This window comes from Phragmites australis, chromosome 6, assembly GCF_958298935.1.
Source record: "Phragmites australis chromosome 6, lpPhrAust1.1, whole genome shotgun sequence".
Classification (NCBI taxonomy): domain Eukaryota; kingdom Viridiplantae; phylum Streptophyta; class Magnoliopsida; order Poales; family Poaceae; genus Phragmites; species Phragmites australis.
The window spans coordinates 43,634,015-43,771,800 of NC_084926.1; the positions used below are offsets into that span (position 1 = coordinate 43,634,015).

General features: G+C 43.9%; 15 protein-coding genes, 1 long non-coding RNA gene, 4 other non-coding genes and 1 pseudogene across 30 annotated transcripts; 12 read left to right on the forward strand and 9 right to left on the reverse strand.

Annotated features, from left to right (window-relative positions):
- Positions 1-7,664: 7,664 nt before the first annotated feature.
- LOC133922700 (probable histone acetyltransferase HAC-like 1) lies at positions 7,665-20,316 on the reverse strand. Its single transcript, XM_062368138.1, has 16 exons — positions 19,454-20,316; positions 18,963-19,068; positions 18,554-18,830; positions 17,754-18,242; positions 15,141-16,924; positions 13,913-14,209; positions 13,541-13,819; positions 12,741-12,869; positions 12,454-12,654; positions 12,155-12,297; positions 11,764-12,076; positions 11,126-11,265; positions 10,051-10,129; positions 9,583-9,972; positions 8,518-8,735; positions 7,665-8,391 (listed from the first exon to the last, which is right to left on the reverse strand). The coding sequence occupies exons 1-16, from the start codon at positions 19,645-19,647 to the stop codon at positions 8,280-8,282; spliced, it is 5,151 nt and encodes a 1,716-aa protein (XP_062224122.1). The 5' UTR covers positions 19,648-20,316; the 3' UTR covers positions 7,665-8,279.
- A 4,655-nt stretch (positions 20,317-24,971) lies between these two features.
- Positions 24,972-30,067, reverse strand: LOC133922701 (spliceosome-associated protein 130 A-like). Its single transcript, XM_062368139.1, has 3 exons — positions 26,836-30,067; positions 25,775-26,266; positions 24,972-25,506 (listed from the first exon to the last, which is right to left on the reverse strand). Exons 1-3 carry the CDS (start codon positions 29,896-29,898, stop codon positions 25,369-25,371), a joined length of 3,693 nt encoding a protein of 1,230 aa, XP_062224123.1. The 5' UTR covers positions 29,899-30,067; the 3' UTR covers positions 24,972-25,368.
- Positions 30,068-37,158: 7,091 nt separating this feature from the next.
- On the forward strand, positions 37,159-38,665 carry LOC133922703 (large ribosomal subunit protein uL3c). The gene is made up of 2 exons (XM_062368147.1): positions 37,159-37,730; positions 38,248-38,665. Exons 1-2 carry the CDS (start codon positions 37,226-37,228, stop codon positions 38,535-38,537), a joined length of 795 nt encoding a protein of 264 aa, XP_062224131.1. The 5' UTR covers positions 37,159-37,225; the 3' UTR covers positions 38,538-38,665.
- Positions 38,666-38,807: 142 nt separating this feature from the next.
- On the reverse strand, positions 38,808-43,659 carry LOC133922702 (uncharacterized). 8 transcript variants are annotated; one of them, XR_009910522.1, is made up of 8 exons: positions 43,196-43,272; positions 42,045-42,150; positions 41,071-41,259; positions 40,380-40,850; positions 40,173-40,256; positions 39,954-40,046; positions 39,425-39,569; positions 38,808-39,102 (listed from the first exon to the last, which is right to left on the reverse strand). XR_009910522.1 is itself a non-coding variant. In XM_062368144.1 (8 exons), the coding sequence occupies exons 2-7, from the start codon at positions 43,262-43,264 to the stop codon at positions 39,955-39,957; spliced, it is 1,011 nt and encodes a 336-aa protein (XP_062224128.1). In that variant the 5' UTR covers positions 43,265-43,267; positions 43,462-43,659; the 3' UTR covers positions 38,808-39,102; position 39,954. The 8 variants fall into 8 exon arrangements, 6 of the variants coding, with proteins under 6 accessions (XP_062224128.1, XP_062224129.1, XP_062224126.1 ...); XR_009910523.1 differs by having other exon boundaries at positions 39,411-39,569; XM_062368144.1 differs by lacking the exon at positions 39,425-39,569 and adding an exon at positions 43,462-43,659 and having other exon boundaries at positions 43,196-43,267.
- A 1,598-nt stretch (positions 43,660-45,257) lies between these two features.
- On the reverse strand, positions 45,258-49,068 carry LOC133922705 (uncharacterized; annotated as a pseudogene).
- An 835-nt stretch (positions 49,069-49,903) lies between these two features.
- Positions 49,904-54,663, reverse strand: LOC133922704 (protein STRUBBELIG-RECEPTOR FAMILY 1-like). Of its 2 annotated transcripts, XM_062368148.1 has the most exons (14): positions 54,219-54,663; positions 54,013-54,142; positions 53,475-53,546; positions 53,311-53,376; positions 53,143-53,214; positions 52,976-53,041; positions 52,522-52,587; positions 52,017-52,417; positions 51,665-51,933; positions 51,287-51,567; positions 51,033-51,174; positions 50,738-50,880; positions 50,499-50,661; positions 49,904-50,391 (listed from the first exon to the last, which is right to left on the reverse strand). In XM_062368148.1, exons 1-14 carry the CDS (start codon positions 54,331-54,333, stop codon positions 50,287-50,289), a joined length of 2,091 nt encoding a protein of 696 aa, XP_062224132.1. In that variant the 5' UTR covers positions 54,334-54,663; the 3' UTR covers positions 49,904-50,286. The 2 variants fall into 2 exon arrangements, with proteins under 2 accessions (XP_062224132.1, XP_062224133.1); XM_062368149.1 differs by lacking the exon at positions 52,976-53,041.
- A 2,103-nt stretch (positions 54,664-56,766) lies between these two features.
- On the forward strand, positions 56,767-60,220 carry LOC133920716 (protein NLP3-like). The gene is made up of 5 exons (XM_062365313.1): positions 56,767-57,058; positions 57,172-57,731; positions 58,338-58,382; positions 58,486-59,392; positions 59,539-60,220. Exons 1-5 carry the CDS (start codon positions 56,974-56,976, stop codon positions 60,165-60,167), a joined length of 2,226 nt encoding a protein of 741 aa, XP_062221297.1. The 5' UTR covers positions 56,767-56,973; the 3' UTR covers positions 60,168-60,220.
- Positions 60,221-60,955: 735 nt separating this feature from the next.
- Positions 60,956-62,432, reverse strand: LOC133923266 (protein PTST, chloroplastic-like). Its single transcript, XM_062368671.1, is given in 7 exon segments — positions 60,956-61,000; positions 61,002-61,059; positions 61,167-61,279; positions 61,439-61,527; positions 61,611-61,716; positions 62,011-62,135; positions 62,423-62,432. Coding segments are annotated over 7 exon segments (546 nt in total).
- Positions 62,433-65,263: 2,831 nt separating this feature from the next.
- LOC133922706 (uncharacterized) lies at positions 65,264-72,900 on the reverse strand. The gene is made up of 8 exons (XM_062368150.1): positions 72,249-72,900; positions 72,015-72,140; positions 71,734-71,931; positions 70,380-70,607; positions 69,051-70,199; positions 67,509-67,844; positions 66,720-67,218; positions 65,264-66,405 (listed from the first exon to the last, which is right to left on the reverse strand). Exons 1-8 carry the CDS (start codon positions 72,759-72,761, stop codon positions 65,585-65,587), a joined length of 3,870 nt encoding a protein of 1,289 aa, XP_062224134.1. The 5' UTR covers positions 72,762-72,900; the 3' UTR covers positions 65,264-65,584.
- A 500-nt stretch (positions 72,901-73,400) lies between these two features.
- LOC133922707 (uncharacterized) lies at positions 73,401-76,842 on the forward strand. Its single transcript, XM_062368151.1, has 6 exons — positions 73,401-73,645; positions 73,748-73,824; positions 73,914-73,984; positions 74,077-74,583; positions 74,883-74,973; positions 76,238-76,842. The coding sequence occupies exons 1-6, from the start codon at positions 73,486-73,488 to the stop codon at positions 76,322-76,324; spliced, it is 993 nt and encodes a 330-aa protein (XP_062224135.1). The 5' UTR covers positions 73,401-73,485; the 3' UTR covers positions 76,325-76,842.
- A 6,023-nt stretch (positions 76,843-82,865) lies between these two features.
- LOC133922708 (alpha-1,3-arabinosyltransferase XAT3-like) lies at positions 82,866-85,119 on the reverse strand. Of its 2 annotated transcripts, XM_062368152.1 has the most exons (3): positions 84,673-85,116; positions 84,494-84,577; positions 82,866-84,398 (listed from the first exon to the last, which is right to left on the reverse strand). In XM_062368152.1, exons 1-3 carry the CDS (start codon positions 84,797-84,799, stop codon positions 83,161-83,163), a joined length of 1,449 nt encoding a protein of 482 aa, XP_062224136.1. In that variant the 5' UTR covers positions 84,800-85,116; the 3' UTR covers positions 82,866-83,160. The 2 variants fall into 2 exon arrangements, with proteins under 2 accessions (XP_062224136.1, XP_062224137.1); XM_062368153.1 differs by lacking the exon at positions 84,494-84,577 and having other exon boundaries at positions 84,673-85,119.
- A 12,730-nt stretch (positions 85,120-97,849) lies between these two features.
- Positions 97,850-102,038, forward strand: LOC133922711 (wee1-like protein kinase). The gene is made up of 10 exons (XM_062368155.1): positions 97,850-98,328; positions 98,412-98,472; positions 98,599-98,665; positions 98,849-99,115; positions 99,354-99,418; positions 99,554-99,663; positions 99,746-99,786; positions 99,855-100,000; positions 100,577-100,930; positions 101,489-102,038. Exons 1-10 carry the CDS (start codon positions 97,994-97,996, stop codon positions 101,585-101,587), a joined length of 1,545 nt encoding a protein of 514 aa, XP_062224139.1. The 5' UTR covers positions 97,850-97,993; the 3' UTR covers positions 101,588-102,038.
- Positions 102,039-102,168: 130 nt separating this feature from the next.
- On the forward strand, positions 102,169-110,904 carry LOC133922710 (mitogen-activated protein kinase 13-like). Its single transcript, XM_062368154.1, is given in 12 exon segments — positions 102,169-102,367; positions 106,872-107,280; positions 107,377-107,504; positions 107,589-107,648; positions 108,050-108,199; positions 108,614-108,769; positions 108,877-109,014; positions 109,095-109,168; positions 109,899-110,000; positions 110,115-110,278; positions 110,281-110,357; positions 110,491-110,904. Coding segments are annotated over 12 exon segments (1,647 nt in total). The 5' UTR covers positions 102,169-102,259; the 3' UTR covers positions 110,572-110,904.
- Positions 110,905-115,781: 4,877 nt separating this feature from the next.
- On the forward strand, positions 115,782-118,336 carry LOC133922712 (CASP-like protein 4A2). Of its 2 annotated transcripts, none has more exons than XM_062368158.1 (3): positions 115,782-116,544; positions 116,638-116,773; positions 117,410-117,939. In XM_062368158.1, exons 1-3 carry the CDS (start codon positions 115,910-115,912, stop codon positions 117,464-117,466), a joined length of 828 nt encoding a protein of 275 aa, XP_062224142.1. In that variant the 5' UTR covers positions 115,782-115,909; the 3' UTR covers positions 117,467-117,939. The 2 variants fall into 2 exon arrangements, with proteins under 2 accessions (XP_062224142.1, XP_062224140.1); XM_062368156.1 differs by lacking the exon at positions 117,410-117,939 and adding an exon at positions 117,953-118,336 and having other exon boundaries at positions 115,790-116,544.
- A 248-nt stretch (positions 118,337-118,584) lies between these two features.
- Positions 118,585-123,508, reverse strand: LOC133922713 (L-aspartate oxidase, chloroplastic). Its single transcript, XM_062368159.1, has 8 exons — positions 123,089-123,508; positions 122,624-122,771; positions 121,839-122,193; positions 121,434-121,676; positions 120,652-120,708; positions 120,463-120,543; positions 120,171-120,232; positions 118,585-119,952 (listed from the first exon to the last, which is right to left on the reverse strand). The coding sequence occupies exons 2-8, from the start codon at positions 122,752-122,754 to the stop codon at positions 118,932-118,934; spliced, it is 1,950 nt and encodes a 649-aa protein (XP_062224143.1). The 5' UTR covers positions 122,755-122,771; positions 123,089-123,508; the 3' UTR covers positions 118,585-118,931.
- A 457-nt stretch (positions 123,509-123,965) lies between these two features.
- On the forward strand, positions 123,966-127,632 carry LOC133922715 (uncharacterized). Its single transcript, XR_009910525.1, has 2 exons — positions 123,966-124,051; positions 127,568-127,632. It is a non-coding gene; the product is annotated as an uncharacterized LOC133922715 (long non-coding RNA).
- LOC133922714 (uncharacterized) lies at positions 126,372-127,532 on the forward strand. The gene has a single exon (XM_062368160.1). The coding sequence runs from the start codon at positions 126,490-126,492 to the stop codon at positions 127,273-127,275; it is 786 nt and encodes a 261-aa protein (XP_062224144.1). The 5' UTR covers positions 126,372-126,489; the 3' UTR covers positions 127,276-127,532.
- A 2,348-nt stretch (positions 127,633-129,980) lies between the features above and the next one.
- LOC133923348 (small nucleolar RNA snoR1) lies at positions 129,981-130,101 on the forward strand. Its single transcript, XR_009910604.1, has one exon. It is a non-coding gene; the product is annotated as a small nucleolar RNA snoR1 (small nucleolar RNA).
- A 59-nt stretch (positions 130,102-130,160) lies between these two features.
- Positions 130,161-130,264, forward strand: LOC133923346 (small nucleolar RNA snoR1). Its single transcript, XR_009910602.1, has one exon. It is a non-coding gene; the product is annotated as a small nucleolar RNA snoR1 (small nucleolar RNA).
- Positions 130,265-130,539: 275 nt separating this feature from the next.
- LOC133923345 (small nucleolar RNA snoR1) lies at positions 130,540-130,628 on the forward strand. Its single transcript, XR_009910601.1, has one exon. It is a non-coding gene; the product is annotated as a small nucleolar RNA snoR1 (small nucleolar RNA).
- A 243-nt stretch (positions 130,629-130,871) lies between these two features.
- LOC133923347 (small nucleolar RNA snoR1) lies at positions 130,872-130,981 on the forward strand. The gene has a single exon (XR_009910603.1). It is a non-coding gene; the product is annotated as a small nucleolar RNA snoR1 (small nucleolar RNA).
- Positions 130,982-137,786: the final 6,805 nt, after the last annotated feature.

Sequence of the window (137,786 nt, forward strand, 5' to 3'; positions counted from 1 at the left end):
CTTTTACAAACATGGCCTAGCGGCCTTCATGAAAAGCACAGCGGAAAAGGATCCAAGCCACAAGCAGCGAGGGTGCGAACACGACACTTAGACTACTCTTCGTCTCCGGCTTCGCCCCCGGCAAAGTCGGCATTATCTTCTTCATCTGAATGACAACAAGAGTGAGTACAAAAGGTACTCAGCAAGCCCTATACTACTTTCAAGGGTTTGATAGATGCATAATGAAGTATTTCAAGGATAAGGCTTTACGGAATAGTTTTAGCGTAAAGCAATTTATGCAGGTATTCAGTGGTATCATCAATGATTAACTTTAAAACCGTTTTAATAGTTCAAAACCAGTAACAAGTTTTATCTGGGAGTTTTCGGTCCTGGGAGGGGCTATACCTCACTCCGCAGTCCCTTTTATCACAACTGGTGTACCTCTAGTACCACACAGCTTCTGGCGGATCGAGCCAGGAACATTAACATACGGACATCTAGTCCACACACTCACTCATCAAGACACACGCACCCTGAGTCTAGTCAACGCGATTGCTGCTTTCGCATGTCCATAACCGTGGACACGGCTATTCGAATAGTTTTACACTCTGCAGAGGTTGTACAACTTTACCCACGCGATATGCTCAGCCTCCCACTGTTGCATGCAGGGGAGCGAATCATACCGAGACTCTCCATAACACCTTTCCTGCCGGGCTTTTCCACGAGACACGCCCAAGTACCAGAGCTGCATGCTTCCGAAGGCCAGCATCCCTTTTTAAGCCTTGGCCGGTACTAGAAACCTCCAAGCACGCGGGACAGGATAGTACTTGCCTGCTCGTTGCTCTCAGCCTCCTGGTATGATGTCCGACCCAGTCCAGTGAAAGGAAAGTCAAGTCCTGCCCATACAGGACGCATGGTTGTACGTAGTGGCTAGGCTAGACGGGCCGCAATGACTCGGTCCTTAAGCGGCCGGGGTGGGCATCTCCCAGCACGAGTATTCCCACAATACCACATGCCCCCAAGAGCATCCCTTCCCACAGAGGATTACTCTACCTGCCCCCGCCAAAACAGTTTTCACTAATTTTTACACACCACCCACCATATCCCACACACCGACAAGGATCTCATATCCATCACGAAATTCATATCCATCAAGGATTCATGGTATATGACTTGTCATTGGATAATGATAATTTATCATCCCCGAGGAGATGCAGTTTTAAAAGCAACGCCTGTGAGGAGACGTATTCAATCCTAAGCATGCTAGATATCAAGACGTCTTCCATCGTTAATATAAATAACAATAGGTAATCCTAGGGTGATATGTATTCTGGGTGAAGTTAGTTATGGCATGACAAGTGTTGATAGGATTAACTACTACAACAATTGCAAAAGCGTAATACATAGCACATGCAGTAGTATTCCCAGTTTTAGTTGAGCATGTAGATTATCGGAAAACATAGGTTCAATATGATCAAGGAAAATAGGACTTGCCTTCTCCGGAGTTCTCCTCTTGATTTTGGTCAAAGTCAGGATCCTCCTCAACCCGAATAATCCCAGCACAGATCTCGCAAAACAAATGTCCTTGTTCCTGCTCTTGCTCCTCTGTAATTCACAATTACGATCAATACGGCTAATCTAAAGAAGAATCGATTAACACCAATTGAAAAGCCAAACAAGCCCTAATAGACAACACAAGTTGGCCAATGAGTAGATCTTGATTTTTAAGGAATTTCGGCGAAAGAAACGCCGAAATCGGAGCCAGAACGGAGAAGTTACGGCATCCTGGAAGATTTAATTCAGGAAATTATGAAAAGACACTATTCACAGGTGGGGCCCACTGAACAGTGAAAGGGCCCATATGAACAGTAGTAGGCCCACTTGGGCTTTCGGTGGGCCGGGTCCGGGCCTGAATGGGCCGGGTCCGGGCCTGAATGGGCCAGGCTGGGCTTGGGTCTACAGTAGTGGGCTACACAGTGCAGCCCACACAGTATTCGGGCTGGCTGCTGAATGGGCTACGGGAGCTGGGCCGGCCTGCTGAGGCCTGGCCCACTGGCGGTTGGCTGCTTGGGCCGAGCTAGCGGTGCACGGGCCGAGACGGCCGTTGGGCCGAGCCGAGGCCGGTCTGGCCAAGCCAGGCCACGGCCCGTTGTCGGTTCGGCGTGCGCGCGGGCGCGCGGGCGCGCTTACACGAGCGAACGGCGGAGAGGGAGGAATTCGGCCGGCGGTGAGCAATCTTGCGGCGGTGCGCACCAGAGAGCTCGCCGGAAAAGTGTTTCGGCCCAAGCTTCACGACGACGAAGGCACGCCGGCCAACCTTGAGAACTGGCGGACTCGGCAGGGGGCACCTCGACGGCAGCCGGTGGCGGAAACGATGCCAGTTCGTCGCCGGAGGGGGAACAAGGAGCGGAGAGAAATGGGCGGCACCTCCCCTACACGGGGAGGCGTTCTTCCTGCAAGAAAACGGGGCTCACGGTCCCGAAGAACTCGACACGATGGCCGGTGAACACATACACGACACAGGCACGTGCCGGCGGCGACCAGACGCGGTGGCCGAACCACAAACGCATCGGCGTACAGCTAACGGCCAATTTGGCGCATGGGGTGGCCTACTTAGCTAGCCTAGGGATTCTAGGGAGGCTAGGGGGCTCACCAGTGAGGTCGGACGGCGGCAAGCGGCGTCTCTGGTCGGCGGTGGGGACGACGAATGACGGCGGCTCGGGCTTCGCGCGAAGGCAGCTCCCGTCGAGCTTTTCAGGCCAACGGACGGTGGCACATGGGCAGCGTCGGCTTAAGGTCCTCCTCGGCAGCTCGTCGGTGGTGGCGTATGGTCGACGGCGAGCAATGGTGAGGCGAGAAACGGGGCGGCGGTAGCGGAAGTGGTGAAATGGGTAAGGAGGGAGTGCCGGCCTGCTATTTATAGCTGGGAAGGGAGGCGGCACTAAGACGAGGGCGACGGACACGCGAGCGGGCACGGGTGTCCACCGCGGGTCGACGGAGGCGAGGTGGAGCGCAGCGAGGCGTGCGACGCGGCGGCGGTGGCCTGTGGCCGGCCGACGCGCGGCAGGCTACCGCAAGCACGCGTACTGCGGCACCAGGGCAGGGGCTGGGGCATGGGCGGAGAGAAGGGAGAGGCATGGGCTCGGGGCGGAGCTGTCCCGCGAAGAGCGGCAGCCGGCGACGTGGTCTGCAGCGCTGGCGGGGAGAGAAGGGAGGAGGGAAGAGGGAAGAAGGGTGTGGCGCGGGTGGATGGGCGACACGCGGCATCGGTGGACGGCCCGGAGCGAACGCACGCGCGGGCGCGCCTGGCGCGCTGGCGTGCGGCCGAGTGGGCCGGGAAGGCGATGGCGGCCCACGCAGGGAAGTAAGCGGCCGAACGGGCCGGCAGTTGGGCCGGATAAAAAGAGAGGGGAAAAAGGAAACCGGCCCACTGAGAATTTGGAGGAGAAAAAGAAAGAGAGAAAAAGAGAAAGAGAATCAAACATATCTTTGGAATAATTTAATTTGGAAATTTGAATTTGGAACTTGACCTTGGATTAAGATCAACTTCAACTATTTATTTGGAGTTGATTTAATCTGGATCTCTGAGCTTGGAGATAATTTGATTTAAACTGATCAGAGTCTAAGAGTAGGTTTGAATTGAGAGACATTCAATTCAAACCTCCACACAAAGAATAAAAAAAAATCCAACAATGCATGACAGTCAACCTAATGCAGTGATCATACTAGAAATTGCACTGGTAAACTTTGGAACAACTAGTCAACTCAATACCTCCAACATGTATGAAGGTGTATGTACTGGTATACATACACATCCTCGTACATGTACTTGCTTACTTAATTATCCTCAAAAAGTTTTAATTTGGTGCCAATTCTGTAATTATACAATATGCTAAACACAGGGTGTTACATAAATAATCTAGTTTTTTCTTTTGAGCAAAGCAATCCTAAGCATACTAGTAAACAAGCATTCATCCAAACAATCATTATAGTTGATGTTGGGATCCTTCTATGGTTTCAACGGAATAAATGTAACAATGACAAGGCATGGGATAAACAAGCTGGGTCATAACTATTCTAGCATTTCTTAAAGATCACAACTATTAATCTAATCATGCATACTCCTATTGTTTGAAACAACAGCTCTACGGGTTGTATTTAAAAACATAGGATCAACATGATCAACGGTCGTAGGACTTGCCTTCGTTGAAGTCCTCGTATGCTCCTTCTTCAAACTCCGGGTCCTCGGGGTCTTCCTCGAATGCTCCTTCTTCTAATAATTGCAACAACGACAAAGGCACAATCAATCAAACAATTAAAACAATGACCAAACAATTTATAAAAATTATGAAATTGACATGATTGGATAGATCTCGAATTTAGATGAATATCGGTGGAAGAATCGACGAAAACGGAGTTAGGACGGAGGAGAAACGGGCTTCGGAAGTTTTGCCGAGAGAAAAATTCAGAAAAAAGAAAAGGGGAGAATATTCTAGGAATATTCTGTTTGGGTCGGCTCAGCTCGTGGCTCAGGCTCTCAGCTCGGCTCGCCTCAGCGGCTCAGTTTCTCGGCTCGCCTCAGCGACTCGGTTTCTCAGCTCGGCTCAGACTCGATTTTGCGGCTCAGGCTCGACTGTCGGTGGGCTTGGCGGCTCGGCTCGGCTCGGCTAATGTGGGCCCACTCATCAGCTGCGGAGAGAGAGGGGGTATAAAAGAGAGAGAGAGAGAGCAGAGAGAGGAGAGGGCCGGCCGGCTCTGCTGCGGAGAGCATGAGCGGGCGAGAGAGAGGGAGGGGCGACGGGCGGCGGCATCGCGCCGGCGGCGGGCCGACGGCGTGGGCGGCGGGGGAGCACCGGCCGGGGGCGGCAGCGGTCGGAGGGAGGCGACGGACCGAGGAACGGCTTCGGCCGGCGCGGAGAAGCGGCGACGGCGCACTGACGGCAAAGCGGCGACGGCCGGCGGCGGGAAGGTGGCCCAGGTATGTCTACGGGGAAGGGATAGGAGGGAGAGGGAGAGAGAGAAAGGGGGCCGGGGAGATGCTCACCGGCGGCGATGCGCTCGGAGAGAGGCAGCGGGGTGCGGAGGGGCTCGGGAGAGAGAGAGTGGGAATGAGGTGGAGGGAAGAAGGCACTGTTCACCGCCTTTTATAGGGGTCGGCGACCAACGGGCTCGCGGGGCGAGGGGCTGCGCGGCGCGGGGCGCGAGGCGGCTGCACGGGGTGCGAGGCGAGGCGCGGGGCGCGAGGTCTGCCGACGTGCGGCGACAGGACGGCGCGGCACGGCGCGGCAGGCGGTGGGTCACGGGGAGGGGATGGAGGAGAGAGGAAGGGAGAGGAAGGAGAGAGAGAGAAATGGGAAGGGGAAGAGAAATTTAGGGATTTGACACAAATATTGCAATACGTCATGGGCCTGAGTTGGTTGAATCACACAACACGGATCTATGTGGGATACCTTTGCCACTAACTTAGAAGATATTATCTACTATGACGATACAGTAATACAAGTGACTCTAAAGGTGTTGTATTCTGTCAGTCGTCTATTGCGGCGCTGCACTACCAAGATGTTAGGATGACCTCCACTTGCGTTGCATTAAATGCATCTCACCTTACAGGTGGAGGACGACTGGTGGGCCCGCTCTGGTTGATTTTTTTTTCAATGTTTGATGGACCCTTCCAGTGGGCTCCGAGGAGCCCACCCAGGCTCTGGGAGACGGGGTCCTTTGGAAGGCTGGAGCTCCGGGAGGCCAGCGAGACCAGAGCGTCAAGGGGTCCTCAGAGACAACCCCCAACCTCCCCGAAGGATGATTTCTTCTCCTATCTTAAGGGACAATAGTCAGAGGGGCCTACAGCCTTCAAAAGCCAGGCTCCTAGTGGCGACGCTTTAGCAATGTCTGTGGGCTGAGGTATTTCCCCGACAGTACCCCCTCATTCGCTAGCCCGAGGTGAGAAGGGGTGAGTGGATGTAAAAGGAACTAGCTCCAGCCCAGCATCGCAGTCAGGATATCCCATGACATAGCTTCAATCCATAGATGAGTCTCTAAGTAATAACCGTAAGCGATGATGTCAGGGCCTGATGTAAGCGACAAGGCTCGGAGGTGTAAATAACGTCGGAGCCAAAGGCATTGAGATGCTGGTAGAGGCACCATGTTTCGAAGTCCATGCGAAAGCCGGAGTAAACCCTTTAGCTTCTCTGATGATGAGTCTTCTTGCCACTTGAACCGTCATTGCGGAGGTTGTGCGTGAAAACAAGATATTTTCTTTATTCTTAAAATAAGTACTGGATGGCGTGTGCTAATGGCAGTGTGTCTGACAGGGTCATGTGTAGCCTCGCTTGGGGTCTTGTATCCAAGATTCTTGCATGCGCCGAAAGGGGCTTGGCTCATAAATACGATGAGACAGGTGCGCAAAAAATCCGGGTGCCATCGCAGGATGACGCCACGTGGATGGGGTTCAGCTACGGAGTGGCCATGGGCCCTTCAACTAATGGCGGTGCGTTTGATGGGGTTATGCGCAGCTTTGCTTGGGGTCTGGTGCCCCTGCTCCTTGCATGCGCTAAAAGGGGTCTGTTTTATGAATGCGATGGGGCGTATGAAACCCGGGTGCCACCGCAGGATGACACCACGTGAACAGGGATCAATCGAGGCATGGCCACGCCCCCCCCCCCCCCTCTGTAGGGAGTAATTGGAACCACTGTGAAACGAAGCCCATGACGATTTTGTTTCCTTCCCTAGGGGTGTGCAACCATTCGGTCTGGCTATAAAAACTGGGATTCACCCAACTGATCCTTCAGTGATTGTGTAGGTGGGCGTTTCTCCTTAGTTTTTTAGAGTATGGCATCCTCGTCCTCATCGTCGGAGATGTCGATGTTCTCGATGGTGAGGTCACCCATAGTGTCGACGCCAGTACTTGCGGGGTTGGAAACGACGGCCATGGTACTCCCCTCCTCGCAGAGGGGGCTACCGCCCATTACTCTGTCCTGACCTCTGATTCAGGCGGTTGCTCCAGCCGAGACCATTGCCATCTTTGATGATGAAGAGGTGGTCGGCTGGGATTCTCTAGAGAGAGAGATTGATGTGAATGAGAAGACGGAGGCGGAGTAGGGCCAAGGCGAAGAAGAAAAAGGTCGAAGCGAAGGGGAAGAGAGCCACAACGGAGCTTGTTCCGTCCTCTGGAGACTCAGGGATTGGCTACTGTATTAACCTTCATAGTGGTAGGTCGCAGATGAAACGCATTAGTCGTGACATGCGCCACTAATTGTAGCATCCTTGATCGTCACCTTGTACTCTTTTTTCCTCTGGGTTGCTCTCTCAGAATTTGTTTTTCGTTTGCCAATGTCTCCTTTATAAATGTCCTCACCGAAGCTTGATTACCGAGCTACGGTCAGTAACGTCAACCTTGCTCACAGGGGCTTATTCCCCTAAAACTTCCAGCCTTTCCCGCGTATGAACCACAGCAGTGAGACAACGTGCTCGTCGTTTACAAAGCCATTAGATGATTTCGAGTATCTCCATAGCACTGACAAGAAACTGAGTAAAGCTAAGAAATGATGGCATTGTATTATTTCCCTGCAACGAAGTGTAAGGGGAAAAAGGAAGAAGCCACAAGCACATCAGCCGTCAGAATTCCATGAACCAATTAAGATGCACCTTGTTGACCTCACTGGTCACCAGCAACAAGAGAGCAAAAATTGACTAGAGAAGCAGCTGCTGCTGCTACGAGATGCAGGATTTACTTTCCTTTATACTTTCAACAAAGATTCATTCTACAAAATGGGGGCAGAAATAAACAAATACTTGTCCAACGCCCATCCCTTTCCTTTTTTAACCTATACCCCTCCTGAACGAGACAAGAAGAAACTGGAGAGGGAAACTACACCAAATTTTCAACACAGGACAGTCCTTAGTCCAGAGACCTATTATACACGATCAGCAGGCAGCAACGAGAAGATTAGTTCAACTAGTACAGGTCAAATAAAAGAATCACCACACCCGAGGGTTGTGTGCGAATATCAGCAAACTAAGCAGGGTGGGGCTTTTTTTTCTAGCATTGGAGAGGGTGCAAACAGATGCAGCCTACGGTGCTGCACCCTTGAGCTCTTCGGAAAAAAGGCATGCTCCCAAGCCTATATGTTAACCATAGGCAAAGAACGCACAAGACCTTCGTCGTACGAATCCATGCAGAGCGGCTCTTACCTACATCCTATAATTCAACCATCCCAAGCTTCTCCTTGGTGTGGGAATGAGGAGTGCAACCCTGCATACTTCCTATCTTCTTTCCACAATGTATACATGTACAGATGCAACTACTCATTTGCGGCGACTTCTGCTGCTCTCTGCCTCATCATTTCATTTACGGCAGCCCTCCTCCTGGAATCAGACTGTTGTTGCAACCTTCTAAGATGCTCTTTGAGATCCCTGTATAGTTTCCAGAAGTAATCAGGCGTTATTGCAGATGGCAATGCTACACATAAGCACGGAAATGATACGCATACGCACAACAAGGCCAGGGCGAGAAAGCAAAAGAGAGATGCGTCAACACACCTGCACCTCGGCACATTGCAATCTGAATCTTTGCAAGCTCGGGCATGGAGTTGAAGCATGTACCACATTTTCTTGCAAAGGACACACCCTCCTGAAGCACGTGTTTTGCACTGCATCCCATGGCGAAATAGCCCCTTGACTTTCCGGCAGTTAGGATATTGACAGCTACCAGAGCGGCATGTCGAGGCATGTACCAGAAGATCAAGCATTTTCCTTAACTGCAGCATCATGAAAAAGAAAACCAATTTAGGTATGCTATTTACTGAAGTGATTATATCAAGTGGAAGTGGAACACATGAACAAACTTATGGTCTCTTGCATATGTTGAAACGTGGACCTGATAGACTAGGTCATCAAGAACTAGTTTACACCTAGCAGCCTAAAAAATAATGATGCACAAATCGTTTACAAACTTAAATGTTTCTCTACTCCTGCGCACCACCTGATCATTTTATCATTAGCATGTAGTTTTATGTTGAATGTTTGAGAGTACTGAAAATACACAGAATTGCTTCTGTGTATTCTAATTTGTGAAGTTCTACCTTGAATAAATTGCAGTAACAAAAGGCCTGCCTATTTCTCAAATGTTAAATTGAGAACAAATGGATCCAATCATGATGATTCACATCAGGGTTCCATTAACAATTGGACCTAGCTGGTACGGCGGGAAACTGACTGACCAGTCATATCAGCAAGGACTGATGTGACCAATAACTGGCCACTTCCAGCAGAAAAGGAGCCCAGGCACAAGTTACTCTATTTGGGGGTGGGTGACTTCTCCACATTATTTGTTTCATACATGAAACGCTCTATTCAAATCTTCAACTCAAGTAAAGCATCAAGATACCATGAGATAGTGTTAAACCAAACATGGGAAATTTCTCATGCCAGTAGTATCATACAACTTAACATAGGTTTTATAAAGGGATATTAAGTTGGACAATTGCCAAGTTTCTAAGCACATGCATATTGTTTTAACTCAACTAAACAGAAAAAATCACATCTTTTAACAATGGTGGAACAAGAATAAACTACTAGTGGGTAACAACTGAAAAAAAGGCTTACCTGCTGAACACGTAATTGCCGAGCTTCTGCGTTTTGGGCATCACGGTCTGCAGCTGATGGATGGTTTGTTAACTTGTGTGGATGATTGACCGCTCCTTTTTGGTAACAAGCATTGCATACATCGAAATCTGGGCAAACTTCACACCGCCAACCTTGACCAGTTTCAATATCATGACAGCAGGCATTGCATGTAGTGACAAATGCTGGTGCAGTTGGATTATGTAGGTGGTACAACACCATCATTGATGAATGCTTTGCACGGCGAAGGGTGTCATATTGATAATGGTTTCCTTGACAAAGACTAAGGAATGCCTGCCTGGTGTCGAAAAACTCACTTTCTAGGATGTCATCTCTATCTTTTGTATCTTTGGGCACCCCAACAATATCAACCTAAATAGAGAGAATAAAGTCATATGTTAGAGACCATTTGCTCTGTTGCTATACTGAAAATAAGAAGGGTTTAGTTACCGGATGGAGCGTATGCATGTCTCTACTATTACTTGGGTGCCTCTCCCTATCTTCAAGTAGTTGTTCTGCATCATAACACCTGCAATAACAAAATACTGAATTTCAAGAAAAGAACTTTAAAAAAGCTAAATAGTTTATCCATCTTGAAAAACGATATAAAAGACAGCAATTTTATCAAGGAAAAAAACTTATTTATCACCAATGACCAAGCACACAAGTTTATTCCATCAGAATCTCTCCAGTAAGAACACTGCAGCCTTCCAGGCTTTCCAGGCAGTGCCTCAACCGGCTGCAACAGCCTCATAGGGATATCTACCATCAAGGGGGTCTGGGGGCTGGGTTTAAGGCTTACAAATTGGTAGGTGTAATAAGTGGGGAAGAGGGGGGCAGCTAACACTGGTCACTGCCAAACCTTCGCATGTATGCTGTTGGTCTCGTCGCCAACATAGCCGTCCACATGGTAAACGGGATAGTGACAGTCCATGATACTGGCAGCAAACCCTAAACACCGTGTAGCATTCCCCTATCAGCTTTCAGCCCCATTGTTGCTGTAGCTGTCCGGATGCTTCATGAGATGATGACACGAGCAGCAGAGGGGAGACGCGATAATGTCATCGGGGCTATGGAGGAGAAGGTTACGGCCATTGGTGCCAATTGGCAAAAAAATGTATTTCTTCCTTTGGCAATTTGCCTTAGTGGGAGCTTTCTCGGTGGCAAAGATACAACCTTGTTGCATTTTTTTCTCAAACACGCAGGAGAATTGCGTGTCGTTGTATTAAGATAGAAAAGCACTCAGCTGTGTTGCAATAGAAAGGGGAAATGGGATGTTCTGTGGCTTCTACAAAAAGACATTTAAGGATTGCAATTATGTGGTGGATTGTTATTGAATTGCTGCGTTGCCTCGCTGGGCGTCATAATAACCATTAGTAAGAGTAATAATACAAAACTTCCAGACACTTATTTGGTGGCACGTAACAGATGCTTATAAATTTTAAGTGTATGTACAGATAGATAAATCAGAAATCACGCGTGCACTTTTGACACTGTCCCAATATTGACACAGAAATCAACTTACTTGTCACAGATGTAAAAGCTTCTGCATTGATGGCAAACCCAACGTCTTCCAGACGCCATAAGGATACAGCAGTGACTACAAGAATACTGTAAATGGACCATAATGAAATCTTCCTTCATAGGATATATGGTTTCCCCAAGCTGCATAAGCCAAAATTGGATCATGGTAAATATTTTACCCAAGTAAAATAAAAGGCAAGTATGTGAACAAGAGATTATGGGAGGGAAGGAGGGAGCGACGGACAGGGGAATATTTTGGAGGGGAATATAGTATTTATAGTAAAATGCGCCAGCAGTCCATAAACTTGTCACGCGGTGTCATCTAGGTCCCTAAAGTCTTAAAATGCATATTGGATCCCTACACTTGTTAAGTGTGCCACACGAGGTCCAAATCACCCTAATTAACATAAACCTGCATATGTGGCATGTCGTAGGTTGGATCTAAACCGCATGTTCATGTTGATTAGAGTGATTTGAACCTCGAGTGGCACACTTAACACGTTTAGGGATCCAAATTTGCATTTTAAGAGTTTAGGGACCTAGATGACACTGCAGGACAAGTTTAAGGACCGCCGCCGGTTATTTTACTCTAGTATTTATGAGAACAATAACTGTACAGTAATAAAATAAAAAGCACACCTTATGCATCAACATAGCATCCTTAGAAGCGTTTCCACTGAGATCGGTGTGGCCAGCAGCTTTAAGAGCTCTTTTTGTTATAATCTTCTTTGTCTTACTCTTCTTCTGAAGCTTCCGGTCATCTTCTTCTTGACGAAGCTGATTGATCATATCTTCTGCAGCTCCGGGCCAATAATCTCCGTCGAAGTACGGTAAACGAGCAGCGGTCACCTTAGCCTTGCATTCCCCCATAGTAGTGAAGAAATGGTCATAAAGGTTTGTCAGCTCAACAACAATTTCCTCCTTAGAAGCTTTTCGAAGCATAGCTAAGTACCTGAGTGTCAAAAACATTATAAATAGAGTGGGAGTTAAAAGTAAGGTGATTAACGCAGGTGTTAATCAAAGGTCTTACCACTCACGAAGTTTGTCTGATTTTGGAGTCTTTTGAATCTCAGGATGGCAATATAAGATGTAATCTTCACCCTTCAAAGGTGGACAAGCCCATATGTAACAGCTTGTGAATCCACGCAGCTTACAATATTCAAGGTATCCTATCTGTACACATCAAGGACTGATATAAGATTGTGAACGACTGTAAGCAAAAAAGGAAGAAAGCAGTACCCCATCAAATGTTTTCATACAGTTCTGACCAGTCTGGTCAAACAATGAATTTGTATCAGTCATAAAAACTCAGCATGGATAGTAAATTACCAGAATTTCATGATACACAAATGTACGTAAGGCCTCTCCGGACACTGTTTTAATCTCAGGTCTGAAGTATTTAACAGAATCCAAGTATGACAAATAAACACGACGCTGGTTCGGGAAAGAGCATTCTGCACCAAATTCTTGAACATACATTCCAAATAGGCACACTTCCACGCCTTCAATTTTCTGGAACAAAAGAACAGCCTGCCCAACATTTCATAGGGTTAGGATAAATATCAGTGTGCGCATGACCATAATTCATATTTCAAAATATACGAATAAATTCTCACCTTGGACTTGTAAGCAAACTCTGTAGGGTAATTATCTTCTTGAAAAATTTCCAAAAAACGTGGTTTAACCTCCAGCTTCTTATCGACTGATGAAACAACTCTGACCACAAGACCTTCTGCTCCAGGAACCTAACAAGCAAGGAAAACTTATTAGTGTAAGTGACGGGGAAAAAAATTTGTACCAGAAGGAATCAAACTTGATGGCAAAAAGAGAACTGTTGGCAGAATGCAAGGGTACATTCTCAATTACAGGAGGGACATCCCTGAGAATATACACATGGAAAACTTAAGACAGAAGAGAGGATTAAACAAGATAATGCAGTACCCTAGCACATTAAGTTCTTAGACATTGGTAAAACAATGAAAATTTTGCCCTGCTAACAAGTGTGCCATCCTATCGTAGCCCAAATAAAAAACCTGAGCACTGCATGGAAGCATTCTCTACAGCAGTACAGAGGAAAAAACCTATCAAGCGAGAGGTGAAACAGTCCTTGTGCACACCTATAGTGATGTTGGTTGCAGGAAGCAAAGCAGCCAATCTCTTCCGGCCTATTTGCTATCTATGGTTAAATTATATTCTCTTATTGGCGCACAGCGTATCCAACTCCCGACCAAAGACTATAATTTCGTTAATAAACAACAAAGCGCATAAAATACTTCAGAGCACAAAAGGAGTAAGCAGGTATATCATTTCCAAATCTGAAAACTATGGTAGAGTTACTCAGCATTTTTAATAATAAGGCAGATAAAAAAAAAAAGTATCAACTCTTTATTCGCAAATAAGACCTAATCTCACTAACCTCGTCAAAACTTTTCCCAGCAGCAGTCGCCCGATCCTGCCTCTCCTGCTTAAGCCGTATAAAAAGCCGATCTTCTATATGATCACTAAGAACAGTTCTTGGCAGATCTTTTGCCCCAAGAACGGCACTCTGTGGTAAAGGCATGCGCAGCCCACGTTTTACCTCCTCAACATAGCAATTGGGGCAAGTATACTCTGCTTGTCCCCCATCATTCCTTCTGCCATTAAATAGAGCACAAATTTGATGTTGCCAGCATTCACACTTGTCACACTGAACCCACTGCAGAATGCATTATTTGAAAAGATTTAGCACACAAGAAAGATATAAGGAGTTTTGATGACACAACCACAACAATAAAAAGGGGCAACTTACCCATTCTTCAGTTTCTTCATCATTTCTTTTTTTCTCTAACTTGGCCTTCAAAAATGCTTGACCTTCGACCTCAATAGTCTCACCACGAGACTCATTGTAACAAGGGATACAGAAATAATGACGTGTATCACCAGTACCGACAGTGTAGTATGGTGCATTTCGCTTTATCCGAGCTCCACAAGGAGAACAATATATTGGTGGAGGTTCAAAAGTAAGTTTTTCCACACGACAAAGCTGGCAAGAATTCTCATTTTCAGAGTGACTAATAGCTAGATTCTTTTCAACTTTAGCCTTACTCTGTCAAATGATGGAACATTTAAAAATTAGTTCCTCCACAGAAATACAATGTATGGTTAAGATAAAAGTTTCACCACAAGAATTGTAAAACAGGAGTATGAACAATAGCTTTAGCCACGAGGAAAAAAAGAACACTCATAATCTCTCTCACAAAGGGGAGGTAAAATACTTTATTTGGTAAGATATAGTACTTAAGGGGCAATTCCTTATTGGTTTATTTGGCCAAAGGAATGGGAATTTAGAGTGTGGGGATTTTAATGTTACTTGTTTGGTTAGTGAGCATAAAATTTTGGCGGTAGAGGGATTGGAAATTTGAACCACATACACCATTTAAAATCTATGGAGAGGGATGGGTATTGGAAGGGGGTTCAGAATTGTTGTCCAGGGAAGTACCATTGCATCTCAGCCATTCACCATAACTAATGTAACGATGCCCTACAAGCTAAGAATAAATTCCCCACAGTTTCCCATCCATCTTGGAGAACAAACCCACAACAAACTCCCTCCTGTACTCTGCTCCCCTTCCCAGTTGTTGCCAAGTACACCATGTACACTACTAAATCTTTTCCACATCCCTTGCATGCCACTAAATGTTTTCAATTGCATCCAGGTCCAGACCTGCCTTACTAACTAGCATTTGGCAATCTATAGCCCACTTATTTTTGTGTAAGCTCATGCTGTAATTAAAATTTATTTAGTACAGTAGTGAGGAGGCAACGGAGGGAAGAACTAATCATCCATTGGAAAAACAAAGTAGAAAAAAAAATTCAGCGATTGCATGTTTAAAAGAAGATAACAGGAGAGCATGAACTAAATCTTTCAGTGACACTTTTCAGTTCTCCACTCATCTCCTATATTTAATCACTGGTCCAGCAATTATGTCAAAGACATGAAATACTAGTGCTGGTTACTTCCAAGTTGGAAATCATACCTGACCAACCCACAGCCTTAGACTGTCAATATGTTCCTTTATTTGTTCTGGAGTGAACAACTCAGTCAGTGAGACACCTTTTATCTTTGGTTTTCCTGATTTAGACACAGTGGCATCTGTTGAATCATTAGTTTCATTCTTAACCTCAAGAACGTTTCCGCTTGTCTCTTTGTCAATAGACAAGTTTTCTTGCTTGATATGAGAGTTTATCTCATTCGAAACACTAGGAATCACATTATGCCTCACTGTAGGCACATTCCCATCAATACCATAACTAATCTTAATGGGCTTCTGCGGAGCTCGCGCGTCAGCCTTCACATCCACCTCCCGTTTCAGGTATGCCGTCTTGTTATTGTGCTCAAGCAGCTCAGGATGTGTTTCCTGCAAAACAAACCCTGGGTTTACATGAGGATTGGAGGTTACAGAGATTTCATTCTCTGGAGCACTGGGTGATGCAGGCTGCATCTTTAAACGTTTTGGTACAGATGGTTGATCATCAAACGCATCAACTGACACAGGGTCAATGTCCATTCTATCACCTTCTACTCCATTCATTATTCTTTGAGTTGTATTCTGTTGAGCAAATTTTCTAGACACGAGTGTTTTTTGTGTCTGTTCAGCTGATCGGCGCAAAAAATTCTTTACATTGCTGCATACAGGACACTGCTCATCAACACAAGTCTTATAATGTTGAGAGACCATTTTCGAACTACTGCAGTCCCTGTACGAACAATCTTTTCTTTGACAGGTCTGAATATGCTTGATAAGCTCCTGCACCTGAACACAGCGATGGAATTTACAACTTCCAACAGGATATGAGCATGCTTTTGCATGAAATAGTAACAGTAACCACTTTATTTGACGGAGGAAATAAATATTTCCAGTGAGCTGTTCAAACCCTCCCCCTGGGGGCTTTGGCAATGCAGGATCGGTTGAAGTCACAGTGCCACGAGAAAGACGCCAATCAGATGAAAATGGTTGTTGTGCTCCATCCGGCACCATTGTTCTTTGACAAAAATCTTCCTGTATTTGCTTTTCAAGTGATGAATTAGTAGTGACAGGAGCTTTTTCCATTGTTTGAGGCTGCCATTGGGGCTGCAGCATTTGCTCTGTCTGTGATCCTTTCAGCACATAACTGACATCATTAGAACCGTCACCAAGCTGCGGGTTAGAGGGCAATAATTGCTGAGAATCATGTGAAGCAGAAGCATGAAAACTTTGAGAGCCAGATAGATGACCAAACATCTGCCCTCCTTTGACATTACCATGAGCACTTCTTTGCTGGTATTGACCCTGGAAATTTGGAAGGTTAACAGGGTCAGTTGCTTGAGAAGATATTAGCTCACTGTGTGGTAGAGCCCCCTGTTCTGACAGTTGCATAGAATGGCTGGAAGCCACTTGAGACTGTTTAAAGGAATTGCTCCTCAGCATAGCCTGCTGATGCTGTGGATTTGGCTGCTGTTGATTTAGATGATACTGATTTTGAACAAACTGGGAATTAGGCTGCATCTGATGTTGCTGCATTGAGTGCTGCTGGCGGATTAGTTGCTCATGAGTCAACTGTGATGACTGAAAATTCGCCTTTTCTGGTTGATCCAGAACCTCAGTTTTTATCTGTGGCTGCAGTTGAACGGACTGAATGTTTAGCTGATTGGTAACCAACATTGGGTTCATTCTTGATCTAGACTGCAAATTTGCAGCACTCATGCTCTGATTATTTGCTGTTGTTAAAGCAGAAGAACCAGTAGCATAAAAACTGCCGGTACCAGACATGTCAGCTGATGCTGCACAGAAAAAAGGTAACACAGTTTACTTTATTGCAGTGCCATGAGTATACATGAATATTGGTATCGACAGAAACTAAAATACATGACAAGTGAGTCAACGAAAAACAGTAACATACCAACTTTAACAAAATTAAACTGTGAAGGCCCCCAAGCACAAATCTTACAGATGTATGCTTCGGAAGAAAAATGTAGACCTATATTATATATTGCAGAAAGAGGAGGATCCAATGCTGCCAGAATGTTACCCCTATTTGGAATCATTAATAATAATGAGCTATAACACTGGTTCATAGCTCGACTCAACATGCCCTTAAATGATCATTTAACTATCAAACAGCAAAACCGTATATTTCTACAAGCTTCCACCTGGAGATACTCAGACTGGTGCTAAAGATACTAAGGTGGAAACAGTATCATCCCCCTCCCCCCACCTTGGGTTAAGGACTCCAGGGAACACATGAATTCTATAACTGGCACTCCAGGGAACACATTAATCATATAACTGGCAACTCCAGCAGCAAGGAACTAAAATTAGCAGTCATGTATTATTTTCATTCGTTCCCTAACTAGCAAAGAATGCTCCAAGAAGTTAGTTTGTGCAACAATAGATATTATTTTTACATAACACAGATAATATACGGATTCAAGTTCGAACTTTGCATATGCTTTTATTGACTCTTGTAATGATGAAAATATAGAATCATAGCAAACTTTTCTGATTTGTGCTCTTTGCAAACATAACCACAAGATAATGGCCTATGGGAATAAGCATCCATAAGAGAGCAGTAAAAGAGCGGATACAAATGCTAAAAGAAAGCAAGCTTACTTGTTATCCTCTGTGGAGGGTGCTGATTGAACTGTTGCTGTATAGGTTTAGGCGAACTGCCATAAGGGGATATGTTCATATATGCTTCTGATGCCGTAGTCCTGTTTGTTAGCTGAATGTTTGACCCATGCAATCCCATTCCACCATTCATGTGTCCATCTGTTAAACCATAAGCAGAAGAATTCTCCAGCATGCTTGAATGCATTCCAGAATTACTGTGGCTCCCAATATGCTGGATTTGATGGCTATTTTGGCTGCTAGGAAATTGCTTCTGCTGCTGAATATGTGGCGCCACAGCTGACTCACCATTGAAATATCCAGCCCCATTTGAATAGTCAGGATTGGCAGGTGCATTCTGTTGATTACTGAATCCTGGGGTTGGGATCATTTGCTGAACACCGATCGAACCCATCGTCGATTGGACAGTATTTGTGATAGAATTCTGTGGAATGCTGGAAGTTAAATGCTGGTAACCATTAGACATCGAACCTGCAAGGAGGGATTATAAGTGAGCAGAGCCATATAAAGAGACCGGCAAAAAATTGCACACTAAGAATATATGGTGGGCCAGTTTGGCACTGCATAAGCTTCAGCTTCTTGCAAAATGACCAAATCCATTCCAACACAATGCTCTTTCACAACACATGTTACCTGGTTTATGGATATAACCAACAGATATAGCATACAAGTGAGACTCCAAAAGAGGTGCTATTTTTAGCACATAATCCCTACATCATGACTAGAGGAGAATCTCAGGTAATGGAAAACAGGCCCAAGGACTTGAGTAAAATTATATGCACCTGGCATCGAGGTACCCATGTTGGCATTCTGAGGAACCATGCCTGCACCAGATGATGAAAGAGCATTGTTGTCTGTAACATAAGGCATCCTAGTATTTCCACTGGTGCCTTGTGTCATACCAGGTGTTGGAATCATCGTGCCATAGCCCGAGGAAGATGATATTTGCCTTGACATTTGTTGGTTTTGTTGATTTTGTTGGTTCTGAGCGCTCAAGACCTTAATAGCAAACTGCAAGTGTGGCTCGACTGGTCCCTTCATCATATTGTAGTAGTCATTCTGCTCAAACAATATGAATATCAAACAACCAAAATGATGAAACAGTAAAATTTACTTTTCCTCCCCAGGAAAGTACTTGGGTGCTAGTAGATCAGAGCTGCAAGAGGAAAAGGGAAGAGATAGTAGTAATACCTTGTTTGAGAATTTTTTAAACAAGATCTCCTCGAGCCGCCTCGCCAGTTCAGGCAACCGCCGCCGCCACTCAGCCGCCGATTGTTTCCTTCCTATATACTCGAATCTGCCGATTTGAGAATAACAAGTCAAAGCCTAGTATTACACCTTCTATTGGATTAAAAAAATCAGCCTCAGACCTAAACTTTGGGCTCAGGATGGGGAATCGCCTAGTTCCAAATTTTATGTGCAATCCTTCATAACTTTGAAGGTAAGTAAATAACATAAGTAGTACATCCATTGTCGCCTTTGTAATTATGGAAAGGAAATAACTTTAGCAGTATAAAAGGTTATATGTGTACTATTTAATGTTCAGGGCATCTTGACAATTTGAATTCCCCTCATAGTTTCTGGATATGCTGCCATTCGGCCAGCAGTGCCTCACTAACTCAGTACAATTAATGCCTCACTACAAAATAGTCTACTCAGTGAAAGTCAACAGTAACACTTACATCTTCTCGCGCATGGCGTTGCGCATCATCACAAACTGGCTGTCCGTCCCGAGGCCCACCACATCCTGCATTGGCTGATGCTGTGGCAGCCCGTCGGCGCCGCCAACACCAACACCGCTGCTGCCAACCTGATTCATCTGCGCCGCCTGCCCCGACATCTGCCCGGACAGGTGGGCAGCCTGCCCCACATTCATCTTCGCTGCAGGCCTAACCTCAGACTATCACAGTCATCCCACGCAGTGCGGTTGGATGCAGCAACCCCCAAATGAGTACGCGTGACGTCACACGTGAGAAAAAACTTAAAAAAGGAGAAAGCTTTCTTCCGAACAGCAGCGCAATAACAGGAAATAATCTATCCTCCTCCAAATCCAACCTAAACCGCTGCCCAATTAAGCACGAATAGCAGCGTACCAGCGGTGGGATGTATCACGCTAGTCAGCAAGCGCCTGCGCCTGCGCCCACGCGGGAGCAGCACGCGTCGACCATGCAACAGCGATCAGAGCCCGTGCGATCAACCCGAAGCAGCACAGACCCAAGTCGAGCAGCCAGGCAGGCGAATTGGGGACTCCGGGGCCCGGCCCGCCCGAAACCCTAGAATCCCAGAGGGGCCGCGCGGGGGGCGATCGGAGGGCCCAGCTGGCGCCGGAGACGATGGGGCTCGTGTTCGTCCGTACGACGGCGAGCGGCGTCGGGGGCGGGGGCGGGGGCGGCGCAGGTCGCGGCGGGGGAGGAGGAGGAGGTGGGGGATTTGGGGGAATGGTCTGGGCCGAGCGACGCGCAGGAGGACAGGAGAAGGGAGGAGGCGTCGACCAACGACCAATCGTGGATCTGCGCGGATTCGGGATCGCAGGTCGCTGCAAGTGGGCCCGGGGCGTGGCGGCTCCAGGCTCTGGTGCACCGAGGGGTAAATGATTAGGTGCAAAAATAGCAAAGCGGACGCAGGGGAAAGCGAACTGTGTTCACACGCACATCACATTCACCACCACACATAGACGTACATGGGTGCGTGGGTGTGATTATATGTATTTTCGACTTGTACTGTTAAAATAATACATATCTAAAAAAATTAGCTAAGTGATTGTATGCTACAAAGAAAACACAAATATTAAATATGATAATATCGAGCACAAATTTATGGTATGATGATATGGATGCATCATATAGTACCGCTAAACGAATACATTAAGAGTAATATTGTATATTGATTTCAGATATGATCTTAAAAAATAACAATAAGATTATTCGCTAATTTTTTCATATTATTTATTTATTTTTATTAATAAAATCAATCATATACCTATAGCTGATAATAGGACGGGAGGTAAATTATTCGAATTTACCTAGGATGGAAGGTAAATTATTCAAAAATATGTAACCAGATGGGAGGCTAGAGAACTAACGTGGATGATAAAAATAGATAAATTATTTAAATTTTAGGAAATGTTATTAGATGGAATAAGAGTAGAGAAAAAGGTAACACAAGAATTAACTCGTGTTTTATATAGTAGAGATTAGAGGCATAACCTCGCATAGCGTGGACACATGCTTTAACCATTAAACGCACCAATATATGCATATACTATTCCTCTTAATATTTAATCCTAAAAAAATGTGAGCATACATGCTGAGTATAGAATTTAAACCCAAATTCGCAGATTACATCACAAAAACTATAACTAACTGGGCTGTCCTTCACAATGTGAGTTATGTTGCTTCATTTCGCACGTGCACAATAGTCACACGATAAATGCCATATTTTTAGGGGATAGTTGAACAATTTTGTATAAATCCATCGTTCCAAATAGATTGGTCAGGTAGCTCAGTTAGGAGTCACTTGTATGTCTACACAAATAATATACAACAAAACATAGCTATGTTTGTGGCTCAGTAACAGTGTAGGATGCGAGGTAAGTATCTAACGTCAACGGGTTAATTAAATTTTTTCTACTCTACCATATGATAGCTTCCCAAATACCACCCTACTGAGATACCATTTCTAAATGAAATAAGGTCCAACTATAATATGCGTGTGCTCAATTGCTTAGCTACCAAGATACCGTTTTTAAATAACATCTGGTCCCATCTGGCATTTATTTATTTACAACATGGTAGCCCAAGTGAAACGTTTGTTCTATCCATCTTCTTCTTCCTCGTGCGTCCGATTCTAACCTCCCATTCCCATGCATCCACCTCCTCCACCACCACCATCCATCCACAGTCATATCCATGGTCTTCCCCACCTTCCACCTCCACCAACCCCTCACCTCCTCCATTGCCCTCTTCTTTTTCCTTCAAGCCAAACCACCACCTGCTGACCAATGGTGGTGAGGAGCGGGAGGGTGGCTCTGGCTAGATCCAAGGTAGCATCATTGACGGCACCGCTCGGCCAGCGCCCTCACGTCCTTGCTGATGGTAGCACGGACATCTGGTGTGGATGCACTCATCGATGTGGTTTGGGCATGCACACCACATTGTTCCTACACAAGAAGTTCATGTTCGTGGCTATGGACAGGTGGATCTACATCACGAGGGCTCGGCGTGGACCGTGCAGTCTAGGAGCATGAGCTAGTGGCGACGGCACACAAGCGCTATAGTCACGTGTGCACCCGGTTGAGTGGTTGTGCTTGCTCTCCAAGGCCGAGGACCTCTTCTTGCTTAGCCTCGTCGTCGGTGTGCTGGATCCCGCGGTTGTGCACTTAGTTGGGGTGAAGCCTCCATCGACCGTGCATTAGGAGGCTACAAAACGAATGAGAGTAAAAAGAAGAGGGGTAGAAACGTCTTTGCACATCTAGTGCCATGTTGGAAAGAACAAAAGAAAAATGCTAGGTGGCAAGGTTAAATGCTCCGTGGCAAAGGAGCAAAGTCTCGTGGGGACCAGATGGCATGTGGAAACTGTATTTTGGTAGGGTGGCATTTGAAAAGTTATCATCCGTTAGAGTAGCAAAAAATTAATTAACTCTACGTCAAGTGATCGGATATCTTTAATGGTAATAATTTAGGGGTTTGTTATAGAGGCGTGTCTATTTAGTTCGAATGCATGCAAGCTAAGAATGCATATCACTCTTGGGAAAAAGTTCAACTTTGCTATCCACAAATGATTTTTAAGCAAACCCCCTTAACAAGTGTGTCATGGTTAGGTGTTACAATGAACCGAATAGAATTAGATGACACATGGCCCTAATGTGTTGTCTGAGATAGAGTTTATCACTTTATTTCTTGTGTTACATGCTGGATTGATCCCATACCACAAGTGTTTAGTGAAAGGAATAAACCTTTTAAGTTCTAGGACTCTTTAACATTTATAGAGTTTATTCGTCTCACAAAGTTCACTTTTAAATTAGGTCAAGTGGGCCTAACTTAAAATGCGAATCAGGTAGGAACTATGTTGATTTCATTTAGAGTAGAATAGAGTTTGAGTTTTTAAAACAATACAAGCAATTGTCACGGAGGACATCAATGCATGTGTAACACTCAGGAAGAGAGATTTTGTTCGATGAGTGATGCCCTTGACCGTTAGGTTGGCAACCTCATCATGTGTGAGGGGTTTGTGTTGGAAAACTCTCCTATTGGGTTCCTTACAAATATTTCACATCGTGTAGATCATTTGTCCAATCATCTCTTTCCTCCTATCAATTTGTGTGCTCTTTGATACTTGGTGCCACCAATCAGCCGTCTTTGAAAAAAATATATGGGTGTAGGCTCAATAGAGTGTAATGGTTCATTGATGAAACCCTAGATCAAATGGCTTTTGCGTATGGTTAAAGAAGGAAAAGGTGCATTGTAGCTCCGGGGTTGTTTTGACAGAGAGGGCAGCTAGACGGATGTGGCCAAGAATGGACTTTGTTTTGCCAACATTTATCGATTTAAAGACATTGCATCATCCACTGGTTGTGGAATATAGTGACTAAAGATGGGAGATATTTCAAACCATGACAGTTCTTAGAGGTATGACGGATAATGTTTAACTTATTGTTGATAACCGGTCAAAAACCGCGATTACCGAGCTTACCGGGCCACATCGAATTCATAATTCGAGCGGTTTTCGAATTTGAATTCAAAAAATAAAAAAATCCTAAATAAACTAGAGATAATTCTAAAACCTTCTAAGATTTTTTTTTCAAAAAATAATGTCATTTCCATCATATTCTATAGGGATAAAGTTTGAAAAAAAAAAGAAAAAAATTGAAACGTGCAACTAATTTATTAACTCATATTAAGAAAAAAAACTTAACATGTAAACACATATTTTTGTTGTGTAGGGCGTATCTTAAGAAAATCTTTAAAATTAGTTTCACTTCATTTAGAGTTTTATTAATTTCTTCATAATTTTTACAAAGTTCACAAGCATAAAGTGAATATGTTAAGAAACAACACTGTAATTAACTTTTTAATGTGTACCATTATTTTTTCTACATAAAGCAGCATAGTATAATAAACTAATAAAAGTGGTTTTACTAATTTTGGTGGTGTGATGAGTTAGTATGAATTAATCTAGTTACAACACATTTTTCATATATTTTTAAAAGATATAGGATTATATAAAGAAGACTAATAAAATTAGTTTCATGATTTTTGAATTAGCAAAGAGTTAACTATGTATTTAACTAGGTCTAGCAAATACATTTTCTCACAGAAAATATTTCAACTTTTTTTACGAGTATAAATACTTTTATCATTTAGTTACAAGGAAACCAACAAAATTTATTTCACTTGATTTGAAGTCCAGATGAATTAGTTATTGATTTTACAAGGTTAAACTATTTTTTGGTTTTTTTTTAACTTCACTGAAATTCGAGAAAATCGCTCGATAAATCGGAAAAATTGAACTGTTACCGAGAAATGCGATCAATACAGAAAAACCGGTCGATAAATCGATGAATTCGCTCGGTAACCGGTCCAATTCGAGCGGTTATCGAATACCGATTTGACCATTTTTTGCTCCTAATTACAAATTTGATCAAGTGAATTTTAAACGAATTCTCACCGAGTTTTGAGTGGTTTTCGCGTTAACCATGAATTTCCATTTACCGCCGGAGATTGTTTTCATGCCTCAAACGATATTGTGAACCTTGATGACAGAGTTTGCTCAAAAGTTGGATGTATATCTCTAGCTACCACAATTCGAGTATGGAACGTGCCATGCATTTCTAACATGAAATTAGGGAGGGTCCGTCGCTTCGGAAACATCCAAGAGGCATTTATCGGTTCATTCAGAGCATTACAGGCCTTAATAGCTAAATTATAATGAGGACATCACTCCTTACATACTGCACAGCAAAAAATAGGGCTCAGGATGGATTACACATTCCTGATCTTTTTTCCAGCGTGGATGATTCAGCTTGCTTCCCATCTTCGCTGCAAAAGTCGGAACCGATCCATAGATGCTGCAAATGACAGATGTCGACTAGATTTATACTATTTCACTTCTCGACTGATATAAAATGGAAGATCAATGTTCTGATTGTAATGCAAGAACTGAGTAGATGTAGCAGTAGAAAATTCCATTGGCAACACAATATGAAAGGAATGACACGGAGGCATCTAACATTCTGAAAATTTTCTATGGTACATTAGAAAAGTAGCCACCGCCTAACGCAGCGTCTACCGCCTCAATATCCAACATGAATTAACTTCAACTACATCAAGCCAGGTAACAAACAGTGTAGACATCAGCTGAGTCTGCTCTAAAAGATACAAAAGACCATTCTGGACCAGTTAACATCAGCAAGGATTGTACAAATCACACCACATGGGATTAACACCTCCACCTGACCCAAAGAGCTTGCTCTGAATTTGTTGAATGCTGCATCACATCTTAAAGTGCCACACCAGTCCAAACGGGATGCAATTTTTACAGCAACAAGCACCGGACAGTTGCATTGCGCTACCAAGTTCTTTCACACAATATCATGGGCTTAGATGATTTTGTTCCTGATGTCTTCTAGCTTCTTCAGGATTTCACCAGGAGTTCTGTCGAGCTCATCAGCAATCTTCCTCTGCATATCAGCTGGGAGGGATGGGTACTGCTCACAGAGATCACCATCTATCACATCCTGTAACAGATGACAGAATACATCAGTAACAGCATATTTCAAACTGCATTTGCAGTTCAGCTGAAATGACAACCAAATAAATTTCATGGACTAATGTGAATATGTTCTATACGATACGAAATGGATGTTCTGGATCTTTGGTTTTGTGAGCAATGGCTTAACAGTGCATTAATAATTGCTAACACAATGGACTTAGTCACATTATAGAATCAGAGTAAATTACCTGGCTCACAAATACAATATCAAGAAAAGAGAGGAGACATCTTACCTTCACCGGAAAATAAGCAGATCTGTAAGCCATGTGTTCTCTTCCACATAATGGTGGATGCTCCTGACGGAGATGCATCTCCAAGTGAGAGAAGAAGTCAACATCTTCCCTGGAGGTGAATGCAAGTAGTGCTCCCACACTGCCCATCACAGTCCCATAAATAAGACATTCACCTCCACCAGGAATTAGAGAGGCCTTCTGCAAACATGTGACAACATCACCAACGTGAAACTGCACGATTTCCTCCACTTTGTTAGGGGCACCATTTAACTTCCCTTGCTCCCATTTAATCTTGCCTCCAGTTGGGTCTTCTTCAATCTCATCCGAGATATCCTGAGGAAGACGAGCAAAATATATATTCCCAAACTTATCTGCTCCAGCCATAGTGTCAAAATCTATGTGTTGTGCTGCTGTAAGCCATCTGGGGACACTGTCATCAGCGAAGATATACAGTTGGTTTTCATCCCGTCTGTACTTGCAATAGTGAAATGACTGCAAGGTAATGGTACCATAAAATATCAGAAATATATGCAAGGAAGCCAGGGGTAAAATGGCGAACAGTATACTATTGTTTAAACTGAACAATGGTCACAGGATTTTTTGTCAATCGCAATAGAGATGCCCTAACCAAGGGTAGGGCGAATTCATTAATATACATATTCCTTTTCTTTTTTGTGGGTGGGTGGGGAGGGGGGCATAACAGTTCAACAAAATATCCATACGAAAACACTCAGATAAATTAAATGAAAAACACCCTACAGGATACATGTATATCCACAATTTTACATGACTCAAGTATGTCAGACAATCTGCTTCAAACTCTCACATTAGTAAATCAAATCAATCTTGTCCTGCTAACTCTAATTAAATATGAAAATATGTCACATATTTTAACTCACTGTGAACATCATAACAAGGTCTAGAGGTTGACTACAATTATACCAAGTTATGCATAAGTTAATATTTGATAACTTGTCTTCTTCGATACACCTGGACACTTAAACATATCCATGTGACAAACAGGGGAAAGCAACAGAACTTAGCAAGGACTGAGAGCATACCTCTTGCATATCACCAACGTAAATCCTATCACGGTAGGTATGTATAGACACTATTGTCCTCGGGAAAAGCTTGTTTTCACACTTCCTGAGCAATTTTTTTTTCCCCAGATCATACAATCTGAGCACTGAACCAACACCTGCAAGTAACCGTCCCTGGAACTGGCACAATGCAAGAGGTACTTCCTCCACTTGTGTCTTGTGTAGAAGTTCAAGTGACCTCCCTTCATCCACAAACTTGTATATATGGATGAACCCACCAGCAAGGGTCCTCTTTGGCCAGAACTGCAATCCCTTGGCAGTGCCAACAGCCAGGAGAGTACCATGCTCCTTATCATGGAAATTCACAGTACAAATGCTGACAGCTGCCTCATTGTCCTGCAATTCCATCAGATAAGTCGTGTCCCTACTCCTTGGATCGAGGATCCTAATGCAGGAAACCCACCTCTCTGACTCTGCCTTTGGATAACCGTACTGTTCATCAGGAAATGTGTTGCCCTCCTCAGCACCATCTTCTTGGCCAACACCATTCTCCATCTGATCCCCGTTATTTGCACTTCCATTTTCCGCTGCACCAGAAGCCTCGATGCACTCTTTCTTAGCAGCTTCTCGCTCCTCTGCGCTGAATGCACCCTTATCGCTCTCAATGACAGCAATGTATTTTTTCTTTGGTAGAATCACAAACTTCCTCGGGGTGTAGCGCAGAGGAATGGTCGTCTCATTGAAAGTCTCTCCCAGGCGTTCGATGGTGAAAATACGTAGGGCATCTCCAGCAACAGCAACAACACCTTCTGAGCACTGATCAGAAGAAAAGGATGCTGCAGATTCAAGCGTATCGCAGGACAGTGGTGTCAGGAGGAAGTGACCTTGATGTATATAGCCCAGCCAAGGACGACTGGACAGACAAAGCATTGCTTGCCTGTGGCTAACAATACAGGGGAACAGCTTTGGAGGTCTCAGGCCAAGGAACCGAGACCGTGTGTCCGATAACTGACCAGTAACCATGTCAACATTGGTCCGGAAAAGGACACCGTTCTGCAAGCCAGCGTTGAGGAAAAGGTTAGCTGGATAGTCTGCACCATCATCACCACCAACTGATGCCTGGACCTCCAGGAACAGGAGTGACTCCGGAGCTGATGAGACACTTTGGACGCTTAGAGGCTGCAAGCAGTCATCAGGGTCCAGGGAGAGGATACGAATGGTGTTATCATAGGATCCTACTGCAAGGAATCTGGATCTTTGCCTCCCCTCAGGCACCGGCGCAATGGCCAAGCAAGCAACATCACCAGACATGTCCTGCTTCTCCACCTCCATGAGCTGACCTGTCATGTCCATCTCAAAGTAGATAAGTTCTCCACCACTGAGGGCAATTACCACCTGGAGCCTGTTTGATCCAACTTTTGTAATAGTTTTCTTTCCAGGCGTCCTCCATTCATTGACACGGCCATCCTCCCTGATGTGCCTGATACCATTCGGGTGGACCTGCATGAGAGAGTCCTCACCAAGGAGTGTGACCGCAAGAGAGTGTGTGGTGTCCAGGAACTGGCTGTCGCTGACTTCTTCAATAGTCTCACCAATAGAGAGCACAAGCGTAACATTAGCGAAGGACACAACAATGTATGCATCAAACATGTCATTGATATTCTTCTTGACAGTCCACACAGCAATAGGCTCAGCAGGCAGCATTGATCGGGCCATCTCACTGATGGCAAGGCCAGGCCTCAGGATGCGCAGTGTGGAGCGTGGACCACGGCCACAAGCTGTGAACACCTGGGGTGTTTCCTCATCAAACAAATTTGCAACACGCATATCCATGACTGGCATGAGGCTCTCAATCTCGTCTATGCGGACGAGGTTCTTGAGTGCCCTTGGTTGAAAGAAAACAGGCTGGAACCCCTCCTCTGTTTCCATCAGTGTTGCTGAAGAGGACTCGACATCCGCATCCCGACCAATATCACGGAACTGGTAAAGTGCATGGTTGCCGAACTCAGAAGCGGCAAAGAGGAATCCTGATCGCATCACACAGATAGCTGATGTCACAGGTATGGTGTCGAAGTACTTGATCCTGAGCTCAGTAACAGTATCACCACTATGTTCAAGGTCAACCTTGAAGATATCACCATACTCAGTCTGTAGTAAGAAGAAGAACAAACTCTTCTGTCTGTGTGTAGCAGCAGCAACAATGAGGACACCACGCTCAGCCGGGAGGTCAGCACGGCGTGGAATAACAGCCCGAACCTCTGGGTGCCCCTGGTTCCGGTACAGCACGAAGTTGTCACAGCACACGAGAAGACCGCTCGGACCGTCTCCTCCACCCGGGACAGTCACAAGAAGATTGGCACCATTATCTATCGGCTCAGAGGCCTTGCGGGAGACATGGTTGAGCCCCAGGTCAAGCTCGTAGAAGGTGAGGAGCTTCTGTGCCTGGTTAGCAGCCTGCCCCGTGGGGTCGCGGTCAGACTCAGCGTACTCGAGCTCGATGGCGGCGAAGATGGGGTTGTCGAATCCGCAGTCGAGAGCGGCAAGGGAGAAGGTGAGCGTGTTGGACTTGTGCGCCTCGAGCGGGGACGAGATGGTGAGGCGCGCGGCGGCGTCGCGGTTGAGGACGTAGACGAGCTTCTGCTTCTCGAGCGCAGCGATGCAGAGCGCGCGGCCCTTGGGGTCTACGGCAAGGAGCTGGCCGGGGACGATGCGGCGGCACCCGGACTTGCCGAAGGTCTCCTGGTGCACCTTGTCGAGACGGTTGCGGTCGGGGGAGTACTCGAGGATGACAAGGCGACCGGAGTCAGAACCGACGACAAGGTAGTCCTTGGTGGCGCCGGTGAGGCGGAACTGCGCGAGTGAGCGGATGACGCCGAAGACGTCGACGGAGAGGAGCGTGCGGAGGCGGCCGGTCTCCGGGTCGGGGCGGAGGAGGTCGAGCGTGCTGCCCCGGGCGACGGCGATCTCCTGCGTGGAGGCGGACCCGGACGCGGCCGACTTCTTCGAGTCGCGGCCGCTGAAGCTGCCGATGACGGCGCACACCGCGCCCGTCGCGCGCTGCAGCGTCAGGCTGTAGAGGTACATGGCTGCGAGCCTCCTCCTCCTCCGGTGGCGGAGGCGGCAGCGGCGGAGTCGGGGGAGAAGGGGAGGGAGATCTAGGGTTTTAGAGCGTCGCGGTGGGCGGGCGGAGCTCGAATGGTGGGAATACTCGGCGGCTTATCAGATCCCAGCCAGACTCCGACCGGAGCGTTGCGGCTTGTTGCTAGGGTGCAAATTACCCACCAATTTCAACCATTAACATTAGTTTTTCCTAAAAAATGCTTAATTTGAAAAATAGCGTTATTAGTTAAATTAAAAAATATCGGTGGGTATATTTAGGTTAATTAATTTGCATTCTACTTGTGCCACCGCGTTTCGATTTGCGTCGGACTTGGACCCAAGCTCCAGTGCCTGACCATTTGAATTTTCGACCACTAAGCATCCTATTTTGTAAGAAAAACGTTATTTTCATAAGCATCTCCAGTATGCTACTCACTTGTTGTGAAGGCTACAATTCAAGGGTGAATCTAATTCAAAACTTAAACGAGGGCATAACAATAATCGGTTATTTACAATTTTTTTAAAAAAATTGAACTATTAAAATCTACTGGAAAACAAAAATTTAAATATGAGCTTATAAGTTATAACCTCCACTTAGTCCATCCGTGGGCCACATTGAATCTTGTATCTTCATAGCTATTTGACCAAAGATACTACGGCTAAAGGCAACCGTTAACGTTCAACTAACATAGAAGATTGTTCTATTGGCAAAAAAAACCCCAAGCGAGACCTTGGTTGAAGCTACTGACATAGCATCTCGTTGGTACGATGAAGCTTTGAAGCATCATTTTCATAAGCATCTCCACTGTGTTGGTCAATTGTAGTTGAAGGCCACATCCAAGGTTCGCGTTGCCGACCGGAGGGCGGTAACCGAAAAACCGCGGTAACCGCGATTACCGGTCAAAAATTCAAAAAAATTCGGAGAAAATTCATTCGGCAAATTTTAAATTTTTGCGAAAAAATCATGTTTTTGCCCTCTCGGTAACCGAGCGGTTTGGGTCGGTTACCGAGCGGTTTGGGTCGGTTACCGAGCGATTTTCTCGCATTTTCGATTCGGTCGGTTACCGAGCGGTTTGGCTCGGTAACCGCTCGGTTTTCTCGATTTATCGAGTGGTTTTATCGAATTTCAGCGCAGTTCAACAAAAAATCTAAAAAAGGGTTCAATCTTGTAAAATCAATAACTAATTCATCCGAGCTTCAAATCAAGTGAAACAAATTTTGTTGGATTCCTTGTAACATGATCTACATGATAAAAGTATTTATACTCATAAAAAAGTTCAAAATTTTCTGTGAGAAATTTTATTTGTTAAACCAAGGTAAATGCATAGTTTACTCTTTGCTAATCCAAAAATCATGAAACTAATTTTGTTAGTCTTCTTACATGATCCTATATCTTTTAAAAATATATGAACTCATGAATTAGTTATTGTAACATGCATGATTGTGTAAATGTGTTGCGACTAGATTAATTCATAACTGACCCATCACACCTTAAAAATTAGTGAAACCACTTTCATTAGCTTATTTATATTATGATTTACGTAGAAAAAATAATAGTAGACATGAAAAAATTAATTACAGTGATTTTTCTTAACATATTCACTTTATGCTTGTGAACTTTGTAAAAATCATAGAGAATTTAATAAAACTCTAAATAAAGTGAAATCAATTTTAAAGGTTCTCTTAAAATACGTTTTATACAAGAAAAATATGTGTTTGCATGTTACACTTTTCCTTAACGTGAGTTAATAATTGAGCCGCACGCTTCAATTTTTTTCATTTTTTTCAAACTTTCTCCCTATAGAATATGATGCAAACGACATTATTTTTGAAAATTTTTTTCACAGAAATTCTTAGAATTGTGTCTAGTTTTTTTTAAGATTTTTTTTGATTTTTTTTAAATTTTTTTATTTTTTCGAATTTTTTGAATTCAAATTTCGGTTACCGAGCGGTTTTTGAAATCGGACCGTACCGGGAAGGTCGGTAACCACGATTTTTGAGCGGTTACCGACGGTTTTTTGAACCCTGGCCACATCGCGCCTTCCTTTCCCACAGCTATTTGGCCAAGGGACACACTACGGTAAAAAGCAAATACTCCCATTTACGAAAGTAGTATTTTATTTTAAAATAAAAAAGTCTTTAAAAGTATAATTTAATATTTAATTTCTCTTACGATATATAATCAAGTGCTACAAAATTAACATTATATTAAAAACAATTTAAAATATGAATTTATTGATTCAACTTTTATAAACTAAACATACATATAATTTAACTAATTATTAATCAAACTTTATAAAATTTGACTATTTTACATAAAATATGTCTTGTATACGTAGACATAGGAAATATTAACTCACTTATACAGAATATTGTTATATTTGCATATATATATATATATATATATATATATATATATATATATATATATATATATTATACTAAAGGGTCTGGATCGATGAGCTCACAGTCCCTCCTCTCACTGTAGCTATTGTACCGATACATGGGCCCTGGTACTGCATCTCGCTCATTTATTTCCTTGTATAAGTGGAACCAAAGAAATCCAGCGTCTTTCTCCAGAAACTTATATTAATCTTTATTGTGCTACTTGTTTCTCACAAAATAATAATTTTAGACAACAAACATGTATACTATGCTACTATTCAATTACCTCTGCATTTATTTTCTCTACACTTCTATTTGCATTGTAGTATAAACGGGGCGTCCGAAGTGCGGCATTCTACCTGGTATTTTTTATATTGTTGTGTCGCCTCGTTTGTTGGGCCTCTAGGATAGCGGCATTAACCTCGATGCTACCCAACTACGCTCCTTTGCACACTAGTATAATGCTTGTGCTAATGCTACAGACGATATATGTTTTAGAATGATACATAGAGTTATTAATTTATTATATTGCTGAATACATAGTTACATGAGTAAACTAACATCGCAACTTTGTATCTTTCGAAACCATCTTAAATCTTGACGTGTTTAAAAAAATCTTGTATAAATTCAGGAATGTTATCTTTAAATTCATTCTCATTGTACTTCAATATATCTATCCAGAACTTAGTCCTCAGCATATTCCCGTCATGTACATACATTATTACAGATCATTTTTAGAAAACATTAATTATACAATGGTATGGATCAAGTACTAAATAAATGAGAATACTCACAGTGCAAATCGGTGGTAATTTTATTCCTGAAGTTTCATCCTAACATTTGGAGTGGTGAGTTGATGTAATTAGTTTGGAAGACGCACGTGTTCATCTTGTAGCCAAATAACATTCTACTGTTGAAATCCAATAAATTTCATTATTGCATATGCATTGAGCAGTTACATTTATAGTTATATGGTTCCTAACAATATGTGTCTGCTACTGATATGAAGATAGTACATATACTTTAATGAATCAAGAATTTCAAAGCCCACTACACCTCGACTTTTCTTCTGAAGCCATGTGACAAGCAACTTTCTCTAATCCTACTTTACTTTGGCAATCTGAGTATGTGCCTGCTACCTGAATTGTGAAACTGCCAACAGAACGGCGAACTTATTAGACATATAACTGATTGTATCATGACAAATAAATATGAAGCACTTATTAAGATACTATCGTTTTTTTAGGATTATTACTTGCCATTTTTCACCAGTACATAATATCTCTATACACAACATTCCTGGTGCTCTTCCTTGTGGGATCTAATTCATTTTTTGGTTTGGCCAAATTTCTTGTTGTTTGCCTTGACACGCCCCTTAATAATGCAATATAAAACTGTCCACGTGAGTGTTAGAGTATATAGAATAGGATACATAAAGATCCGGTTGTTATGATATGATATGATTAGTTATCATCCTTATCTCTAGGGTTACTTGATATCCAAGTCTCTCTACTATATATATTCCGCCCTCGAGGCATAATGCAACATACAACAATTCCACCAATCCTCATTCTTTATCACGAGTTTAGGTTCTAGTCTTAGGTCATAAACCTTAGTCGTCACTAGCTTCCATACCGCGCGCCCCTGGGGAGATCAATCTCTATGATCTCCGTCATGTGCAGCGCCACTTGTACCTACGGTTCGCACCGCAGATCCTGTTGATCGGCCGCCCTAGAGAGTCTCTTCCCGATCTTTTGATCGGATTTTTCTCTTTCGCTGGTCGTTGATTGATATTTCTTTTTTGATTTTTCCGATCAAAGATCGGTTTGCATCACCCATCGTCATTTGTCGTCTTCGCGCGGGTCTCCTCCGACCTTGGCTCTGACATCGGCAATGACAACTCCACCGACTGGTCTCCATCACCATCCATTGTGCTGGTCACCACACGTCTCCGTCCTGCTGGTCACCACACGTCTCTGTCCACGACCCACATCATCGACCTTCCGCTGTATCCACGCATCCCAGTTTAGCCAGCTGCTTGACTGGCTGCCACGTCTCCACGCGTCGGTCGAACACACTGCAACGGTGCGCTCATCCTCCATCCATCTCGACCACGTGCTAGACGTTGCTAACCCCAACCATGTGGTCCGACCATGTCCGACCTCATCCGGTTCGTCACAACCATGACTCCAGGATCAGCCACGTCTCCGCACGATGGTCCCTGCTCCACGCATCGATTCGTCTGGATCTAGCCCCACCCGACCACGTCGACACATCTCCGTCTGGATCCAGCATCGCTCGACCATGTCGACACATCTGGATATAGCCTCACACTTCCCGCCGCATTGCTCGCTTGGTTCCAGCTTCGCGTGTCGTTCGTCGACCACGAACCCGATCAAGTCACTGAACTTGACCAGTGCTGGACCGTCGTCCCCTCGACCATGGCTGGGCGCACAGTGCTCCAGGGGACGCCCTCACGCATCGCTACCCCGCCAGTCTGTCCGCACACCCTCATCGCTGGTTCATCGTCGTTACCTCCACTCGGGACCCTCTGCCTCAACCGCTTCACGTGCACTTGGTCTGATCAGCCGACCGCGCTAGCATTCCGACCGACCAGCAACAGCTCCCGTCCTCGAGCAAGCACCGGGGTTGTCATTGTATCCCGTGGTCTGCGCCCTCCCAGGCGTGGTCCAGTCTAATGGAGGATCCCACCGTCGCACTTCATCGCCGTCCCCCGCACGCCACGACATTTCAGCCAACCGAAATCACGTTTCTCGGCTCGTCATCGCCTTAGTCGTTAGTGCCATTGGTCTATGTCATGTTGCTCGAGTGTTCTTCGCTGGTTTCTTTGAGCACCGCCACCACGCTTTCCCGGACACCAGCGGCTAGGGTGTAGACCCGAGCGGTAGGGCTCCGCCCGACTTCTCCTTCGTTGCTGCTGTTCTCCACTCACCGTGTGGCTAAAGGCGGCCTACCACTGAGGGTCTATCGTTTTGCACCCCACTTGCGCCGGTCGCTTGGCACCGGCAAGGATGAAGTCATCCTCCTCCTCTTCAACATCGATTGTGCAAGAGGGGCGGTGCGACCAACCTCTCGACCGTGGTAACGGTAGATTAGCCGTGGTAGAGGCGAAGCGTCCGGGGTGGATCCGGTTGGAGCGGAGGCGGAATCAGTCGGGGCAAAGGCGGATCTGGCCAGGACATAGAGAGCGGTCGGCAGATCCGATCGAGGAGTGGTGGGTAGGCGGCGGAGCCATCTAACGCATGAGCGAGCATGAGAGCTCCATTGGCGGCCGATCTGGCCAGGGGCGGCTGGGAGGGCTCCGACCAGCGGTGGTGACAGTGTAGCCATCTTGATGACGAGGTTGGCGGCCATGAGGAGCGTGAGGAGGAGGGGAAGGAGCGCCAGTGGCAGACGATGGGAGGATGTAGAGCGCCAAGAGCAGGCAGCTATAATCAAATCGGGAGAGGAGCGGCACGTTCAGGACTCTGAGAGGAGGCGAAACGATCATGAGCCCGTGAGTGTTGGATGAACTGGGTGCAACGAAGTACTCCTCCTCTTGAACACCGACTGGGCAAAGGGGCGGCACAGTCGACCTTTGGACGAGGTAGCGATAGATCAACTGGGGCAGAGGCGGAGCGTCCGGGGCAGATCTGTCTGGAGCGGAGGTGGAATCGGCCAGGGCAAAGGTGGATCCGGCAAGGGCGTGGAGGGCGATCGGCGGATCTGACATAGGAGTGGTGGGCGGGCGGCGAAGCCGGTCGAGAGCGAGTAGGAGAGCTCCGTCGGTGACCGATCCGCCCATGGGTGGCTGGGAGGGCTCCGACCGATGGTGGTGACGTTGTAGCCGTCCTTGAGGATGAGGTTGCTGGCCACGAGGAGCGGGAGGAGGAGGGAGCGCCAGGAGCAGGCGTCGGGAGGATAGAGAGTGCAAGGAGCAGGCGACCACAATCGAATCGGGAGAGGAGTGGTGCGTTCGGGACTCGAAGAAGAGGAGAAATGATCGTGGGCCCGTGAATGTTGGATGAATTAGGCGCAAATAAGTCCTCCTCCTCCTCTTTAACGCCGGTTGGGCAGAGGGACAATGCGGTTGACCTCTCCGCAGTTGCGGCAGACTAGCCGGGGCAGAGGTGGAGCGTCCGAGGCGGATCTGACCGGAGAGGAGGCGGAATTGACCGAGGCAAAGGTGGATCCGGCCAGGGCGTGAAGGGCGGTCGGTGGATCCGATCGAGGAGTGATGGGCGGGTAGTAGAACTGGCCGAGAGTGAGCAGGAGAGCTTCATCAGCGGTCGATCTGGCCAGGGGCGGCCGGGAGGGCTCCGACCGACGGTGGTGACGGTGTAGCCGTCCTCAAGGACGAGGTTGGCGACCGCGAGGAGTGGGAAGAGGAGGGGGTGGAGCGCCAGGAGAAGGCAGCGGGAGGATGTAGAGCGCCAGAGCAGGCAGCTACAATCGAATCGGAAGAGAAGCGACATGCTCGGGACTCGGAGAGGAGGCGAAAAGATCATGAGCTTGTGAGTGCTAGATAAACTGGGCATTTTAAGTCCTCAGATTTGATGAAGACATATCAGAAGAGGTCTAAGTGGTTCATTTGAAGAAGTAGGATTTCTGTGTGCACAGATTAAGTGGATGGAGAAAAGGTTATCTGTGTGAGGGCAGAATGTTATGTGAACGTAGAAAATAATTAAACTGGTGCATTATGTAGGGGTATAGACTAGGAAAAAAAAGAAAGAAAATTCAAGAGGCGTATCCGCCGTGTCATGGCCTGTGGGTACGGGAATCCGCCTCTCTACGATGAAGGCGTATTCCCAGAGAGCGCTAGTGAGCAGGCGGGAGGATAAGGGGAGTAACCCCTATCCGCATCCGCATAAATCCCAGTCGAATTCAACGAGAGAGAGCAGCCACTCCAATTCCACTCGAAGCAAGCATGGCCATGGCGGCCGTGGGCATCGGCGGCGGCGCACTGGCCTTCCTCCTGCCGCAGCGCAGCCGCGGCACCGTCTCCTGGAGCGTGGGAGGCTCCCGGCGGCCGGCGGCGGCGGTGCGCGCGTCGTACGAGGCCGGGGTCGGCGTGATGGCGACCAAGGTGGGGATGATGACCTACTTCGACCCGGAAACCGGCAAGCCGGTGCCGGTGACCGTCGTGGGGTTTCGGGAGGGCGGGAACGTGGTGACTCAGGTGAAGACGACCGCCACCGACGGGTACGACGCCGTGCAGGTCGGGTACCACGGCGTGCGCGAGGACAAGCTCACCCGCCCGGAGCTGGGGCACCTGGGCAAGGCCGGCGCGCCGCCGCTGCGGCACCTGCAGGAGTTCAGGCTCCCCGCTGTTGACGCGTTCGAGCCCGGCCAGCCGCTCGACTTCTCCGAACTCTTCAAGGAGGGCGACATCGTCGACGTCTCCGGCAACTCCATCGGCAAGGGGTTCCAAGGTACACTAATTTCACACCTCCATTTGCAATGCCAACAGCAATTATCCGCAATCCTCACATAATATCATTATGTTTTGTGGTGAGTGACGTTTTTTTTATTCTAGCCCCAAAACAAAAGAAAAAACAAAATGTCACAATATAAAACAATATAAAAGCTGATTCTTGCGATCTATAAGTCAAGCGGTATTACAAAATCTTACGATTGACAATTTAATGTGAAAAAGTTTCGAATTCTACAAACTGAACTGAATTCTTATAATCTATATAAAACTAAAACAAACATGCCCTTAGCAACACCCAAGTGTCACTCGTAATTTGCAATTCCTGGCTTTGTAATGCCAACGCCATTCATGCCAACGCTTGCCTCGCGTTCTTGATTGGTTTTTGAACTGTGATGGTTACGAGCACTGTAAATGAGCTGAAAAAAACTGTATCCGTTGCAATGCCACTCTTGCCAGGGCCTGTGCTATCCTATAATGTTCTTGATTCGTTCGCGATTGATTGTGACACTGCGCAGGTGGCATCAAGAGGCACAACTTCAAGCGTGGGCTGATGACTCACGGTTCCAAGAGTCACAGGCAGCTGGGTTCCATCGGCGCTGGTACTACGCCAGGGCGGGTGTACAAGGGGAAGAAGATGCCCGGGAGGATGGGAGGAACCAAGACCAAGATCAGGAAGCTCAAGATTGTCAAGATCGACAACGACCTCCGGGTCCTCATGATCAAGGGCGCCGTGCCCGGGAAGCCCGGGAACCTCCTCCGCATCGCGCCCGCCAAGATCGTTGGCAAGAACATCCCCAAGAACTAGATTTTTGCTGAATTCGAGTGTTTCATACCTTGTTGCGAACTGGATGTGTTACTTTGCCAGTTGCCAGTTTTTGTATACCTGCAACTTCAGATTGGTAAAGCTAATCTTCAGATATGAGTGTTATCATCCATGCTGACAGCTTTTTCTTCACATTCTTTGGACTAATAGCTAATGGAATCCCTCATCCTATGATTGTGTGGCAAATTCTCAAACAGATTCTATTGTAGTGGGCGGATAGAAAATTGGATTACTGAGTGAGAAAAGAGCCGATAGTGCAAGGGATACAGATCACTAGTGCTCACTTAAGAAAACCGAACAGATACAGATCACTTCTACAATATCATCAACAAATATAAAAGAACATGGATTTCTTGCAACCTTAGTTGTGACAGATTATTTGGTCTAACAAGGTTCTCATACAAGTCATCCACGCTTGTAGTCTAGAACAGCACAAAACCTAATACCGGTGGAGAAAGTTTCTGCCAAATCAGCTAGTTCCATGACCATAATAATAGAGATTTGCCTATCCAAAATAGTATGTACAAATGGTGCATCACTGATCAACCTGCAAAGAAAGAATGAACGGCCCAACAAGTTAACAGTACAGAAACTGGCCAAGATAAAAGTATCATAACACTATAGCTATACCTGCCAGACACCACCATTACTATCTCAAGTTACTGTAAATGTGACAACCTCAGGGTAAACACATATGATGATTTTTTTAATCCAGAAAATTAAGATTTAAAGCATGCAATTTACTCTTGATACTGGCCATATCAGTTCTGTAGCTTTCACGGAATTGATGCTCAGAAAGAATCAGTCTAAGGGTCTAAATGTAGAATTGAATTTTCTTTTGTTCAGAGGTATCACCGAGTAGCAATTACCAGCTACCAAAGCCCATATCACAGGAGTGTCTGCATTGGACAACTGATTGCTTAGCGATGCAGTAGTGGACTTGTTCACCTACAGCTTCTTTAGGTGGGGCATGAAGCATTCAGCTTTTGGTGGCTAAAATGTTCAAGTGTATACCTACAGTGTATAACAAACAAGTCACATTTATTCTCAAGCTCAACGTCAACTCCTCAATGCAATAATTTAGCACTGCTTCTTTTGATGCTTAGGATAATAAACAAGGCAAAAAAAAGCACTGTTCCGAGAGACCGAGCCCCATCGAGGCAAGAAGAATTCTGCTTAATGTTCTCAGATAGCCATGTTAAGATTTGCCACAGATTTCAGCTTACACCAAGCCAAAAAGGTAATATTTCTGTCTTAACTTTAACATTTGTGCCACAAGCCCACAAATCAAATCCAAGCTGAGACCAGGAAAATAAATAAGCTAATTAAGGCAAAAACATCTACTTGTAAATATTTGCCTAGTAATAGCAAAAACTCTAAGCTTGTTTACGAAATTACCTTATGCAGTGCCATCAAAAGCTGATTGATCACTTCCAAAATCTTCAAAACTAACACCCTCAGATATGGTATCTAGTCGTCTATTTCCTATTTCTGATAATAATATGAAAATCATTAGCTAGGTGGAGTATCGTGGAATTACACCTAGGTATTGGTACTGTATTTGGGGAATGGGTGAGCATACAAAGGAGGAAGATTGAGGGAAGGGAGATGGTTAACCTGTATGTTCTCCAGCAGTAGACTCTGGGAAGTTATTTGTCTCGGAAGGGATGAAAGGGGATCGTCCATAATTCTCTAGTATTTCTGCAGAAAAATGAAAAACAGATAATGTTGTATGTATACAGTACACAACAAATTTATAAAACAGCAGTAATGAAGAAAGGATACACTAGAAATATATAGATCAGCAATACCACAGTAAAGCACCTGCACTATGGCTGAAATCCTCTGTTAAATCTGAAAAGCTGAAATTACGAGGAATCTGGCTCAAGAAACCAAATGACGATGAATCCATGTCCAAAATTGGATCACTTAGTGGTTGTCCATTCAACTCAGAACTGCTAAATGATCCACCAGATACATCTCCAACCGACTGCTCTAGGAACACGTTCTCATTGTCGAATCCAAAATCTGAGTTGCTTGAGTAGCCAGACTCTGTCTTTATTGTTGTTCCATTGTGTCCATTAAACTGCCCAACACTTGTATTATGTGCTGCTAGCAGGCTTGATGAAGCATCCATGCCACTAGGAAGACCATGAACAACTTTACCAGCATAGATAAATTGGTCACTGGATGGAGCACTGTTCATTATACCACTAGAACTTCCATTACGCATCAAGCTATCTTGCATTGCAGTACTGGGGGTAGTGTCTGACAGAAAGCACACATTTTGGTTCACTGGGATGGGCAACATTGGATGATATCAGAACTTGTTACCTCCATAATTTTTTTATAATACATATTTTGATCAGGCATGGAGATTAAGTGGTCTATCCTTGTGTTGATGTCTTTAGAATAAACAAGCTCTAATAGCCAATAAGATAATAGTTTAAAAGAGGTTTGGTGTAACTGATGCCAATTGGTACAGCTGTATAGCTGCTGAAAAAAAGAAGCTTACATGTGCTAGAGTTAGAGCCATTAAGACCAGTAGGAGGCACAGAAGGTCCTCCAGAAGAATGTTCTTCGGTCATAATCCGATATTGATCCTCAAGTAGCTTATTGAAGGCCATTATTTGATTCTTAAGCATCAGCCTCACGTAGTATGCCTTAAAAAACTCACGATTCTCTTCCTCAAGTTTCTGCCAGACTGGAGAAAAGAACGATGACTGATGAGTAAAAAACTCCAAATGGAGAACCGATTGTTTATGAACTATATAGTGATGTGATGGTATTAACGATTCAATGTTCTTCAAAAGTCCATGAGAAAGGCAAATATTCATCTCATATGATAATCATAAATCATCGGTATTGATTCATCATGTAAATAAAAAGGCATTAGAGTCCAAAGCACTAGCTAACATGAATTTAAAGCTCAGTGCAAAATTACATGTCAACGAATTGGAAGACAGAAATAGGTTTATAGGTTGCCTCAATTGTGCTCGGCCATGTGATCCTTTTCTTTCCGATGTGATGTCAGAGAACCTTGCGATTTGATCATTTTCTTTCCAATTTATATATCATGCATGTTTAGTCGAGTTGCCTGACTTTATCGAAGAATGGGGTCATGGTCTAGCAAAACATGAAAATAATGCATTCTGAGAATAAATCAACAAAAATAGCTATCAAGTTATCAAGTGAAGTTCTTGCTCCATATATATGGTAATAGTTGTTCTCAGCCAATAGAAGGAAAACAGACTTCCCAACTAACACCATCATAGCAATCAACCTAGGATTGCACAAAATAAACATACAACACTCAAATACTACAACTGATCGTTCTTCCGGTCCAAGCACAGTATGCTATGTGAATTTGTAAGGGTAGAGCCCATACGATTATAATCGTGATGCACTGGAAACTCACACCAACTTATGAAATAAATTGAAGTGCAAAAGTAAGCAGGAAAGGAACTTCTGTGTACACAAGAGTGTTACCAAGCTCAGTGAAACTAGGCTCTATTTTTGCCTGGAAAGATAGTGTATCAACCACTTCTTTCTGGTTCATGTAGAGCTGAAGGCAACGCTCAATGAGATTCTGGACCTGCAAAGCAGTTTTTGCGTTAGGACTTATTGCTTGAAGTAAACATGCAGCTTCTTTCAAGCATGCACAAGGAAACTAACACAAAATCTTTTCAAGAGTGTTGCCACACAAAAAAAATTCGGTGGCAACAGAGAGGAACAAAAGCTTCTGTAGTAACTTCTTATCAAACAAACAAATTTATATACAGCACCATCCTTGATTGTGCATAAAATGTGATGAACATGTACAAGCACATTTAATAAAATATAATAAAGCAGAAATACATATAAGATAATGAAGAAGACCAAATTAAAATGCAACCATAAGTCATGACTAAGGATACTGAATGCAGATTGCAAGGATTTATACATACAAAAAGGCAAGGGGAAAAAACTCAACCAATCTAGAAGGAATTAGGTGGCATTGTTAATAAGAAGAAATATGCACCCAAATTCGCGTCGAAGAGGACTCAACCTTGGTGGTCTAGACGTACATCCACACCTTCAACCAACTGAGCTAGGCTCAATTCCTTAAGGTGAGGAAAAAAGAACGTATCAACTTGGAAGATGGGCTTGAGGAATCATTGCTTCATTTTTCCCCCCAAAAGTTTATTTCATAGTAAAATTGTAAACTGTATGCCGAAGGATTGACACTCAGAAAAGAAAAATGACCACATGAAAACGGGTAAGTTATGGGGGAACTACCATTAGATATTATAATTTGGCTTCAACATATTCCCTATCTGCATTTCACTGCAATACAGGCTACATGCCCCCCCCCCCCCCCCAAAAAAAAAAAACAACCTGGGAGCTCATGCTCCCTCCTCCCTCTTCTAACTGTTTGCACCCGGGCCAGCAGTATTACATGATCTAGTATGCAAGCAAAATAAGGTAATTTATAAGCCTGCGCCATCACATTTAATTCTCAAACCTAGAAGGTAATCAAATATACACAAAAATAAGGGCAAGCCGATTCAACGTCCCCCCTGCATGATGCAAGACCTAACAACTGCAAAAAGGATGGACAGATGAGGAGAAGAAGGGAAGGGGGTCAAGGGGGTGCTCACCAGCTGTATGTCCTGGCGTGAGACCTTGCGGACGTCCTCCCCACCCGGCATGCCTGACGCCTCTCTCATCCTCTGCCCTAATTTCCCAGCGACGCCAACCCAAAGGGTAAAAAAAAAAAAAAAAAGAACAGCCGCAAACTACGATTAATCACACGGCCGAGTCAACCAAATCGATCCCAGTAAAAGAGAAGAAGAAGAAGAAGCGCACGACTCATTTGATCCAGCTGGTTCGGCAGGGGAATCTTACAAAGCTCGCCTTCTCTTACCTTGACCCGGAGGAGGAGGATACGAGAGGCGGCGAGGATGGCTGCGCGCTGCGTGTGCGAGTGTGATCGGTCCCCAGCGGCGGCGGCGGCGGCGAGGAGAGAGGAGGAGGAGGAAGGCGACGGCGCAGGCGATCAGGTGGGCGCAGCAATACCAAAAGGGGGGAAGCAACCAAGTTGTCGTTGGTGATGCTAATCCGCCGGCTTATGTAGGTGTTATCCGGTTGAACAAAAAAGGGCAAGTGGAGGCGTAGTGGTCTATTCCGTGCTTTAATTAAAAAAATAGTACTAGTTTTATTTTCTTGTTCAGAAGTAGTATATATATATTTTTTTAAAAATAAATATTGTATACTTTAACTAGTATTTAATTAAACTATAAGAATATTTAGTATGTAAAAATTATATAACTTAAGTTTATAATTTAAAATACTTTTATATTATATAAGTTTTATAGCTATAAATAATATATTTTGTGAGAAAACTTTAGTTAAAGTCTAACTTCGAAAACTGGAAAAAAAATACAACTACTATTTCTAAATGGAGATAGTACTATTTTTTAATATGTCATTATATAAAAATAATATTTAAAATAGTCATATTTGTCGAGCCCTTTTTGCCACCGAAAGGCATAGACCACCCAGCACCACTTAGGGGCTTAGGCATTAGGCGGTGATAGACCACCCGCAATTAGCAATACATTACTATCCGTCTCCACTTAAAAGATAATGGGAAGAACATATATTTGTTGTGTATATATATAGGTAATTATAATCATCAATAGTATATCTCACGTGTGCTAATAAGCGCATGGCATCTAAGCTTTCCTCATTTTCTTTGAACCAAAATGGTAAAGTAGGAATCAATCTCTCAAAGATTAAACTTCCAAATTATCAGACTTTCGGTTCATCTTTCTTGACTCAAACCTATCAAACTTTCAACCTGTAACATTACATAATACAAGTATCCGCTTCCAACTTGAAATCTAACTTCCAACCAAAAAATTTAAAACTTTGAAGTCAAAATTTGAACTTCTTATTGCACTGAACCCTGATAATTTCGATCCGCTAGGATTAAAGAGAAAGGAGTAGTGGAGTTACGAAGAAAGCACACATGCCACACCTCTAAGGTGACGGGTGTCACAAAGTCAGAAGCACACGACAAATCTGCACGTGATCCTAAGCAACCTCCTCCTCTAGCCCTTGTGTGTGGATCAAAGCTAGGAGGAAGAAACCTAAGAGACGAAGACCCAATCACCCAGAGGAGGAGAAAGAAACTATAAATAGGAAATAAAGAAAATGGAAAGTGGACTCACCTACGCCACGTGCACTAGATCAGGACGCAGCATGGCATCATAGACACGTCGATTAGATTTTCCAAAAAAGGATTACGAGTGTGCCATTCCGTTGGAATAGTCATCACATTCATAACAGAACTATTGTTATGTTATTTAACTGAAGCAGTTGATGGATCGCTTCAGGAATCAATTTAAATTTGAACTGAATCCTAAAATTCCCGAAGCTATCCCAACCCAAACACCCCGTAGAATTTAGATTGCCCTACCTGGTGAGAACAATATGTGAAGAACATTATATGAAACAGTACAATTATTCCCACTATCTAAAAGATGTTATCCATCGCACATAATCGAGGCTTTTATGTGCGACAAGAAAGTAGCTTTCATTCCAAGGCAATGTCCCCACGGATTAGCAAGGCACGATTGATCCGCTGATGGCGAAGGCTCGAAGGCCTGAAGCAATGCATATGCAGATAAGCATATAGTAATTATCTTTAAGAAAATTGATACAGATGCACGTAACATGTGGGGTTGCCTCGCTAGTGTATCAGCTCGAGGGAAGTTTGTTGCACACGCTAACACAAAAATTTACGGAACTTCGTACCAAATACAATGCTTTGTACAAACAGGCCCAACCATCGCCACCTACAATACAATAATTCATGCCTAGTCCATTCTCCTGTCATCAGATTCTCCATCCAGTCCCACATCAGCAGTCCTGATCTCGGGTTTGGTACCGTAAGACGAAGCAAAAACTTATAGAAACTTGCAAGCAACTTACAACCTGTTGAGAAGCTTCACAAAATGGAGAGGCAAAAGCTAGATGCTGACAATTATAATTACAAGAGCAGAACAGGGGGCACAGGGCAAATGACACGGCATACAGGGATCAATCAGCAGTCGGTTCGGTGTCCATGCAAAGATGAACCAGTTTCTGCTGGTACTGCCCGAAGACCTCACTGACTGCTTCTGGGTCAGCTCTGGCGTTGGTCCTGACCCTGATGTGTCATTGTCGGGCTCTGATTCGGCGGTGATTTGTGAATAGATCTCATGGCAGGCTAGCAAGCACATGGCTGCGATATCTGGCCGCTGGTTCTTGCGGAGGGTATCCAAAGCCTCCGGCAGTGCTCCAGCAGCAACATATAGTATCGGAACTCTATGGAAGAAGCAAATAATATGTTGGTACCACGAAGAGGAATAAACAATGGACTCCTGTAGTTGTAGGGGGTCAATTTTACCTCCACATATTGTGCTCACCACGAAGAACATAATCAGCCCATCTCTGCAGTACCCTGCATGAATCAAGCATTGCAGACAAGAGCTACCTTAGTACAACAATGGACTGATTTTAACTACTGGCAGCTTCAAGAAATAATACAGTTATGCTTAGCTTCACCCTATGCTACAGAAAAGATACATCCTTTTGTTTATCTGTGATTCCAGTACAGATATGTGCCATTCACAATTTTCATATCAATAATATTTGGTGGAGTGGTGCCGCAGGCACATAGATATATCAGGATGTCAGCTACACTGATGATTAGCATATAAGCTCATGCCACCAGCTTTCTCATCTACTTTCGTTTCACCTTGGGCAGATAGGCCAAGCTATATTGATTATATAATCTGAAACCGTGTTGAGACAAAAACATGGTAGTTTTGCAATTACTTAGGTCTATCCACTTTTGTACATAATAACTAGCCACAGTTGAGTTGAACCTTGCATAGTCAGATCCATGCAAATGGCTTGCGGCCAAAGTTGCAGCATCATTCCAGCGACCAGCATCTTGAAGCTGAAACAGAACCAAATGTTAAATGTGGTTTGACCCATATCCAGTTTGATAACAAAATTTAAATAAATAAATAAAAATAAGATGCACAATAGCATCCAAGTTGTTAATAGTACCTGTGAACAAGCTTCCTGATATCTTCCCACAGCACAGAGAAGATGTGTGCCAGATAGTGATTTGTCCGTTCTAACCATATTGGCTGCAACAACCTACAAAATCATTACTTAATTAAGACCATTCTCTGCAAACAGCCATAGCCATTAGGGCATTTACTTAGAATTTTTTTTAGCTAAACATTGAAGGATTATGAAGACAAATATAAAGCTCACATCTAAGCTTAGTTTTGAGAACTACGAAGTACTAACAGTTAAAATGGATCATGGATGCTTGTGTGGACACTACTAGAATATGCACGAGCAAAGATCAAGCAGGAGGACTGTAGCACACAGATGATCAAAGATTAGTAGTCCAATTCATGTTGAAGAAATCGCTATAGAACACTGTAATGTTTGCATTCTGCGATTAAGAATGAGGTTTTTTTGGCTTCGAGTTATGCTTAGTCAACATACACTGTCCGTAAAATTCTATTGCCATTTTTGTTAAACATTTATAAAATTAAATACTACAAAGTAATTTGGTAATAAATATTCATATGCTATTTCGTCATGGCTAATATAGATACTTTTAAATAGACCACTGATCAAATTTAAAAGGTTTGATCGCCATGAAGAAAAAAAGCGCAATTTTTTCGAACAAATATAAATAAGCACACAAAATGTTGTTTCATTATTGACCTTTCATGTGCTGGCCCCCTAATACTGACTAGAGACAGTATACTATGACATACTGTATCTTTATCACAGTGTCACCCAAACCAAAACCTCATTCTGCAGTGAAGAAAAGAATTTGTTTATCTTACGGCCAATCACCTTCACTGCAAGTTCATGCAAGGATTGTGAGACTGCAGATGACAGCACAACTGCTCTTAATGCATTTGGGTAAAAATTTGATTCTTCAGGGGGTATCGAAAGTAACAATGACACCGCAGCTTCTAAGTTCCCAAGAGAGACAAGCCTGAGTTCATAGAATATGATAAAACATGCATCACATACAATTACCTAGATATGTCTTACTCATGAAGGAGTTTGAAATATTTGATTCTTACTCATGAACACGCTTTTGCAAAGCCTCTTCACCATCGAGCTTGTCATGCCATGGTATCCTTTCATTTGCATTGAACCATAGTTGCTCTTGCTTAAATGCCATTGTGCTTAATTGCCCATAATTCTGTGCAATGGATAAACTGCTACATTCAAGAGAATAGGTATATTCATAGAGTATTAAAGTTACAGCACATCACATTTTTTGGCGACCTTTCTGCCTGGAGATCCCTCTCTGGAAGCTATCCGATTCAATGTGGAGCCTTGTTCAGAATCAGGATGTAAACTTGATTGTGAGATCTTCTCACTAGATCTATTTGTTGATTTATCCAGGAAATGGCGAAGAGCTTGAGGCAGCTGTAGCCAGAAAAGCGCTTCATGGAAATCACCAAAAATCGCAGCAGCAAATGCGAACCTTGCATAAGTTCCCTTGTTCACTATAGCGAATATAATCTGGCTCGTCCATCATCAAGAATGCAACCTTCACAAAAAAGTAGTGTCATTATGCCAAATCATCTACTGGAAAAAAAATCAAGATGTTGCTGACATACCCTCCTTTCTGTATGGTTCCAACACTTTCAGGAGCAATTCAGCCACTACTGCATCACCAATAGGAGGAAGCGTTGTCTCAATCATGTAACTACGAAGATCACCAAAAGTTGCCGGTGCCACCTTAAAGCTGTCACTAGCTAATTTATCACTATTAGTGCATTCAAACCAAGAAAGCTTCACACCAAGTTGCAGAATCATACGCAGAGCCTGAGAGAAAAGCATAAGAGGATAAGTGCTTGTGCTTCACAATTTGATCTTTCGAAAGGGCAAAATACCATGCACATGCATAAAAGGTCACTTGAAGAATCACAATTCATGAATACTTGCAGTTGCTGATTTCAGAAAGGCGATTGTCAATTAGTATAATTAGTTATAAAAATGATATTTTGCGAGGAGAAGAATATAAGCAAATCCACAAGCAGCATTTTAACGCACATGAACGTAAATGTGAAGTAATTCTTATAAATCTGACTTATCAGAATCAACTAGCAACATATACATACAGCAGAGTTCATGCATAGTATTAAAAACATAACTCTTCAAAATTATATGCACCTTACCAAAGCATGTGCAGTTGGAAATAGTACAGGCAAACAAAATGACATTGGTCTAAACCTCTCTTTCATAGCCACTGGCTTTGAACTGGAACTGCCCTTGGCGTCACTGGTGGATAGAAAAACAAATATTACAAACGTTTTACATGTAAACTTTCTAAAAAAGGGAAATAGAGCATCCGACATAAGGTTGTCAGACACCAAAAAAAAAAAAAACAAGCACCATGCTAAACTAAACAAGGTTTAAAGAACCAAAGAAGAGAATTCAAATTCTTCTTAGAAGTTACATATATTCAAGTTACAGAACGGCGGTGGCGGCCGTGGCGGTCCCCCGCGGCGAGTCGGAGCGGGCAGCAGTCGTCGTCGTCGTCCGCCGCGGCGAGGGAGGGCGGCGCTGGGGGGGGGGGGGGGCGCCCAGCGGACGGCGGTGACGAAGGAGGCGAGGGAAGCGGTGGGCATGGGGAGCACGCAGAGGAGCTGCATGGAGCGCGGGTCGGAGACGACGACGCTGCTCCCGGCCCCGTGCGCAAGGAGGCCCGTGGGGCTGAGGTCGATGCAGCCGCCGTTGCTGCGGCTCGGAGCATCATCGCCGTGGCGCTGCCGGCGCCGACCGCATTGCCGCGCGATCGCGCCGACGGGGAGGCGGAGGACGCCATCGCGTGGAGGGGGGACGAGCAGAGTCTCTCCCTCAGATCTCGTCGCGAATCACCACTTCAGATTGGGAACCGAACAGGGGTCTCTTCTCTCCCGTGGAATGGAAGGAAGATCGGTACGGACTGCCGGGCCCGTGGAGGTGGGGGAGATCTAATCTGGACCGTTGCAAATGGACAACCGCGTGCTTTGAGATTCACGCAAGACTCGGTGCACATTGGGTTGCCCTGTTTGAGAGTATTCTTAACTTTAGAAATTTATAATAGCACATTGTTTTGCAGGCAACAACAGCATAACATAAGCCGGCAACAACACAATGACAGCTAAACAACATAAAAAAGAAGACCACATAGACTAATAGAAGGTCACAATTTCTAGATATACACCAGCACTGCAACACAATAACAACAGCATTAAAAAAACCATAATTTACTGATTGCCAGCATGACAAGTTCATATAAACAATAAAGCAGATGTGGCAACAGTTTCAAACACTATAAATTCAGTTTCAGTGAACATAAAGATCTTCAAATGAAGATGAAAAAGACATAGTAACTACGAAGTTGCTTTCACATTCATCGCCAAATTAGATGAGTGGGAACGAAAGGTGTCGGTACGAATCTCCGAGCTAATCCAAAGGTCAGAAATTCGACCGTTGCCTTCACACGATAAAACGACCGACCGTCACACAGCAATTTCGCACGTTGCATCCAGTACAAGGTTACAGCACGATTGCCACAGTGGCAGCTGCTAAGCTGTACAAGCACAGATCTGAATCGAATCGAGCCTAGATGCATCGTCCTCGTCCAAGTCCCACCCATGCAAGCTCAGGCTTCTTCGACGCTGCACCCCGCGCGCGCGTGCGCGTCGTCCAGCGCGCGCCGCAGGTCCTGCACCACCTGCGACATCCCTGGCCGGAACTCCGCCTCTTGCTGCGCCACGCCATGCAAAGCAAGCAGATGAAGCTCACACATCAGTAGCCATCGAACGAGCGTTGGCTGCATGCAGAGGATGGGTGTTGGTTTTGCTCCACACTTGCCTGTATGCACCGGCCGATGATGTCCGCAAAGCGCGACAGGGACCTGACCGGCGGCTGGCCGTCGCCGCCGAGGCGCGGGTCGGCCATCCTCCTCAGCGCGGCGAGGTCGTACAGCCGCGGGCTCGCCCACGGCACCAGGTGCCTCTCGCCCCGCTCCCGCGAGCTGCACGCGCGCATCAGCCGTCAGCTACAACAATGGCAGGTGGCAACGACATCGCAGCTGGAACCGAGGCACGTACCCGTCGTAGGGCTTGCGCCCGGTGAGGAGCTGCAGCATCACGACGCCGAAGCTATAGACGTCGCCCTTGGCCGTCCACGCCGCGGAGCCGCCGGCGGCCTCCGGCGGCTCGTAGCTCAGCGTGCCACCGCAGTAATCCGACAGCTGAAATGTAGCAGACGCACTCTACACTCGTGACGTCGTGATTCAAGAAACCGATCCCGTAACCGATCGAATTGTTTCTTGGTGTGTGATTCCAGGTTACATACGTACTAAGCATCAATTAATCAGTACCTGTGAAGTTGTGATTGAATTACCTCAAGAGCCAGGCCTGGCGGCACAAATGGGGCAAGACCGCCTCCGGAGACTGACACCCGCAGCTCGCTGTCGATCAGGACGTGTTCAGGCCTGAAATGCCGGTGAACGACCTGCTTCAGCTGGCTCCCCTCATGAAGATACCTTCCAAAGAACATCGAATTCAGGTACAGACTCATCAGCAAGAACACTTGCATTCTTCCACACAGTAACGACAAATTATATTAGCAAGAACAAGATGACGATATTGGCATACTCCAGGGCTTTTGCGGCTTCGAGGGCCACAGCTATCCGGGCATCCCACGGAAGCATCTCTGCAGGGTCAGACACCCGGTCCTCCAAGTCGAAATGCATCATGTCACTGAGAGTGCTGTCACTGAAGTGCTTGTAGACGAGCAACCTCTGGCCGTGCTCGACGCAGCACCCCACAAGTTTTTCGACGTTGGGGTGCCGGAGCCTGGAGATTCCCTGAACAATCTTCAGGAATTCAGCGATCGGCATTTTTGCGGTGTTACCTTCAAGCTTCAGCACTGCAAACTGGGCGGCACAGAGAGATGATCCAGGTGAGAACGTCGCAACTAGCACTGAAGAAACTGCTGCATGTCGGAGTTGGTGTTTTTGGAGGTACAGTTACCTTACTTCCTTGGTGATCTGCTTGATAAATTTTACCGAAACAGGTCTCCCTTGCCAGATACTGATCGCTGAAACTGTTGGTGTATTGCTGCAAGGATGCAACTGTGAAGAATGTGAAAGGAAATTGCAATGGTTGTTCTGCTGAACTCCCCTGGATATTCTTGTCTGACACAATGCTGTCCTTGCTGCTGTTCTTGAAAGACGGCTGTACCGATGATCCTGCCGCCTTAACATAATCTCTCGGAGGCCACTCTATCTTCTCTTCAGCAGCTTCAGTGATCAATGAATCGAAATTTTTTTAACTCTGAATGCACAAGTGCATATGAAATGACAGGTTTATCCTTTTTGTGTACCTGAATGAAGTCTTTTCTCTGGTTTGGCAACTGCACCTAATCTAGGAGGCTCCCTCACCCAGTTCGGCAAGCTCATCTCAGCTCCTCTCAGGTACCCTCCATGAAGAGATCCCTCCCGCCGCCATTTCGACACCGCGAACACGATCACAACGACAACGATGCTCAGTGAACCGGCAGCGAGGATACTGAATCCGGCAGCTTTCGCCGGTGAGACCTTGTGGTTGTGTCTCGGTGGGTCGTCCTGTGGAGTAGCTGGAATTACATATATAGGAGGGTGTGAACCAGAAAGGGCTTGAGACTCTTGTGGTGCTGGCGATGGAGACGGTTCAAGCGGCGGCGGAGTCGCCGGAGTTGGAGAGAATCCTGGGATCGGAGGTATGGTGAAATGGTTGCCACTTCTTCTGCACAGAATCATGTAGAGAACTTTTTTGTCAGACAGACAACGAACTCTACTTGTGGAAGACGTGGAGAAAATTTGGCAAAGTAAAGCATGGTTCAGTCTTACAGGAATTTTGGGATGGAGAGCAGCTTTTTTGGTATTGGTCCTGAAAGAAGATTGTTCTCTACGTTCCTGCAGATTTAAAAAAATCGGTAAGAGTGAAGATTTTAGGCGTATGCGGTAAGAATTGTTAAGCTGGTCAAAACAGTGTTAGGACTAGGGCGATGTTACTCCGTTTTTAAATAACTGTCACCATTAATTTTAAATATCAATGTTTAACCGTCAATTTTTCACAAATGCACGTGTAAATCATTCTAAATATACAACATACTTAAACTATTTTTTATGGCAAATCTAATAATACTATTTTTATTTTACTTGCTTAAATATTTTAAAAATTATTATTGGTCAAAGTTATTGGTTGCTACAGTATCGGTGTCAATTATTTGAAAACGAAAGTAGTATTTGTTTGACGGTAGGAACTAAAGATGTTTCAGTGTGAATATGACGAAGAAATTACAAATCTTTCAGGGGAAGATCCCCTAGCACATCAAGTGTCCCAGTTAGTTGATTGTTCTGTACATGCCTGCAAGGTGCAAACACGCACCAAATTCATGAACTGCACTTAATTTAGCACAGTTATCCAAAAGGAAAAGGAAAAAAAAACTGCAGAAGGATGGAACTGACAATGTTGACAGTGAGCTCAGCTTCGCCATCGAATCCGGGAGTTCACCGCTGAGATTATTTGAAGAAAGGTCTCTGCAAAGCAGAATCACAGCGCAAACATCAGTGAGCTGCACACCTCAGGGTCTGCAGATGCTGAAGGATGGATAAAAATCGGCGTGTATCTCTCACAGCTGTGTAATTGCAGGCGGGAAGCTCTGCGGCACCGTCCCACCGATTTGGTTGTTGCTCAGATCTCTGCCGCGGCGACGATCACAAGATGATCAAATCAAAGAGAAGGCAAACTAGTACAATACTAGAGAGAGAGGGGAAAACCGTGATGTGCTAATGCTCACAGTCTTGTGATGGCAGTGAAGTCTCCCAGTGTTTCACTCAGCTTCCCTCCCAGGCCTGCACCTCGGAGCTCTCTGTCATGTTGGCACTCGTCAGGTTACAGGACATGAACAAAATCCACCAAAGCACACGCGCAAGACCGAGGCGGCGAGGCCCCGTTTCGAACGTAGGAAACAGTTCAATTCCTAAAGGAATACGGAAGGTCCCCTGTGTTTGAAACGGATCAGGATGCTCTGACTTTACTCCTTTGAAGTCACTGTGACTTCGTAAAGGTCTTCGTAGAGGTCGTAAAATCAAAGGATCTTGATCCGTTCGAAACAGTGCATCGTCGAGAGGAAACAAATTCTATAGAATCCTGTTTAGGAAGATTCTTGTAAAATCACATCCATACAATCTATTTCATGATCTAATAATTAGACTGAAGAGTAAAAAGAGTAAATAGATATGTGTCATTGTAGGATGAAAAGTCTTTTTATAAGATCAAATCCTATAGATTTTGCTTCCTCGTGAAAACAGCGTAAGTGGAAAGGGCTACCGTACATTGCGGTTATGTTGGGGCCATCACACTGCACCCCCTGCCATGCCTCCTTGCAGGGGTCTCCTCCTGACGCAGCCCAGCCGTCAAGCTCCGGCGAGCCCAGGGACGCGTACAGGCCGTTGATCGCATCAACTGCGTTGCAAAATTCAGAGAGAGGTCAGTCAGCCTCTGCGCATGGCGAGATCGGCAGCGGAGGTTCTTCCCTTACCGTCTTGCTGGCTCGTGTAGGGGCCGGAGAACGGGAGGGGGAACGGGAACGCATGCAGCCGCAGCAAGCAGACGGCGAGCCATAGCGTCACTCTCAGGTGCGTCCTGCTGCGCATTTTGGGTGTGAATTCAGAGGAGAAGCTGAAGAAATTGCACGACGAAATGGGCGGCAGAGTTCAGGAGCAATGGTGGCAATAACACTGGCGATCGATCACATATCCCAGCTGATTGATATATGTGTGCAAGCTCCTCTTGGTGCACATCACACGACCAGGAATGGTCTCCAAGTGATGAGTGACGAGATGGGGATATGAGCTGGCTTGGCCCAGGCGTTCTTCTAAGCTTGTGGAGCAGATTAACAGGATGTCACTGATCACACCCTAACACCACCTTGCACGATTTGTCTGAGCACCGGCATGGAGTAAACTATGGCCCTGATTCAGCAGCGGATAAGCAGGACGATGAAGTGTGATAGTACTACAATCCTAAGCAGATGGTTGCTAGAGAGTAGAGACGATAGCATGGTGAAGTTCAGGTCACCTACCTGTTGACTGCGTGGCATCGCAAGTTAACCCTGGGGAACGAAATCAAGCATGCGTGCGTGATTGCTTGTGAACAATGATAAAACAGGTCATTGGTACGGAGCAAAATTGTTCAAAGAAACGTTAATGGCTTGGGTCTTTTCTTTTTTGAGGGAATAATGGCTCAACCTTAGAAGAGACACTTTTTGCTCTCTTTTTTAAATACAACTCATAGATACATACACGTACTCACACCGTTAAACATTCACACTCACATAACATAACATCTATTGATGACAGGAGATACGGAGCGTAGAGATCGATAAAATCATCACAGTCACCTAGCTACGACAAATACGTCATATATCACTAAAAGATAAAATACATAAAAAGCAACTCATGATATTTATTCCTAGATAGATAAGAGGTATAACCACGTTCACTGACCATCTAAGCCAATACACTTTTTGCTGCATCACTGGTTGATTGTAGCTAGGCCTAGACACGTCAAAGCAGCTGAAACTGTGTCGGTTGGGCAAACTGGGCCTGAATTGATTCGGGAGAACTTGGGCTGAGCTAGCAAAGCCTTTCATTTCCTCTCTAAGAAAGTTTACGGTCCTCCCAAGCACCGTAAACTTCTCTTCTTTTCCTCTCTAAGAAAGAGTACATGTTTCGATGCATCTACATCCTACACCGGTCTCCTACAATGATTTCACATGAATTTTATACAATGATTTCACATGAATTTTATAAAGGACGGGCCAAATATCGAAGAAGTCAATGAAAACAAAATTAACGCAATCCGAGCAGCGCCATAATCTACTTGTTGGGGGTACTTGGGTTGGGTCTTGGGTGGCTAGTGCTTCTGTTCAAAAGCCAGTAAGAACTCACTCGATTGCACGCTGAAAATGGCTAATTGCGATTTGAAAATAAACAAAGTGCCTGGTTGTCGAGTCTACCTAAGCAGAGAGCTGTGGCGAACAGGTCTCACCGGTAGGCCTCGGCATTCGGTTTTTCTTATTTTTCCCGGTTTGGTTTTTGATGTATAAATAATTCGGTTTTCAGAACATGCAAACCAAAGATGATGAAAAATGTTGGAAAACATCCCATTTGGTTTCGGTTTTTGTGGTTCGGTTTTCGGTTTTGCTAGGGTTTTGCCAGCCTTGGTGCCCACCACCGGGTCAAGCGGACGGAGGGGGCTCAGGGGACAATCTACGTGATTCGGTTTTGGTTCGGTTTTGGTTCGGTTCTGGTTTTTTCCAGGCCTACTCACCAGGCAAGGTAGGTGCACGCGGTGCTGCTCCTGTAGTTGTGGTAGCGCACGCAACCTTACTTGTTAATCACATCATGAATCAAACAACTTCTCCTCATGATGATTCAATTTGCTGGCTAAACCACAGACTAAGCAATTTCTCGCCGTACCTAAGCGCCATTTTGTGGACTCAACTCCTCCTTTTGATGTACACGCGAGTACTTTCATCCATATTATCTGTAAGAATGTGATAAAGTAGCATACTCGTATGTATGAATGTAGTGTACGCGTATATACATATACATTATCTTGTAATCGCAAAAAAAAACACTCTTTTTTTACTGATAGAGATTTTTTATGGACTCAATTTTTACGGATAGGTATTTTTCATTAAGAACAAAAAATGATTCTAAATCCGAGAACAAAATAACTCGAAGCTGAGTGACGAAAGAACAAGAAATGATTCTAAATCCGAGCAGAAATTTCTGTTATCACAGGGCGTACGCCGACACCTTCTACCCCTTGGTGCGCGGCGTGGCAACCCATTCCTGCCTTCTTGGTCCTTCTTTCCTTCCTGTAATAACAGAAATTCTCGCCTCCTTAATCCTTATTTGTAACAAATAAAAAAGAAAAGAGATTTCCATTGTGGTTACCCAAGATCAAGATGCCACCTCAAAAGTCCAAAGCTGCTGGGCATGAAGATAAGTTTCTTTAATCCCTCCATGCCTCCATGGATTAGTTCACAGTGGTTAACCCCGGCCCGATCCAATCCTGCGCCGGCACCCAGCCATAATATTCCAAGGATCCCAGCGCGGACAACCAATGGCAGCCCGCCAGGCACCACTCCATGGCATTTAGCAGTAAACAAGCGGCGGAGACGCTGACCTGCGGTGTAGTAAGATTTGGGAAGCTGCGACTCGACATTGCAGCAGTGGCCATTGCCGGATTTTCAACCATCTCTTGCGTTCGTTGGTTGGTCGGCCATGGTGATGGAGGTGGAGGCCGACATGGAGCGGGTGCTCGAGCGCTTCGACCTCATCCTCGACCGCGACGGCCGGAGGAATTCATGTGAGCGTTTGGTGGAGACGTGTAGTGGTGCTGCTGCTCTGTTCTCGATCGGTTGATGTCCAAGAAAGCGGCTGATCATGGCTGTTTCGGTGGATCCGTGCGTGAGCGTGCAGGTGGGACAGGGAGTGATCTGAGCAGGAGCGGCGGAGGAGGAGCGGCGGGGGAAGAAGGCGGCGGCGGCGTGGTGAAGGAGCGGATCGCGCGGGCGCTAAGGATTTACAAGGAGGAGGAGGAGGCGGACGTGGACGGCGAGCGAGGCGGCGTGCTGGTGCAGGTGTGGGCGCCGGCGAGGGACGGCGACCGCCGCGTGCTGGCCACCCGGGGGCAGCCGTTCGTGCTGGCGCCGCCGCAGTGCCACCGGCTGTTCCAGTACCGGACGGTGTCGCTCACTCACGCCTTCCCCGTCGGCGGCGCCGGCGTCCCCGGGGAGCGCGGGCTGCCAGGGCGGGTGTTCGACGCGGGGGCGCCGGAGTGGACGCCCAACGTGCAGTACTACGGCAGCGGCGAGTACGCGCGCATCAGCTACGCCCTCATCTACGACATCCAGGCCGCCCTAGCGCTGCCCATCCTTGACCCCGACACCGGCTCCTGCCTCGCCGTGCTCGAGCTGGTCATGACCTCGCCGAGGCTCCGCTTCGCCGCCGTGGTCGACAAGCTCTCCAAGGCTCTCCAGGTGAGCTAGCTCCTCTGCTCCAACTCTTGATCTGCCCATCGATCTTGCTGCTGATGCAACACCATCTCTCATGAAATGTTCAAGTTCCATGTACTGTAAAAACTTCACAATAATCAACATTAGTGACACTTAGGCCCCGTTGGAACACAGGAAATGTTCTTTTTTTGTTCACGTTTCCTTATCTTCAGGCGTCTAAAATCGCGCGCTGTGTTCGCTGGCGAGTTTAGGGGAGAGGTTAGGGTTAAGGGTTCATCGGTGACTCTAGGAGCTAGAGGGAGGCTGGTGTGGTGGCCAGACCAACGGTGGGCTGCGGTGGGCTGCGGCGAGGCGGCGGTGGCGCCGCCGGAATCGTGGGCAGCAAGCGGGCGGTGGGGGAATTCGTAAATGAATTGTTTAGTGTGGCGGCAGGCAAGAGTGAGAAACGCAGGATAGAAGAAATAACCGGAGGTTGAAGATAAAGTTTTGCGTGTTGGATGGAGATCGAACGGTCACGAGAGATGTCATCCGAAAGGAGCTCTGTTTTCACGCATCTGAAAATTAGCATCTTCCTTTTTTTTATGAAATTCATACGTTTTGACCATTACTGTATGTACCAATGCAATGCAGGCCGTGGCACTAAGAAGTTCAGAGATCTGCTGCCCTCCGCCCGAGGTGCGAAATGCGATCACATGAGATTTCAAGAATGAAAACACTGGTTCTTCTCATGATCCATTCGTGTTCATCTACTGATGCAATGCCATTTCTCTCAAACTAGATTTGCAACGACGAGGCGGCTGATCAGCGAGCCATGTCCGGGATTTCAGAGCTCCTGACCACGGTGTGCGAAGCTCACAGGCTGCCACTGGCACAGACCTGGGTCAGATGCAAGCGCTGCAACCCCGACACGCGACGCGGCGCCGCTCTGACGGCGGAAGGCGCGCCCTTCCACCTCGCCGACGAGGGCGTCCGCGGCTTCCGCGACGCCTGCGCCGAGCACCACCTGCGTTCCGGCCGGGGGGGACTCGTCGAGGAGGCGGACGCGGCGCGGAAGCCCCGCTTCTGCGCCGACGTGACCAGGTACTCCATGGACGCGTACCCGCTCGCGCACCACGCGCGCTTCTGCGGCCTGGTGAGTTGCCTCGCCGTGAGCGTGCAGCTGTGGCGCGACGACGACGCGTCCATGGACGGTGGCCACGGCCGGGAAGAGTGTGTGCTGGAGTTCTTTCTCCCGCCGGACTGCAGAGACGGCGCGGCGCAGAAGGGGATGGTGGAGGCCGTCGTTGCCACAATCATGGAACGCTTTGGCAATGGCGATCTGAAAGCTATCGCGATAAGCGGCTTGCAAGATTTGAATTTTGAGATTGTTGCAGATGGAGAGTGTGTGGTACGGCCTGATCGTGTCATCGTGGCTGATACCCATGAGCTCGAGCTGAACGAACATGGAGGAGACAAGAAGGATTCTGATGAGGAGGATGTGCATCTGGCAGCAGCTGTGGGTAGTGCAGACATTGAAGCACCCAAGATGAACAATGGTGAACAAAAGGAAGGTGAGAATCCAAGATCACGAGTTGGCAAGAAGAAGAAGAAGAAGGGGAAAAGAAAGGGTGAAAAAACTGTGAGTTTGGAGGAACTGCAGAGATACTTTTCTGGGAGCCTGAAAGATGCAGCGACGAGCCTTGGCGGTAAGACAATTTGTCAAGAACGACCTTGAATTCCTTGGTGAAATTTATGCGCCAACGCGCATTGTCCAGACATTTTTGACATAAACCATGTCCATGACCAAAAAGTTGGATCATCAGTCAGGTAACACGTCTCTCTTCTTGTGCAGTTAGTCCGACAACGATGAAGCGCATCTGCAGACAGCACGGCATCTCCAGATGGCCCTTTCGCAAGATCGCCAAGGCGAACCGCTCCCTTGACAAGATCAAGCATGTCTTCGAATCGGTGCAATACTCATCAAAGCCCATGGCTGCTGCTGCTTCTCAGCAAGCTGCAGCTGTGGCTGTTGCACGCCGTCCTCCTGCTCTGCCATGCCTATCAAGTGCTCTGGGAGTGGCCTCCTCCCAAGGCTCATGCCAAGAGCCTCCTCCCCTCAAGAACACCGCATTGCGCACGCCTTTGCGTGGCGGGGACGCCTGGGTGGTGACCGTCAAGGCCAGCTACAGAGGAGACATCATCAGGTTCAGGGTGCCGTGCTCTGCCGGTGTCGCGGCTGTGAAGATGGAGGTGGCCAAGAGGCTGGGACTGGAGGCCAGTTCATTTTATGTCAAGTACCTCGACGATGACAACGAGTGGGTGCTCCTGTCCTGCGACGCCGACTTCCAGGAGTGCCTCGACGTCGTCCCGGCGTTGTCAGCAGCGTCGTCGTCTGGCTCCGGAGCGGCTCAGCCGGTGGTCAGGCTGATGGTGCAGGAGGTGGCTGACATCCATGGGAGCTCCTGTGGCAGCTCAGATTAGTCACAGAACTAGAGGTGTAGGGCTTAACCAATGCATGCTACATGCATTTTGACAGAGTCGGTTTTCTCTGTTCTTCTGTCAGTTGCTCGCACGTCCTGCCACTCCTTCGATTCTTCAGTTTCGTCAGTTTGGCCAGTTAGAGTTAGAGTCGGTTTTCTCTGTTTTTCTGTCAGTTGCTCGCGCGGCACGATCTAGCACAGCTTTAACGGATCGTGGCACGCTTAGTTAGCGGCCTTAATGGCCATGTTCTTGTCTAGTTTTTCTATATAAGCAATAGGTCACAACAGAAAACGCTGCATCGTTTGAGCAGCACAAAACACAGCGAGCCGAGTTCAGACTTCTGGAAATTCAGTTACTGTAGCAAGCCCGAAAAACACCTGATTTTCGTCAGAGAGAGAGAGAGAGAGAGAGCAGTGAGCTGAGAGCCTCCGATTGCGTGATCTCCAACACATTTGTAGAACTGTTACTGATCAGCGTCACTACTTCCATGAGGTATCTATGTCCATTAGACCTCTAAAAACTTCAAGCCACAAATAGGAGCATATCAAAGTGTTGTTATCTCAAGTAAAAAAAACTAGCCATTGTGATGAACTAGTATATCTCACGGTATAGAATATACTGATGCAACTAATCATACAACTGGGAGCTTGCACTTCACGAAACATAGATTTCTGTGAGGCAACCGCAAGGTAACATAACATAATACACAGAGAAGGAAAGCATGGGGGTACACTTCGGCATTGTTTTCGATCTACCGAATTGCTAAAATGCTAGAAGAGAAAATTCTTTTACTTGATGACAAGAATATTGTTCTGCGTCAATCCCTTGCCAGAGATTGGGGTACTCCGGTGACAATCTCCACTCCCCATCAACCAAGAATTTGATCTCATACCTTCAGAAGGCATATAGTGAATTTACTTACATTTTTTGTAAGATAAAAGTGAATTTACTTACATGAATAATGAACATGATCAGCATGGAGAAACTGACAAAACTAACCTCCCAGGTCTTAGATTCAGAGTCGCAGAGAATCTTGCATAGTCACCTGAATACTCCATGGACAATGCCTCACCCTGGGACCAGCCGTCGAAAGAGCCCATAATTTGCACATTCTGATGTGCAAACATACATAAACACGGTGTGTAAGAACTAAACAAAAAAGACCATGAGGACAATAGCAGACACATGACAATGTAATTTTAAGCTGAAAAAAAAACTATATCTTGCTGCACAATAATTTCTGTACCCATATAACAATAAAATTTACTTACCTCAGCCATGCCGACCCAGTAGACAGAAATTTCTTGGGGTTTTAAAGAGTCAACATCCTTTATCTGTTCCATAACCTTATCGTGAACAGCTGTAGGAAAACAGATATTATTTCTCAGCAAATTTCAATGTTAATTCAATTTGAAGCATTACACGCTTGTTGCGAGAACTTACCTTCTAACCTGGAGAGAAGATAAGATTGAATATATTTTCCATTTATCTTCCTAGACCCTGACCGAACATCAGAATTAGCAATCTCTTCAGCTAGGCCAACCAGAGCCTGTTGACATCAATGAAAGCGTGAAGATGTACAAAAGTATAAACAATAGTTTGAGTAAAAACATCATCAATAATGTTGATCACTTATATACTCATCATACAAGATTTGAACAAAACCAGGAATGAAAACATCGCTTTAGGTCCAGTTCTAAAAATGACAAATAAAGGACATTGCAATATTATCCTCTCCGTTAGTGGCAGCAACAGAAAATACTATTCGAGTTTGATATGATTATAGGAAGTACTTGTATGCCACAAACAGAACAAGGTAAGTTGACTGACCAGCGAAAAAAACCGGAACCGGCTCTCTGACGCAGAGGAAGTCAGGGAGCGTAACTTTGCTCCGTACTGTAGCAACGAACAGTTTTAACGCTAACCAATAAACAGTAACCCATGACCAATATTCCTGCGAACAGTAACCTGCAGTAGTAAAACAATGTAAAACACTGTTCATCCAAGCTCAGTACGATGTTCATTCACTGTTCCCCGTGACTTGACTCCTCTGCATTAGAGGAGCCGGTTAAAAAAAATAGTAAACACAGTATTTTAAGAACTGAATTTTGGTATAGTTGTATCATCTTAATGTATAAGAGTTAATAAAATTTTACTATAAAAAACTGATGACAAACGTCGGAGGTGTCGGTTATGACGGGGAAATGAGTGGCACGTCGTCACCACATGGCTCTCTCCGCCGCCTGCCATCGCACTCGACGCCATGGACGGGGCGCACATGCTCCTTCGGAGCCAACACCAGGAGCAACGCGTGTGCTGGGAAGGCAGATCTATGCACACGCGCATCAATACTATATCCTAACGGTGGAGGAATTGGCGTCCTCTCAGGGGCGCTGCTACTGCAACAGTGGGCCTAAGTACGTATACGTGTATATATATGTATACATATATATCTATACATATATATGTACATGCATATGTATAGGTATACATATATATATATATATATGTATACATACATATGTAAATTTCTTTTTCAAAAATTCTAAAAAAATATCGAAATGAATATTATTTACATTAATAAATCAACTGAAAAAATCTAAAATGCAAAGAAAAATATCTAAAACTCAAAAAGATATGAATTTTTTTTAGGTTAATATTACTTTCACCTACATGTTAAAACTATGTGCATGCATAAAAGTACTATTGTTTTCTCTATAATTAATTTAATGTGTTTAACATTAATAATTTTATAAATAAATATTGAAATGTATAAAATTTGTAAACTTAATTTTTTAGCTTTTTTTATCGTGCTTTACACAGTAAAATAAAAATAGATACGGTGTATATAAACTAATTTGCTTGGGATGGGGCTCCATTGGGAACCAGATGTGTCCTCTCCACCACTGATCTCGTGGACCGTGCTCGCCTCCGAAGTGCCGCTACTCCTGCCCCCCGGCTGCTCTCGCTTGTCTGCTCGTGACGCAAGTAGGTGTTGATATTCCTTGTCAGCGGTAAGGTCGCCGAGCAGTCCATTTGGATCCCGTGCCCTTCCATTGTTCGTTCTTTTTGTTTGCAAGAACTCACACGCAGCCGGTGCCTGGTAAAGGAGTGGAAGCAAGGATTTTTTTAATAATAGTATTTAATGGAAGATTGTAAAAAAAGTTTAAAAATGAAAAATTAATAAATAGATGCCAATCGGCAATCAAAATACCGATATCTCATGTGACACACACGTGACCGTAGGAAAATAACCTGTCAACCTGTTGATACTCCGTGTAACAATAGGTCCCGCTCTGCAGACCAACATAAGTGCCAATATGTCTCACTTTGCAGACCAATAAGAGTATCGATAGGTCCTATGTAACCACTTATCGACACTTAGATTGCTGATAGGCCTTCCCGTAAGGCCAACAGTCTTCGTGGCGTCGAGATAGGCACCCACCTATTTTTACAATTTTTCATTTTTGAATTTTTTTTTGTAATTTTTCATTAAAATACTATTATTAAAAAAAATCGAAGCAACGGGATGAGTGGCGACAAGCTTCCTGGAGACACAATTGTTTTTTGCTTTCCTTTTTTCCCTGTGTTTTCCTGATTTTATCCCAAGCCAAACCTATCACATCCAAACAAGGAAATGGTACAAAATCTTGTATCCCTATCATAAACCATCCTGCATCCAAACTCCACCTAAGAGTAAAATGGTCTTCTCAGCGCTGAGATGATAAAATAAAATAAAATCGAATTAAAATTACATAATGGCAAGGATTGAAGAGACAATGTTTTGAGTGATAATTTACGAACCAATCTTTAAAGTGGAAAAATGTGAAGCGTACTTTTTAGAGTGACAAAGATCTAAATTTCTCGTGCGAGGCTTTGGGTCAGATTGTGAGCAGATCCCAGCCCCAACATTGTGAGATTGGAAGGGAAAAAGAAAAGTATTGAATAAAAAATAAATAGAGTATGAGTATTAAACATAAAATAATACTATATATATATATATATATATATATATATATATATTATTCGGATGAATACAATATGAACGACGAAGTGCTACGTGCTCCTATGTTATTAAGCCAGTCATTTGAGTTAAAAATTATTATTTTTGGAAAATTAGCTGAAATATTTAGTTATTTTAGTTATTGGAAAAATAGTAGGAAGATCCTATTAAAGTTAAATTATTTATGTTTCCAATTGAGTCTGAGATCAACTCACGTAAATCGTAGTAGATTAATTATTTTACACTAAGAAAAGGAAAAAAATTATCAAGAGAGTACACTAAAGGAGATATTATATAATATGGAGTGTACGGAATTACATGAGCTACGAAATTTTCATGGCTCACATACTGAATATCATGACTAAATATCACATACTGAATGACAATCAGATATGACAGATATGGATAGTGCTCACCTATACTTATACTCATCAATTTTTACTTATTCACGGGCATAGCTATAAACATTCGCGGGCGAAGAGTGAGCACCAAACTCATCGCTCAAGAGTATACCCATTTACCCGCCGACCATATGTAGGACTTCTCAACCCATTTTCCTTACCACCTGGCCTGGGCGTCGGCAGGGAGGGTCGGGATGGGGCCGGTGGCGACAGTTCAGCACAAGGCAAGAAAGGGTTATATTAGGGAGACGGGGTCATGGGGGATTGGGAGAGACCAGAGACAGGAATGGGGTCACAGGAGAGACTGAATGGAGACAACGACGATATAGACTGCAGTCTAAGTCAAGAGACTCTCTTAGAACTAGGTCGATTGGGTAAGGGGATTAGAATTTGATGAATTCCACATGTCAGAGAGGTTATACAGTAAACAGATTTTGCGGGTACAGATATGCCTTAACCATATCCGAACTCGTCTACCCCGTCATATAGTATTTTTCACCCACAAACATACCCACAGGTACCAAATACAACTTATACCCAATTCTATTAGGTTATTTACCCGTAGTTAAGTGAGTAATTTTGTTAAATTGCCATCCCTAAATAGCACAGCATTAGCCGAAGCATTAGTCTCAGTATTCCATTCAAGAAATAAGAAGACACTCCTTGCAAAGATGGTTTCAGGTTCTTGAATATAACATACATGGGAGTCTTTAAACACAAACCATAACCATATCATTGGTACAAGAATCGTAAAGTGTATTGTGATAGCATAGACTAGTCAGGATTACCAAAAGGGTGACAACACTGAAAACCGAAATGCGTGTTTGCTCATGTTGCTTTGAAACATAAAGCATACATTCACATTTGTGCATGCCGATACAGACTGGTAAATGTTGCTAACTATGACTTTCTTGCTTCTGATGTTTTACCAAAAAAAAATACATATTAATTCAATTAAATCTACTACAATGGAGCTAAAAAATTACAAGCAAAATTAATTTAGCTCAAAACTTCTAGTGCATCTTGGCCCGTCGAGAAATGGATTTACTCGTTCCACAGAAATCATTTTGGAAGGGGGCAAATGCAGCTCCTAGTTGTGCCTGACAAAGAGAATATGTTTCAGGCTTCAATGTGCTCTGAAATTTTTCTTTGAGATTAAGCTTCGCCACTGTTTGCAGGATTTGAGTGCAAAATCTCCGGACTTCCTTGCGCCGCAACTTATTTTCAGGAATCTTTGAAAGAATTTCTTGTATCAAGTCGCACAACTGAGCCAAATGCTCCATCAACACCTCTGATGCATTTCGAACATCACCAACCCATGATTTTAATATGCAGTCCACCAGCTCCAATGTTTGAATTCTACGATATTCAGCCGTCGTGCTCCCAATCTCCTGTAGAACAAAACCAAAAAGGCCCTGTCCTATCCAAGTATTCCTCCGGACAACCTCCTTCACGAAACCAAGCTTCAGCCGTGATTTCTTCTTGTTGAAGTAGTCAATCAAGATATTATGGAATTTATCAACCACACTAGCAAGTTGCTCTCTGGAACAGTTCTTTGAATTGATGATCTTCAGAATCCAGAATGTAGCGTTCTGGGCCACAGAAGCAATTGTGTTGAATCGTGAGCGTGATGCAAGTTTCAAAGCTTTCTCCAACAAACTTTCAAGTCTACTAAGTTCAACGTCATTGTCTTTTGGATACTCCTTTCCTTTGAATATCCTTTTCTGCAATATACCGACTATTCGTTGCTTGAATTGCTCACTGCCATCAGCACCATGTGATTTGACAAAAGCTTGCATTAAGAAAGAATACACCTCCAGCACCAGACTTTCCCCTGCAGAGATGGGACACAAAAGGTTACAAGAAAACATAGAAAAGAAGCTGCTGATACTGGTTTTTTATATACAAATTACAAGATCATCATAGTTCTTAATAGCTCTTCAACTCCCCGAGAAAAAAAAATCTGTAAAAGAAAACATCAACAAAAACAAACTAACTTTAAATCTGGACTCTTTGAAAGCATAAAAAAATAGAAGTGCTTTAAAAAAGGGATAATCGTTCGTGTCCATGGATTCCTGCGTCCCATTAATGATTTACAAGTAACCTTTCACCTTCTATACAAGACTTAGAGAAAACAGGGAAAAATACCTGGGTTCCTCTGAAGATATATCTCGAGTAATGTAAGCACACGAAACTTGAATCGCATCAGTTGAGATTGCTTAGTTTCACTACCGGGAAGGTTGCGCTCCTTGAAAATCATTGCAATGTAAGGATCAATACGGAACATAGCATCATCATCCATGCCATCCGAATCATCTGAATCATCCCCGCCTTTAGTAGCTTCCTCGTCATCTCCATCTTTTGCCTCATCGGCAACTGTTTCTTTTAAATCATCTTGATCCTCATCAACTTCATCAGCTGAATCATCTTCCATTTTCTCATCCAAATCATCTGCAACATCATCATTGTCCCCTACCTCTGCATCTTCCATTGCATTTTCATCATCGTCTTCAATATCAACACGACCGTCATCTTCGTCGTCATCACTATCTGTTTGACGACGAGAACCTTTCAAATCTATCTTCACAACTCTCAACATATCAAGGAGCCCAGTTTCTGTGATGTCATCACAGAACACACGAAAAACCTGTTGTTTCAAAGAAATGGCCAAGTTAGTGCAATCAAGTTAATAATACCAACAAATACATGCCAAGAACCATTGTCACAGTAATTCAAATAAAAAGAGAAGAAAGACTAGCACATCTGAGTGCTATAAGAAATGGCTATTCGTAAAGGACCATGAGAAGATATTAGCAAGTAAAATAAAAGAATGTACAGATCAATTAAATTTTGCATGCACCTTATTTATACTTAGTATTATTGACATAGATTTCTCAAATATACCCAACTTCCTAAGCTACAGGTACATATACTTGCCTGTTCAACCGTAAAGCACACAGGTCCAGGCACATGAGGCAAGATAGAGAGAAAAGTCTGCACAAGTACATCCATAAACTCTAGCGACACATTCTCGTTGGACTCCTCTGACCCATCCTCATCAGAGTCCTGTGAACAACGTTGATCAGTTTCCTGTCCGCTGGAGTGGTCACCCTGAGCAATGGCAGGAAAGGATTTCTTGCAACATATAGTCACATCAATCGCAGCTTCCCAATACTCATCTGGATGGAGAAGAACTTGTAGCAGCAACTGAATAAGGAGATAACGCATCACATGCATCTTAGTAGAATCCAATCCAGAGCCAGCTTTTCTTTCCTATTAACACAGGATGGAACCATAGAAATTAGATGGAAATTGAGAGAGGAAATATGTGAAACAAAAATGAGAAAATACTTCAAACAAAACACCAGCTTCTGTACTATTTTACCCCACTCAAATAAGCAGCAACGAAAGTATACCAAGAACAGAGAAAAACAATTTCCAAATAAAAAGTAATGCAATTTTCAATGGTACAGGGAACAATCAAATAGTATATGAAAGGATCAATTCAATTACTACTCTAATGTGGTGAGATGTGACCTATGAGCACAGCTTATAGTGTTAAATGGAATTACTAGTAAGTTCCAAATTATTTTGTTCCAGCTTCCCTGTCTGTATCGCGTGATTCCAACTTCAAAAGAAAAAAATGCATAGAGCAGGCTGAGGGAGTGTAGAAACTAGCACCGAAGACTAAAGATCTGAACCATAGGTACATCATTTACACCTTATACGAGTTTGCAAGAAATCCTAAAACGTAATAGCTGCCAGGATGAATTGATCAATCCTACAGTTTTGTACCTTATGCTGTTCAGCGGGGTAGTATTTAATCCGAAAAATTGATGGATGATTATGTCTGTGATAGAATTTCAATGGTTTCCATCACTAGTAAGAGAATAGTACAACAGTCTTTTCTTTTTTGGCATCACTGCAACAATTGGTCTTTACTGCATTAAAAAAATGTCATTTCATATTCAGAAATTAGATTGTTTAAGAAAGTACATTGCATATCGAGTTATCAAATGAGATGATACATGTGGATAACCACAGCAGTTCAAACATGGCAGGAGCTTCCATGCACATGCTTTTGCATTCCTATGCCCCCAATTAATCACAAAGCAGGAAAAATCCTAAATCTGCACATAGTTAGATTTTTTTCATCTTAGTTATATTAAATCTCTGGCCAAAAAAGGCCCAAACAAACATTGACACCACTGTACACATCAAGGTTTCACTAAAGTCATACATTAGAGACCAGATATTGACAGCCACAGTTTCAATATCAGAGACAGGTATAGGTTCAACTTTCAAACATAGAAGGCAATATGTCCCCTGCATGCCTATGCATCTGCAAAATCAGGCAGAACATTTGTACTCCCTCAATAAATAACAAATTCGGCATGGTCATTTTTGTAAGTCAACCAAAAAACACAACATAAAGCATAGTTTACCAATAAGCTAGCGGAATAACAAACAATTACAAACCTCGTGGAAAAGCATTGATTCTATAGCCAGTGATTTCTTGAATGCATTATCATCATTGCAACTCAAGGTCCTGAAGAGGGAAACTGAGGGGATGTTGCATACAGTGTTAATGAAATGCATGAAGTAGAAGTCTAAGTCATTGGACTTGACCTCACTAACAACATGTAAAGCTTCATCCTTTTGTGCATCTTCTAGTAAGAATTGAAGCTGTTCAATGCATTCATTACGTAGCGACGTCGATATAGGTGTCTTTGGCCATTTGAACTTCTCTTGCAACTCAAATGACGTCACCTCAGTTCCTAAAGATGCTGAGAACAGACCTTGGACTGCAAGGAATTTCAATATCTCAGTCTGTACTTGAAACTTTTCTTCAATACACTTGGCCATTTCAGAATCTGTCAATGAATTTCCTTTAGATGTAAGCTCTAAATTTTTTAGAACGGATGGAATTGTATTCACCACCCAACTCTTCAGAAGGTCAACATTCTCTTGGTGCAAAAGCTCCTTGTCTTCAGTTGGGCCAACGTCTGAATTCTCATCAGTTGTCTGACTTTGATCAGATGGTTCATCCGTAACAGACTCCTCATCCACAAAGAGCGCCATCAAATTTTGTACAAGACACAGACAATCTTCGCCACTTTGGAACTTGGCAACCAATTCTTTAACAGTTTTTGTTTTTGTCATGCAATCAAATCTTCCACTACTATACTTCTGCAAGTTAATAATGACAGCAACACATCGATCGTTGTCATGACTTACTACACTTACTAACTCTTTCAGAAAATGTTTGCCGGCATTATACAACCATGACGATTGATTTGATAAAATATCCATCAAACCATGAACAACTTTGCTGGACAGAACTACTTGAATGGCTGAAGGAGACAATTTGGGGAGGAGGTTAAGTAGTATATTAAATGCCAAATGCTTCCTGTCATGAGATGAGAGCAGCAAAGATCCTTCAATTATAACCTCACAGAAACTACGTAGATTCTTTTTCAAATCCTCGGAGGAGCTGCCTTTCTTATTCTTTTTGTGCTTCTTGCCAGAAGTGGTGCTAATATCATTCTGAGATGCTTTCTCTTGAATGAGCATCTCCGTGATCACAAGCCATAGACTATGAATACGAGGAAGACAAAATGCAGACTCCTGGATGAGTTAAATCAGACCAAACAAAGGATCAGCAACTAAATGACACATTACATAGAGAACTTTGAAAAACATAAACAACACAACTTGCTAAATGCCTTGATGAATTTAGACATAACAAAATGCATGACTTTTTTGTGAAGTTCCTCATAAACCTTTAAATTATATATAAAAGAATACCTTGAAACAAGCAGCAATGGATAGAAGGTGCTCGTCCGCAAAAAAATTGTTTGGGCTGAATGGATATGTCAGAAGCCTTCCAAATATCTCCTTCTGGACATTAATTCTTTCTTGTAACTTCAAAGCCAGAAAGAGGGCATCTGGATCCCCAACATCAGCAGCTCTGTTGAACCAATCTTGTACATCAGGAGCTTCAAGAACCTCGGATAATATAGCTTCATCAGGGAGCTGCAACACAGAGAAAGGTTCATCGGATATTGAATGAATTAAGGGAGAAAATATTGGTACCAGTATAACTGACAAATGTATGAAGATTAAGCATTTGAACGTACTTAGTTCCTAAATCCTCTTTTTCCATAAGGATGAAGATTAAGCATTTGAACGTACTTAGTTCCTAATATTGGTACCAGTATAACTGACAAATGTATGAAGATTAAGCATTTGAACGTACTTAGTATAACTGACAAATGTATGAAGATTAAGCATTTGACAAATACAATATGAGCATCAAATTTTCCACAACCACAGGTTATATAGGGGGATATGCTGATCCAGGAGGCATAACAGCTAGTCACAAGCGCATAATAGCCATAAGCGAAAACCAAGTAAAAGACAACCCATTAAATGTATTTCCTTCTTCAACCAACCATTAATGTTTTCTTGCTGACCTTGGAAAATGAGAGTTGTTTTATTGAACTTATACATAAAAAAAGTCAAATAGTCCACATACAAATAATACAGAAAACAGGCAACTGGCCACATAAAACAGGCGAATTAGTTAGTAGAAGAGTGAGTACCTGACCGGGGAAGAATTACCAAACTACTGTGGCAGTCTCAAAACACGAAAACAAAATATCCATTTGCCTTGACTCATTTTGGTTACTACTTTATTTTGTGTTAAAGCCCCAAACACTTGGTCCAACTCTCTGTATAGTAAAATTTACTTATATTTAGCATGTGTTGGGAAGCATGATTCAGTAACCACTCTAAATGAATCCTGCTGGCTCAAATCACGGATTTGCTGTGCGACTGAGCCGACTCCAAGCTCAGTATGTCAACTATTTTCGCACAAAAACTTTTTCTATATGGACTACTTTCATGCATCATTTTAATTCTCATGTGGACTAAATGAACTGAAAATTCAGTATTTCAGTTTCTTAAACGAGTATCGAATTCTAACAGCAAGAGTACACTTTCGATGTTCAATACTAAATTAGCACGGACCACCAGCACCACAGCAGTTTCAACTTAATTATGTAAACCGACCAATATATGCACAATCATGATGGCCATGCTATAAAAAAGCATAATATCATGTTACAGATCAGTTTTGGTATGTGCCTGAGAGATGTACCTTCCTGACTAAATCCAGAATCACTGCAACAGCAGGCTCAGCTAAATATCGTTTCTTCCTACCAAGATTTACAACCTCACTCACAAAATCCTTGACAATGGAAGAGCTTTTGTCACGTGTCCACTGTCGTGAAACCCGTCCAGACCTAGCAAGTGCTCCAAATCCAAACAGGCGCCCCAAAATATTGTCCTTAGCTTCCTAAAAACAAGAATTAAGTTGGCATCAGAATAGGAAAGAAGAAATATGCAGCAAGTCATAATGATTGTGGCTTCTTAAGTTACCGGTCCCTTCATCGAAGATGAATATTCTAATAGATTAGGGATCAACTTCATAACTGCTTCAACGCTGATTGCTCGAATTGATTCGAGCACAATCGCAAGACCTAGTGCAAATCCTTGCCTTGCAAACTGCAAATAAAGTCCCAAGCGTATGAAGTAATAAAGAGCAACGGAACAGCCGGGTGACATTGTAAAACTGAAACTAGGTTCGTCCTAGACTCATGAAAGCGTTTCTACCTCTCTAGAAGAAGAGATACCGCGAATGAGCCGCCTGATGGCATACCGGACCGACGGCGCGCAGTTCTCCAGGCCATCATCCTTCTCAGCCTCCATTTGCGAGGGCCCCTCCCCATCGCCCACTACCCTCTCCCCCTTCCTAGCACCCTTCTCGTACGCCCTCTGCACATCCTTGAGCTCCGCCACCAGCGCCACCGCCGCGGCCTCCCTCACCGACGCCTCCGGGGACCCCAGGTCCCTGAACACGTTCATGTGCAGCCCCGGCCCTGCCGTCGCCGCCGGAGCGCTCGGGGGATTCACTGGCGCCGCAGCCACGGGTTCCGCGGCCGGTGGCTGTGGCTTGGCGGCGGCGGCGTCGGTTTCGGCGGACTCGCGATGGCGCTCCTTATCGAGCTCTTTCCGCTGCTTCTTCCGCTCCATGGCCAGCTTCTTCACCTTCGCCGGCGCCTCCGGTGCAGCCATCGTGGCTGCGGCCTCGGCCTCGGGTACAGGGGGTCTCTTCTTGCCGGCCATCGGAGCTCGCTCGCGGCGATGCTTACCTCGGCGTCGAGTAGAAGGGAAGGAGACGGCTGGGGTTTATGCCGAGACGAGACGGCGAGGCGTTGGAGGCGCTTGCCTAGGGTTAGGGTTTTTCTTTCTCCTCTTTATTTTTTCGTATATTTATTTTTTTTATATCCGTGCGCCGTTGAACCGGTTAGAGTTTTGCAATAGGTGGGCTAGCCGTCTCGAGGCCCATGTAGCCGGCCCAAGTAAGGGGATTTTTTTTATTTGAAAAATAAAAAATATTAAAATAGACGTCTGATTTAAAAAATTACACAATTAGTCTAAAACTCTATTTGTTTTTTATTTTAATTATGGATTCAAACCCAAAACAAATGACCATAATGTAAAAACTAATTATCACAATTTACAAAACTAATTATACTACAAAATCTTATAATACATAATTTGGTGAGAAATAACTTTCATGATTCTACAGACCGAACTAGATTGTCATAATATAAAGCTAAAACAAGAATACTATAATTCTTAAAAAAATTCAAACAGACTCGTATTTTTTGTATTTTCGAGATATAAAAATTAAAAGCTCCCCAAATAAGAATCTCGGGCCGCTGGACACGTAGGTCCCAGTCCCGACGCGTGCTGAGGAAGCGGGGAGGGGCTGACGTGCGGGGCCCACAGAATAAAGCGCGGCGCCGCGGAGAGAAGGCCGAGTCGGGCGAGTGCCGGAGCGGCCATGGCAGACAAGCCGAGCCGCGCGCTGGTGCTCTACGCCGCCGGCCACGCCGCGCTGGTCGCCCCTCCGGCCTCGGGGAGCCACCTCGACGCGTTCGCCGCGCGCGCTGCTTGCGGCCTCCTCACCCTCCGCTCCCCGCCGCCTTCCCCTCCCACGAGCGGTACTCGTCCAGCGCGACTCTTCGTCCCCTCCCACCTCTCTGTCTCTGCTCACTGCTCGGTTCTTTTCCCCAATTGATAGTTCGCTACTGTAATAAACCTAGGTGGCGAGGAGAATAGCTGCACGATTCTCGAGCTAGCGCAGTTGCTCGATGTATACGATCATCTCTACCCTGGAAAGGTGAGATCTTGCTTTCCTGTATGCGTTAAGATGGAGTAATTGTGCGAGAATCTAAGTATCTAATGTTGCGTGAACTTGTTACATGTTAGAATGCGGAAACTGGTCAAGAAGCTGCCCAAGTGGATCCGACGGAGCTAGTAGTCCCCAAGCTGTCTGAGAGGTGGGTTCTTGGATATGTGAGTTTTGTGCTTTCCTGTGTGTTAATTTGTCCAGTGAGAGTACTAATCAGTTATATTGGTTCTGAAATTTCAGGTTTATGGGTTTGAGAGCTGCCATAGTCACCAATTGCCCTCGTATCAGCTCCTTTGCGGCGAATCTTGGTTTCCACGTTTTTCGAACTGAAGATTTTGCCGTGCAGTCCGGCTCTTCCAGTTCTACCAAGGAGATTGGAGTAATCAACAGAGCGTTTGGTCTGCTAGGATTCTCAGATGGGAATGTCCAGGAAGCATCTGATTTCGATCTAGTTTTTATGCATGTCGCCATGGAGAATACAAGTGGCAAGTTGGGGAAATTAGGAATGAAGACGGATCTCAATCGGCTTGATAAATTAGTGGGCGCAATCATGGAAGCTGCGCCAATTGGTTCAGCTATCGCATCCCGTATTCATGTATCTGTGATGTTGAGCTATGGATCTGCTTCTGAAAATAAGGATGAGTTCTCCATTTTGAGCTCTTCAATGGAAACAGATTCTGACTTGAATCTGCTGCGCCCACGCCAGAGCTATACCATGAAAGCAGGAAATACATTGGATGATGTCAGGTAGATATTTTCTTGACTTCATTTGCTTCACCAGCAAATACTATTCAAGCTGAAATTTTGAAATATATTCTGTTTTTTCTATAATATGCTCTCTTTGTTATGCATTGTGGAGTTCCACCAGATTTTGTATGCATTATGTGTAAAGTGAATCATATCCTGGTATTTTTCAAGTGTAACTAAATCACTGTATCACTCAACCCTGAAAAGATGTAGTTATTACTAATTCAAAGGACATCTACAAATCGTCTCACTATAACACATTGAGGCTTATCAAAATTCTCGTACTGCTTGTTGTGCAGACTTCATCATCCAATTCTACTGGCACAGTGGCAGGAAGGAGTAACACGTGTTGATCTGGCCAAAGGATTCTCTTTCGAGGAATTGATGAAGGTGCGCAAAATCTAGTCATTGTGATGGAAACTTATACCAAATGCTCCAGATGCTGTATTTTTCATATTATTCATGTGATCTTGTCCCTTTGCTGTTTGAGTTGTTTAGAATTAAACTTAAACATCAAAGATCTCGGTCCGTATCTTGGTGCTGAATGTAGTATTAGAGAGATTGAGGTACTTGCTCATATAAAGTACTGTTGCTGAGCTGAAATTAGAAATGATGTCGATTCCTTGCTAGTAGACAAGTCTCTGTCTCTTACTCACCACCATCTTTCCTGAATCTTGATTAATAAATAAGGCTTACACTAAAGGATTGGAGTAACTATCTGTGCTGAATGCTCCCTACTGGTGTGTGTTGTCTATGTTACATTCACATATTATCACACAAGAATGAACAAAACTATTACTTGAGGTTTTGCTGTATAAAAGCACAAAAAAGCTTGATTTGCAGTTTAGGACCACATGGTGATTCTTCAGTTCTGATGTGTATTTGATCATCTACGTTTCTGTCTTTGACATTTCTATATCATGCCAAACTACAGTATTATGAAACCAACAATCTATGTATTATGATGAACTTTTACATATTGCTAGTTACTGCATGCTGAAGTGATCATGCAGCAACAAAATATCTTAGAATGGTGTCATAGACTGTGGACCAGAGAGAACATGTTCCATGAGTCCTTTTACCTTGTAAGTTGCCTCCACAAAAGAACTTACCGTTCTATTATGGAAATGCAACTGTCAAAACATTACAGAAACATTTTTTTCAACAACATATGCAGATTTTAGACTTATGTGAACACAAATGTCAAAACTGAATGAGAATCGTTGATTGTATCGCTATTCACTAATGTTGCTTGATCAAATATTCAGGTTTATTCACATGCTTGCTTCACACTTATGTTCTGTTTTACAATTGAGAGGTTCATTTTTATTCATGGCATATTTTATCAGCGATTGGCTCCATGATTTTACTTTTTAGCTATGCCTTGCTAAACATGTTAACGATGGATTAGCTGCATTTCATGTTGCACCGAAGATCTGTTAACTGTTGTCACTCATCCCATACTTTCCTTTCCTTCCCATCTGTGTGGTCAGTTTATGCTTCCTGACCATATTATGTTCTGTGGTGGACCGTTTCTTCTTAAAATTGACAGTTTGCTATTGATTCTTTTCACACACAAGTAATTCCAATTTTTTATTCGATCTGATTTTTATGGAGGGTTATAGCTAAGTTCGTTTTCTAATGTAATCAACAGTGTGGCGGGAACCTTACTATGCTTGCTCAGCGCTTTCTACATGAGGTGGCATTTAAGCTCTGGAAAGCACCTAAATATGGAGCTTGATTCGCTCTGAGGCTATCCTCTTCTGTTGACAAGGCACTGGAGAATAAAAAAAGGGTGATGGGTGAGTTTTCGTTCTCAAGTGAAAACAGCGAATAATGCAAAGACACAATTGAGTTTTGAAGTGAATTGTACTCTCCAAGGATCCTAATTTGATAACGGACATCTGCTAACACTGAGCTGCTACCATTACTAATTATTTAGTCAATGGAGATCAGTAGCATGACAATCTGATGTTTTCCATTGGAAAAGTTTCCCAGAGCTTTTGTGAAATGTTTCCCTGTCTGTGCAACCCTTTGTTTGAAACGTTTCTAATGCAGTAGCTGTTCTTGCTTTGAGCTCAGTATCCGACTATATGCCATGCATCCATCGTTGTGATCTTGATGTTGTTCATGCAAATAGTGCGGGCGGAGCATTATCTGCAGATAAGGGAATAACAGAATGGATTCTCCAGAGTAATAAAGGCAGTCTTTATTTTGGCTGTTGAGTTTATCAATAATAACCACTTTATTTGTTTCTTCTGACCAGTGTCATTTGTCGGTTTCGCTTTCAAGATTGTGCTTTTCAAGAATCACTAGTAACAGGTTGTATCCCTGATTTCATCTGGTTCTGGTTCTGAACCCATCGCATGTGCATTTTTATTTCCTAATGGCCATCATCTGATTCCGAAGTCTGAACTGTTGCGTTGCTACTTGCTAGTAGGTAGAATGGGCAGGACGCGTCTGTCCAACACATATGACAGATTTATTTCCTAATAATGATCGTCATCTGACACGACAGAGTTTGTGCACATGTGCACAACACGTACGACAAATGCATGCTTGTCAAGTAGAGGTACCAGCGAAAATCTGCAGTTTTTTTAGATGTTTGGGCTGCATACATAGCTGGTCGTTTGCACGTCGCATTAGTTAAAGTGGTTAACCTACACCGTGCCCAGCAACTAAAAAAGCGTGGTCCGTGCAACGCAATTAGTCCTGTACAGTACTATACTGGTAATCTTAAACCATAACTAATTCCATTAAAAAAACATATTCCCTCGGTTCAAGAATAAAGTCGTTCAAAAATATAAAACGTATTTTATTTCAAAAATATCAAACTTCATAATGTTTGAACGACAATTAATCAAATTATGTACATGTTTAATATACAAAATTTATTTCAATAAATTTGTATTTTAAAATACTTTAAATATGATGTTGATTCTATAGCAGTTGATAACATGGAGAAATTAACGGTCAAAAGTTTTACTTTTAATGATCATTTCAAAACAAAACACATCAAATATTCTGGAACGGAGGAGTAATTAATTCGATCGAGTCAATCAGGAAGGCATACGATAAGCAGCTCGCTGTTGTCGGTTGCATGGGTGGTGTCATCTCATCTACCCACGAAACCGATCGATTGCATGGAACCTTAAATAAATCGTCACACTGACACGACTGCTATATTTGATTAGTGCTCAGTAGTAAAGACAAAAAGATTTTTATTTATTCTTTTCGGCTGCAGAAGGCGCGGAAAAGAGTAGTTCCGGCGTGCACGCATGGGGCGGTGGTTCACTGATCGTTGTCCTCCGGTCCAGTCCCTGGTATGGAAACCAGTTAAACAACCACTTGGTCATGCTGGAGCTGGGCTCGTTCCTAGCAATCTCGATCAGTTCCCCATGTGATGGATAGCCCGTTTTAATACGGTTTCCTATGCTCCTGAAATAAATTTGAAAGAGAACTAAGGTTATGATTGGCATAGCTGTACTCCAGTATAATCTACTTTCTGTAGAATCCTATAAAAATATATTCTATTTTTTTAATTGTACAGTTTATTCTCAGAATCTGTATATTATAATTTTCTATAGAATCCTATTATTTGATACAGCTTCTATAGAATCCTCCAAAATACACAAATAGAAAATATGCCAAACAAAACATAAGCCTTACATGGTTAATCTAGGTGATTATACCCCACCCACTAGGGATCTAACACTGGGTTTGCTCTTTGTGTAGGCAACATACCATTGAGATAACGAAATATATATAGTGATCTTGTCAATCTTTAAGCTTCGTATCTTTAGTTTTCAGTAAACGTTATGTGAGTGCGTGTACGTGATAGTGTTAGTGTGTGTACGTCTACATGTTGTACTGAGATTTTAAAAAATGAATTTTAAGAAATGAATTTTAAAATTTAGAAGGGTATTGTTAGCAAGGCCACTAGATCAACAGATGGGAGAAGCATGGTCACACAATTACTCATATCAACCACAAGTGTAATAAGGTTCTGTTTAGTATAACTTTTGCTTGTACATTCTGTAGTATTTCGTAGAAACTATATCAAATGATAGGATTCTACAACATATTATAAATAATTAGATTTTGATAATAAATTGTACAATCCGAAGAAGCGAAATCTACTTTTCAAATAATTCTCTAGAAAGCGGATGGTGCAGAAATTCAATATGTGCCGAATAGAACTTCCTATCGGAACTATGGATCACGGATGAATACACCCAAACAGAGTTTGGCAGTCAAAGGGAGATTGGAAAATGCACTTTACTTTATAACACGGATGATCGCCGGGGGCGACGGCGTGACGCGCGGAGGGGCAATTTGCCATAGTTTGGCCCACTAATCCACGAGCAACACCTGCAATCACACGCTTTACTTTTTAGCTTTAGGAATGGAATCTATCCAGCGTCGTCTTCCTTCCTTAACCGGCTTGGCCACGGCATGCACATAGGTTGGTGGCACATGCGTGGAAGCCGAGGCTGCCGGCCGGCAGGCGAGAGGGACGGCGGGCCGGCCACCGACATGACCGGCAAGACAGTACGCACGCCGAGGCCGATGGAGTTGTTCGGTTGACCTGTATTTTTTCTGAACAAATGTCGGTGACCTGTATCATTATTCATTCATTCATCAGAACCTGAGTTCATCCAGTCGTAATCATGCCTTCATCTCCGAGCCTTGTTGGCATTTCAGTTCGGCGAAATATGGAATGCTTTATGGAAACTTTATTGGAACTTTATGGAGACATCTCCATCTGCAAATGCAATAAGTCGTGACGGCCAGAGTTCCATCGCTGAGAAAGCGTACATTCATATGAGCTTTCTTCCTGCATCTTCCTACTCGCTGGCTCCGTGACGAGTGAAACGTGTCACTCGTGGCACCTATCGCCACCCGGTTAGGTTTTATTACGCTGTCCACATGTACATTCGCACGAAGAAGAAGAAGGAAACATGGTTCATGAAGAAAGCATTCTACTGCAACTTTCGCAAGAACAAGAAGAAAAAAAAAGAGAAATATGATTAATGAAAAAAGCATCCTACTGTAACAGTGCGCTTGGAAGAAGAACTAGGAAGAGGAAAAAATACAGTGATAGTTTTATTCTTCGTCGACGTAAGTAAATATGTAGCTAGGAATATGGAAAATTGTATTTTTGGAATTTGTAATAATGCGATGGGCGAACGACCGGAATTGAACCCGCGCATGGTGGATTCACAATCCATTGCCTTGATCCACTTGGCTACATCCGCCCATCGATTCAACCTCTGATAAAAAAAATAGACCTTAAGGAGCTGACAAGTGACATTTCTGTCTCAATTGAAGTCAACCTTACTATACTTGCTTGTAGGAGATCATCGCTCAGAAGGACGTTCTTTCGCTAGAAAAACAAGAGTTAAGATCACCCACGAAAAGGTCAGAACTCTTGATCTAGCCCCACTTTCTATAGCTATTTATCGACATGTTGTTTCAAATGTCCTTGAAAAGGCCTACACACATACCCTGCCACTCGATGTAGGTTTTACCAACGATGTGTAGTGGGTTTGTTCAGTAGATCCTTCCCAAAATCGCCTGGATCAACGAAAGATCTGGATAGCGCTAGGTTGTGATACCGATGTCTCATTTTACTCATATACATCCGATAGTGAAGGTCATGAAGTTTGAACAGCCTTACTTAATCCTGGTTCGGTAACCTTTCTAGCGCCCAGGTATCCATGACATGTAGACAGAGGCTCACTTTATGTTGGATACTCCGAATAAAAGAAGAAGTAGTTAACTAATCATAGGTCTATACGTCAGATCTCCTTGCGTAGTGGTTAAGGCCAGACGGATTACTGAAATGTAGTTTTACTAACGTTTCCTCATTGACTACGAGAGTTTGTGGTGTGGATCGATGCCTCCTGCTTCATCTGGTAAAAAAGAGTCATAGATATGCCTGTAATTAGAAGGAAGAACCGCTATAAAAATCTTCCTCGTGTATCGTCTGGACATGAGAACTTTTCATCATTCGGCTCTAGCAATCAGAATCAATTGGTAAGGGGTCGACGATTACAGGAATTGCTTAAACAATCCCAATCAAACCCTCTCCCAGTGGAAGAGCATGTAGCTACTATTTATACAGGAACGAGAGCAAAAAATTAATAAAAGAATTTTGTTATCTAGTTATTAGCTAAAAAAATATATATTAAAATAAAAAGATTGAATTATTTTACTTTCTATTCATTTTTGTATTTCTTTATGTTAAAATGAAATAGCTCTCTTGTTTCGTAACTAATTGATTGAATTCCAAAGAAAACCTATATTTATAGGATTTTCTCGAATATTCCTTACTTCATATAAAAAGAAAATCCTAATGACTAGAATTATCTACGTTTTAGAATGTCTTGTTTAAGAGACTAAGTATATTTTTATTTTGATTGGAATTCAATTATGAAATACTTCATTAACTATTTGAATTTTATCTTCTTTTTATCTCCCCATCTTATATGAGGGCTTTCCTTATTTACTTTATTTAATAGAAGAGCAACTTCTTGAAGTGAATGATCGGAATTCAGAGAAGATAGAGAGAGAAAGTCAATTTTTGGCTTCTTTTTTGCGGCGGGGGCTTCCATTCACCAGCGCACACTACATACACGTGCTCTCTAACCGTGCCAGATAGTCACCCATCACACGGCTCTCAAACCCAACCTCGCCGTGGGCCGTCGCAAGGAAAACTATTCATGTTGTCGGTGGCTGATGACGTGCTTGTTGCTAGCGCCAGATTGCGACCGGACGGAGGTTCCCGGACAGATCACTCCCTGTTTTGACATGGTCGTGAGTGGTGACCAGCTGACCTATTGTCCCGGCCATGCCGTCAGCTCCATTGCCAGCTTAGTGAAGTCTAGACTACTTACGCTCTAGCTGTGGTGTCTCCGTCGGTTTGCAGTTAATTTCTAGTACTGGAGGTGGCTGATAATTGAGATACTACCTGTTTGAATTGTCGTCTGATCTCTTCACCCAAATCATTCGCGAACCAGTCGGTTTCCGATCGGTGCCCCGGTTTTGCATCTGCCCGAGGGCAAACGGAAAGTCTCGTCCCGTTCCTTTCTAGCTGCACTCTAGGTTACTCATCAGTCACTACTCAACATCTGCAAAGCACAGCACGTTACAGTTGATGTTTGATCTCCGAGAGAAGGAAGAGATCTTCGAAGAGTCGTACGAAACAATTCAATTTCATGTGTATTTCACGACATACTACTAACAACTACACATGTAAAATTAATTTAGGATATAGCAATCCGAGAAAATCCAGAAGACTAATGATTGAAGATTGAATGTATTTTAAAAATATCTAGAAGATAAATATTAAATACATTTTTAAATATGTAGAAGATAAATATTAAATGTTCAGATATAAAAGAAAAAATAATAAGATAGTAATTTTTTTTAAAAACGAGATTCAACTTTACACAATAAATATTTGATTAACTTACAGTAAAGATAGATCAAAACTGACAACTTATGAATTTTACAGAGTAAAGATAAGACAATAAGCTCCCGTGGATTGAGATCCAACGGCCGAGATCTGTCCTTCCTTGGGCTAGGTGAGCATGGAAGCTTCTAGTTCCCACCACTCCGCCATTTCTTATAGTATCTCGGAGTAGCTGGCAGTCCGGCGGCGTCGCAGTTCGACAAAAGGGACGCGTTGACCAAGCGTTGCAGATGAGCCAAACTTTCTCCGGGGAGGAAGAACCGGCGCCTTGGATCAGCGCGTGCGCGAATCACGCCGCGACTCCGTCTGCTCCCCCACGGAGGCAGCTCGAACGAAGCAGCAGCGCCGCATCCCGCGTTGCCATCCTGCCGAACCATGACTCGACGCGGGAGAAGCCCCGGCTGGACGGCGAAGTCGCAGCCCTCGTCTTCTTCCTCCGTCTCCCCGTCTGCTGATGCAATGCACGTCGCCGTCGTCGTGTTAGGTGCGGTCCGTTGGCGTGGACGCGTGGTGCTCTGCTCGATTGGCCGAGCAAACTAGGCTTCGGTCAGTTCGTGCCGGCCCCTGCCACTAACTCACCAATCATGGATGGCAGAGATCATCATGTCTCAAACCTGAAAACCCTTCGTTGCAGTATCCAGTATGGTTGCCTACTTGTCTTACCTCCTAATGCATAAACGATTTTGCTTGTTTGGCGAAACTATCTTGATTGTTTGCGTCAATTTTTGTGGCAGATACAGATAACCAGATATCCACAACAATGGCTGAACTGCCAAGATTGAGAAGAGCAATGGGAGATAAGAGGTGAATGTCCACATACGCTTGATTATCCTTGCTAGCAGTACAGTACTACTTTACACATTGGCATTATATAATGCAACCCGTAATCACAAAAGGGTATAAATTAAACAATGGGCTGGCCTCTGTAACAACACACGTTCTTGTTTGTTCATCTTTATGCAACAAAACAATGGATCAAATGAATCTCGCTAAAAGAAGAAGAAATGAGGGAAATTGAGTCAAGCGAGCAAAAGGCACATGGAATAGATACACCAACCTATCTACCTCCCACCTTCAGGCCGGGCAGTTGGAGCTCACGGTCATGGCAACCGGTTGCGCGCCTCCTGCAGGGTGCTCCTGAACTTGTCCAGATCCATCCGGATGTTCTGCTTGTCCAGGTACGCCGTCTTGAGCGCGTCCCAGCCCAGCTTGTGCACGGCGAATGGGTCGGTGAGCACCTGGTGATTCCTCGGGTACTGGTCGATCAGAGAGCTCTCCTCCAGCTGTACGTTGTAGTCCATGTAGTTCACCTCCATGTCCTTGGCCGGGTCCTTGAACGTCACCCTCGTCAGCCACTCCAGGCCGCCGAACGGCACCACCTGGATCAGCACGGCGCCGCGGGGCAGGAACACCATGTTGGTCAGCCCGGCGCCGTGCACGCCGATCATCACGTCGGCCGAGTTCACCAGCCGCGCGAAGGTGGCCATGTCCGTGTGCTGGTCGGGCTCAGCGATGCGCACGTCGAAGCCCGCGGCGGTGGCGGCCTCCGCCATCTCCCGCTCGTTAAGGAACCGGCGCGAGTTGCGGCGGGAGATGATGAGCAGCCGGGGCTTGCCGTGGCCCGTCGCGCCGCCGCGAGACGCCGCCGCGCGCTCCAACCCGAAAGCGTGCCGCAGGGTGCGCTTGAAGTCGACCACCGAGACGTGGCCCGGTGACTTGGCCGGGTTCACGCCCATGTCCTTGTGGAAGGTGGCGCCGACCACGATCCGGGGGAAGCAGTGCACGTCCTGGTCGTTGTCGACGTCGATGACGTCGTAATTGGTGAGCTGCCGGAAGAAGGGGCTGAACTTGCCCACCCACCATGGCTTCATCCCGCTGAGCAGGAACTGCACCTTGCCCTTGAACTGGTGCGTGCTGATGAAGAGCGGGACCAGCACGTCGGTGTAGTCGTGGTACAGGTTGCCGGAGAAGCCTCCGTTGGAGAAGAGGAAGCCCGGCACCGAGTGGTTCTTGGTGCACGCCGGCGCCGTGTCCCCGCCGGCGGCGAACGGCTTGAGGGTGTACTCGCGGACGTAGGCCATGGCGACGGGGTCGTGGTACCGCGCGTACGGCTTGGTCTTCCACTCCTTGTCCATCCCGCTGACGTAGATGGTGGACTTGTTCCCGTCCACACGAATGTCACCGGACGCGTCGCACCGCTCCGAACGCTTGCTCGTCATGTAGCACGTCGACTTCCCCTTCCCCTTCCCCTTCTTGCCGCGGCCAGCGGCGGTCACGGCGGCCGGCTTGGTCACCGCAGGCGCCGTGGTGGTCACCTCCTCCTCGTCCTCCTCCTCCTCTAATACAACCAAGAAAAGAAAAAGAAGCAATTTTTCAGCACAAATCGCAATTCTGGGAGCTCGATTCGGGAAGCAGAGCAGGGCGAGCGGTCACCTCCCGGCGTCCTGGCCGGCGACTGCTCCGTCTCCATCCTGATGCTGGAGTTCATCTGCTCCTGGAGCTGGTCCTCAGCCTTGCCTGCGGCCACGCCCACAGCAGCAAGCAACATGAGCAAGGCAGCTCCCCAACACACGACACGGGTCAAGAAAGCAGAGTCGTCACCGGGCACATACCGAAGGGGGTGGCGCAGTATCTGGCCTTGACGATGCTGAGGACGCAGAGGGAGAGCAGCATGGCGCCGATGATGACGCCGTTGCTCACCCGCCGTGGCTCCTGCCGGCTCCGCAGCGACGACTTCATCTTCCCCTCCCTCCTCCGGTTCCTCCCCTTGCTGCCGCAGCCTGCCTCCCCCTCCTCGGCCCAGATCTGGTGCGACTGCCTGCTCGCCTTGCCCAAAGCAGCCCCCTTTCGTTACTCTTCTCCTCGGCTCGGAAGGAAAGGAGAGAGGAGAGGGAGCGAGCTGGCTGGCTGGGAATGCGAAGGAAGTCTCGAGATGCTATGTTTCGCTCGAGTGTTTAAACTTATGCTGCTGCCAAGCTGGATCTGAGAGCGTATTTGCCAATTAAACAAGGCCCTAATGGAGAGCTGCCTGCGCTGATGCCATCAGCTTGGCATGTCATTACGCGCGGGATTAACCCATGTGTAGTGTGGAGGCACAAGCCAGTTGGTGGGGGCACGCAGGCACGACGCGGTTGACCGGCTCGCGCAAAGGGACCGCGGGTGGCCACCCACCACGGGGAGGAGCGTAAATGCAACTCCGCGTGTTCTTATTAGGATTAGTAATATATCGGATCTAATTTGAATGGAGTAAAATCGTATTTGATTTGAAACCCGATAATTTCAATCTAACCTATATCCAATTTACAAATCGGGTGAAAACTCGAACTCTAGCATGTTGGGCGTCCATTGGGTTGTCCTATGTGAGTATATGGCGGTTGGTAGGTGACGACAGAGGTGATGGGATGGATAGTGACGGTTGGACGATGGGGCGGGGTAGCAGCGGTTGGGCGACGGGGGCACAGGACACGACAGTTGAGGCCAAGCGACGGTGGCGATAGGCCGACAGATCTGCGGCTGGAGGAGGCAAGGTTATAGCTTTCGAGCGGCGGAAAGGACACGTGACGACAGCCGGTTGGAAGGGAGGCAATGACCAGTAGCTCGATGTAGCTGACATGTTGATCATGGGAAGTGCCGTGCGTGAATGTGTGCAGTGGGCTGTGGGAGTTGGGTTGGGACTGGTTACCACAAATATGTGGGTTGTAATGTATTTCGGGTGACCCGTGTGTGAAACTAAAATTCTGAGTCCGATCTGATTCATTTTGGATACTCAATCTGTTAGATCCGTTGGTGAAAATTTAGATCCGAATCTAGACTTGTTTGGTGTAGAACTTACCGTATGTGATTGTCACATCTAGTTCTTACCATATGTGACTTATCTCGAGCATTCAGTACTCTCATATAATACTTATCTAATTATTAATTTTTTTATTTATTTTATAACTTTTTATCTATTCTTTTAAACGGATGTTAACGTAAATGAACGGTTAAGTGAGACGCATGTCTTTTGAATTTTCGTTGTTCGGGGAGGAGGCCGAGCAGCCGCGAGCCGCAAGAGAGAGTAAGCAGCCGTGGGCCCGTGGCCGTTGATTTCGTTTTGAGTGGTGGGGACTAATTGCCGCTCGAGGAGGAATTGCTTGTTGATTTCTGTTTGTTTGTTACTCCTACTGCTAATCAGCAGGCAGCAGGTGGGGTTTTGGACTGGGGACTGCCGGACCGGGTCGCGTCTCTCACCCTCCTCTCTTCTTCTGACAGGAGATGGACGGTGATGCTGATGCCGACGTCGCTGTGGACTGTGAAAACCGTGGAATGTTATATTTGGAACAAAAGTGAACTGGAGATATGACGGGCATATACACCGTACATGCACGGTGTGTTTTATTGCCTGAATTTATCCTAACATATCCCGTGGATATATATAATTTTAATGAGAAATATATTTTATTATATATATTACTGTGCCAATAGATATAAATATATACCTTCAGCTTGATCTAGAGTCTCTACAGGCTTACCAGTGGATACAGGTCTTTACATTCTGTTCAAAACTCACTTATCAATATCATAAAATTATCTTCATACAAACATAAATCATAATCTTAAGATCATCTCAAATGATTTCCTTCACGAGTCATGTTCTCTTTTTAAAGGAAATTTCATTCCTTTCGACGTTTTAATGTTTTTACTTTACAGTTTACTTGACGAATGAATTCTTAAGTTCATTCACTTCATTTTAGGATTATCTATTCTTTCTCTTCACGAATTACTTCGAAGAGAAGTTGCTGCAGCTGACAAAAAATAAAGAGAATGAGAATGGAGAGGAGAACTATGAAAGAAACGAAATGAAGAAAAAATAGTTAGAGATAGTCTAACTCTTGCATCTACTCATACTGCATCAGATTCGATCAAATAAATATAAAATTAACTTAATATATCCAAATAGATACAACTAATTAAAAAAAATCAACTAATATAACTCTGCACGACCTACTTTCTCTCAACCTACGTATACAAATACGATACATTGCTACAAAACCTCACCTTATCCACCAAACACACCCCTATTGCTTCTAAACTACACTTTGGGAATTAATCAAGAGCAGAACCGAACGGTGGCACACAGATAACAACAATCCCGTACAGAATGTGAACCTTTACGATTCCTCCGTTGAACAACCGCGCTGCCTACAGGTACCGGCAACCAGAACAATGCCACGGTGCTCGTTCAGGCAGGCTCAGGCGGTCAGGCCAAACACGGCTCGCTCGTCGGTTGCCGGCTCGGGCTCACCTTTCCGTCGTGCCAAGCGCACCATCGCACGCTGCGTCCCATGTGCCCGTCGAAGCTGCCAGGCATGCGCCGAGGGAGTGCCCGTCGATCGGCACTCGGCAAGATTGGCGTCGCAATTGGCGTTGGGATTTTATTTTTAGTAGCACGTTGATACATGTACCTTAGCTGCAGTAGTGGTACTTTACTGGTAGTAGCTACTGGGTTGTTGCCTGCCTGAATGAATGTTTGGCCGTATGCGTGTCTGTGTGTACGTCCTCCGTACGGCTACAGGTTTTACATGTATATTTTAAAAATATATATACGCCTACAGGTTTAACAAAAGAAAATACTCCTGCCGAAGAAAAAAAATGAGGTGCGACGTCGGTGCCCGCCTGTCACGCCGCAACACGCGGACGGGATCCGCTTGCTCCGTCCGCCCGCCCTCCCTAATCCGGCATGTTGTTTCCCTCACCTAGCAACCTGATCTTCTTACTCAGATTTTTTTAATATTTACAAAATTATATTTCCGTTTTAAAAAATTACAATAATAAATTACGCCGTCCGTTTATCGGACGAGAGTAAGATCTCGCTCCATGAACATGCGACACCTTATGAGCCTCACCGGTCAGATAATACGGTGACGTGGGGTCTCATTCATTCAGCAGGAGAGCAGGCGGGACCTTTCTCGCAGCCACATCCGGTGGGGCCACTCAGAAGATATCGCTCATGCGAGATATTTTAGGTATAAAAACTGGTCGTGTCACCCCTGACGATATCATCGCGACATTTCATTCTGACCCACCTGAGAGGGAGTACGAGAGGGAGGAGGGAAGGGGACTGAGGATAAATTAGAGGTGAGGCCTGACATTAGAAGGAGGTATATTTTTTTATCCTTCTTTTTACAAACCCGATAGGAAAGCCGCTAGTGTTAAGTAATAAATAAGCGTGTAACATATAACATGAGATAATAGATTGTTCAAAGTGTAAATATATATGCGCACGACTCATAACTTAACACGTTACAACATAAAATATAGTGACAGTCTCACTACTACAATAATAAACTACAATTATACACATTAATAACCATCAAAATACGAACTACAATATTAATCAAACTCAATGAGTCGATGAGGCTGACAATAGACGAGTATGTCTCCTATTTGCAACTGAGCCGGAAGGACCTACTTCCACGGTGTTGACACTTGGAACATCAATGGTGCTTTTCTTTTAAGTATGCTCTGTTCCATTGTACTTGCTGCACTATTTCACGTGACAGTTGACTTCTGTTTCGTTCATGTCATTACGGAGCCTCGTAGTCCTGCGTCGTCTCTTATTATGCTTCATCTTCCCGGGATCAGAGATGAACACACAATCGAGCCTAGATTCCTTCGTGAAGGAACCATAAATCTCGAAACCATAGACCTCATAGTTCCATGTGTTGAATAGAGCTTTCTTTTTAAAGTAGTCAAAGATGTTCCTTCAAGTCCTCATCACCGTCACAACACACGTGACAGTCACATATGAGCATGACTTGTGCAGTAGCATCATCTTGTAACAGCTGCAAACAGACCCATCCTCGAAGAGGGTTCACTCTTTGATAACTCTCTCACACTTCTGCACATCTCCTTCCTTTGTCCCTGGGTATGCTATTGCATATCGCTACTTGAAATACTTGCAGGTCCTGTGAAGTATAAATTCTACAATCCCAACAAACGATAAGCCCCTGAAATGACATTGACGTCGCCTAAAGGGGGTGAATAGGTGTTTTTTTCTAAAATAAAAAGGGTCAGTGGAAACAGAACTCGGAACTTCCTAGTTCAATCTAGAACTTGCTGGTTTAATCCGGGACTTCTAGGTTAAATTTGGAACTTTAATTCAAAACCTTTTGATTTAGCTCAGAATTTCCAACTATACAAAACAAAAAATGAGATCTAGCTACGCCTAATAAGTTTTAGCTCAAACCAAAAGTTGCTACATGTTCCAACAAGTATTTCTAAGCTATTTCGTAGATCACCTGTAGTCAAACAAGTATGAGTACGTAGATTGAGCAAAAACAAGTATGAAAGTCAATGAGCTCAAGAATACCAATGTAACACCTAGTTTTAAAGAAACAAAACCAAGTACAACCACATGTGTGCTAGGATCAAGTTTCATACATATGTTAAATTATCAATATATCATCACAGTACTATTATTACAATATCGCAATAACTTATTACAAAAGGACCCGAGAGTCTACAAGAAAAAGGTCGGACCCCTCCTTTGGGGTCACCTCGTGTAGCTCGTACCAGTCCCTAGATCAGTAGCTGGTACGCATGAATTTTTAACATAAGTAGACATCACAGACATACATCGATTAAGTACGATAATAGGGTACAACACGGAGTTCATTACAACAAGACCCGTATGTATAAATTAACAAACCCACACAGCACAACGGAAACGACGCTAAAGCGACCCATACCCTACAGGCAACTTGAGTGTAGACAAAACCAACTTCTCTAATCTTCATCTTCTCTTTCGACAAAGTCGGTCTCTGGATCATCTGGGTCCACAATTAGCAAGTGTGAGTACATAAGGTATTCAGGAAGTCCTACCTCAAGGGGGAATATTAGATGCTTATGGGTAGATCAAAAATAAGGTTGTAGAGTCTTTTAGATTTTGCGGAAAGCTAGTTTTGTTGATGCAAGGTTCATTTTGCAAAGACTACTTTTAACAGAAACATTTCTGAAGAGAACACGTAAGTTGAGTTTATGGGGGTTGACGGCCTTGGGGGGGATATTTCCATCCCGCCAGTTCGCACAAGTTTTTTTTCCAATGGACACACAGTCCATGAGGCTTAGAGCACAAAACCAAAACCCTTCTTTTCGAAAACACTGTCACGCAACCCACTTGCACACTAAGGAGATACTTACGCCGAAAAGCTAATCATTGTGATCAAACTATAGCATGTCCTTGATCGAGGATGTGGCTATCTGGATAGGTTTAACACTCTGCAGAGGTTGTACACTTTAACCACAAAATATGTGCAGGCTTCCACCTTAGCAAATGGTAGAGCTGCCATAACGAGACGCAACGACCTCACAACGAAGTCACAATATCCACCCATAGGGCACTAAGATACCAGGGGCCTTCGAAGATCCACGGAAAGGACCACTTAACAATCCCAAGGCTTTGACATAGCCTTAACAATATCTCTAGCCGGACCTTAGGCTATGTAACACCCAAGTCTTCTCCTGTTCCTCATTGCAATTACCGACCTTCGGGTGGGTACCGAACTAAGTCGGACGGGTTAGGTCAATTCCTGTTCATTCAGGCCATGTGGTTGTACGAGTGGATACTAGGTAAGATGTAACAGTGAACCGGTACTTATACGATCGATGCAATAGTCTCCCAGTAAGAACACCACAGAGGTGAACCTTGCTCCAAGATAGTTCCCACCTTACTCAACCTCGTCAACACTACTCTAGAGCTTTTCGAAGAACACAAGTTTTACACACACTCACCAATCACACGTCACTTCATATTTTTGAAAAAAGCATAATTAACACATGTAAATAATCCAGTTCTTTCTTTTGAACAAAATAATCCTAAACATACTTAGTAAACAAGTATTTATTCAAACAATCACTATAGTTGATGTTGAGAACCTTATAAGGTTTCAATAGAATAAAAGTAACAATGATAAAGCATATCATAAATAAGCTAGATCATAATTATTTTAGTATTTCTTTAAAATCGCAGCTATTTACTGGGCGTGACTGCGAGAACGGGCAAGAGGCAGACAGAGGGCAGCCGGTGGCGGGCGAGCAGCAACGGGAGGTGGATGCGGGTGGCCGACAATTGACACGGGCTTTTTAGGCGCTCACCGGATGCCCACGAGCGAATATCTAGAGTTTTTTTTTATATTTTTTTCGAGTTTAAATTTAAATAAATAGATTTTCGGCAAAAAGATTTGCAAAAGTAGGCGCCCACCGCCCTCTCAGCCCTCTCAGAGGGCGGGTACGGGTGCTAACTGCTCCCTGAGAGGGCGGTAGGCCTAACCGCCCCCTCAGAGGGCGGCAAGAGGGGCTAACCGCCCTCTCAGGGCGGTTAGCCCCTAGCCGCCATCTGAGAGGGCGGTTAGGGGCTTTTTTCATGTAAAATTAATTTTTTTCCATTTTATCCTATAAAAATGTATTATTTTTTAATTGAAGGAAAAAAAAGAAGGGGTGTAAGGAAATTAAGAAATTAAATTTGGAGTAGGTTATGTAATAACGGGAGGAAAAAATCAGTAATTAGTAGTTGCAACATTTTACGTGGGTATGGAGTGCGAACGAGGACAAACATAGTATTGAACACATGGTGAAAACATTACAATACACTGTAACCGCGACGACACGATGAGGAAACAAAGGTGGCATGTACGGTTCGCACTAAGACCTTATTAGTGCGCCGATCCTAATCATAATATGCCTTAGGGAAGGAAAGTATGTCGGGTTACATTAGGTACTCTCTACTGCGTGCATCTAGGATACTTTCACTTTCGGAGGGCATCGGGACCTGCCGCCTTAGCACGGCGGGCTCTCTCCCGCTTCCTTTCCCTCTCAGCCTCTCGAGCCTGAGTCACGGTACAATTGTGCGCCGCCTTCCTCATGCGCTCTTCTTCCTCCCGCTTGAGACGAAGTTCCTCTTGCTGTTGCTCGTACTCCCGACGTGCGTACGCTTCCCTTCTCCACCTCATGTTCATGTGGACCCACAGCTTCTGTGAGTCATTTTGCTCATTGTCAAGCCACTGAATAAAATCACAGAGCGGTGGAGGGGACTGAACAAATGGAACAAGATGAGCGGTTAGTAAAAGAGGGTGCGTAATCGGAAGAGATGAGGCGGACATCTGTTATCGTACTGGTCGATAACCAGTTGTTGCATTACGAGGCTTGTCATACTTGTAGTTGGCACACATGAAGAAGCGTAGTCCATAGGTGTATGAGATATCCTGCGACTTGCGGAGCTTACAAAGGTCACCACAGAAGCACATTGGTGGTTCGAGACCTTCAGGTACGGTAGTCCCCCAATATTTCTTTGGTGGGCTCGATGGAGCTGAGGAAGACATTGCACTTGAGAGATATGAGAAATGAGCGATGCTTCTCCGTAAGGAGGTTTGGCTACTTATAGTTGGGGGAGGCAGGAGCATTGAATTCGCTCTTAAAGAAAGGAATTAGGGCATGGGCGTAGCTGGCGGGAGGAGCATCGGATTCCATCTTGAAGAATAGGACAGTTTTGTCGTTGCCCATGGTCAGAGATTCCACGTTTATTGGTACCCGTGTTGTCATTTACTGATTTGAAAAAGCTGGGTAGTGTTGTCACATCTTGTTTAAAGCCTGCGGTAGAAGGCATATGTTGTCAAGTTATGGTTAAAGTTTAGTGGTGTGGTCACTTGTTCATTGAACATGTCTGAATATGAAATGCATTTACGAAATGCTAAGTCGACCATACAAAGTGAACGTGTCTTAATATATATGAGCACATCACGAAGCGAATACGCATATGTTAGTTACAAAAAATGTAAAATGCTACTCATGCCTCCCTCGTTACCGTCGTCCGTGCGCCCCATCGTGGTCCCGATGCTGCTGGTTAACCCTCACGTGACCCCTGGAGTAGGTGAGGGGGTCAGATGGGCCGACGTGTCTGCTAGGCCTAGTAGGGACCACCGGTGTCGAGGGCTCGTCATGCGTGGGCTGGGTCCGAAGCGGTGCACTGGAAACCTGGGACCGCTGAAGGACGTCGTAGTCAGGTGTGCCCCCGAAGAAGTCACAGACGATGTCGTATGCGGTGTCGGGGCCAGCCTCATCCTCCTGACTAGGGTAGGAGGACTGTGAAGGCTCGGCAGGCGTCCATGTGTACTGGTTGGAGGGGCCTGTGAACAAATAATCACGTTAGATACGAACAATATGGTATTGAAAGTAGTAGTAAAAAATGTATAATTGTACCTGCGTGGTATGACGGTGCAGCAGAAGAAGGCCACGCTGACGTGCCGTAGTACGTTGCGGGGGGGGGGGGTAGGGTGTGGGGCCACCGAAGACGGACCGGTCTCGTCACCCAAGTAACCTGAGCACAGTTCTAACTTATTTTGCTGAAAGTACTACAAATTAGGAAGAAGGGTTCCCGGAGTACCTGACTGTGGACGTACAGGGCTCAATCTGCGAGGCTGCGTCGAGACTTGTGCAGACGGACCGAATGAATGTTTAATAACAATAAGTAAAGGATATTGATCAATAATTTTCAAAAGTATAATTCGTACCATGTTGCTCGGACCCTCCAAGACGTGATAGAAGGGGTCGTGTGGGTGCCGACACTGAAGAACGTCGGTGCACGTCTGACGGCCGAGACGACTCGGCGTGTGCACCACTCGTCCTGGGAGGCGACCCTGCTGCATCTATGATAGATCGGCAGGAGGTGAGTTTCAGGGCGCGCGTCGTCTTGTCGAAAATCCGTCTAATGAAGCTCGCAACATCCGACGCACTTAGGTGATGCCCTTGCCGGACGTGGTCCATGGCAGCAGCTGCATCCCTATTTACATCATAAATGATATCTGTCTGCGGATACGAACAATAGTAAACAATTAAAGTATACGGTTATGTTCATTCAATATGTAGTACGGACTTCAAAAAATGACTTACTGCTAAAGCGGCGTCCTCGTCCAGGTGTTCAGTACTTGATCTTTCATGAAATATTGTGACACATATTGCCTTGGAAGCATATGGTGCTCCGCGCACGCAGCTATGACATGTGTACAAAGTTTGTGGAGTAATTGTGGCTTCTGACAACTACATATGCATGTCCCACTCCTTAGCACACACTCTTGAACATGCCGCTCACGTCTACCCCCCTCCGACCCTTATCCCGACACAGGACACTGAACCTGTGCTCTGCTGTGCCCTCTTGATTTGCGCGATGCAAGTGGGCCTTCCTATTTGCCTTCTCCATGTACTCACATAGCATCCAGCCATAAAGCATACGATTGTCCTCCATTACAACCTTAGCAGCTGCAAACCGATCAATGAAGTACTTGCAGGTGCCATGCAAAATGCCTTCTAGAATTCCAACTAGTGGTAGGGACCTCATTCCTCGTATGACCCAGTTATAAACCTCTGCAAGGTTTGTAGTCATTACTCCATACCTGGCATCACCACTGTCGTACAGCAGAGCCCATTTTTCATTGGGCTCATTGCGTATCCACTGTGAAAAGCTCCTAATAGATGAGCCAGATCTCCGTACAATCTGCGGAGTATCGGTTGGGAGCCGACCGAGAGCTATTGGTTCCTCACGGTTAGGTGCGGCCTCCGCAGTTTGTTTAAGAGTCAGTTCATCAAGTCTTGCCCATAATGCATTGAACTTACGTTGTTGGTTCTGACTGCACAACTTCTTGAAGAGCTTCATTAACTCTTTGTTTTTAAACTGTCTGTAGAAGTTCGCACCCATATGGCGTATGCACCACCTGCTTTTGAGATCTGGCCACTGTACTGGTACACCCCGTTGCACGCTACCGTGTTGCATATCCAGCAAAGCCTGCAACAATACTGCATGTCTATCATGAATGAGACACACAGCTGGTCGGTTAAGAACAATTGCATGCTTCACCCGCTCTAGGAACCAATACCAGCTGTCCCCATTCTCACTCTCCACGAACGCAAACCCTAGTGGCAGTACTTGGTTGTTACCGTCGACCCCTATTGCAGACAATATCTGCCCTTTGTACTTCCCAGTTAGGAATGTTCCATCTAGGCATATGATGAGTTGGCAATATCTAAATGCTTTGATAGTTGCACCGAATGCAAAGAAAGCACGCTGCAACACTCTTTTTCCGTTGTACTCCACATCAGTAGAGGGGTAATGCTTGATATCATAGTAGCTGCCTGGATTTCTTGCACAAATTGTGGCTAATTGACGAGGTAGATTGTGATACGAATCTTCATATGTACCGAACCTAATCTCAATAGCCTTTTGTTTCGCCCTCCATGCCTTCGCATAATTTATTGTGTACTGGGACCTTTGCTCAATAGCACGGATTATTGATCGTGGCTCATACCTTAGGTTGTCCACAATCTCTCCGTACATAATATTTGCAATGAAAGCAGAAGACAGGTTCCGATGGGCGAACTCTATTTCCTCAATATGACAATTATGTTTCCTTAACTATTGAGCATTACCAGTAGTCTGCCCATTTCCCTCTAAATGCGTGCACCCGCCAAGGGCACTCAGGAACCAAGTACTTCACATCGTACTATCTTTTACTTGATTTAACAACCTTGAATTGCCTACGAAGAGACAACGACCAGAATTTCACAGCATAAATAACTGCCTCTTTTGTAGGGTATATAGCACCCTGTGACACCTCATTCTCATGGTATGGCCACGGTGTCTGGTCAGCCTCGCTAACCACCAACTTCGAAAATTCTTGATCCCGCCACTCCGCAGGAACTGCAGCATTACCCTCCTCATCAGAAGAATCCCCATCGGCAAGGCCTTCCTCCAACTCTTCATCCTCCAAATCCATATCTTCAATGATGCTAGGGATGTGCTCCTCTTCATCAGCTACACCCATCGGCTCCAGGTCTGGAACATCACCAACCTCCTCTCTGGACCCTACAGTAGCCGCCTCTGACTCATCTTCCACTGCCTCACTTGGTCCTGCTACTGCTTCTTCAGAGTTCACCTCATTTTGATCTTTCAGGTACGCCGCAGCTAATAAAACAAGCGGCATGCCACGTTCACAGCATATATCTACATACTGCCTCCAAGTTGATGTGGCTTCGATGGGAACAAGCTCACCAAAGTATCCATGACTAGCACGGCTCAGAACACCTTTCAACTTCAGCTCATATTGCTGCGGATCCAGTTGGAAAAACCGCATGAGCCATTTGCACACCCCCACAATAGTCCTCTCATTAGCCTTACTAAGCCCCTTCATAACATGGCGAAATCCAGAGAGATCTACACCGTTGGGACCGTACATAATTTCACCCACACCATAATATATCTGAAAAATTAATTTATCTCCCATTCCTGGAAACACCCGCAAACATAACACATGTTAAGATAACAAACTATATTTCTGATTATCAGATAAAATAGTTTTTAAATGCTACCCTAGGTTCGCAAATTATCATCTACTGTTGACTCATACGTCTGCATGTACAAGTAATATACTATAAACTATATACTACAAACAACATACTGAAAATAATATACTACAAATAATATACTACAGGTAACAAATTGAAAATAATGTACTAAAAATAATATTCTATATTCAACTATTATCGTGCAATTTTCTAACTAAATTTTACAATTTTCTAAACCCTAGATCTAACTATCTAAAATCTATGTCATATACTACTATTGCACTAATTAACAACAATAAAAAGGATAAAAAGATTGACCTGAGATTTTTTTCTAAATCCGCAGCCCAAATGCAGCAGGGCTTCGCCGATCTCTCTTCCTCCCCTCTCCTCTCCTCTCCTCTCTTCTCCTCTCTCTTCTCAACTTTTTTTTTTTCCGAATTTTCTGGTTTTTTCTCTAATTTTCGAGGTTTTTATAGACTCAGGGTGCAGGGGGCCGGCGCGGGGCGACGGGCGGGAGGAGCCCTTACCGCCCTCTCAGGGGGCGGTTAGCTGTGGGGCTCGGGCGGGAAGGCCTACCGCCCTCTCAGGGGGCGGTTAGCACCCGTACCCGCCCTCTAAGAGGGCTGCAGCCCTCTGAGGGGGCGGTGGGCGTCTACTTTTGCAAATCTTTTCGCCGGGAATCTATTTATTTAAATTTAAACTCGAAAAAAATAAAAAAATAAAAAAACTCCGAATATCTACCCCAACCCGACCCATGACCCCGTATAAAAAAATCTAACCCTATTCCCGTCAGGGTAAAACCCATAAGGACCCAACTGGCTAGCCCCGTTACAGTCCTAGGTGTGTCTCATATGATCCACATTCTTCTAGTATAGTGGCTAGATATTTGATCCTGGGCCAGCCCAACAATCAAATCTAGAAAAAAAATTGTTTACCCACTAGAAGACGGGCTGACATCCCGCATCCTCACTGATAGAATCTGGATTTTTTATATATTTAAATAAAAAACTGCTAATATATATGTTTGCTTTAAAAATTATAGATTTAGACTCAAACAATTACTTATGTAATGAGAAAAAAATTCAGAATCCCTGAAATTTATCTTTTTTATTTTTTATTGTACAAGTTATATTTTTGTCTAATTTTTTTAAAAGCTAAATAATAGTATTCTCTACACTACATAATTTTTCATGATAATTTCAGTAGTATTTTAAATTTTAAGAACATTTAGATTTTTTTTAAATAAACATATATTTGTAATTTTTTAATTTAGAAAATAAAAAATGGACAGAAAACCGAGCGCCCCGCCTCCTCCTCCCGCCAATTCCACCAGCACAGCAGCGCACCCACCCATTTCAATTTTTTTCCAATTATTTAATCCTCGTCCTTTTTTCACTTCCCCACATCTGATCTGCCCAGCTCCACGAACCCTCCTCCAGCTCCCCACAACCCGCGCAGCCGCAGGGGATTCGAGTCGTCAAGGCGACAAGGGATCGCTACGAGCGCGAGCGAGGCGAGAGATCTCCCCATCTCTCTCGCGCTCGCCTCGCTCGGTCGCCGCCGATGTTGAGGACGAAGACCCCGCGGTCGCGCGGCGGCAAGGCGCGCCGCGCCCCCGCCGCTGCGGCGGTGAAGGCGAAGGCCGCGGCCGAAGGGAGGTCGCCGTCCGGGGAGCTCTCGCTGCAGCTGGAGAACGTCTCCCTCGTCTCATTCCTCTCCGACTGCCGCGGCGCCGGGCCCACGCCCTTCGAGGCGCTCCTGGAGGAGGAGAGCTCCCTCGACGACCCGACCCCGCCGCCTCCGCTTCTTCTGCCTCCGCCGCCTGAGGTCTCGCCAATGGACGCCGACGAGCCCATGGAGGAGAAGGATTGCTGCATCCTTAGCCAGGATTTCTTCTGGTAGAGTCCGATTCGAGCTGTGCATTGGTGTGCTTAGAGCGCGCTATTGGATTAACCCCATTCCTCTTCTTGCTGTTTTGCAGCACCCCGGACTACATCACGCCGGAGATGCCGCAGCTGGCCAACGATTTCGAGGCCAATAAGGTGGGGGAAGCTAAGACTTTTTTTTTTGAGGGGCTGCTCGGGGGTGCAGTTGCATTGTCAATTTATTAATGTACTAAGTCGACCTCTACTGTTCCTTGATTTCGTCGGTAAACCGGTTATCTGCAGGAGAATACCCCTTGCCCCAAATCTCCGGAGAAGTCAATGAACGGTCGGAGCAAGAGATACAGGAGAGGTGAGTGAGACTGTCACCCCTCAAAACTGATTTCCAATTGATTTGAATGTGGCACCATGTTTCTGCCACAAGATCCAACCATCAAATCAATCAGCAATCCTGGCCAGCTGATAAGGTTGATGCACTTGGTCCATTTCGTTCTTCCTGCATAATTGGATATATCATGAATGCCATTCCTTGCAGATTGTTCTCCCAAAGGTCTCGAATCCACCAACTTTTCTTTCCACCAGCAGATTACTCCAGTCCAGTTTGACAGTCTAAGTCGAGATAATTCGGAGGAAGACCAGCTGATGCAACCTGCATTGCAAAAGAGGGGTAGTTATGTCTCGCAGTCGGCAGTGGCTCTGCGCTGCCGGGTGACGCCTCCACCATGCATCAAGAATCCGTACCTGAGTATAGATCCCCTAATAAATGATGATGTTTACGGCGGGAGGCAATGCAAATCATCAGGTATCCAGGTCTCATTTATACATTTTGACATTTTGTGCTATCAAAATTCAAAACACGTACATTTCCATATCATTCATCTGTTTGCTAGGAGTCCAACTTCAGTTACTTGTAAGGCTAATATGGAAGCATGGAACTACTACTTGTATTTTCAGCCTCAGTGTAGTAAAAAACATTGGTAGCAGTTTCTTTCTATCAACACTTAAAATAGAGTTAACTACCTTTTCCTTTATATATGAAGGATTTTCTCCTTCGATTGGTGGTGATAGCCTCTCACGCTACAGAACTGAATTCCATGAAATTGAGGTACGCTCAAGATACATTTCGTACATGTTAATGTTCAGGTTGCACCAATTCACTTTGTTCACTTTGATTTTTTTGTTTTTTTTGGGGGGGGGGGGGGGGGTTATTCACTGATATAGTGACATGCTTAATTCCCAGAAAATTGGTCATGGCAACTTCAGTGTTGTGTTCAAAGTTCTGAAGAGGATAGATGGGTGCTTGTATGCAGTAAAACGGAGCATCAAGCAATTGCATAATGACAGGGAAAGGTAGTTTCATAGCAGCTCTATTGCTTCACTAGGACCAGGTTTGTCCATCAACTAATATTGCATGTTGCTTCTTCCATTGCAGGAGTCAAGCAGTGAAGGAAGTCCAAGCTTTGGCAGCCTTAGGTTGCACAACGAACTTTTGTTTCTTCATTTTCTGGGAATGCTATAACATCTGTAACATGTCTTTCCAGGTGCTCATGAGAACATAGTTAGATATTTCACCTCTTGGTTTGAGAATGAGCAACTTTATATTCAGATGGAACTCTGTGATTGCTGCCTATCTATGAACACAAACCCGCCGCTGAATTGTGGGGAAGCCCTGGAGCTGCTGTATCAGGTTTGAATTAGTTATACTTGCTGTTTACCCATTTTGTTCCTTCTTGGTCACTGGACCAGTATCCAAATTGTCTTGACTTTGTATTTTCGCAAGATACCAAGCTTAGGTCTTACCATTGTAATTTGTTCCAAAACAACTTTCTGGAAACTTGGAACTGCTCATTGAGCATGTTTCCCATCCTCAGCTGTCATCCACTTATCTTCGCTTGTATGCACACTTACTCATTTGAGTCTGACCATATGGTTGAAAAGGAACATCTTCTGGGAAGTAATCAAGTGAGTTAAAAGGCTCTTGCAACAAAATGACATTTTGCTGAAAATCACATTCCATTGTCCTAGGTTGATTAAACAGATACTGGATTCCCTAGTTTGTTGTTATAGTTAGGTCTAGCACTCCAGCTTATTGAACAAATACCGAGTCAAATTTCCATAGCGATGCGAAGAAAATATAGGATGCATGCTAGTGCTGTGGTGTATGACCACGAAGTCCAAATATATTTTACTTGTGCAAGTTTTCCTCTTATCTTCCATGTGTATCTCGGTTAAAATATTAAATATGAACCTTTTGAAATTGAAGATCTGCAAAGGCTTGGATTTCATCCATGAACATGGCATAGCACACCTTGATGTGAAGCCTGATAACATATATGTCAGAAATGGTGTTTATAAGCTTGGAGATTTTGGTTGTGCTACACTTATTGATCAAAGTTTGGCAATTGAAGATGGAGATTCACGTTATATGCCTCCGGAAATGCTGAATGATAAGTATGAGCATCTTGACAAAGTAGACATCTTTTCTCTTGGTGCGGCCATCTATGAGCTTCTAAGAGGGACCCCGCTTCCTGAGTCTGGACCTCATTTTACAAGTATAAGAGAGGGCAAAATCGCCTTACTTCCAGGGTGCCCAATACAGTTTCAGAGTTTAATTAAGGTATAACTATAAATCAAGAATTACTATACCTCATACCCCTCTCTTACATGCAAAGCAAACACTCTTCCTGCATTCTAGTTTTAAATGTAATCCTCATTGTTGATAACTACATGATTTCTGCCTCAACACAACAGGATTGTTGAACTGCTAATTTCATTTCTTCTATTGAGATATTACTGTGATTCATGATACGCAATCAAATCCCTTCCATGTGACACATAGACTTCCAAGTTCCAACTGATAAAAAAATAGTAAAATATGATATAGTTCCCTACATTGAATCCAGAGGGATTAATGCTTGATCCTGTTTTAGTAGTTTCTTCTATGCTCTGTTTCAGAGCTATTAGCTAGTTGATTTTGAAATTTCTTTTTGTATCATACTAGTCTGTGCACTTAATGTTGGAGCTATCAATCTTTGCTTTTGTATGCAGAGTTACAAATTAGGAGGTTTTGTTTGTTTGTTTGTTTGTCACCTTAATGAACTCTTGCATCCTGCATGCATTTTTTATCTCATGTAACGGGCGAAACATACACCTAAAAGATTCTTCTTATTTTCAGTCCATGATGGATCCTGATCCGGTGAAGCGGCCTTCCGCGAAAGAGATCCTGAGACACCCCGTCATTGAGAAGCTTCACAAGGCCGAGGCGAAGAAGTAGAGTGCCGCTGCGCCCATCAGATCCCAGCTGCAAGAGAGCAGGCGCAGCTGTGTCACTCACCATCAGCTGCTGCCAATTTTGTATATCTATTGAGATGACTCTCTAAACGGTTCACAAGGAATCTGTTCTCTCCCAGTGATAGCTAATATGCGTGCCCTGATCTGATATTGTATAGATACTTGAAACTAAGCAGTCAGGAGTGATCTGATATGTTTGCAGCATATTCTTCGGTCCTCGCCATCGTTCCTGTGAAATTCTTGCGCTCTAAAAAGGGTGTATTTCCCTGTGGAATCACTGTACTTCAATCTATGTTTTTTTTGTCAGAACTTACAGATGCGGTTTAGATTAGGGCGCACGAGCAGCATGAAGCATTTTTTGTTGATGACTTGATGCTGCATTTGTTGAGTGAGGTCGTGAAAATTATTACTCCAGTAAAAAATGGGACTTTGATCAATATTTTTAACAAAAATATATTTATATAATATAATAATTTTATGATATTATGAGTATATTTGAAGACAAATTCACATATATAATATTCATGTTTTGAAACTAAATATATTAAAAAATTATTGATAGTTAAAATTTTAAAAGTTTGACTAAGTGTTGTCCAAAACATCATGTATTTGTGATTTGAGGAAGTATTATTTTTTTCAAGCTTGGATCTTGGAAATGATTAGCGCTGTTGCGCACAGGGAGGAAGAACATCATGCGAGGTTAGCTGGGAAGTGGGGAACCAGCGCTAGCAAGCCGGCATCATCAATCGCATCCGTCCATCAGGTAAACACTCCCCTGGCCCCCTTGATCCATCCGTCCAATATCTTTGCGAGGCCTCGGCCGCAACGACTTGCGCCGCGGGTCGTGTGAATCCGTCGGAGAGGGAAGGGAGCGAAGCGCCACGACGAACTGGAACCACCGCAAGCGAGCGTCGTCTACTCGCCTTCCCGGCCGGTCTACGCCGTCCAATGCCGCTTGCCGTCGCCGGAGCGGCGCCATGGGCAGGGGGTGGGGAGGCGCGGCGCTCGTCGACGGCGTCCGCAGGTGGTTCCGCCGCCGTGGCAGCCCGGCCTCCCCCTCCGGCGAGCGCTCGGACTCGCCGGTGGCGGCGCCCTCGTCTCTGACCGCCTGATCCGACGGGCTCGAGGACCCGGGCCCCGTCGCCCTCCCCGCCATCCGCGTTCCCAAGCGTACGATGCCGCCGCCGCCGCCACTCGGACACGCAACACAACGAGGTGAGTTCTATCTTAACGAGGTCAACTCAATACTAATAAGCTCACGTGTTTCTTCAATACTAATAAGCTCACGTGTTGGTTGGCGGAGGAGATGGCGCACTACACAACATTTCTTCAGCGCTAAAGTTTTTTTTTGCCTTTTGATTGTACTACCGTCTCGCTGTCCATGGCTGACGAGTGAGAGAAAACCAATTGGATGGCTTCTTCTACAAAGCTCACGCAACTCGGTGGATTGATAAAAAAGAACTAGTACCATCAAGTTGACACTAGTACCTGATTTTTTTTTTTGGGTTTCCCTCTCACCAGGATGGAGAATCTGTTCTCTCGTCCAAAATTTTCCTCTCATGGCTCGCGTCTAAGTGGAATTTGTGATGCTTTATTTCCAATCTGACTAACGCGGTGGTGCTACTCGTTAGGTGGCTTCTGGTGTCGGTACTGCGAAACAATACGGCATTTCCCCCCGCCCTGCTCGTGCTGGCCAGATGCTTGAATCTATTCTTGTCATAGTGATGTGTACCACTGGAATTATTCTATGGAAATGTCAATCCCTATAGTTGTTCTTATCTGACCATGCAACCTCATTTGGATTGGTTTTAGCTGTTGCTTGCTCCAGGAAGGTGCAACTTCTCCCATTCTTCTGCAGAGCTCGTGCCCTTTTTATTCTTCTGTATCAATCAAGAAGTCAAATTTACTTGATGCTTTATTATAATCCTCCTCCGTACTAGTTTCAATCTGACTTTTGCTTGGATTGTCCTGCGAAAGCGCTGGTGTCCTTGTCTTTGTGATGTTGTTGGCTAATTCCACTGATAAGATGTCTTGCCTTGCACCATGGAGCCAGTTCCTTTTTAAAATTGATAAGTTTTGACTTTCGAGAGGAGATTGCATTTTCATTAGGCTGGGACAGGATGTTTGTGCCCTGGTCATGATAAGTATAAGGAGAACATTATAGCTACTGGCCTAAGTGGCTTTTGTTGTTTTACTCGCTTCCTTGTTGATATTTTCTGGTGATTCTATGCACACCCAGTATGCCCTCTTCTAAAGAAGGTATTATGGTTCAGCCAGTTTCCTGCAAAAGCTTGTGCAGTTGTGCCACTTTTCTGTGGTCATATATCGAGTTTTATCTGTGTATTGCTCATTTTGCTGAATGACTACTTGATTGGTGCAGTTCAAATCTCTATTAAATGTATGGTTTCTTTCATTACTGGTCCTTCATTTGAGACTCATTTGTTATTGAGAGAGTTTTATATTTACTACTTCATTGTTCTTGCTTTCTTTCTATTTTGACATTTTCAACACTGGCAAGTGGCATCTCCATTTCCTTAAATTCTGCCTGTAGTTTAGCATCTACTGAATTATGTCTTTATGTCTATTGACTGACTCTTGTGTTCAAAATTCTCTTTTGTGCTATGGAGCGTTGCATAATGAGGGTTGGTGCCATGCTTTTCACATTATTCAAGACATCTATTTTAAACAAATTGAGCATGGCTGAAATCTGATCTGCAGCAGTTCAAGTGATTATTCAGAGAGAACATTCTACCTCATGGAAAATAGGATACGAATCTGTGCAGCTCCCACAGTCCCATACTTTTGGGAACTGAATAATATCATCACCAATGCATTTCGGTGCACCGTGCACAGGCCGCAACAGTCTCATGCTGCTTGACATCAAGGACAAGGAGTGGTGAAGCCGTACTGCAACTTGAACAGGTGGCAATTGCTTAGTTGGTTATCAGGTTTTGTTGGTCTCATAGCCACATACCAGAGACAACATTTGCTGCATTGCCTCCTTATAAAAGTGGTTAGGGTGTTTATGAAATTGAGGAACTCTAAGATAGGTGAGATATGTGCGGATGCCAATTGCATCTGAAGTCTGATCCTAGAGTTGGATGTTAATGAGGAAAGAAGGGGAATTCGAAATAAGGCATTGCATAGTCTCTTGTTGTTGGAGAAGAGGATGGGGAAGGGAATACATGCCATCAACTACATTGCATTGGACCAAAAAATAAACTGTGGCACTTAGTTCGTGATGGAAATATAAGATAAATAGAAAAGTTGAACATACGGTTTTCTATTAGAGGAAAATGCTAGGGTCGAGTGCAATTAACTAGATAATAAAATATTGAGCATGACTAAAATGAACCATGCATTTTTTAGTGTCTATAAGTAAAAATTAGAAAATTGAAAATTTTAGCTTTATGGTATAGTAGGCATACTGAAATTTTCTGTACTCATTTTGAAACATAAATATATAATTCTAATGTTTGGATAGAGAAGTTCTTTACACTCTAGTTTTAGGCTGAGAAAACCACATAAAATTCATGGTTTTTATTCATGTGTCGGAAAACTTAGATTTTAAAAAATAATTTGGATTTAACCCAAGAGCCTTTTTCAAGCCATTCTCCTCCATTTAGTATCTAGTTGCTATTTTTTTTATCATTTTATCATACTACAACTGCGTATTAATCATGTGACATTGATTTGGTGGTCTTGTGGTGCCTAGGCAATACTTATACATTGAGAATACAGTACCAAAATTTTAGCATTTTTTAATGTTATAAGAAGCACCAAAACACCAAACGAAATTGCGGATGCAGAATCAATGCTATGTGGTCTTATTGTAAAAATCCTGTTAAAAGAATAATACCAAATTCGATGGTAGTGAACTGGAATACTTTCCAAAAGCATCGAGAGCATTTTCTTTATTTTCAAAAGTATGGAATTTAATTTGTCACTAATAAACAATATTTTGAATTTAATGCAATTTCCTCTGGATTAGTGGATCTTACTTGGAGATCTTGTGAACTAGCTTCAAAAAACCCTGCGATATCTCAATAGATAGGGTTCCTTGTTAATATGCATCAGCAAATCTTGATGCGGCGTGTCTCCCCTCCAATGAAAGATCCATTTCCTTTTGTTGCATCCATTCTTCTTTTTTCATATCTAAAGTGAAAGTCACATTTAACTGTTGCTGCATTGGCTTTGTTGCGGATAGCTGGAACCCGGCACTAGAGCTACTCTCATGATCACAAATTAGCGTGGGCCCATATTATTGGACGGCTTTACCCATCTCTATTTTCCCTCCCCATTTCCTTTTCCCTTTCCCTTTCCCCTACCTCAACCCATTCTCTCAATCCCCAGGGCAGCTTTATTGTTTGTTGATACTCTTTGAATCTCCCATCCCTTAATATCGCACATCCCTTTTTCTTCTTGTTGACTTGGTGTGCCAACTTCCACTTGATCCCAATCAGCTTATTGCACTATCTCTCGGTGTGAACTCACTCATTTCCGCACAACCATACGCTGTGAAGTGATTTATTATGTAATTCAATTGATCCTCTTTAAATAGTCTGAATGAGTATGGCCGATGCTTGTACATCTGGATCTAGTTAGTTCTGAAATCTGAATTACAATGCTTCCTTTCAATCTAGCTACGTGGTGCTGATGTTTGCTAGGTGGCCTTGGGTGTTGGCATCGACTTTTAAATAGCATGTTTCCTTTTCCTCCCTTTTCTAAACTTTTTCCTCTTATTGTTGTGTGTGGTGATAATTTTCCATAAGTACTGTGAAAATATTCTTCACCTTTTCTTCTCCAGTAGTTGGCAGAGGCTATTCCACTTTAAATTTGCTTTGTCATGACATACAATGTATTGTTTTGATGCTCCGATACCTTATTTTTCCGGTTGATTTGTTTCCTATTAGATTTATCATTTGGTAGTCCCTCCTAGGTACATCCTACCTCTTCCCTCGTAGTCTTGTACTGCTGTTATAGTGTGCCTTGTTCTAAACAAATTTTATGTTACATGGGATATATCAGTAGTTTTATTTCTCTGTTTTTAAATCCATGGACTTGTTTGTTTCATTGGTCCTTTGCATTACCTTTTCTATGTTCCCTCAAGTACACTTGAATTGTTTCCTCACATATGTTCTATATACTCTTTGTGCCACAAAGGTTTATGTGATTCAATAATTTTTTATTTCTTCCAGAATAATTATTTATTCAGTCTAGTATGCTTCTGCATATGTTTTCAACTTAGTGCAAATTGTAATCTTTAGAGAACATTGGACATGGAGTTCTTCACGGAGTATGGGGAGGCGGGCCAGTATCAGATCCAAGAGGTCATTGGCAAGGGAAGTTATGGAGTAGTCGCATCTGCAGTTGATACTCACTCTGGGGAGCGGGTTGCAATCAAGAAGATAAATGATGTGTTTGAGAATGTCTCAGATGCCACCCGCATTCTGCGGGAAATCAAGCTTCTTCGGCTGCTTCGCCACCCAAACGTAGTCCAGATCAAACACATTATGCTGCCCTCTACCCGAAGGGAGTTCAGAGATATTTATGTTGTTTTTGAGCTCATGGAGTCTGACCTACATGAAGTGATAAAAGCAAATGATAACCTAACTCCAGAGCATCACCGATTTTTCTTGTACCAACTCCTTCGTGCTCTCAAGTACATCCATGCAGGTTTGTTTGAAAACCATTAGCGCATTCTTTGTAGAAGTTATACTGAACTCTTATGGTCCCCTATCTTTCTGATGTATGCGATTTATATTGTTGCAGCTAATGTATTTCATCGTGACTTAAAGCCCAAGAACATACTGGCCAATTCAGATAGCAAATTGAAGATCTGTGACTTTGGACTTGCACGTGCATCATTTAATGACTCTTGTTCGGCTATCTTTTGGACCGTAAGATGCCTGTCACTAATTTTGTATCCACGACCCCCCCCCCCCCTCTTATTTTAAGTACATATTGTGGTTTGCAATTTGAAGGATTATGTAGCAACAAGGTGGTATCGAGCTCCTGAGTTGTGTGGCTCCTTTTTCTCCAATGTAAGTTGGTCTTTAGCTTCTAAGCTTACTGTATATAAAAATGTAATGCTTCTGGTGGGCTAAATCTGTGGTGTGTTTATCTTATTTCTAATTCCTGAAGCGTGCGGCATGCTAATGCTTGATATGTGTATACTGTACTGTTTTTTGTAGATTTTTCAAACACAGCTTGTGCTGAATGATAAGCATGTAGTTGAGCTTTTACCAGTACAGTGATATAGCTTTCTGGATTGTTCTTGTTACATTGTTTGATGATTTGGTTGTTCTGTCCACAAAACTGAAAATCTTTCTGAGAAATGCTGAAGCTCCTTTGCACAGGATACTTTTGATAATTTTTCGCAAATATCTTGAAGAAATCCTCCATTTTTCTATCTTCATGAACACGGTTGATTTTGTATGTACAGTACACCCCTGCAATTGATATTTGGAGCATAGGGTGCATATTCGCTGAAGTTCTCACTGGAATGCCATTATTTCCTGGGAGGAATGTCGTGCACCAATTAGATTTAATAACAGATCTGCTTGGAACTCCATCATCCGGATCCTTATCCCGGGTATGTTAACAAATTGCCTATTCACAAATGGGGACAGATATGTATGCATGACTTTGACCATTTTCTGTTTCTGTTGCCATACTTGGTAGTTTTCTTGTAGAACATATTTATTCCTTTAAACCGAAGTGACATAAATAAACTTGACCACAGACAGTCAGAAACAAACCTGGCCCTTTGTATATGTTCTATATATATAATATGTAACATAATTACTTGTTCATCAAACTTTGATGACAAACACTGAGACACTATAAAGAATAATATGTGAATATGAACTGGTTGGATCTCTAACAAATCTGCAAGTTATTTCCGTATATTTTTTATCTTTGTGATTTATGCTTTGTACCAATGTTTTGTATTGGCAAATCGCCCTTCAGGTGATGATCTACTCAATCTTTTGTCTAACACCCACAGATTCATAGTGACAAGGCCAGGGGGTATTTAGTTGGCATGCCGAGGAAACATCCTATTCCCTTTTCTCATAAGTTCCACAATGCTGATCCTCTGGCTCTCCGCTTGTTAGAGCGTTTACTTGCATTTGACCCTAAAGATCGACCTACTGCTGAAGAGGTATATTTTTTTTGGGGAAAAAAGGGTTATTCCTTATGTTCAACTGATTTAGAAGCGAGTAGTACAAATGCATAAAGTGTAGCCTTTTTTTTAATAATCTCGTCCAGGCTTTAGCTGATCCATATTTTAGTGGCCTTGCTAAATTGGAACGGGAGCCTTCAGCACAACCAATTTCAAAGCTTGACTTTGAGTTTGAGGGAAGAAAACTAACAAAGGATGATGTAAGAGAAATGATATATCAGGAGGTATGAAACCATTTTATGTTCTGGGTCGACTACATATTGTTCACTCAAAATTGGACTTTTCTTTTTCTGAAAGCAAACAGATTTTGGAGTACCATCCACAGATGCTTCAGGACTACATCGAAGGTGGAGAACAGATTAGCTTCCTATACCCGAGGTGCAGATTTGTATTATTGATTTCTCCTATTTCTCCTATTTCGTTCAGTTGCAGAATTATATCTACCATGGGCATGTGACAAGTCAAGCTGTAATGTTTAAGGCTCGATTGCTAGTGTATATTTTGAATGTACTTTTTATTTAAATGCATTTGTTCTTTTATACCTTGTTGCTTGCCGTCTTTTAATTTTCTCTGGTGATTTGATTATATATTGCAATCTTAGAGTTACTTTGTATGTTTTCAGCTCTTTTAGGTTATTTGTAGTTTTTTGTTCTTTTAGAGGTTTGTTTCTAAAGGCTTTTCCCCAAACTGTGGGCAACATTTATCAAATGTACTTCTGAAACATCTAACATCGTCTATTATACCGCAAGTATTGTAAAAAAGCCTAGTGTGTTGAATGTACTTCTGAAAACTGTAGGCAACATCTATTATACAACAAATATGTTTTACAACAAGTATGTTTTATGTGGTAAGGAACTTTGCTCAGTTGCTGTTTTTAAGCTAAGACATTGGCCTGTGTGGGGGTTAGATTAATTGTTTTGCCATCTGCCAGCCCACCAGCACTAGTGCAGGAAATGGCTATCGTATTCATCATAATGACGTAATTTGGAATCATTATGATTTGTATAAGCGTCTCACATTTTATTTTCAGTTGAAACTGTTGGAAGGTGATAACCTGGTTTAATACCCGTTAGCAGTGGTACTTTTTGCTAATGCTATCTCATCACAGTGGGGTTGATCGCTTCAAGAGACAGTTTGCTCATCTTGAGGAGAACTACAGAAGAGGAGTGAGAAGTACCCCAATGCGGAGACAACATGCATCTTTGCCAAGGTACACAGATGAACGCTTGCGTTACTGTTAATTGCTATCAGCTAGAACTTATAACTGTTGATTTTCATCTTTGGTTTTATTTTCCTGGCTTCTGAGTTTTTGTTCATGCGGCAGGGAGAGAGTCTGTTCATCGAAAGATAGCAATAATCAAGACTCTGACAATGAAGAGAGGAGAGCGGCATCTTCGGTTGCCCGAACAACCATAAGCTCCCCAAGATCACAAGAAGAGGGGCAGAAGCATGAATCAGCCTATCAGAATGGCACAAACAATTCAAATTTGTTGTAAAGAGCTGTCTGAAGAGTGCTGCTAGTATCAGAGCTTCCAAGTGTGTCATTAATTGGAACAAAGGCCTGACGGTACTTGCTACTACCAAGGATGATACCAGTCAAATTATTCCTTGAACGAAGCCATTTTTCCTTGCGAGTTTTGTTTATGCGAGAGACCTGCTAATGGATTCTCCATTTTGTTTCACTTTCCTTCGCTCTCAAGGAGGATGGAATCTCTGAGGACGTGAAAGAGGAGGTGGTGGTCAATGAACTGACATACAAGGTAACCAGGATGCTCACCTAGGTCAGCATCCACGCTACCAGTGCGATTCCAGTTCGAGATCTCTATCAGATATCATGGATCTCAACGACGTATGAGTCCACCAAGGTAGGGAAGAAGAAAAGAAACGTGCCGGTCATCTATATGTGCCCTGCAAAGCTTCGAGACAACTATCTAGATCATCTTAGATTGCTCAAGCATCATGCTTCGAGAAATGCATTATGTGGTTAAAGTAACCTGTCCAGTAGAGTTTGGAGGGCTAGATTTTGGCAACTCTGTTGTGCTCACTCTCCTTGTTACCGTCTTTAACGAATTATAACCGATTTCAGTGGTAATGCTGCATCATCTGGTTCTGACTGTGCTACTATGTCATAGCAACCGCAACATTCAGTTTGGGAATTGGTCAGCTGATGCATGCATACACACTACAGGATTCCTGGTTAGTGGGAGCAGGTAAAATCTGTTAAGAGCTGTCTGGCCTGTGGCACACCAACACGGTGAGCATGCAGAGTCTAATCCACAGACTTTTTTATAAGCCCCATCTGCATATATTCAAGTGTATATATATCTAGTGCAGGACACATCAGCATTAAGCACAATCTGGCTGCTTATATCTATCCATCTATCTAGTGCAGGATAGAATTGATCATCAGCTCAGCATGGCTGCATGATGCATGACAGACTGAGACGCAGTCAGCTGCATGCTGTCTATAGTGCTGTGACATAACTGAACAACAACTCCATCGACTACTGCCACTGCTACTATGCGACTAGAGCATTAGATTCTTACTGAAATCACAACATATAGTTTCTTGTTGCCACGATAAAAAATAAATAAAATTAAAGCAAAATAAAATAAAATGGCATAAACCTGCCCTGACCTACAATTGGAAACTAAATAACATGCATTTAAATCAAGCTAGCACATATAATGATATAATACAAGAAGAGTAGAAGACAAATGAGATATGAGACCGGCCGCCACGAAATCTTGATCAGCGTGGCGACGCGGGCGGCGAGCTCTGGATTCACACGCAAGCTCAGCGAGCATTGATCAGTTGTGGTTCTGCGACGGGGCGGACGGTGGGACGGGAGTGCCGGCCGTCGTCACGCGGTGCACCAGCACCGCCGTGGCCACGCTCCCGCTCGCCCGGTGGGCGCCGTCGTGCGCCGGCGACGTCCGCGCCCTCGCAGTAGCAGTACCACTCCCCTCGCGCACAGGCCTTGCGCCGACGCACGGCGCGCGGAGAAGCAGGAGGAGTACGACGGCGGCGGCGACCCGCAGCGCCGGCGCACTCGATTGAATAGCAGTAGCACGGGAAGCTGCTGCCATGGAGAGCGATGGATCGGTCAAACTGAGCTAAGCTTGGAGCTCGCCGGCGTTGCGGAAGACGGTGTGGATGGATCTTGTGGTTTGGTCCAGCGAGTACGTACGTGGCAGTGGTCGCGGCGAGGAGGCTACGTGTATGTGTGTATATATAGAGCAGTGGACTGTGTGTTTTGCGATTTAGGCGGGAGAGAGAGGTGACGAGGGGTTGCTTGGTTTGGTTTGGTTTAGTTTAGTTTAGTTTTAATTTAATTTTAATTCAAATTTAAATTTGCCGTTTAGTTCCTCGTGGATAATTAATGATCTTGATTAGATCGGTCCGATGCATGCGTGCAAGCGCTGAGCATTCAGGAACTTGTCAACGTACGCCCGGCACCCCGGTTATCCGGTACCTGTTGATTACAGAAAAGTCCGGTGCTAAAGGCACATGTATTGATATTTGGAAAATCTTTGTGCAAAAAAGGTAAATTAGTGGAGACATGCAAACAGTGTATATCTTTCGTCTTATCTCTATCCTTAAGGCTGCGGTTGATTCTATCATCCTAATGGTGGAGAAGTTGATTCGTAGAAAACTCCGGTGTGGTTACGGAATATATCTTCTATTTAACTCATAGCATGCTAAATAAGTATTCAACGTGTCGGAAAAAATAGTAAATTTAACTCACAACTGAAAGAGCTCGAAAAACCATTCGTAATAAGAAAAAACAATAATTTTACTCCAGCAAACAGAAAAAGACATGCATACGCCCCACTCCCGCAACAAAAAAAAGACACTCCCACAACACGAAAAAACAATCCGTTATTTTCCGGTTAAAGAATAGGGATTTTCGATTTTAGAATGGTTGCTTTCCTAACATTGAAGAGAGATTTCTGCAACCCGAAAATATATCACTTCTAACCAAAAAAATTATAAGTTCACCCTGGTAACCAACCAAATTGATGGCTATGTGATTTGCACATCATGAAAGTTTAAAAACAAATACCATATAACTCAATCTGGCATGCCGTATTTCCCTATAGTTCATTTGTGCCATCTCATTCTCTCTCCTCGCCCTCTCCCATGTCAGGTCTAGTGAGCATGGCATCAGATCTGGCGAGCGCGAGGAAGAACAACGCCATTTCTCTGCGGATCTATCCAAATCTCCCCTAGCAAAACCATCCATTCAATGCCACGTAACTTCAATCCCCATTATATACATGTAATCAAATAATCAGATGCGACTTTTGGTCATTTTCCTGGCATCTTTGCTCAACTATTTGGTTATGTTTCAATGCGTTTCTTGATTGGAGATTTAATTTTCGCCTACTCGGGAGTTATCAATTATCAAGGTTTTATGATTTTTGGAAGGGAGATTTTATATTGTATGGTTCTTGGTCGACTTTCCTACTATTTAAAAAGCACGTAATGATTTCTTCTCATGGTCTGGCTTCACGTCCAGCAAATTACCTTTAAATTTTATAGAAATTACTCATCTCATGCTACTCGATAAATACTCGATTTCCTCCCCTCCCGCACCCTTCTGTGTAGATCTCACAGCCTCCCGCGTGCTCTGCTCTGAGTCACACGCGCTCCTGCGTAGGTCCCGTCTGACCTGCAAAGCACTTGCAGCATATTAGTATTTTATAAAGACATGTTGTTCTTTACTCTTCAAAATTTAATCCGGTAGGTGATGATCCAGAGTAAGTGATAGCTAGCCTGGAAAACTGGGCATAAGCAGTTACATGCGTTATCAAACTCTTTTTTCTTCTCCTTTTTATGATCACTACATTATCTAATGATTGTACATTTGTAATTCTTACTTGATTAGCCGAGGATTCCTTCCCTGAATATGTGACTAGTTTTGATATTTAGAGAGGAAATCTCACAGACTGCTATTGCTATATACTTTATATATGGTTTAATATTATCAAATAAATCAACATGTGCAAATTTTTGGTTTTATTCTTTTGTAACATATATTTTCCGGCCATGCAACAATTATTTTCTAGTAACACCAACATATGTTTTTCAGTCATGCCAATATATGTTTGTTGCACCAGCTATGTTTCCGGTTCAAGCTAATAGATATTTTCCGATCAAGGAATAGGTACTTTCTGATTTCTTAATAGGTGTGTTTCTATTTTATAACATATGTTTTCAGACTTTTCTATTTTATAATGTTCATTTTTCTATTTTATAATAAGGATCTTTGGATTATGAGATGAAAATTTTCCACGTTTCTAACCCACAAACCTGTTTGGTCACTCCGATATAAAATTCATGTTTTATAACATATGTTTTCCTATTATATAATATGTGTTTTTCTATTTTTCCCCCCATTTGCAGGCTAATTGGTCCGCTCCGGCGGGTTATGCATACAGCATATTTGTTTTCCTGTACATGAGCCATTTTCTTTGGGATAAAGCCATTAGCCACGCATGCATTGCATTACATGGCAACGGACAGAGTTTGTGCTTTCGCTGATCGGTATGAAAAAGATGAACTCGAAATATGATGCGAGCTAGCTGCCTTTGCTTTGGGCCGTTTTTAAGAGTTCAAGGGACACCGCCTCAGTCTATATTGCATTGCAAACAAGACCATTCAGCGTTTATAGCACCGTTTAAGCAGTTTACATAAAATAGACCTGGACAGAAATGAAAGAAATCATGGTTCAAAATGGCCTCAAGTTTCGTATTCTTTGCAGTGTCATCCTTTTATTTTATGCGCCGGTATATTTATAGTAATAATATAACTTAGGTTCAGATTATTTTTTTAATTGTCACAATTTGAATTATGTGGAGAAACTCTTTTCCATTAGATTATAGACGGTGAAATTTCATAGTATAATTTATCTCGTTATTATGAGAATTAGCTTTTAGAATATAACTATTTATTTTTGCTTTTAAGGCTAAAATCTATACCTAGAATAAAAAAAATAAACAAGGCTGGAAGCAGAGAACAAAGGAGAAGCATCAAACTCCAAATCCAAAGTCTCCAACCGTCACAATCTGAAAGAAGAGGGAACGAGACGCAAAGCTCAACGAGAAGGGAACCACCACCGGCTGGAGAAAGGAATCCACAAACTGAAAGCTGTCCAGTGCCCGGTGGCACGAGCAGGACGATGCTCCTACAAACTTTTGATCAAAGAGTCCTGAGGAAAAGTTGATCAAGCAGTGCGTTTGGTACTTTGGTTGCCTGCGTATGGCCGACGAGACGAACTCATGTCAGAGGCAACAGTTGTTGGTTTGCCTCATTCTGAGTCTGTCTCTCGAGACATAATAAGATAAAGCAAGGATTTTATAAGTATAATTACGTAAAATGAATATCATAGTAATATTTTTTGTCTATTTTTCTCTCATACAACGTATCTTCGTATCAGCAATAAAACATCGTCTCCTCTAACCATGCTGATGGATATAACCTTACTCACATATACAGCTATGCTAGATGATACGAGCAACCAAATAGACTTATAAAAAAACCCCATTTGGAACAAATGAACTTCACATGAAACATTGCGCCTAGTGAAATTGGATACATGAATTTTCAATAAAATCTCGTGTTATAAGTACAGGAGCATCACAGGAACTCTACAGCTTAAAGCAGTATAGTTTTCGTAAAATCCTCCAAAATAAGGTTTACCGTGGGAATACAAAGATTAGATTTACCATTTGTTGATGTAGAAACGGAGTTGCATCCAATGCACACTACACAATGATCTTCTAATCGAAGAGGCTGCCTCCATCTAAAGTTTGGAAGGCAAAAATTTATTAGTCCTTACGAACATATAAACTATTAAAACTGTTCATTTATATTGAAGTTTGTATTGAAAAAGTAATTAAAAATCATAAAACAAAAGAAAAAAAATCAACTTATAAATAAATATTAAGTGAAATAGATGGACGGAGGAGATATCCCGTCCACTCCGGCGGAGTTGCCTTTCCCTTCGAAGTTGGGATCCCTCAGCACTGCGGAGTAGAGTAGCATTTACCAAAGCAAAGCGACCTCAAGAAAGAAACCCCACTCCTAACTCTCTCCCCCTTCCCTCACATCACATGGCGCCCGAGGTGCAGGCATCGCCGTCGCCCTCGCCGCCGCGCGCGCCGGATACGGCCGTTGGTGTCCCCGCGGATCCTCCCCCGCTGACGCCGGCGCGTGGGACAGGCAACGACTGGTCGGAGCCGGAGAAGCCCCGCAGCGCCCCGCGGTCACCTCCCCCGCCCCTCTCCACCGACGTCGTCGTCGTCGCCTCCGAGCTCCGCGTCGCCGCCGCCAAGTACGTGCCGCCGCGCGCCGTGACACGCACCGCCGACCCCGACCCCGGCCGCGGCGCGGGATGGTACACGTGGAGCGGCGCCCGCACCGCCGCCCCGGCCTCTCGTCCTGCTCCACCGCCACGGCGGCAGCGGCAGGGGCAGGCGGAGGTTCGGCCGCCTGCGCCTGCACCGGCGCCCGCTCCGACCCCAGCCCCGGCGCCCGCTCCGACCCCTGCCCCGGCGCCGGCTAGGCCGGTCGACCGGGTGGTGCCCGACATCCTGTCGCGCAAGCGGGACGCGGCGGCGCTGCAGGGCACCGCGCTGGTGGCGCGGGGCGCGGCCGCGTTGCTCTGCCTGGTGGCGCTCGCGGTGCTCGCCGCCGACACCCGCAAGGGCTGGGCCCTCGACTCCTACAGCCGCTACAGCCAGTTTCGGTATGTGAAAAAAAGGTCCCCTTTTTTAAAAAAAATATTAGGGTTCTTTGATTGGCAATTTCTTTTACGCGTTCGTGTTGTGCTGCCGCGCAGGTACTCGGAGGCAGTGAACGTGATCGGCTTCGTGTACTCGGTGTTCCAGTTCGTCGCGCTGGCGGAGCTCATGAGGAAGAACAAGCATTTGATTCCCCATCCCAAACGTGATATCTTCGACTTCACCATGGATCAGGTTTGTGCCTCATGACACGTTTGCTCCTTTTCCTAGGTTTTTATAGGGTTGTGCAACTGCTTGTCCTGTGATGTGATGTTGCAAAGGAAGAGGAGATATGAAGTCATCATGCTCAAGCAAAGTATAAGCTTTCTAAGGTCGTGAATATGCCTTTCTTGTGATTAGTGATTTAGTCCTTTAAAGTTTACACCGCATTTGGTGCAGCAATCGCAGTCGGCATAGTCACGTTGCCATCCTCTTGATATGCATCACAAATGTGTACATTCAGATTGTCCTATTGTGTGCTAAAATTAGAAAAAAAAAAGTTATCATCCAAACTGGTGATCTCAATGAATCTAGCCATTAATTGCTATTTATTTGAAGTTGAGTAGAGACTAGAGAGTCTATATTATACATCAGTGTGGAATTATAAACTGGCTGATAGGGTGCTGTATGATATTACCTTGTGTCCTAGATTGCTCTTTGCATTTTTTTCTTTCCGAAAAGCCATTGCTGTTCGCATTTCATATATGAGAAATTATCGTGTTAGACCTATTTCCTTTAAGTAAAGGGAAAATATTTCACTTTTCTGATAACTCTTATGTGCTGAAGTGCAAACACGACAATTGGTCATTGATAGTGAAGCTTTTCTTTTAGGGGAAAAAGATTCTATGGAGGATCATTAGATGGGTGCTTCCTGATTCCTTATCTTAACTGAAGTATTACAAGACCATAATATGTGTGTGCAGCACCTTCATTCTGATGCCATTGTATCAGGGTTTGCCAGCTATGCTTCTTATTTTTGTCAATTTAAGTTACACATACTTCAAACTACCTGCATGCCCCTTTACATTGAGGTGAGATATTGTACCTGCTTTTGAGCACACGATAGCTAGTGCCAGAAATCATAATCGACTTCTGTGATGGTAAAGATGGACAACTTGATCAATATCCAACCATCACACTATTTTCAAGATTGACATTGTAGTTACAATCACTGTTCACCAATTGTACCAAAACTGTGCATTGGAGTTGCCCCTGTTCCTCCTTTTCTTTTTCTAACTATTTGAACAGAAAACTTGGGGATAGTATGCAAATATGCTCCCAAAGATAAGCTTGTTTTCGCAGTGTGTTCCACTTTTCAGTTGTTCAATCTCTGCAAGGTGAGACCGCTGCTGATTTCTTCTTTTGTTATTGCAGGTGCTGGCATACCTTTTGATATCGTCCTCGTCATCGGCAACTGCTCGAGTAGGTGATTGGATTGACAACTGGGGGAGTGATCCCTTCCCAAACATGGCCAATGGCTCCATTATCATATCTTTCGTGGCATTCTTGGTTTTCGCTATCTGCTCCCTCATCTCCGCATACAATCTGTTCCGCCAAGATATGTAGCTGCTCTTGTCTACAACTTTATGTAGCTGCTCTTGTCTACAACTTGTTGTCCTTTCATATCTGGACAAAGTTTTATGCGCAGACTTTATTGTGCTGTACATGTATATATATGATCAGGGAACGACAGTCTGAGTTGCAGACTTGTAGTAATAATAATTTTATATATATCCACATTAAGTGAGGTGAAAATAATTCTGTGGTGGCATCGTACTCTGCAATGACTTATAGAACTAGACTTCCGTGGTGAACAAAATTCTCAGGTTCCAGTAACTCTGAAACAAGCGTTTTGTTTCCGTGAACTTTGTGACGTGTTTTATTTCCGTTGTTTTATTCGATTATCTAAAAAAGATGACGTCGAGCAAAATGGTCGATAAGGAGGGCACATCATCCTATCAATCGGAGAACTTTGCGATGACATGCCTGAGACAAGTATACAACAATTTGAAGAAGAAATAGATATGTATATTTTCCAGAAAGATTGGTATGATCTAGTTTTGGATGGGCATCTAGCCCTTCAAATCGAATCAATGTGTACTATAGTTTATAGCCCTACGCTACACAACAAGGTTCAGAGTGCAGCTCCAATGACAAGAATGGTTAATCATGCAAGTACAGACCTCACTGAACAGCCTACTTCAGCCTGACAGCAGTGGATGAATCTCAGCTCCAGCTTGACTGGATGAGTGTAGTGTCGAACGAAGAAGGGATACTTGAGCACAGTTCTGACAATAAAATCAAAGAGTCCTCAAGCTCCAGCTCCATGAACTGCATTGCATGCGTGCGCCATCTATTTGCACTGCAGCTGCCTCTGCAACGGCTTTGAGCTCCATGTCAGCTCCTGGATGGCAGCAGGGAATAGCACCGTCGGCTTCCTCTTGCTCTCCTCCAGGTACGGGAAGTCCTCCGTGAAGTGCAAGCCGCGGCTCTCGCGCCTCGCCAGCGCGCTCTTCACCACCAACTTCGCGCAGCAGAAGAGGTTGCGCATCTCGCAGGCTTCCATCCCCACCATCGTAGGCTTCCACCCCCTCCTGAACAGGAAGTCCTCCCACTCCGACTCCAGGTCACCGATCTTCCACTCCGCCTTCTTCAGCCGGCCCGTCGACCGCACGATGCCGACGTACTCCCACATCACGGATTGCAGCTCCATCCTGGTCTGCTTCGTCCTCTTGATGATGTCGGACAACACGCTGTCCCCGAGGGACCATGGAAGCATCGGGCGAGCCCATTTCGCGGCGAAAGAATGGTCGGCGTCGGCGTCGGCGTCCACCATGTGATCAATTGAGGGCTGTACTGCTCTCCTGGCGAAGACCAGGGCTTCAAGCAGTGAGTTGCTCGCCAGCCGGTTAGCACCGTGCAATCCGGTGCACGCAACCTCGCCGGCGACGTACAGGCCTTTCACGTTGGTCTCCCCCTGCAACCCGGCCCGGACACCGCCGCACATGTAATGAGCTGCAGGGACCACGGGTATGGGCTGCCGCGTGATGTCCAGACCGTACCGCAGGCACTCGGCTGCGATGTTGGGGAAATGAGCAAGAATTTTCTCTCTTGGTCTGTGGCTGATATCCAGGAGGACATACTTCTCTCCTCGCTTCTTCAGTTGATCATCTATGCTTCTGGCAACCACATCCCTCGGTGCCAACTCCGCACGGTCATCGTACAGCGGCATGAATCTCTCCAGGGACCGATTGTAGAGAATTCCCCCATCTCCTCTGACTGCTTCTGTTATGAGAAATGCATTCTCTCTTATTTTGTTTGGCTTTATTGGGAGGCCTTCATCTGATAGTGCAGTTGGATGGAACTGCACAAACCTGACATTGCAAAGTGGAGATTTTTTTAAATATAACAAACTTCAGATACCGGTAGAATGCGCAAAACCGAATAAGGAAGAGAGATTCGTAAGGTAGCTACTGCTATGAATGGAAAACTGGTGTGTAAATTTTAACTAGGAAAGCAGGAATGAGTACATTATTTTGTTTTCTTTTGAGAACAAAAGGGATGAGCATATCTAAGGGCAAGGGAAACTCACTCCATATTGGATATTACAGCCTGAGCACGATGAGACATTGCAATTCCATCCCCAGTTGCTACCTGAAACATCCGGATTCAATGAGTATTAGGAAGATTGTGAGCATTGCATCAAGTTATTTTCCATCAAAAGCAAAATGGATGATGTATCATATCCATCTGTTCACCTAATAATACTGTATGCCGTTTGAAAAGCATGTTGGCTTAGCATAATATAGAACAGAAAGGTAACAAAAGATACCATTAAAAATCCACTAAATTCAAAGATATTAAAGAGTGGGGTCTTGAAATACCGGTGGATTGGTTGTTGTGGGATATATATGGCCAGCTCCTCCAGATGCAAGCAATGTTACTTTCGAGATGAAACGGACTACCTGGATAACATAATAACAAGTTTTATAACTTGAGTTATCTTTGATAAGAATGCTGCCAAATGGTTGGATCTGAAATGACAAATATGACAAGAAATGAGGCTGATGTACCATCTGGGTTTCGGTGTCTATCGAATCCACTCCATAACAATAGATTTCACCATTTTTCTGCAATAGAACACTGCATATTAGTAATGGTGGTTTACTGGAAACCTTTTGCTTACAGGAGGTGCAAATTAGGCATGTCACATAGCACACACATTTCCACTTATGGAACATGAATTCTTAATTTGGCAGTACTCACAAATTTAACTCTACTGAGTGAGACATTTAAAGGATGCATTTAAGAAGTCAATATCGACAAGCGTTTGGAAGCTGACAATAACAGGTGTAGCAATGACCAATATCTTGTCGCTTTCCTACGCTATTTCTTGAAACTGAGCAGCTTAACCGCTATTCTATCCTTTTTTTTTTTAACTCCAAACTACTTTGAGCTAGGGCCACTACTTCTAGACAAGTTCCAGTATTTTGTTGCTTGCAGAATATTACGAGAAAAGGGAAAAATGGTTGCTCTGCATTGAGCAGAAACTGGCCAATCACCACTAGTTTTCATGCAGTCCAATGGTATTTCTCAGCTATCAATTTATACACTGATGAAGGATAACACCTAAATAGCAGGAGGCTTTCTAAAGTAAAAGAATGAAAAACACATGCATGTTCATAGACGCAACGGGTGCATGTCAAAAATCATGTAATAGAAAGAGTTTAACAAAAAGTATTATTCACCAAATAAACAAGATGACTGTTGCACAGAAGTCTTGACAGTAAAACTAGAGATAACATGCCAAGTAACAAATAATTAGCATAAAGGCATAAGAACAACAAATACCAACCTGACATGTCAATAGATCGATGGCAAAGTGGTGGCCAAACAAAGATATGTTATCATCATTGTCAACTGCTTGAAGCAGTGCTCTTTCAATCTCTCTTCCAGTCATATCAGCAGAATGGACAATTCTATTGTGAGAATGTCCACCTTCCCTTGCAAGGTGCAGTCTACCATCTTCACCATGGTCAAATGACGCACCCATGGCAATTAGTTCCTTGACACGCTCTGGGCCTTCTGTGCATACTACCTGAAAGACAACATGAATGTTATCAGCCAACAAATATAAATTAACTGCGCAATGCAGGGAAGGAGATTGTTTGCAAGCAAGGATTCACTGGAAAATGCATTGATAAAATGGTGAGGCAATGAAAAAGCAGTTATTGTAGTGATGATGGATGCTTAAACTTACCCTGACAGTCTCTTCATCGCACAGGTAAGCCCCTGCAACGATTGTATCTTTCATGTGACTTTCTACAGAATCTAAGGGGCATAGGACGGCACTAACACCACCTTGTGCATAGTTTGTGTTGCTCTCATAAGGCTCTGCTTTGGTAATGATAGCAACGGAGCCGTGCTTTGAAACTTCCAGAGCATACCTTAGGCCAGCAACACCGCTGCCAATAACCACGAAATCGAAGTACTTCGTGCTATCGTCTTGAGAGAATGAGAGAGTGGAGGCTCTGATGGCGCTGACCCTGTGCCTCACATGTTGTTGGGAGACAGTAGCAGATTTTGCGCCCATGAAACGCGGCATACTACCTAGTCTGTAAGCACAATTAGCACGCTGACATCAGATTAAACAATGCACAATTAGGAAGCGTCAGATCAAAGCTCGCAATTTGCAATAAGTAACTCAAGTGGTCATACATAAGACTAACTAAAACCCTTTTTACATCTTCTGTCAGTTTTTCAGCTGAATCCTACTTCTTTTTTTGAACCAAGTAAATCCTACTTCTGTCAATCAGGAAATTCTGACAGTGCTTCTTTCAACACTAGTAAAAAAATGGAGGAGAAAAACTAAGGAAAATCAAATATCCGGCAGCTTAACGACTTGATGAACAATGATAAATAGAACTCCAAATCGATAAAACAAGGCAGCCTATTAGACTACACTAAGCACTTGAAATCCTCTTGGAAAAAATAAATAAACATTTGACATTCAGCGTGAATAACATTTAACAGCAGTAACTTCACCTAGAGATATGAAGCCGGGAGCATCTTCTGAAAGAGAGAGACGGTAGTCCAGAGGCTTGCATGTGCCCTTTCTCGACATGCATCACCTCTGTGCATTGGAGGCTCGCAAACCCACTCGTCAGGTTCGCCATCCCGGCCTCGGCGCTGCCTGCACAAACGAAACCAAAGCACAAGACTAATCAAGAACCGCGGATTCCACAGAGAGGAAGGAGCAAAAGAATTAGTTTTTTTTTCGAACGAAAAGCTAAAGGAAAAAAACATCGGAGGAACAACAATCGTAAACAAAAATCAATGAGGAAAGAAAAAGATCTCTTATTATGGACGCCAAGAACAGGAACGAGGAGATCTAAGCATCCCCGGCGATAAAAATATCAGCTTTAGCATTATAAAGGCTGGATCAGGCGATCAGGTAATTCAAGAACAAATATTTCGCAGGGGGGAGGAGGAGAGCTCTCTTAGGTGTACCTGTGCAAGAAACGCTCCTCCTGGCTCCAATGGCAAGGAGACGATGGTGAGGAGACGGCTGGAAATTCAGAAGGGCGCGCGGAGGGAGAAGTAACGCGCGCGGGCAACACCTTTGCGCCTCCGAAGAGAGCGGCGGAGAAGAGGACGGAAGCGAGCGGCGTGCTGGCTTGGCGAAATTTAATTGCGGAGGAGAGAGACAGAGATAGAGAGAGAGACAAGTTGGGGGAGAAGAAAGAAAGAAACAAGAAGCAGGAAGAAACGGGATCGCTCAAAAAGGCTAGGCGAGGAAAATTCCTCGCACCCCGAGGCGCCACATCGTCGCCGCCGTCATCTTCGTCATCCTGCTCGTTCATCGTTTTTCTTTTCGTGGTTGTTTCCAACTTTCCATTTTACTCTTCTCCTGGACCGCAAAGATTCGCCGGATCTGGCGTTCGCTCTCTGATGAGGCTCATTCTGCCTGCTTTTGACTTCCGGGGGCGGCGCACCTGCGGGCCCAAACGAATCAATGTGGGGCTAGTAGCGGACTGGTGGTGGTCTGGTGGATGGAACGTCTGCCCTCGCAATTTCGCGTGCTAGGTTGGCTCTAGTTTTCCACCATTCCTGCCGATTCATGGATCCGCGACTACCTCGTTTTTAGCCGTTAATCTTTGCTATCCTTGAGTCTTCTCCTTTCTGTTGCAATCGCAAAGTTTTGAATGTTGTATATATCGCGCTGCATAGTGCAGCCTAAGGAAGACGATGGCCGCCCAAAACGCCCACTAATTGTTTGACGAAATGCCTGATCCATTCCATCACACTTACGGGATTTTTTTTTTCTCGACACGGAGACAGGCATGGGATCGGCAATGTTTTCGACGGCTGCATGGTGGGCAAGGGCGGGAAGCCGAAGATGAGGCCGGTCGAGCGGACGCTGCCACCTGAGCGGTGGCCTGCTCTTCATCCCGACGTAGGGAACCACGTCAGGTATGCTTAAGGTTTAACTTATCGACCGACCATCCGTTATCGAATTCGAGCGGTTATCAAAAATTCGTGATTATCGTGATAACCATTTAAAATTTAACTGAAATTTGGACAAAATTTATTTACTAAAATTTAAATTTGGTCAAAAATTTGTCAGAATCACCTCGGTTTATCGAGCGATTTTATCAAATTTTCCGTATTGTCAATAACCGCTCGGTTTCTCGATTTATCGAGCGGCATTCTCGATTTTCAATGAAGTTAAAAAAAACATAAAAATTAGTTCAATCTCGTAAAATCAATAACTAATTCATCTGAGATTCAAATCAAGTTAAACAAAATTTGTTGGTTTCTTATAACTTGATCTACATGATAAAAAAAATTATACTCATAAAAAAACTGAAAATTTTCTGTAAGAAAATGTATTTGTTAAACGACGTTAAATGCATAGTTTACTCTTTGCTAGTCCAAAAATCATGAAACTAATTTTGTTAGTTTTCTTATATGATCCTATGTCTTTTAAAAATACATGAACTCATGAATTAGTTATTGTAACATGCAGGATTGTGTAAATGTGTTACGACTAGATTAATTTATAACTGATCCATCACACCTCTAAAATTAGTGAAACTATTTTTATTAGTTTATTTATACTATGCTTTATATAGGAAAAATAATAGTAGACATGAAAAAGTTAATTACAATGTTGTTTATTAACATATTCACTTTATGCTTGTGAACTTTGTAAAAATTATAGAGAAATTAATAAAACTCTAAATGAAGTGAAATCAATTTTTAAGATTCTCTTAAGATACGTCCTACGTAAGAAAAATATGTGTTTGCATATTAAGTTTTTCCTAACATGAGTTAATAACTGAGCCGCACGCTTCAATTTTTTTTTTTCATTTTTTCCAAACTTCCTCCCTATAGAATATGATGCAAATGACATTAGTTTTGATTTTTTTTCTTAGGAGGTTTTAGGATTGTGTCTAATTTGTTTTAGGATTTTTTAAAAATTCAAATTTGATTACCATTCGGTTTCTAAAATCAGATCGGAACGGTAAAATCGATAGCCGCGAATTTTAACCGGTTACCGTTGAAAAATTGAACCCTGATTGCCACCCGAGCTATTACTACCTTTTACTATGCAACTCGAGCAAATTGTTCGGCAGAATGCCTCAGAGCCACCCGAACTTTTTGTCCCCATCAACATCACCTCAAAGATAATCTTGTGATTAGATTCAAGCATCACTTAGTTTTTTTTTCACAGATAGAGATGATTCCACGTAAGTGGAACAGAGAGCAGATTATATTAAAATGTGTTCTTCTTCTGAAGGCACCATAGAGCAGATTCAAGCATCACGTAGTAAGGGTTTCTTCTGTGATGTCAATTCATTTTAGTTGAGCAAGTATGAGTACGCATTGCCTCTTCCCCGTAGGAAATATAGTTTACAGCAAGTTTCAATTTATAATGGATTACTTTCTTGCCAAGTTATTAAATAGTTTGTCTTTTACTTTGCATTTTTATATATCGAGGTTTGTCAGCTTGCTCTTTAAAATGGCCTATTTAAAGATAACGACATATAGCTTCATATGGACATTCAGTGCTGGAATTCACTTTGTAACAATATAGTGTAGTAACCAGCGAGATCAAATAAGTATCTCTTTATGTTTGTGTAGTGCGATTTCTGTCGGTTTTAAATTGGGTTATTCTCTCAAGTTTGCATATCATTGGTTAGTCAAATTGTTATTTTGTATTAGCTAAACACATCTAATTATATTATCTTGTGAAGTTTTTATCTCATGTCGCAATGTACGGATAATTAACTAGTACGTATATTCCTCTCTCGAGGGTGCATTCGCGGATCCTAGCTATGTTTTCCTGTGAAGAAAATCTGGAAGAGTCAAATTCCGCCGTCTCTTCGAATTCGAAAGTTTCCCGTTCCTTGGCTGAAAGGATCAATCAGGTGATCAATCAGTTTCGCGCCTGATTGCTGCGAGTGACGCCAAAAACCGTTACGTTCCGAGTGACGCCAAAAACCGTTCCGTTCCGGCTTCTAGGCCGCGAAGACCATCCATTTCCCGACCCCACATTGTCAGCCACCCAAACGCGAGCGAACGTTCGTGCTCCTTTCTTGCTTCTCTTGCAAGCATCCGCGTCTCGCCGCAGAATCTTCTTGCCGCCACCACCTCCTGCTCCAAGCATCAGCCACAGCTTTGCTTGCTCCCCACTCCCGCCGCACGCGCTCTCTGTAGCTCACGCGTCTCCCCTCCCTCCCTCCCTCCCTCCCTCCTCGCCATCTCGCCTCCTTTATAAACGCCGCCCGCCCAGCGTGCACATCAATCTCACCACCGCCGCCGCAGGCACGACGCGTCCAGGGCATCCAACGCACGCGCGCCTTCTCCAGCCTCCATCCATTCTGGGCTCGCATCTCGTGAGTGCAATGGCGCAGCCGCCGCGCTTCGACTCCGTCCTCAGCTTCGGCCGCGCCGCGGACCCCGACGCGGACCGGCCGGCCAACGACGGAGCCGAGGAGGTCGCCTCCGACGCCGGCAGCAGCGACGACGACGACGACGCGGGGTTCGAGTTCGCCTTCGCGCCGCCCCTCAAGGCAGCGGGCCACGAAGCAGAGGACGTCCTCGCGGTGGCCGACGACCTGTTCGCGCACGGCCGCATCCTGCCGGCGTACCCGGTCTTCGACCGCTACCTCCTCCGTGACCACGACGAGGCGGCGGCGCCCCAGCCCCAGGCGTCCACGGCGCCGCCCTCGCCGGACACGTACTGCGCCTGGACGCCGGGGTCGCCCGCGAGGGAGGGGCCCTTCCCCAAGAGCGCCTCCACGGGGGAGGCGCACCGCTGGCGCCTGCGCGACCTCGTCGGCATAGGCGCGCGCTCGCACAGCGACGGCAAGGAGAAGTTCGTCTTCCTGCAGCCCCCCGCCGCCGCCACGCCGTCCAAGATGTCCGGCAAGGCGACAGTGTCGGCGGAGACGACGGAAGGCAAGCAGAGCACGAAACCCTCAGCCCAGCAGCAGCAGAAGCAGAGCAAGAATAAGAGCAAGGCCGCCGTGACCGAGATGGACATGGCTACCGCGCACAGGCTCTTCTACGGCAAACAGGACGCCGCCGCCGGCGACAGGAGGCAGCGCTCGTACCTGCCCTACCGCCCGGGGATCTTCGGCTTCTTCGCCACCGCGCACGCGTTCGGCCGGTCGCACCACCCCTACTAGCCACCTACCGCCGGCCTCCGGCCTCTTGCCGCGCCGATGATCACTTCACTTCGATAGGGATCAAGCTCTCGATAAATATTTATTTTTTGTTCATTGTATGATGTTAAATTTCCTGTAGAATGATAGAGTGACACAAAATCAAATGCGATAGCTCTTGTAGAAAGATTATTATTTTGTTTGATTTTTCCCCAGTTAATTCTAGGCAATTAGCTCATTGTTCTTGCCATTTCGTGTGAATACAAAAAAATTACGCGCCATTCTTGACTCTGAATTCGTCTATCTGACCGGCCAGGCTTCATCGAAGACGAGCTGACCTGATCGTTCAGGATCAAACGCTCAGTTGGTGGCGCAGCTGAATTGTCGCATCTTGCTTGCACGGGGAGAGGTGTCTGGCTGCTTCAATGGAGGAGAACCGGTACACCTGCTACTAGCCTATTTTAGGCATGTGTGCACGCGTTCGCTGTGTTCTTTCTCTTCTTCCCCTCTATTTGACTGGTTTATTTCTTATTTTTTTTAAACACCAGCACAACTAGTTGATACACGCTCATACTAACAAACTTATGCACTCATACAACACCTACCAAAAATCAGAGATATAAAGTTTAAAGATTGATAAAGTCATCACACATCTCGTTGTGGATGAGCACCACTGAAAGAAATTGTGACTAAGGAGGTACAACCACATTTACTAAGAGTGTGATTAATTGGCCACATGAGTTTTACATGTATACACCATATATGCAAATTGAGTGGAGTCATGTTTGTTAAAAAAAAGAGTGTTTAGCTGGTTGTATTTATCTGACATACTAACCTGAGTTTTTATTTGGTAGATCGAATTTGAGACTGTATAAATAGATACTAGAGTTGATATTGTAATTATTTGTTCATATGGAAATGATTTTGTGATACTAACATGTGATTCTAACTACATGAGCGGATGCAAAAACCTGTATCCGTCGGGCTAAGCTATGGAGAGAAGCTCGAAACAGCATCCTTCTCGGACCAGATTATGAGCATACATTTGCATCCGTAAATCATATATGCGAGCAATCAGACATATTTCCCTATAAAATTATATGTATCTACTGAGCTAAATTGCTCTCTTAGACAACTAATCAGATCCTAACCATCCAACCTAAGGGTTCGTTCTCTTGACTGGTTTGTTCTAGGCAGGTGAGTTTTTTCTCTCTCAAGATAATCCATCTTTTCCAACTGCATTTGCTAGACGCGCATACCGTCATTCCCTAAAAAAAACACAGATATGCAAACTGAATTTCACCTCGGTCCAATTCCCGTTTTACATTTTACTCGTTTGTTTGGAACGAAGCGATTCTACCGAATATGATACATTCCCACTCTCCGACACGGAGATTTAGTATTCCGAACGGAGTTATATCCGCAAAGCGTTGAACGCTCTAATAAAATAAAATACGAAGATTTGAGAAGTCATCGTGCTAGAGCTTAGAACCATTCTTGATCTAGCCCTCTTCTAGAAGGAGGTCTTGCAAATAGTTTTAGATTTGAACAGCTAAAACAAGGCTAGTGCCAGAATGACCTGGCTTCGGCTTCCATCTAATTCTGCCCCTGTTTTTTTTCCCTTTGCGAAAGGGACCCCACAATTACAAAGTGAACCCAGAACACAAAGAAAATTAGAAACAAGTCCATCTAGTTCTGCTGCTGAGATCATGGAATATTTCTTTTTTTTTAGGGCACGAGAGCATGGAATTTGGGTCACGAGCTCGCAGGATATGGTCATATTTTTGGAGCTTTTTTATTTTTATATTTCAAAATTAAAAATTATAAAAAATATGTATCCATTTAAAAAAATTACAGAACTAGCATTCTAACGGCAATAGTAGCTTAGATCTGCAATTTTTTTTTTCAAAATACACCTATTTTTTACAATTTTTTAATTTTTAAAATATAAATAAAAAAATCATCTTTTAGAGTCGAATGTCAAAAAGTCCCACATAGCAAATAAGTTTTTTTAAGAATACAAAGTGAACGTATATTACCTACACACTTCATATTCATATCACATGCATACATATACGTGTGCGTTCATACATACACTATGAAGGAATTAGGAGCCTGAATACCTCTAATACGTAGGAACACACAATACCACTAAATACGTACGCGTGTATATCTTTAGCCTAATCCAGATCCAACCCGAATGCTACTTGAAAAAAACCCTAGCCACATGCACGGGTTACGATTACAGCGATGAACACTATCGCACAAGCCAACCGAACCAACGTTCGGTTCTGCCACATAGCAAATAAGTGGGCCGGACTATTCCAGGCCCACATGCCGTTGGTTGGATATGTGGGCCCAGCTCCGCCCTCTTCTTCTTTATAGTAACTCGTCCCCATGGCCTGGCTGACTCCACGGTGCTCGCCTCGCTAGGGTTTAAGCCTTGCGCCGCCGCCCGCTCGCCCTCCCACTTCGCTGTGCTCCACCTCCACCGCCGGCCACCACCTTCTCCTTCCGCTCGTTACGACGCCCTAGCTTGGTAGCTCGGACGAACCACCGCTCGTTCCGGTCGTTCTGCACTATATATTCCTTGCCATGGTCCCTGACATCCAGAAATTTCTCTCTCCCCGATCCATCCTGTTCGTTGCGGATTTGTTTGCTGCGCGATAGATAGTATGCTGGCTATGTCGGTGGTTTGTTTTCCGGGATTTTTCCGCGCCGTCGTGTTGTGCGGTGATGATTGCTTTCTTACTTTCTGACACCTCTTGTACGAGAAGCGCCTCCTCATTCTCATCCTCGGGATGAGATGAGGAGCGCTTCGCTGAGCAGATTGCAGCAACTTTCTGAGCTCGCTTATGCATCTCTGTGCATTGGCGTTATTGGCATTGGCAGCAACAACTAGTAGGGACAGCTGTGATGAGCATTGCTTCCTTCTGACACCTCTTGTATGAGAAGTGTGCCTCTCTCGATCGAGAAGCCCTTCGTTGAGCAGAGTACAGCAACCCTCTGAGCACGCACTCCATTTACATGCTGCATATATCTTCTCAGCTGGTTCTTTGTTCTAGGAATGTGTGTGTGCTTGTGCTGTAATGAGCATTTGCTCATTATATTACTGTACCTCTTTTATGAGAAGGGACGATGCCCTTCCTTGAGGAGATTCTCAACTCTGCGAGCTACCCACCTGTTTTTAATAGTCTTCTCTGAAATAACCTGACCTTGAGCTGCATATGATTAGCGATTCACGATATGATATCGTTGCAGTTTTTTTAATTTAAAAAAGTATGTTTGTGCTATGATGAGTGCTTGCTTATTTCTGACACCTCTTGTATGAGAAGGCATTTTCCCCTTCATTGAGCAGATTAGCAACTCTCTGAGCTCCTCAGCTGCAAGATTTTACTGGCATTCTTTGTTTCTGCTGTTACTATTCTAGCTAGTTTTTACGTGTAGTCTTCTCTGGAATAACCTGACCTTACACCGCAAATGCGGCCTATGATGTGTGGTGTATCTCTCTTAGTCTTGCCCAACCTAATGGCAGTGTGTAGCACAAGATCATTGATGATTTTTTTGCTTGGTAGAATGGTAGTGTGGTTTGTTGTTTCTGTTGGCAAAAGAGTAGGAGCAGCTGTGATGAGCACTGCTTCATTCTGACACCTCTTGTATGAGAAGCACGCCTATCACTTGAGAAGTTGAGAGGCCCGTCGCTGAGCAGAGTATAGCAACTATCTAAGCTCCTTGATCCTCGTGCAGAAATTCCTCTTCTACTCTTGATTAGTGATGTCTTTATTTTCTATCTTTAATATAATCAAGTTCAAGCTATCTGTTTCGATTAGCAACTGTCATGCGTGCTTATCAGCGTAATAATTAATTTAGAGGTTACAGAAGATGCAAAGAAGTGGTTTCTGGTCAGTTTTTTTTCGAGATCAGAATCGGGATGTTGGCAAGGGCTTGGCGGGTTGGAGTACTTTGTTTATTCTCTCACTGTAATCCTGTTTTTGTTTGGACAATTAGATCCATCCTTGTACCGTTTTCCTGATGTAAATATGTAAAGCGTTAATTATGTTTTTGTATCAATTTTTACAAGAGTGGCTGCGATGTTCTTTTGATGTCTCTTTGTATCATTGTATGTACAGTAGGAAAACAATCTTGATATTGTAGTTCAAAGGTTCATAGAAGAGAAAACAAGTAAAATACACAATTTGCAATGCATTACTCTACTGTGAACTATGTTCTGAACTCCAGTTGGACTGCTTGTTGATGTGTCTCTTGCAGCTGATTCTGCTGCTGCTGCTGCTGCTGCTGCTGCAATTCCCTTTCAGCTTCAATCTTTCTGAATGCTGTGGAGCTTATCTTATTCCTTGTAGATTTCTCTGGTACCAGTTCTACCACTTCAATCTACAAGATCGAAAGCATCCAAGTGAGCAAGTTCGTTCTGTTCAGCCCTTGCCTAAAATTTATAATCTGTGAGATCCAAAAGGGGAAAAGAATCATAGTAGCAAGCGAACCTGCAGTTGTGTGAGCCCTCTCTCTCTGCTCTCTTCCTGTTAACAGCGAGCCCTCCTGGTAACGTCTCCTTGCTGCTATAAGAATTGCATACAAATAGGCATCAGCTTAAATGCTGTGAATTCTGTTGTACTAGATCTTTGGATAGAGCTATTAGATTTATTGCAGAAACAACAACATAGCCTATCAGAGTACTTAGGTCAGTGAAGCCTAACCAAGTTCACAAAACCGTTTGCACCTTAAAAACCGTTCGCCTGCGGTTACCGAAAAATTACAGTTATCGTGATAACTGGCAAAATTCAACGTGAATTCACTCAAAATTCACTAAGCTAAATTTGAAATTTGGTGAAAATTCAAATTGAATCAATCGAACGGTAACTGGTCAGTTTGCTATGATTACTGATCGTATTTAGCAATTTATCGAGCGGTTTTTTTCGTATTTTTTGAATTATCGGTAACCGTTCGAATTCGTCGATAACTGCTCGATTTTAGTGATTTATCGAACGGTTTTCTCAAATTTTAGTGAAGTTCAAAAAAAATAAAAAAATAACTCAACCTTGTAAAATCAATAACTAATTCATCTGAACTTCAAATCAAATGAAACAAATTTTGTTGGTTTCCTTGTAATATGATCTACATGATAAAAGTATTTATACTCATAAAAAATTTGAATATTTTCTGTGAGAAAATGTATTTGCTAAACCTAATTAAATGCATAGTTTACTCTTTGCTAATTCAAAAATCATGAAACTAATTTTGTTAGTCTTCTTACATGATACTATGTCTTTTAAAAATACATCAACTTACGAAATAATTATTGTTACATACATGATTGTGTAAATGTGTTTTAACTAGATTAATTCATAACTAACCCATAATACCTCCAAAATTAGTGAAACCACTTTTATTAGTTTACTTTATGTAGGAAAAATAATGGTAGACTTGAAAAAAATTAATTACAGTGATGTTTCTTAACATATTCACTTTATGCTGGTGAATTTTGTAAAAATCATGAATTTTTTTTAATAAAACTCTAAATAAAGTAAAACCAATTTTAAAGATCCTCTTAAGATACTCGCTAAAAAAATGTGTTTATATGTTAATCCTTTCCTTACAATAAGTTAATAAATGAGCTGCACGCTTCAACTTTTTTTTTTCAAACTTACTTCCTACATAATATAATGCAAACGATATTATTTTTTTAAAAAAAAAATCACAGAAAGTCTTAGAATTGTCTCTATTTTTTTAATTTTATGAATTCTAATTCAAAAACCGATCAGTTTCTATTATTGATGCAGAGCATAAATTCGATTATCACGATTTTCGAACGGTAACCGTTGATAAATTAAACCCTGAGCTTAACCTGACAATGATGGCTTCAAGAGCTTCGTCAACAATGGAGGGGCCGTAAGGGTCCAAGATGGCTAGACACGAACCTCAAGGTCTGGCTTGATGGACTGTAAGTGGCAGGAGTATGACTGTCCAGAAGCAATTATCCAATTGTGGTATAAACTATCAAGTATAAGACAATATGGCATTATGTCAAGTTCCTCAAGTATTAGGCTTGTTAACTGAAACTCACGGCAACGTTTCATTCTCAAAAATGTGCAAACCAAAGGGGTTTCATGGAATGCCCCTTGAATTTTGGGCAACTGTGTACAAATAATCGTTACCTACTACAGATTGGCACTTCCAGGACCAGCCTTGATGCAATGCAGTGAATTAAGCTGTTTGTGTGGATGACTGCTACATAAGCAACTTCTGTAATTGTGGCCTTGTTACCGGGAGGGATTTGTTTTTATTGACATGCAAATGTGCTGAGCACAGATGCAGGATGAGAAGAGATTCACATCTCCTACAATTATGGTCATTGGGCATCATCATACCTGCTACTATTATGGTCATTGGGCATCATCATACCTGCTAACAATTTCTGTTGTTGAAGTGTACTTAAGTTCATGAATCCTTGAACATGCATAATGTAAATTACAGAGTGGACAGTAACAACAAAAATGTTTGTGTATGGTGCAGCTTCAGGGTATGCCATGTGTACTGATCTACAAGTAGCCTTGGAAATTACATAACGAAACTCCAATATAAGAAATGTTTATTAGATCTGGTGGATACCTTAATATAACGGAAAAATGTAAAACCCCTCTAAAAGTCATTTGGATTTTGACTTTCCTTTCAAAAATTGTTTTGTTGCAAAAAACCCCCCAAGATTTGGCTTTGTTGCAAAGACACCCCCAAAAATAAAAAAAATAAAAAAATCACAAAAAATTCTAAAAAGAACTAGAGACAATTCTAAGACCTCTTGTGATTTTTTTTTTCAAAAATAATATCCTTTGCATCATATTTCATGGAGAGGAAGTTAAAAAAAATGTACAGCTCATTTATTAATTCGAGTTAAATGCATAGTTAATTATTTACTAATCCAAAAATTATGAAACCAATTTTTTAGTCTTCTTACATGATCCTCTGTCTTCTAAAAATACATGAAATCTTGAAATAATTATTTTAACATACAAGATTAAGTAAATATGTTGCAGATAGATTAATTCAAAACTAATCTATAACACCCCAAAATTAGTGAAATCACTTTTATTAATTTACTTAAACAATTATTTGTGTAGAAAAAAATAATGGTAGACATGACAAATGTCAAATCCCTGCTTTTCTTCCCATTCTTCTCTCTCTTTCTCTCTCTTCTTCCTCTCTCTTCCGTCTCTCCCGTCCCCTCCCCGTGACCCCGCCGCCTGCCAGTGCCATGCCGCGCAGTGCTGTCACATCGCTGCGCCAGCAGACCTCGCGCTCTGCGTCGCCGCCTCGCCCCGCGCGCTCGCCCGTCGCCGACCCTATATAAAAAGGTGAACAGTGCAGACTCCTCCCCATCCTCACCTCCATCCGCTCTCTCCCTCCGAGCACCCTGCCGCATCCCTCTGCCCTCTTCTCTCTCTCCCTCTCTCCTTTCCCTCCCTTGTGGGTGTACCTGGGCCTCCGGTCGCCTGTCGTCGCCCTCCTGTAGCCGCCCGCCGCCCTCGTCGCCTGTCGTCGCCCTCCTGTAGCCGGCCGCCGCCCTCGTCGCCGGTCACCGCCCTCCTGTTGCCGGGCCGCCGCCTTCCCGCTGTTGACCGCCGCCTCCCTGTCGTCGACCGTTGCCCCGGCCGCCCGTCACCCCTCCCTCTCTCTTGCCCTCTCGTTCTCTCCACAGCCGAGCCAGTCGACTCCTCTCTCTTCTCTCCCTTTTATCTCTCTCTCCCCTGCGACTGACAGGTGGCCCCGAGCCCGAGCCACCACCATAAGCTGAGCTGCAAAAATCGAGCCGAGCCGTCTTCAGAAACCGAGCCGAGCCGCTGAGCCGAGAGCCGAGCCGAGAAGCTGAGCCCAAGCCCTGAGCCGACCTAAACGGAATATTCTTCCTTTTTTCTTTTTCTAAATTTCTCTCCCGGCAAAACTTCCGAAGCCTGTTTCTCCTCCGTCCTAACTCTGTTTTCAACGATTCTTCCACCAATATTCATCTAAATTCAAGATCTACCCAATCATGTCAATTTCATAATTTTTGTAAATTATTTAGTCATTGTTTTAATCATTTGATTGATCGTGTGCGTCTTTATTGTTGTTGCGATTATTAGAGAAAGGAGCATTCAAGGAAGACCTCGAGGATCCGGAGTTTGAAGAAGGAGCAGACGAGGATTTCAACGAAGGCAAGTCCTACAACTATTGATCATATTGATCCTATGTTTGTAAATACAACCCGTAGAGCCGTTGTTTCAAACAATAGGTGTATGCATGATTAAATTAATAGTTGTAATTTTAAAGAAATGCTAGAATAGTTATGACCCGGCTTGTTTATACCATGCCTTGTTATTATTACCTTTATTCCGTTAAAACCCTAGAAGATTCACAACATCAACTATAATGATTATTTGGATGAATGCTTGTTTACTGGTATGCTTAGGATTGCTTTGCTCAAAAGAAAGAACTAGATTATTTACACACGTTAATCATGCTTTTCAAAATATAAAGTGATGTGTGCTTGGTGTGTGTACGTGTAAAACTTGTGTTCTTGGAAAACTCTAGAGTAGTGTTGACGAGGGTGAGTAAGGTACCCCATAAAGGTGGGAACTACCTTGGAGCAAGGTTCGTCTTTATGGTGTTCTTACTAGGAGACTCTTGCCTCGTTCGTATAAAGACCGGTTCACTGTGACATCTCACTTAGTATCCACTCGTACAACCACATGGTCTGAATGGGCAGGACTTGACCTAATCCCTCCGACTTAGTTCGGTACCCACCTGGAGGTCGGTAGTGGCAATGGGGACCAGGAGAAAACTTGGGTGGTGCGTAGCCCAAGGTTCGGCTAGTGATATTGTTAAAGCTATGTCAAAACCTTGGGATTGCTAAGTGGTCCTTTCCGTGGATCTTCTAAGGCTCCTGGTATCTTAGTACCCCATAGGTGGTTATTGTGACTACGTTGTGAGGTCGTTGCGTCTCGTTATGGCAGCTCCACCAGTTGCTAAGGTGGGAGCCTACGTATATCTTATGGGTAAAGTGTACAACCTCTGCAAAGTGTTAAATCTATCCGGATAGCCGTGTACTCGGTAAGGACATGATATTGTTTGGTCATAATGATTAGCTTTTCGATGTGAGTATCTCCTTGGTGTGTGAGTGGGCTGCATGCCCGTATTTTCAAAAAGAAGGGTTTTGGCTTTGTGCCCTAAGCTTCCTGGACTGTGTGTCTGTCGGCAAAAAACTTGTGGGAACTGACGGGATGGAAGTATCTCCCCCAGTGCTGTCAACCCCTCATAAGCTCAACTTACGTGTTATCTTCGGAAATATTTTTGTTAAAAGTAGTCATGAACCATGCATCAACAAAACTAGCTTTCCGCAAAACCTAAAAGACTCTACAGCCTTATCCTTGATTTACCATAAGCATCTAATATTCCCTCTTGAGGTATGACTTGTTGAGTATCTTATGTATTCACACTTGCTAATTGTGGACCCAGATGATCTAGAGGTCGACTTCGTCGAAAGAGAAGATGAAGATTAGAAAAGCTGATGTCGTCTGCACTCAAACTGCTTGTAGGACATGGGTCACTTTTGCGTCGTTTCTGTTGTGCTGTGAGGGTAATTTTTGCCTGCGGGCTTTTATTGTAATGAACTCTGTATTGTACCCTATTATCGTATTTAATCGATGTATGTCTATAATATCTACTTCTGTTGGAATTTGTGTGTATCAGCTATTGATTTAGAGACTAGTATGAGCTACACGAGGTGACCCCAAAGGAGGGGTGCAACAATAAAGTTAAAATAACATGCGTTAATAAATGAGCTGCATATTTTTCTCTTTTTTTTCAAATTTTCTCTCCATGAAATATGATGTAAAGGATATTATTTTTGAAAAAAAATTCACAGAAGGTCTTAAAATTGTCTCTAGTTTTTTTAAAAAATATTTTTGTAATATTTTTATTTTTTTTGAATTTTTGAGAGGGGTTTTTACAACAAAGTCAAACTTTTGAGAGTTTTTTTTAACAAAACAACTTATGATAATGAAAATCAAAATCTAAATGACTTTTAGGGGATTTTTGCATTTTCCCTTAATATAATCCTTCACGTTTTTCATTCGCTTCTCGATTGGCTGTATCAGGTAAGCATCTTGCAATGCAACCAAGCAAAGCCAAAGATGCCCATCAGACACCCATACTTGTAATAAGAGCCTAGATTCTTAAGCTACATGCCATGACCATATGCAACTCACATGCATACTTTGAAGGGAATATGCTGTTCCGTTCAACTAAGTGGTTAACCCCCTTACCAAATTTGTGTCATGTAGCCATCAAATTTGAACCTGTCCACATTCAATGAACTTGTATAACTGTAATCAACAGAACTGCTCACCTACATATTGAATTCGGTCTTTATTTGATAATGACATGGTTAAGTGTTTGATATCGACCTATTCCTGCGGCGTATCTGTCTCTCAAATCACTGGAGGACTGGCAGCCTACCTTTAGTTTTATACTCCATTGGTCTTTCA

Bases quoted from the DNA above. Each gene is read 5' to 3' on its own strand.
- LOC133922702 (XM_062368144.1), bottom strand. From the start codon at position 43,264: ATGAGAGAGGCGTCAGGCATGCCGGGTGGGGAGGACGTCCGCAAGGTC. The intron at 41,260-42,044 runs GTAACACTCTTG...TCTTTTCTCCAG, and splicing joins GCCTAGTTTCACTGAGCTTG to TCTGGCAGAAACTTGAGGAA. The intron at 40,257-40,379 runs GTGCTTTACTGT...ATTTTTCTGCAG, and splicing joins GGATTTCAGCCATAGTGCAG to AAATACTAGAGAATTATGGA.
- LOC133922703 (XM_062368147.1), top strand. From the start codon at position 37,226: ATGGCCATGGCGGCCGTGGGCATCGGCGGCGGCGCACTGGCCTTCCTC. The intron at 37,731-38,247 runs GTACACTAATTT...GACACTGCGCAG, and splicing joins CATCGGCAAGGGGTTCCAAG to GTGGCATCAAGAGGCACAAC.
- LOC133922708 (XM_062368152.1), bottom strand. From the start codon at position 84,799: ATGAAGTCGTCGCTGCGGAGCCGGCAGGAGCCACGGCGGGTGAGCAAC. The intron at 84,578-84,672 runs GTATGTGCCCGG...GCGTGGCCGCAG, and splicing joins ATACTGCGCCACCCCCTTCG to GCAAGGCTGAGGACCAGCTC. The intron at 84,399-84,493 runs GTGACCGCTCGC...TGGTTGTATTAG, and splicing joins GCCGGCCAGGACGCCGGGAG to AGGAGGAGGAGGACGAGGAG.
- LOC133922713 (XM_062368159.1), bottom strand. From the start codon at position 122,754: ATGGCGAACCTGACGAGTGGGTTTGCGAGCCTCCAATGCACAGAGGTG. The intron at 121,677-121,838 runs GTAAGTTTAAGC...GTTGTCTTTCAG, and splicing joins GCGATGAAGAGACTGTCAGG to GTAGTATGCACAGAAGGCCC. The intron at 119,953-120,170 runs GTGAGTTTCCCT...TTGCAATGTCAG, and splicing joins GCTGTAATATCCAATATGGA to GTTTGTGCAGTTCCATCCAA.
- LOC133922706 (XM_062368150.1), bottom strand. From the start codon at position 72,761: ATGGCCGGCAAGAAGAGACCCCCTGTACCCGAGGCCGAGGCCGCAGCC. The intron at 70,608-71,733 runs GTACATCTCTCA...TCTGTGTTGCAG, and splicing joins TTCTGGATTTAGTCAGGAAG to CTCCCTGATGAAGCTATATT. The intron at 67,219-67,508 runs GCAAGTATATGT...TTGAAACAACAG, and splicing joins TGTGCTTTACGGTTGAACAG to GTTTTTCGTGTGTTCTGTGA.
- LOC133922701 (XM_062368139.1), bottom strand. From the start codon at position 29,898: ATGTACCTCTACAGCCTGACGCTGCAGCGCGCGACGGGCGCGGTGTGC. The intron at 26,267-26,835 runs GTATGCTCTCAG...ATTACCTTGCAG, and splicing joins ACGTTGGTGATATGCAAGAG to TCATTTCACTATTGCAAGTA. The intron at 25,507-25,774 runs GTAAGATGTCTC...CATCTGTTACAG, and splicing joins CTGCTTATTTTCCGGTGAAG to GATGTGATAGATGGTGATCT.
- LOC133922700 (XM_062368138.1), bottom strand. From the start codon at position 19,647: ATGAATGTGGGGCAGGCTGCCCACCTGTCCGGGCAGATGTCGGGGCAG. The intron at 18,243-18,553 runs GTGCATATAATT...CCCTCCTTGCAG, and splicing joins CATGGGTACCTCGATGCCAG to GTTCGATGTCTAATGGTTAC. The intron at 13,820-13,912 runs GTAAGTTGCCCC...TGCATTCTGCAG, and splicing joins ATGAAGAAACTGAAGAATGG to TGGGTTCAGTGTGACAAGTG.
- LOC133922712 (XM_062368156.1), top strand. From the start codon at position 115,910: ATGGCGCCCGAGGTGCAGGCATCGCCGTCGCCCTCGCCGCCGCGCGCG. The intron at 116,545-116,637 runs GTATGTGAAAAA...GCTGCCGCGCAG, and splicing joins AGCCGCTACAGCCAGTTTCG to GTACTCGGAGGCAGTGAACG. The intron at 116,774-117,952 runs GTTTGTGCCTCA...TTGTTATTGCAG, and splicing joins TCGACTTCACCATGGATCAG to GTGCTGGCATACCTTTTGAT.
- LOC133922707 (XM_062368151.1), top strand. From the start codon at position 73,486: ATGGCAGACAAGCCGAGCCGCGCGCTGGTGCTCTACGCCGCCGGCCAC. The intron at 73,985-74,076 runs GTGGGTTCTTGG...CTGAAATTTCAG, and splicing joins GTCCCCAAGCTGTCTGAGAG to GTTTATGGGTTTGAGAGCTG. The intron at 74,974-76,237 runs GTGCGCAAAATC...TGTAATCAACAG, and splicing joins CTTTCGAGGAATTGATGAAG to TGTGGCGGGAACCTTACTAT.
- LOC133922711 (XM_062368155.1), top strand. From the start codon at position 97,994: ATGTTGAGGACGAAGACCCCGCGGTCGCGCGGCGGCAAGGCGCGCCGC. The intron at 98,329-98,411 runs GTAGAGTCCGAT...GCTGTTTTGCAG, and splicing joins CTTAGCCAGGATTTCTTCTG to CACCCCGGACTACATCACGC. The intron at 100,001-100,576 runs GTTTGAATTAGT...TTGAAATTGAAG, and splicing joins CCCTGGAGCTGCTGTATCAG to ATCTGCAAAGGCTTGGATTT.
- LOC133922714 (XM_062368160.1), top strand. From the start codon at position 126,490: ATGGCGCAGCCGCCGCGCTTCGACTCCGTCCTCAGCTTCGGCCGCGCC.
- LOC133920716 (XM_062365313.1), top strand. From the start codon at position 56,974: ATGGTGATGGAGGTGGAGGCCGACATGGAGCGGGTGCTCGAGCGCTTC. The intron at 57,732-58,337 runs GTGAGCTAGCTC...AATGCAATGCAG, and splicing joins AGCTCTCCAAGGCTCTCCAG to GCCGTGGCACTAAGAAGTTC. The intron at 59,393-59,538 runs GTAAGACAATTT...CTTCTTGTGCAG, and splicing joins TGCAGCGACGAGCCTTGGCG to TTAGTCCGACAACGATGAAG.
- LOC133922704 (XM_062368148.1), bottom strand. From the start codon at position 54,333: ATGCGCAGCAGGACGCACCTGAGAGTGACGCTATGGCTCGCCGTCTGC. The intron at 53,215-53,310 runs GTGAGAGATACA...TCTGCTTTGCAG, and splicing joins CCGCCTGCAATTACACAGCT to AGACCTTTCTTCAAATAATC. The intron at 50,881-51,032 runs GTAATTCAATCA...GCTACATTTCAG, and splicing joins CGCCAGGCCTGGCTCTTGAG to CTGTCGGATTACTGCGGTGG.